A 144,179-nucleotide genomic window follows, 5' to 3' on the forward strand; every position below is an offset into this window, starting at 1 on the left:
ACATCTCTATAGGTCTGTCATTGAAATGGATATGTGCACTTACTGTCGAAAACCCTTGGGCACAGAAGCTAAGATGATTTTAAATGAATTACAAATTTGCTGCCATTCCACTTGCTTCAAGGTAAGGCTATGTTTATTGCATTTAACTCAATATAAAATTGCATAATGATTGGAATAAAAATAATTATTTAATGAAATATATGAGATGAAGTTAAAGCTTTCAGAAACACTGTCATGCACATTAATAATGCACTATTTAAACATTTCTCAGAGTTCTACAGCCTAAACCTCCAAGGTTTATAATTACTCTCTTGGCTTTAGGCTTAAAAGTTGATTATTGACACATTTATAACTCTTACCCTACAGATTGAAATCGTAAAAAGATAAACACTTGTTCTCTTTAGAAAAGTTTTTGCAGCATTTTCATAAATCATGCATTACATAAAATATATAATGAAATCTGAAAAGGCAAAGAAATTGTTGAGAAGAAAGCTAGCATCTCCTTACATTATGAAATTAGGACCAATGGGCTTAACAATAGTTGAAACTCAGTCTGCTTTTGAGAGCATGATTAATTCTAATTAAATGTGTCTTAGTATAATAATAAAGCGTACATAGTAGAATGCGTCACAGTTTGTGTTTTTATATGCTATTTCTTTTACTTTTCACAAAAACATTCCGTAGGTCAACAATATAGATTTTGGTGTAACTGGGTGAGCACTTAACTAGGAACCTGAAGACTTGAGCTGGAGTTCTAACTGACACTAATTGAGGCCATGTGACTTTGGACATCATCTAAATTAGCTTAGCCTCAGTTTCCTCATCTGTAAAATGAAGTAGCTGATTAGACCAGTGGTTTCCAACCCTGGATGCATATTATAATTGTCTGGGGAGATTAGGAGAAAAATAGAATGCTTGGGACCAGCCTCAATTACATCAAGAATCTTAGAGATGACTGCTGGGCATTGGTATTTTTACAATCTCCTTAGATAGATCTAACAGGCAGCCAGTTTAAGAACCACAGCCTAAATCTATGGGTCCCTTCTAGTGCTGATATTCTATGACTGATACAAATTATCTAATTCAGTTAAGTAGATGTAATACTTTGACAATTGATTGCTTCTCCTTAAATTAGCTTCAGAAAGTGACACAAAGCAAAAAGAAATATGATGCCTCATTTTGAGCAAATAAAATCCAAAAGGCCCTCATATATAGAATTCTATATAAAATGTAATCTGAAAATTTCATAATTATTTAATTATGACAGTAAAATTTCCTTTTAATTATTAAGTTTACTCAACGAAACAAAAGTTAGTCTATAGCTCCTCATTTAAAATTATTATGCAGAAAGTTTTTTAAAAGAAGAAAATTCTCCTGATTATTGCTTTTGGTAAATAGGAATAATTTCCATTTATTATATTTTGGATGATTTATTTCCATTTTCAATTTAATTATAAAATACTACTGAGAATAAAAATGTCCCCACACTCCTAGGAAAAGACAGATTATTCTATAGCAATAATAGTAGAGAACCATCTGAACTGGCTTAAACATGTCAAACTGATCTATGACAATTTGCGTCAGTGAACTTGAAAATCAGCCAGTTGGCAGTGAACTTGCTCCAGTGAGCACAGGTCTAAGGCAGATGTCAACCCTTTCCTTCCTCTTTAACCAACACAACTTGAAACAAACTTCCCCCTAAACCCTGCATAGGATCAGAAGTTCGTTTTGCTCAATGACACTATACCCGGACAGCATAGCTCTCCCTTAGTAAGCAAACAATAAATGCACTTTGTGTTTTTGTTTGCAATATCCAGTGGTGATCTTGTCTTTGGCATAACCAGTTTCTGAAAATGTATATCTACTCTGTTGTGAGTTACGTAGAGACTTCAGTGGTATATATGCCCTGAAATGCACACCTCCATAGTAGAGAGATTTATGACAGGATTTATTTGAAAAGTTCGGCGGATCACAGACAAGTAAGTATACTCTTATTTTCCCTCTGGGTTCTCTTGAGGCTTCATCTGAGTGTTGCTATGAAGGATGGTACTGAATAAAGTAAAAGTTTTGTTTGTTTTGTTTTGTTTTGTTTTGCGGTACGCGGGCCTCTCACTGTTGTGGCGTCTCCCTTTGCGGAGCACAGGCTCCGGATGCGCAGGCTCAGCGGCCATGGCTCACGGGCCCAGCCGCTCTGCAGCACGTGGGATCCTCCCGGACCGGGGCACGAACCCGTGTGCCCTGCATCGGCAGGCAGACTCTCAACCACTGCGCCAAGGGAAGCCCCCAAAAGTTTATTTATTTTTTTTTAATCCTGTTACGCCAAGAATCTAAACTTCATATATAATGTAAACTTTATGCATTCTGTTTAGTGTGAAATATGCAAACAACCTTTGGAAAACCTACAAGCCGGTGACAGTGTTTGGATTTATAAACAGACAATACATTGTGAATCTTGCTACTCTCAAGTTGTAGGTAAGTGTTAAGCTCTGTAAGGAACCATCACTAACATTAATGAACTTTTAATATTGATGAAAGATCTCAAAACTAAAGAGTATTTTCTTAATTATATTAAAAATTCAGCTGCAGATAACATGGTGGCATTTCACTTTATGGTATAAAAATCAGTCAACATTTATATTTTCTTCTGATGTCAGACCAGACATAGATACAACTAAGCAAAAGTCATTTATTTTAGGAAATTTTCCATTTTTTCCAAACAAAAACAGATTTTCTTTGCTCTACTGATCGGTGGAGTTGAAGTGCATTTCTGTGAATGACCTTTACATTTGCACTGTAATATACTTTTTTTAAATGTAATTTGGTTATTATACTAAATGCCTTTTAATGTTATTTTTAAACAGAAAATTTAGAGTTAATGGTGTACAGTTCTATATTAACGTTATTTTTAAACGGAAAATTTAGAGTTAATGGTGTAGAATTCTATATTGCATATAACATTTGAGTATTTTTTTTTACCTTTAAGACCAACTTTACTATAATTTGGATACCTAATTAGCATAAATGTTGTGAGAAGAAACATTAAGGGTCTGCATTTTTAACTCATATTTTCAATAAGCTTAGCATGAAAGCTGTAAAAGTTGATTTAAAAGATGTGTACAGTGCACAGTAAGCTAGCAATATAAAATCCTATGAAACTTCATTGTAAAGCTAGTATCAACATTTAATTTTTGCTTCAATAGTAAGTAGGTAGAATAACCACAATGATATTGGGGAGCTGGTCAACAGTACTGTGTGAAAGGCAAGTTGCCTGCTGGTGGTGAATGAAAAAGGAGCATTTGCGATTTTTACACGGGATCCAAAATATGGAATTTAAAGACAAGTGTGTGATATTAATGAGGTACTGAGAGGCTACATCTGGAAAATACTCTGAAAAATATTCAGAAAGCCATGTTCCATCAGGCTGCAGAATCAATGACAAGAACAAAGCTAATTATATTCATACTTGGCCTTCTATTTTCTGCTTTCCCCAGCCAGTTCTCATATTTCTTTTTTTTTTCCTAATCGAGCAGCCTTATCAGGATCCATTGTTACATCAAGGGGCCTTGATGTGTATGGTGCAGCTCTAAAACTTGCAGTCCCGGGAGTCCATGATACGGGTTAGGAGATGTGGTTACCAAAACACTCAGAAGTCTTTGTGTTTTCTTCCCGGTGTGCATTTTTATAGTATATTTAAGTTATCAAGACATGACTCTCAGGCATGTCATAAATATGAGCACAGGGCATTGGTACTTTGTATTCACGGTATGACGAAAAGCCATGCCACAGTGATGAATGCAGTAGGAGGTGAAAGTAAAATGCTTAACCCACCACTACCCCCTTGATGAGTAATTATTTATTTTTAAAACTTTAGTTATAGTCTTATTTTTGTACTGAATTTGTATATCTAACTTATTTTCTTTAAATTTTTCAGCAAAGTGGATTCAGTAATTCTGGCACATGAAAATCAAGATGAAAGCATTCACTAAGGAGTTAAAATTTTTATTGTAAGAACATATAATCTAGAAAAGCTTTTACACCAAAGATTGACTCTGGTATAGAATTAACAACTCTGCTATTGCATAAATAATCTAATTGCCTCCACTAAGGTCACATACATAAAGGGAACCATCTGGTATCTGGTTAGATTTAGAGATCAAAAATTCAAGTGGTTCTAGCACCCAGTGTCAAAGGAAGCATGCTTCTGATGGCAGTGAGCATTGCCAGCCTTCACCAGGTCCATCTCTGCTCAGTATTTGGCTGTGTGTCACGGTTTCCATTATAGACAAATTTACCATCTTCTCATCTTTGTTTCCCTAAGAATTTGGATTTACAGACGTTATTGAAGTCTTGATAAAACTGTCATGGGAGCAAGATATGTTTCATTTATGTACAAAAGTAATGTTGATAGAAATTTTGGCAGAAAGATAAAGTTTGGCAGAAAGATGTTAACGTATAAAGTTGTATGGACCTCAGAAAATCACTTAAACCTTTCAGATTTCTGTGCTATTATTTGTAACATGAGGGCCAATGGACAAAATGATTTCTAAGGTCGCTTTCTGCTCCAAAATTATCAGATTCTAAAGCAAGTTTTTGTTTGCTCTTTAGAAACATACCTGAATCTGTGTTTGTGAGGCCTATTGAACTAGATAGGATATCTGAACAATTTAACCTTGGTATCATCCTTCAGTTTATCACTGATACAAGTTTTATAGAATGTGTTTTAAAAACAGAAAGACCTGCATTTATGGGTAATGGGTAAAATCATATGACATGGTGTTTACGTAATTTGTCAGGTTTTCTTTGCCTGCATTTCAAAATCTGGATTCATAAATGATCTATGAGAAATAATGAAAGTTATGGATTACAAAGACATGTTCTTTCGCATGCTATATCTATTCCTATTACATAGCACTTTATATTTACAGATGGCTTATAAAAATAAATGAACTGTCAGTTATACAGAATCTTCTTGTACAGTGTCTATAAATATTACTCACTGACATTGATATGTCAGTTATATGATCATAATTTATTATATTCTGTGCCATGCTGCTTAAAGTAATTTTTTAACTGCTCAATCTATAACTTTGATTTTTAAAGAGCTTTTTCTTAAGGAATTGAAAATTCAGTAATCTTGTGAGGAACTATTATTATTATTAAAATTGAGACATTGCACTTATAAACTACTTTATATGCACATAGCAATTGCTTCTCAAAGGAAAGCATATGGAACATTGAGAGAGGGTGGAATTCTAAGGGAGTTTAAGGCAGTTGTAAAAAACTGACAAACTAGGGAGATTAAAATATAATCATGTATTTTCTAAATGTTGATAAATGTAGAGTTATTCTTCTGTATAATGATTTCAAGCATCTGTTCCTCTTAGACACTGGTCCACAAAGTGTTAAACACTAATGCTTATTAAAATACAGAAATGTGTAATCATTGTCCTATGGAGAGGGAGCCAGAAAAAACAATTAATAATAATTTGATATTCATTAATTCATGCTTGATGAGAAGCGGTGGTAATTGAGCCATATGTTTTATTGTTCTCTTATTACATGCTATCAGACTGGATCAAAAGAAATAATTTTCTTAGAGTTGGAATTTGTGGCAGGAAAGGACGAATGAAATAGTATCCCTCTCTTTTATATAAAGTATATTAACATCTCAATGCCTTTGTGGTAATTAAAAATCATTTGAATATCATTTTTAAAGGATTCTACTGTTGAATGCTTAATTTAAAAAAAAACCTAAAAGGAACGTAATTCTCACTTTTCTGTAGCTGTTTAATGGACCCTTTCTTCTACAATAATGTATTAAATTAAACCAAAAGCTGTTGTAAAAATGGAATAAATACAGAGTGGAGAGAGAAGGGCTCCTGATTTACCAAGTCTGCCTCATCATGTCTGGGATTACTTGCACCATAGGAATGACAGATTCCTAAAACAGTTCGTAAGATCTCATTCTTTTTTTTTTGCAGCTAACTAATTATGCTATGATTGGCATACTTTTCCTGGACACAACTGCCTAAATCTCAGAATACCAGGCCCTGAATTCTATTACAAATGAAGAGATGTCTCTAAAAAATAATTAATCGCTCCACTATGAGAGTATCCTTCCAAAAAGCAAAACAAAGATATATCTAGTAATCTTGGAAATAGAATTTGTTAAAAACCTTTTTTCTTTTACTAAGGCCAAGAAATAAAAATTTATTCAAGAAGTAATCTATGCATCCTTAATTGTTTGATTGCAATCACTCCTATAATTAGATAGGAGTGATGAGAGAGTCCAGTTCTCACTGCTGGGGCACTCTCTGACTTGTTTACTATGATCGAAAATCATGAGTGTTTGGAACATTTTCCTCTTCAGCTTGATTCAGAGCTCTACCAAAACAAGTGACCGTTTGGTCTACGTAGAGGCAAACTTATCATGATGATGTTGATTTTTTTGTTGTTGTAGTTGTTACTACTGAATATACTGGTTATTTGGTACAATGTAAATAAATTGTTTTTAGCATTCCACCTATTCCATAGCACTCAACAGTTCCCAGAGGCACCCATAAATATCTGTATTAACTTGGATAGGCCATTTCCCTCATGGGTCAATTTCCTGCTACTTAAAATGTGGGATTGAGAACATTGGCTTGCTATTGTACCCACCAGTGCAAACACTGCAAGAATCTATGAATCTATTCCTGCTGCTTACCCCATTCTTAGATTATCTCCTTTGTTAGATGCCTAAGAGTTGGTGAATGTTTTGAATGTGCTGCAGAATTGCATGTTAACTTTGTCACAACACAAAGTGAATTCTGGATCGTGTTTACTGGATCTTTGTCCTGCCATTTGAGACGTATGGCTTCTGAGATAATACTGAAATGTTCAGATGTCTCCTGAGTTAGGTAATAGTTTCTGTTTTTTCACTAGAAGAGAGGAAACTGATCATTATCATTGCCTTATAAATGTCATCTGGGAAAGATATTTTAACTTCATTGCCTCTTTGAAACATTCTTCTCATTAATACATTGAAATGCCCAATCATTCTAGACTCTGTAGGAAAAAATGCATTGTTCATAATCTACTGTCACTCATTCATTCACTCATTCATTTGTTCTGTTATACAATAATTTAAAAATCTTCATTGAGAAACTGTGTTCCAGATCTGAGTGATAACAAAAATAACCAAGGCTCCTGCCCTCATGGAACTTAAATTCTAAAGGAAGGGTGGAGGCACAGTTTGAAAGACAAAAAATAAATAAACACAATAATTTCTGAAAGTAAATAAGACCAGGAAGGAAATAAAATGCAGCGACTAGGTCAAGGGGTAGTATTTAAAAATAATGTTGTCAGATGATATTTCAAATAAGAGCTGAATGATGAGAAGGAACCAGGCTGGGGAAAAGCACTCCAGGAGGAGACGTTTTAGGATCAGCCAAAATCAGACCACTTTCTGGGCTAAATGTGTCCGTGCTTCTCTTAAACACGAGATAGAAGTTCACAGATGCCAAGAGACAGAGAATTGTCAAAGCATTTTTAAGCTTCCTCTATTCCTCACGCAAAACAATATTCAGAAATTACCTAGATAGCTTTCAGCTCTCTGCCAACGGGTGGGTTACAGCAAATGGCTACTTTGTCCTGGTCCTCAGGCTGAAGTTGCTCACTTGGATAAAGGAGTGACTTTGTCAAAGGTGGTTCTGAACCAGCGTTCACCTGAAGTAGAAACAATGGGCCAGGCATGACGTTTCCTCGCCTCATTTGAGGCAGCACTCAGGATCAAATTCCTTTCTGTTTTCCAAATAGAAACAGTAAACAATTAGGCAGCATAATTTCAGATCTAGAAGAGACTTCCCACAGGAATTTTATGAATGTTACATGTTCTTGTCCTTTGTTGCAATATGAATAATGTATCTGGTGGAAAGGAACATTTAGATATTGATATAACTTTCTTGACAGGCACAATTTGTTAATTTTATCTCCTTTCCCAAGAGAAAAGGAAAGATCATGAACTTCAAGGACCCTTCAGGCCCATAAAGGCAAACTGGATTGAAAGTCTCCCACAAGAAAGTGTTTAGTCCCTAAGGCAAGTGCAGCTTTGATGTGATTTAAAGAGATCACAGAAAGATTGCCAGGAGGCTGGAATTAGTGAACACAAAGAGATGAGGTTAAAGAAGCAGGCAAGATACAGGCCATGGTTGTTTCATAATGGATTATTAAAAATATAGATTATCAAATGAATGGTGGCATTTCATAAAATTCATTTATGCCTTTTAAATTTGTGTCATTAAAATATTATTGACTACTGTTGGTTTCATGAACAGATTAAAATTATTTTGAGACAAATACAGTCTACTGATTTTTGACAAAAGCATGAAGACAATTCAATGGAGAAAGAATAGTCTTTTCAACAAATGGTGCTGAGATAATTGGACACCCATATGCAAAAAAGAAAAAAAAGTACCTAGACCCAGACTTTACATCTTTTACAAAAATTAACTCAAAATGGGTCATAGACTTAAATGTAAAATGCAAAACCGTAAAACTTCCAGAAGAAAAAGTAGGAGAAAAACAACATGACCTTAAACATGGTGAAGAGTTTTTGGATGTAAAATCAAAAGCACAATCTATAAAAGAAATTTCAGTCAGCTTTATTAAAATTAAAAACTTCTGCTCTGTGAAAGGCACTGTTAAGAGAATGAAAAGATAAGCCACAGACTGGGAGAAAATATTTGCAAAGTAGATATCTGATAAAGAATTTGTCCTCCATACCAAAGAACTCTTAAAACTAAACAATAAGGAAACAAAAAACTTATTTTAAAAAATGGGCAAAAGATCTAAACAGACACCTAACCAAAGAAGATGGCAAATAAACATATGAAAGATACTCAACATCACTTTTCATTAAGGAAATGCAAATTCAAACATGGATAAGGTACTACTTTATGCCTATTAGAATGGCTAAAAACTAAAAACTGAGCATGCCAATTGCTGGCAAGGATGCAGAGCATCAGGAACTCTCATTCATTGATGGTGGGAATGCAAAATGGTGCAGCCACTTTGGAAGACAGTTTGGCAGTTTCTTACAATGCTTAACATATTCTTTCACATAATTCAGCAATTGTGCTCCTAGGTTTTTACCCAACTAATCTGAAAACTTATGTCCCTACAAAAAGCTGCATGTAAATGTTTATAGCAGTTCAATTTATAATCATCAAAAACTGGAAGAAACCAAGATGCCCTTCAATAAACAAATGTCTTGACAAAACTGTGGTACATCCATACAATGGAGTAATATTCAGCAATGAAAATGAATGAACTATCAAATCTGCAGAAACATGGATACTTCTTAAATGCATATTGCTAAATGAAAAAGCCAGTCTGAAGAGGGCTCCATACTATGTGTTCCACTTATGTGACATTCTGGAAAAGGCAAAACCATGGAGACAGTAAGTAGGTTAGTGATTGCTGGGGCTTCAGGAGGAGTGGGCCTGGGAAGATGAAGAGCTGAATAGGTGAAGCTTGGGGAATTTTTTTTTTTTTTTTTTTTTTTTTTGCGGTACGCAGGCCTCTCACCGTTGCGGCCTCTCCCGTTGCGGAGCACAGGCTCCGGACGCGCAGGCTCAGCGGCCATGGCTCACAGGCCCAGCCGCTCCACGGCATGTGGGATCTTCCCAGACCGGGGCACGAACCCGTGTCCCCAGCATCGGCAGGCAGACTCTCAACCACTGCGCCACCAGGGAAGCCCAACATGGGGAATTTTTTTACTGCACTCGAACTATACTGTATATTGCAATGGTGAATACATGACACTATGCACTTGTCAAAACCCACAGAACTTAGCAGTACAAAGAATGAACCTTAATATATGCAAATTTTAAATCTCACTTAGGTGTTCAGGGGCAAGGGATCCCAGGATGGAATGCAGAGTGTTGCAAAGGATCCAGTGGTATTGCAAATGTATGGAACAGTCTCAGTAAAGGGGGTGAGGGGAAAAGGGGATGACCTTAGTAGCTCTGAAAATTAGTGAACAGTAACTTTGGAAATGAATGGAGTGTGTAAGACTAAAGACACAGCAACTGTACAGGTCACTGTACTCTAGTTGACCAAGTTGTTTTTCATGGAGTACAGGTTAACAATTCTGCAACCACTATACATACATATATACTGGAATTGAATAATTCAGTAAATAGACAGTGGTTGGTGGGAGCCACATTTCTCACCGTTGGAGTGGGAGGTTACAGATAAGGAGGGGAAGAGACAGGTATGGTCCCTGTGGTAATGAGTGAGTTAGAGACATCGTATGATTTCGTGTTTAGTTTAATATAGATACAGATGGTTACACATAGAAATATCTAAAGGTATGTGCATTTACATGTGTTAGTATACACACATATATTTTCTTGCTCTGTCAGCTGACAGAGCCTAGAATCAATGAATCCAGATCTTGATTTTTTAATACGATTCTCCAATAAAAGTGACCAAGACTCCTTGGAGAAATGGCTGGTTCTAGGGCTGGGGCAGGATGTAGAGAAGATGAACCCGGAGCATCTTATAGTGCCAGGAAATAAGGAAGTGCTCAAACATATACATGCACACACATATGTACACACAAATGATGTGGATAAGTCAAAGGGACATAAGTGTCAATTGAAAGCGCTCCCAATGGCCAAAGCTGGTATTTGAGCAACTAAATAAATAATTTAGCATTGAATTATAACCCAAAGTATAAAATAAAGATTTGTGAGTCTGTGCTGGCATCAATAAACATTTGAAAAAATAAATAATGGAGGAGACACAAATGTCCCATGCAGAATTCCAAATAATTTATATAGCTACTCCATCCTCGAGGAGGTAGAACATAACTCTTCACTTCCTGTGTGTGGGCTACGTAGTGCATATCTTCCAGACCACAGTATGGGATGAGGAAAAAAAGAGTAACTTTATGGAGGAGGGACCTGACAAACACTACCTCAGAAAGGTAATCAAGATTAACGTCAATAGTAATTAATGGTATTACTAGCATGTACTTGATAGGATGTGATAAAAATAGCACAATATCTCTGTAACCTTCTTCCCCAAAACCCAGAACTCCAGTCTAATCATGAGAAAAGCACACATCTTCATTGAGGAGACAATACTCCTCAAAACTAACAAAGGCATCAAAAATTTAAAAGTCCGAGACACCATCACAGCAAAAAAAGAGCCTGAGACATGACAACTAAATGGTTCCTGGATGAGATCCTGGAACCAAAAAAGGACCTTAAGTCAAAACTAAAGAATTCTGAATAAAATATAGGCTCTAGTGTTGCTTTTCCTTTCTTTCTTTCCTTTTTGTTTTTTTTTAAAGAAAGGCAGACTGCCACATGCAGGCTCATTAGGATGTGTCTGGAGTCCTGGAAGTTTGTCTACCCTACATTCTCCTACAAATGGACCTTGAGATCTTGTGTGCAGGTTCTAGCAAGGGAGCACAGCAATTAGTAGACCCTTGACCCAAGAACGGTCCTCCTCTATCGGTGAAGGCCGACCAAGTGGGCAGTTTTGGGAGGGACACATATGGAGCAATGAGGGAGGGACGTCACCTTCCTAGCCAGCAAGATCAGCCACATCAATCCTGGCGATCAATAGGGTGACAGATGTCGCAGCCAGATCACCCTCATATCTAAGGCTTTAGTTTATAATTGATTCATGAACTGTGACAAAGCTACCATGCTAATGTAGGATGTTAATAATAGGTGAAACTCTGTGTGAGATGTATGGGAACTCTGTATTATCTTCACAATTTTACAGTAAGTCTAAAACAACTCTAAAGTACACTATTTTTTAATAAATTAAGTTATTAAAACCCTACTATAGCTCACTAATGCTGGGCATGTAAACATCGTCAAATGATAGATATGGGGTTAGAATACAGACTAAGCTTCAAAACAATGAAATCCAGAAAGACAAGGGTTCCAAACACATGGAAATTTCTTCCTCTTCCACATGACAGCCCTGGGTTAGGTTGTGGTCCAGAAAAGGTGAGCAGAGCAGCTCTAATCCAGGGTTGCTGACTCCTTCTGTCCTGTTACTCTGCCATGCCCTAAAGGGCTGCTTTTACTCCAGGATCAAAGCAGGCTCACCAGCATTGTTTCCGCCTTCCAGCTCCATGGAAGGGAGAGTGGAGACAACCACCTTCCTTTTTTTTTTAAAGATGCGGCACAAAACTTTCACAAAACACTCCTACTTGCATCCCTTTTGAAATAAATTGGGACTCCTGGCTAGGTGGATTGCACAGGAGGATGAACTGTAATCTCTAGCCATGAGTGCCAATTAAATCTGAAGGGTTTCTATTACTAAAGGAAGAAGCCAGAATAAAACTAGTATCCATTACAAATCTCTCCTGGCTTCCTGCTCAATTATCCAAGCGCACCTTTGTTCCCATACACAGAGCACACCCCTCAAAGGGGTACATCCTGAAATCCCATTTGATCACTCATCCAGCTCAGAGGCCAGGAATTCTGGTTGACTCTGTGTCCTCTGTCAGGTCCTGATACAACCCCCTCCAGTGCAGGGACCCGTAAACAGAAAGGGCATGATCTATCCCCCAACCAGCCAATACACAATTGTGGAGTAGGAACGAGGTAATCACAGGTAAAACTCTCATTCAGAAAAGGGAAGAATGGGACCAGTGAGTGGTCCATGGCAGTGAACAACGTTTGCTGGGCATCAGTTATGGAAAGTCCCCTCTGGTATTAGGATCCTTGATTTCATCCGGTCTGTTCTCTGGGAGGCACCCTCTTGTTCACTGTCCACCATGGTCACATCTGAAGTGGACATTGGAGGTATGGATCTGGGGACCCAGGGTTGCTTCAGGGTGGGAAGGGGCATGGCAAACTGGGGAAGGGTCATGGAAAACTGTCATAGACTTCTGTAAGCCTGGTTTGTGTTTTGTTTTTCAGCAGAACAATTTATTCAAAAACTTAATATGCTTCAGTCTATTAGCTTCTAGTTAGTTCCATATGAAATTAACATTAGCAAAGGCCTCGGGTGGTCATAGTTCTTTCATCTGCCGCTTCCCCTCTTTTATTTACTGGCCTCTGTGCTTGGCTGTCCCTTTCTCCTTCAACTAAATGATCTTTGCAGTTGAGTTGATTCCCATTGTCTGAGGAAGAGCATTCAATGGCAGGCCCGGTACAGCTTCTGAGAAACATTACTATCTCCTGCTCTTCATCATAAAGTTGCAGTTGGCTTTTCTAGCTTGATTAAGCCCTCAATCACTGGACTCCCAGGCAACTTAGATTGCAGGTCTCAGTCAGGACAGAAGTGCAATGCCTAAGCATTTATGCTTGCAGACTGGCTAACGGACGCCTTGCTTCATCTCTCTCATCGTATCTTGTTCAATGCAGTAAGGAGCAGCAAACACGTACTAACATCCTGAGTTTTCTCAATCTCTCCTCCTAGAATCATGGGTTCCGGAGCTAAAATAAGCAAGAACTTTGCCAAATGTTTGGCCATGGCATAACAAGAGTCATCAGATTTCCTGCCTGCAACATTTCCTCATTCCTTATACTTGTTTTAGGCTTTTATTGGATAGCATCCTATTTCCAGTACCAGTTTCTAGATAAGTTAGGACACAACGAGGTGGCTGTAACAAAGCATCTATAAAATACAGTGACTGGAACAGGAAAAGATTCTTTTTCTCTTTCTCATAGCACAACAGAAGGAGGCTCTGTCCACGAAATTATCTAAAGCGTATTGTACTGCCATCCTCTAGCATCTCATGATCAAAGTTGGCTCTCATAACTGTGCCCCTGCCTGAAGGAAGAGTAAAAGAAAGGATGTGATGAAGAATCTGCCTCCACTCCTGTTGCTCACATTCAACTGGCCACACTTAACTGCAGGGAGGTTGTGACATGTATCTCCTAGCCAGACACCTGCTAACCCATGTCGAGGTTTCTGTTACTAAAGGAAGATAGAGAAATGGATTGTGGGAGCAGGTTGTAGTCTTGGCATCTGTAGAGCCCTGTGAACTCAGGCGCCTGACTTGTCCCCTGTGAGAGCTTATCAGTGGATGATGGTACCTCAGGGTCTCCTATATGTCCTTGTATACAAAGACATTGTGATTTGGACCTCCCAACACCCATCCCTTTTAATAACGTCTTTTCTTGATGAACTAAGGATTTTAGATCTATGTGGCCATTTAAGTGTGTTTCTGACCCAATACTCTCAATTAACAGGATCTGGAATTGAGGAGAACTGAGGATCTCAGTTCCTGAACACTTCCATTATAGATCCAGTCTGTCAGTGGCAAAGCTAGGATTGGAACCCGAAATGCTGAAGTCTCTTTCACTAACCATGGGGTTTAAAAATGAATGCAATAATCTAAAAATGATCTCACCAGAATAGAACACAGTGACAGACTAAGCTTCATATGCCATTCTCTTATTTAGATAATTCAGTATTTTATTAACTTGTAGAATTACAATGACACATTACTAACTCCTACTTAACTTGTGGTTTTTATGATTCTGGATCAATTTATGCCATACATTTGCAAAACACATTCTGTCCTAGCTTGCATTTGTGTAACTTTCCTCTTTCATGAGTGTTGTTTGTTTGTCTGTGTTTTTTTTATTTTATTATTATTATTTTTTTGCAGTACGCGGGCCTCTCACTGCTGTGGCCTCTCCCGTTGCAGAGCACAGGCTCCGGACGTGCAGGCTCAGCGACCATGGCTCACGGGCCCAGCCGCTCCGCGGCATGTGGGATCCTCCCGGACCGGGGCACGAACCCGCGTCCCCTGCATCGGCAGGCGGACTCTCAACCACTGCATCACCAGGGAAGCCCATGAGTTATTTTTTTGTACTGTGCACATGTCACTTGTCACTTGAATTAGATGAGTTTAACAGCCCTTTTGGATCCCATTTAACATGAGATGCTTTAAAGGGTCAAACCTTGAGACCAAATCACAATTTTACTAAAGTTGATATGTATTATACCCATTATATGTCCCCAATTTACTAGATTTATCACTATTGTAAAAAAAAGTTAGATTAGGATTTACTCCTTTAAAAGCTTTATTTTCCATAGTTTGCTGTTTTGAATATGTATTTTAATATTTCTTCTGGAAGTATAGCTTATTGGTCTACAGTTTTAGACTTGTTCCCTTCTAAATGTAGTTCCCTTTTTCACTTTTAGGATTTTCCATAAATTCTTTCACTTTGCATTTGTGTGTAGAAATATTATTTCACCATGCACTTCTGCCAAGTTTGTGAGTCCCCAAGACTCCTGATGCCAATCATAAGTTCAAGAGGTCTCTAAGACAACCGTCCAGCTTGATAATTCACTAGAAGGACTCCCAGAGCTGTCCTACTCATGGTTATGGTTTATTTTTGTGAAAGGATACAGATTAATACCAGCCAAGGGAGGAAGCACATAGGACAGTGTCCAGGAAACGCCAAGCACCAGTCTTCAACTGTCCTCTCCCAATGAATTTGTGTGGCCCATGCCTGTTTCTCCCAGCAATTAGGTGTGACAAGACACACTAAGCTGTGACAACCAGAGAAGCTCATCTCATCCTTGGTGTCAAGAGTTTTTATGGGGGTTCAGTCAGGTAGACTTGGTTGACTGCTCACATAGTTGACCTTAGTCTATAGCCCCCAACCCTGCCTCTCCCCAGGTAGAGGTGATACTGTGTGGCCCAAAGCCTTCACCATAAATCACAGAGTTCAGATAGAATATCTGGAGTGGCCCAAGGCCCCCAGGCAAACAAAAACACACTTAGCAGGCAGGACATTCCAGGGATCTCCCAGGAGTTGAAGGAAAAGGACAAACTTCTCTTTGGGCACTGTTAATCCTTTACTACTCATCTTTTAAGTAAATAATACTGTAAACCTTGTAAATCCAGAGATACTCAGGGTTCAGTCCCATAACAGTGCTGCATTTATTCAAGAAGTGTAGTTCAACTCTTGAAATGTAATTAAGAAGAATTCCATCATTTACTAGTGACTCTTAAAGGACATTCAAGAGGATCCAAATACATACTCCACATTCGCTTTTATTAAATTCCTCTTCCCTCATCCCCAACCCTACTTCCCCCTCAAAAAAACCCCTCTTAAACTCCCAGCCTACCTAATATTGCCCTCCTCCTTTTCTCTCTCTTCTTTCTTATCACATTGTTCAGCAGATTAATTTAGGCTTAAATTCAGCACAAAATTATCCATCCTTTTTTAGGATGTGGGAAGAGGTAGAAAACTGAGCTCACCAATGCAGATTTTCTTTGACAGGCAGGGAAATGGGGACAATCAACGCGTATGCTAATATTATTTTTTTCTGACATAATAATTATAACTTCCAGTCACCAGGCATCAACTGTGTTTCAGGCATTTCACATATATGTGTTTCTGGATCAAATATGTTACCTTCTCAGAGATCTCACAACCTAGGAAAACTTTCAACAATTTTAAGTGGAGGCAAAGTCATTCAAGAAATACTATAGGAATTACTGCTGAAGTGCGTCATTCCATGATACTTTGTTGTGGTAAAGGAAATATGTACCATAGGGGGAAAAATTGTTTATGTAAGTATCAAAATATTCAGCTTCAAAATTTCCTTTTTCTTTCTTTATTATTCTTTACTCTTATGGTTGTCTTCTAGCTCAATATTGGATAATTAATTTAGGGAGGAAAAGGGAAAAAATCTTAGGATTCTACCAAATTTTAACAAACACAAAATACTAAAATGCAGGCATATATATTTTTTAACTCTTTTATTAGGTAGTGAGGCTTCTATTCTGTCAATTGTCATATATATGGAGATGCTTGAATCTGTTATGAAGTTTCAATACACTTTCTTTATATATAGTAGAGAAAAATGAGCTAGAAACTTTTCCCACTATCTATGTACCTTAAGAGTATCATCGATTCATTTGTTAAACTGCTCACACACATGCTTCAGGGTGAATTAAAACCAAATTTGAAATACAAGTTACAGTTTATTCTTTTGGCAAAAGGAGGCAACAGACTTTCCTTTCCCACCTCCATGACCCCTCCAACCCCTCCATCCCCACCCGACTCCCGCTTACCTCCAGCCTCAGGAGACTGGTTCAATACAGCAATTTACTATGTTTACATTTTTAAAACATGACGCAATATTATCAATGTATCTCCCTAATCAGCTGCAATTCTTGAATCTACTCAAATATCCAGGCAGTGCTCCCATTTCCCAAATTATACTATAAATGTTCTCTAAGTTTGTTTGAATCACGATTACAAAAGCTCTGTCCCTTGCATTGGATTAATATGCTCTTGACTCTTAATCTATAGAATTTTTTCTCCATCTCTTTTTTCCTCTTGCAGTTTTGTTGTTGTTGAAGAAGGAGGAGGAAGAGAATGGGGAGAAAGAGAAGCTGAGTCACTTGTCTCGTAAAGTTTCCTACAGTTCATATTTTTGTTTTGTCTTGTTTTAGACATGTTTTTGGCCCTTGTATTTCTCTGTCTTCACATGTGGTTAAATTCAGGTTTGGTGGTGGTGGTGGTGATGGTATGTGTATGTGTATGTGTGTATATATGAAGACTACTTAGTAAGTGATATTGGGTACTTTCATCAGAAGCACATACTGTCTTTCATTTGGTGGTATTAACAATTTATTGGGGATTTCAAGACGTGATGTTTTCATTCTACTTTCCCTTTTTCATTTATTAACCTGAATACATGTATAAAAAACACTTTCTCTCAACCATAATTTGGTTACTCTGAATATTTAGAGAAAAGGCAGGATAAAGATTTTATCCTTTATTTACCAGTTTCCAAAATAATAACTCAAAGCCCTAGTATTCTCCAAAGATGATCTATGTATTTAAATATCATTTTGAACTCGTGGATTTAAACATATTTGATGTGTTTCAATCCATGGCAATTATTGTCCTTATTGACACTTAGGTCATCTAACCTTCAGACAGTGGGAGCTTATTCAAGTTGGCTCCTGAGTCTTTTTCACACAATCCTACTAGCCTTGGATAAGAAGTTTCAAACTTATCTAGTACATTTCCTACCTTAGACCTACGATCAGCCTCCTTTTTCAAGGACCCAGATCTCTTTTTCTGGAAAATGGTATTTAAAGACCAAATTCTAGGAACTCGGATAACTCATTGCTATTGGGTCGGTCAATATCTCTAGGTAATTTCAGTGCACAGTGCTAAAGAAAAATATTTTTTTCACTAAAAAATATAAATAAGTCTTCACTGATATTCTAATTGAATTCAGGGTTATAAGGTTAAACTCGTTCATCTTAGTGAATATCTCCTTTCTCCCATATACCATATCATAGCACACACATCACAGTCTCCAGATAGCTATATCAACACCACTATCAACAATATATTTCTAGTAATTTCTTCAACTCAAATAAAATTATCTCTAGGAAAGGGATGGCAACTGAAAACTGACAGTGTGAATCATTCTTTCTTAGCAAAGACTAATTGCACGCCTTAAGCATATTTACTTGGTGTTATTTAAGATCTGTGTAAAAATGTTGATGTACTGGGGTATGTATAGAAGTTTCTCTCAGGAGAATGATAGAATTTTCTTCACAGAATTAGCACCGTAGTTGCTATAACTAATTTTTATCTTTGCTGTGCATTAACCAGAAGGCTGACATATTTGCAAAGAAACTCTCTTGTAATGTGACAAGACTCACAATAAGTTGGTCTCCCTCCACGAGAAAGGCCCAGTAGGGGTCAAGCCATACCGGATTATACCATGGTTCAGTCTGGCAGCCCTGAACACTTACCATAGCCACTTGCAAGCACTGAAGTAACAGATGGTAAATTTAAAAGAACAGCTTTTTAAAATTTAAAACAAATCTAAATGAAACCTCCCTCATCATCTCCATTCCACTCTTTCCCAAAAAGGGGGTGAAAAACATCACAAGTATGATTCTGAGATGTTTATTTTTAAAGTATCATTTATCCTAGTTTTCAAAATCTATTACAACCCATAGTAAACAGTGGTTTGTTTTTGTTGGTGGTGGTGGGGTTTTCTGTTGTTTGTTTTGTTTTTGTTTTTTTAGTAAGGCAATGCCTCATTTTATCAGCTTTCCCTGGCTGATGACCAGGATGTGGAAAATAGAGTTAGGAGACTAAAGACTTCTAGGAGGCAGTAGCAGAGAGGTGAGCTGCCTCCACTGCCCAGTTGGTACAAGAAATCCTATCACTATACCTCAATGAATATGAACATTTTTCATCTTTATTTTTACGAGAAAATGGTTTATGTAATTTACCTTTCAGTCCTTACATAAGAGAGAGAAGTTTAAAATCACTGCAGCTTCTGCTTATGTTTTGCTCAGGGATGGGCTGCGCTGGTTGAATGGGGTGCCGTGCGCCGCGCCCGCGGCTGATGGGAGCGGGAACGCGCAGAGAGAGGAAGTCCGCGGCCACACGTCTACCCCGTGCAGCCAGAGTGGGGTTAGGATGCACTGTTGAGTTGGGGGATTTTTTTTAAGCAGATGATAAAAGAGTGTAGCCCTCTTATCAAAATGACATTCAAAGTTCACACTTTGAGCCACCGACAAACTCCACATCCAAGCAAACAACAGTGGGAGAAAAAATATTATAAAAAATGTATAGGGCTTCCCTGGTGGCACACTGGTTAAGAATCCGCCTGCCAATGCAGGGGACACGGGTTTGAGCCCTGGTCCGGGAAGATCCCACATGCTGCGGAGCAACTAAGCCCGTGCGCCACAACTACTGAGCCTGCATGCCGCAACTACTGAAGCCTGTGCACCTAGAGCCCATGCTCCGCAACAAGAGAAGCCACAGCAATGAAGAGTAGCGCCCGCTCACCGCAACTAGAGAAAGCCTGCGTGCAGCAACAGACCCTGCGCAGCCAAAAATAAATAAATTAAATAAATTAATTAAATTAAAAGAATAAGTCTTGGGACTTCCCTGGTGGTGTAGTGGTTAAGACTCAGTGTTCCCAATGCAGGGGGCCCAGTTCGATCCCTGGTCGGGGAACTAGATCCCACATGCGTGCTGCAACTAAAGAGCCTGCCTGCTGCAACTAAGACCTGGTGCAACCAAATAAATAAATAAATCTAAAAAAAAAAAATGTATAAACCAGGAACTGAAGAGAAATGCGAGTCTGAAGTCACAGGACTGCCATTCTCACCAGCAAGCATGCGGACAGCGGGGTACAACTCCCCAGGACCACAGAGAAGTAGGGTGCAGTGTCCAGACACTTTCCTCCCTCTTTCCATCCTGGGAAGAATAAAAAAAAAAGTGCTGCTGTTTGCTGCCCAGAGCTATAGCTTGTAAGAGTCTGAGTGCCAAGGCAGACACCAGGACAGACTCAACCTTGGTGACCAAGTCTAGCCAGCATATCATCTGACTTTAACCTCTTCCCAATATCATGGTCGAATAAGAACCCTAAGCATCAAGAGAAGACCAGGTTTTGAAACACAGGTCCTAGGGGCTGAGCTGAGGCAATCACAAAACCTCTTAATAGAAAGGAGGAAGAGAGAGAAAAAGAAAAGTAGCACCAACTCAAGGTGGACCTCAAAACCAAAAAAGAAAATTAACAAAATAAAGACACCAAGTAAAATCAAATATTGGGAAATGAAATCATTCTAGACAAAACAAAAATAAATGTGTCACCTTAAAAAAAACTTTAAGATAAGTATATCTAGAGTTATCAAAGACATGCAAAAAAGGAATAGCATCATTTCAAAGAAGTGAGAAATTATGCAAAAAGATGCTTTTTAAAACTTAGTAAACTGGATAAACTCTAACCTGGAATGATCAAAGTAATATGAATGAAATGGGAGGTAATACTAAGGCATTCACCCGGAATATAGCAGAAAGGCAAAGAGAAAACATTTTCTGAAAGAACAGTTAAGAGATATGGAAATAGATTGATAAGGAGATAATTAAAAATCAATGAACGAGTGAATAAATGAATGAACACACACACACACACACACACACACACACACACACACACGGAATCCCAGAAGAGAAGAGGAGAAAAGGTAGAAGGAACAGTCGGAAAGATAAAACCTGAGAATTTTTAGAGTTGATGACGTAAGCTATCAGATTGAAAATATACTCCAGATAATTAAAGGTAAATGCACAACTAGACACATTAAAATAAAAGAGCAAAACACAAAGATATTCTTAAAATCTACTCATAGAGAAAAGACCAGATGGCCTACAGTTAGACTTATTACCAGTAGGTACCAGAAGAAATAAAATTTTATCTTCAAAGCTCTTAGAGAAAATCTATCTATCCAGAATTTTATATCAAGTTAAAGCTCATTCAAGGATGAAGGAAGACATTTTCCCACCGACTCTTATTGAAAAATAAAACAAAACAGGCAAAATTCCATATTTAAGAAGAAGGAAACACGGGCTTCCCTGGTGGCGCAGTGGTTGAGAGTCCGCCTGCCGATGCAGGGGACACGGGTTTGTGCCCCGGTCCGGGAAGATCCCACATGCCGCGGAGTGGCTAGGCCTGTGAGCCATGGCCACTGGGCCTGCGCGTCCGGAGCCTGGGCTCCGCAACGGGAGAGGCCACAACAGTGAGACGCCCGCGTATCACACACACACACAAAAAAAATACTACCTAAGGGGCTTCCCTGGCAGTCCAGTGGTTAAGACTCCACGCTTCCTCAGGGGGCACGGGTTCCATCCCTGGTTGGGGAACTAAGATCCCACAGGCCGTGCAGTGAAAAATGAAAATACTACTTCAAAGAAAGCTGGTATAGCATTATTAATATTATTAATGTTAAGTGAAATATATCTTAGGGCAAAAAAGCATTACAAAGGATGAAGGAAACGTTACACAATAATAAATTGAATTATCCACAAAGAAGATATAAATCATGAACTGAACATGTGTGCATAAAATATACAACACAACAAACATATATGTTTATGTATACAATATCAAGATAGGACATTTAAACACTTTTCAAACTGTAACTGATAGATAAGCTAGTAAGACTATAGAAGATTTGAATAACGTAAGCAACTTAATTTCAAATAAATATACATACATTTTATATTTTTATAAATATTAGAAGTTTAGATAAATTATGTAATGTGTATCTTGCACCTAACAAATAGAATTACACATATTATTCAAGTACACATGGAATATTTCCAAATATTGGCAGTGTCCTAGGATACAGAAGAAGTCTCATCAAATTTCAATGAATCAATAACTCAGACAGAAAAAGACAAATACTGTATGATCTCACTTATATGTAGAACCTAAAAACAAAACACACAAAAAAATTTTAAAAATGAATTCACAGATACAGAGAGCAGATTGGTGGTTTCTAGAAGAGGGGGGAAGGTGTGGGGAGGGTGCACGAAATGGGTGCAGGTGGTCAAAAGGCACAAACTTCCATTTATAAAATAAATAAGTCATGGGGACATAACATTCAGCACGATGACTGTAGTTTAAAATATCATGACATATATTTGAAAGTTGCTAAGAGAGTAGATCTTAAAAGTTCTCATCACAAGAAAAAAATTTGTAAATATGTGTGGTGATGGATGTTAGCTAGATTTATTGTGGTGATCATTTCACAATACATACAAACGTTGAATCATTTTGTTGAACACCTGAAACTAATATAATCTTATATGTCAATCATATTTCAATTTAAAAAGTCAATGAATCAGATTTATATAGACCATGATCTCTAATCACAATGTCATTAAATTAGGAATCAATAGTAAAAGATGATGAAAAGTATTGTATATATATATTCAAACTAAAGTTGTATTTTTATTTTTTTATTTTATTTATTTTACTTTTTTGGCGGTACGCGGGCCTCTCACTGTTGTGGCCTCTCCCGTTGTGGAGCACAGGCTCCAGACGCGCAGGCTCAGCGGCCATGGCTCACGGGCCCAGCCGCTCCGCAGCATGTGGGATCCTCCCGGACCGGACCGGGGCACGAACCCGTGTCCCCTGCATCGGCAGGCGGACTCTCAACCACTGCGCCACCAGGGAAGCCCTAAAGTTGTTGTATTTTTAAATGACAAATGAACTCGAGACATAATCTCAATCAATTTCTAGCCAAACAACCACAAAAGCAGGAGATTCCAAAATTTAAGGGAATCAGCCAAAATATTTAAGGTAAATCTTAGCCTTCAGTTTATTTAGTAGCAGGAAACATTTACATAAAGTATATTGTGGTAGGCAGTGCTGTACTTCCAGTTCTCCGCTGCATACTCCTATTGCTTTGAAGTTATATGTAACCACGTGACTTGCTTTGGTCAATGAAATGTGAGTAGAAGGAATTTTTGCCACTGTCACGCAGGAGCTTTATGAGCTAGTATGCAGTTGTCCAGGTCCTTTGTTCTTTATGTCCAGTATGCAGTTGTCCAGCTAGTATGCAGTTGTCCAGGTCCTTTGTTCTTACCTTGGCAATGGTAGAAGCATGGAGGTGGAGACTACCTTAGCCCAGGTACTGAGTAAGGATGACAGTCTTCTGACCCCCACCCTGGCTCTCTTCCTGTGTGTCCACATGTGCAATGCAACAGCATCCTAGGGACAGACTGCCACCATCTCAAGTTAGGTTTCCACAGTTATTCTCTGGATTTCTGTCTTCTACAAGCTGAATTAGTTTAGGTCTTTCTTCTTTGAAGCTGCGTTTGTAATCTGTTGGTCTCATCACCTACTGAACCTGATCTTTTAAAATTATGTTTTATTGTTTGTTGTTTTCTCTGTTCCCAGGTTTTTAGTAGCAAGTGGGAGCTTTCAGACAAGTGTTTTCCATGGACTAATACAATTACTGTCAAATAAAGCCTGGAGTCTGAAAACAGAGGCTTTAAACTGGTTATAAAGCTGGAAAACTGTCCAGTAGTTAATTTCCCCCATCCTACCCATTTGCTATTCTTTAGTTCTCAGAGTAAATTCACCTCTGAGATTTTTTACATTTTGTTTTGATGAAGGCAACCATGCCTTTAATAAAGTATTTTCTGTTAATCTACACTTCCTTTCTGAAACTGAACAAACAAAAAATATTCCTGAAGATAAGAAGTAAGAACATATCTGTAATCTTAATGACACAATCCTTCAGTCACATGATTATAATCATTGTCTCTGTGCAGGATCTAGGATGAGCAAAATAGTATAGTTGAAACACAGATAACCCCGTTATGATATAATCATTACTATTTTCTGAAAGCTCATTATGTGCACAGACCATGGTTAGGCACTCACTGGACGTTTGTTTTGAGTAAACCTGCTGCAACTTCTTTGAGGCTGGCTTATAATTTCTAGAATGTGATGATTTGCCCGAGAGAATGCTGCACTATTTCCTGTGAGCTGCCTTCCACTGCCTTTTACTTAGATTCCCATCATGTCCTTGCAGCTATGCGAGTAAGTCGGAGAACTAAAATGACCCACTGTGATAGGAGGACTTCTAAGCCTGCTGTGTCAGACTTTCAAATGATTTCTGACTGGTTTGTAACACTTCAGTGTGATCGCAATTTTTTGCAAGGAAGATTTTTGTAAGAGCTCTGGAAATTATCAAAGAAAAAAGAGCTCTTTTGAATGAAAGAAAAACTCTACCACACTGACTTTTATGATGAGAGAAACATTTGAGGAAAACAAGAAAATAGATTGTTCGAACTCCAAAGGCTTTCAAAAGCTCTAGAGTAGACATCCAGTGTGATGGTAATATAAAGTACCAATTTTTGCCAGCAAGACTTGTCATACCAGATTCATTTTTCTCTTATAAAGTTAAAAAATTGGGGGAAAATTGTAAAGATGCTTATTTTTCAAGGTTTAAGTATGTTATTTTTTTCAACGTTTAAGTAATCTTACATACTTTCTTTCAAAAAGAGCAACTTGTTCAAAAATGTCTATTTGTTTTAGTTTAAAAAGTTTCAGATTTTGAAATAAGTTTCTGAACTTCAAAAAAATTTATTTTTATACTTTTGAAATTTTAAATACATCCAAGATCATCATGGGATCTGTTTAGATCCAACATAGGCTGTGACTTGGTTCCTTCTGAGTATTCTTAAGAGTGGTATTGACATTTGAAGAATCCAAATGGCTAGAAATACAAAACAAAGCAGTGATAGTTTACACTGTTTCGTCATCTGTGCAGAAATAAGCACTGAATGAATAGCCTTTGTACTGTCAGAAATGTTGTACCAGCACCAGCAACTTTGTTGATCTTGGAAACCTACTGTTTTCTGATCTGTGCTTGGTGACTTTTTAAGTTCCAGTAATATTTGCTTGTTAATGAATCCGACTTTGTTCAAGGCATTCTTGGCTATTGAGTTTGCGTAAGTCAATAGTTTTTATTGATAAACCGTTAAGACCAGAGCAGGGTATTTTGCTAGGTGCTGCCCAAGATCAGAAAAGAGATACTGCAGTGAATGAGCTGGGGCTGCCTAGCTTTCAATTCCTGCCTCTGCCACTTCCTGGTTAGGTAACTTTGGGCAGATTGTGTGACTTCCTATGCCTCAGTTTCCTCATTTATAAAACAGGAGTAATTATAGAAACTACCTCAAAGGGCTGTTTGATGATTAAATGTGTTAATACAAGTAAAGGGCATAGAACAGTTGCTGGCATTTAATAAGCACCAATAGCTATTATTAAGGTAAATTTTTAAAGTTTCATTTTAATGAGCGTGGCACATGTGTGACCGATTCATAAAACAAAACAAATTGACCACAGGAGTAAACAGTATTGACTAGGAATTAGAGCTGGGTGCGGTATCCTAGTTCTATTGTTGCTTTAATACATCCTATATTCTGTCTGATAAATGAATATCACAATACTCGCCCCAATGCCTCATAGCTTGATAAGGAGAACCAAATGAAATAATGTACTTTTTTTTTAATTTACTATTTGAACCATTTTTTAAAATTAATTAATTTATTTTTGGCTGCATTGGGTCTTCATTGCTGTGCACAGGTTTTCTCTAGTTGTGGCGAGCGGGGGCTACTCTTCGTCGTGCTGTGCCGGCTTCTCATTGCGGTGGCTTCTCTTGTTGCGGAGCACAGGCTCTAGGCACGTGGGCTTCAGTAGTTGTGGCGTGCAGTCTCAGCAGTTGTGGCTCATGGGCTCTAGAGCGCAGGCTCAGTAGTTGTGGTGCACGGGCTTAGTTGCTCTGCGCCATGTGGGATCTTCCTGGACCAGGGCTCGAACCCATGTCCCCTGCATTGGCAGGTGGATTCTTAATGACTGCACTACCAGGGAAGCCCCTAATATACACTTTCTATACGAAGTCCTCCGAAATTTTTTTTTTTTTTTTTTTTTTTTTTGTGGTACGCGGGCCTCTCACTGCTGTGGCCTCTCCCGTTGCGGAGCACAGGCTCCGGATGCGTAGGCTCAGCGGTCATGGCTCACGGGCCCAGCCGCTCCACGGTATGTGGGATCCTCCCGTAGCGGGGCACGAACCCGCGTCTCCTGCATCGGCAGGCGGACTCTCAACCACTGCGCCACCAGGGAAGCCCCTCCGAAAATTTTTAGCCAGAATTAATTGTTCCTTCTTGGGCACTCCCTAAGCTGTTGACTTGTATTTTCGTCATGACACTTAGCACAATGTCTTGAACGATAATCAACTGTTTATATGCTTTTTTCTCCGACCAGATAAGGTCTTGGTGATGGAGAAATTGTCTTACTCACTTCTAAAAAGCCATCTAGCATTGTGACGAACATAAAAGACATGTAATAAGTGTTTGTTAAAAAGGGTTCTGACAAGGATACCTTGCCAAGTCAGCAGAATTATTATTATTATTATTATAACTACTCCTATATGTGCCTTTACAGGGCATAATTACATGGGTTGTTGGCATGAATTCGAGTAGAGCTGGGTGGGGTTTGAACGGAGCAACCCACACAGGGAATTATTTACATAAATTCTGGCTTCATATATTTTTGTTTTCTCTTTGCATTATTCCCTGACACTAAAATCCACACATTAATGCAGCAAGTATTCTTATAGCTTTTAATTGGGTCAGATGTGAATTATTATGGAGTCTGCAAAAAGCCTTCTAATCCTCCCATGTTGTTACCATATGACAAATGAGGCTTATAGAAGTAACTGATTAGGTTCTTGTCTAAATTTCAGCTAGAACTTGGGATTTATTTATCCATGTATTCTAAAAATCATTTCAATGTGTTTTTGCTATGTGCTAGACACTTGCTGGGCACTGGCCAAAGGTAGTGGGGATCCACAGTATTCAAGACAAGTATTTTGTATGGATAAACAGGAATCTAAACTAAGAGGCCAAAAGAAAAAACAAAACCCAAACAAAACAAAAACAAAGCCAAACAAACAAAAACAAACGCTGTGGTTCTTCTGAATGAATTTGGAAACAGAGCTGGGGATCTTTGATCCTAGTTTAACACACTAGTGATTTTTTCTTTTTGTGGTAATTGGATCTATCAACTTGAATGAAGGTAGTGGTCATATTAGGATATGTCTATTGCAGTGATGGAAAATCTGCATTTAAAACATATGGGGCTTACTCTTAAGAGGAATTTCACTCTAAGACAAAGGGATAAAGAGAAGAGTGGTTGGGCCACGAGAAACTGTGCTAAGAATTATTGTCATTTTCAAGACTGAACTTGGGCAAGTAACCTAACCTTGTTAGCTTAACTGTAAAACTGGGATAATAACAGACTGTTCCTAGATTTCCTTGGAGAATTAGATTTACAAACTCAGGAAGAAACTATGCTGTCTTTCCAATTTTGTGGATGGATCAATTTGACGTCCATAGATACTATTAGAGGTATATGCGAAAAATACAAATCAATTACTTTCTCTCTTGAAATTCACTAGAGTGACCCAGAGACCATAGTTCTGGAGTGTAAGGAATGAGGGGCACCAGAGAAATATGTATTTCTTTATCTGATTTTGTATGTGTGATATATGGATATTTCTCATCAATTTATGGTGTTTCAAATGTATCCTTAAAGCATAAATTTTTTAATGAGACATACATTTTTATTTTCCATATCTTCTTTGTAAACCTCTGAAATCACCTCATGTATTTCATTTAAAACAAAAATATTTTAAAATTGAGAAGCTATGCATGCAATTTCTTTCAAAACACAAAGCTTACAAATTTGCATCAAAATAAAAAATCAAGACTGCTTAATTGAAACCTTGACACCATCAACCTCTTTAATTATGTGTTAAAGAGACAGGCATCCTGGGGATACCAACTTAAAATCAGGGTACATTTTGAGGGTTTCTGTTGTGTGTACATATGTAATTCACGGAAGGGGAAAAAAGAGGTGCTGACATAGAAAAGAAAGAGATGATATAAAATTTCTCTAGATGTGAATCCTTTCACAGGTTAAAAACAGTTAGGAAGAGGGCAAATTTTTCTTTTCAGAAGAAGAACACAGAATAGAAATTTAGGACAAAATGTTTCACCTCTTTGCTAGGTCTAAATTTCAGTGAATGCTCTCTTTTGAAACAACAAAGATTTTTTACAATACTAATTGTTACTTAGAAAACACAGTTCTAAGGCTTGACTACTGGTTGCTTGGATGTATTCTATAGACCATACTGAGTAAACGGAGGAGAAGAAGGATGTTTATTATAAATTTCGCAGTAAAATGACTGCTTTTCTTTACATCTTAATTCTTGTTGTCTTCGCTCTTCTGTGCCTATTCCCGATTTCTTTTGCTAATGTGGAACCCAGCAGCTCTTTGTTCTCATTGTGTCTGTTGTCTCCCTTTCTTTGTGTTGCAGGGATACTGCTACCCACATCTGCCACTGAGCATGCGGAAAATCCTTCAATAGATTCTTTACTTAGGACTTTCAGTAGTATTACTCCACTTCTCCAGGTTTTAGTAATAACCAGTATATCTAGAAGATAGACTGAAACTTGGAAAGGTGATGGGTGATACAGGTGGTTAGGTGGTGGTCTAGCAAGCTGGGACACCAGATAGGAAGGCTCAGGGTAGTTATCACACATATTTATCCAATTTACGGAAGATCTCACCAAGCTAGTTAAATGCAGATCACTCACCCTACACACAGAAGTTGGAGATATAGATTGACAACTGACAAGACACAAGTGTTTCTGAGCAGGAAGCCACAGAGCTGTATCTAAAACCAACGGATACAATAACCAGTTCCAGAGGGATGTGGTACATTGACACAAAGATTGGTATGTAAAGTCCCAGAGCAGGGACCTTCACTAGATAGTATATCATCTGAGGATGAGAACCAGTTGTGTGGAAGTTTCTCATAATAAAATCTCAGACTTTTCTCTGTGTTAAACACCCCAAAATGCTACATCAATATCAATTGAATGAAAAGACTCAATTCTTCTGCTTAAGCCACCCCTCACCCCGCTTTTACAAGCAGATCTACCAATAATTTCCAGAAGGTGTAAGAAAAGGCAACTTTGCAGGTGCGATTCGGGGTATTGGGGTCGAGCTCTGAGGTTTTCTCTTTTTCTTCCCCAACCTCACGCCAGCAAGTCTGACCTAATAGCTTGTAAATTATTTAACAGATGGAACACCATTCAACTTTACTCATGTTTCTCCCGTAATGACTTTTGCCTGTTTTGTTCACTTGAATGCATGGCCAGCTCTTCGAATGGTATCTGGCACAGAGTTAGGTGCTCAAAGATCTTTTGTTTAATGAATGTATATAGTATAAAAATGTTTTTCTTTTATTGCGGCAAACATTGGTGGTAATACAATAGTTCAAACCGGACAGTTTTAGAAAAAACTGAACACCTGGCTCTTTAGTGGGGGGAAGGCCACTCTCCCCCCTCTTAGTGAGAGGGAGATTTTCTTTCTCCTCGGCCTCTTCTCTCCCACCATTTTGTTTTTGTATTACCAATCAAGGGATTAATAGCATCACCTCAAAGCCTTTCCGTTCCACGTTTTTACTTTTTGGTTCTTAAGATACCGTTTCCCGGTCCTTTGGTTTTCTATAGGTTTAACTAGCTAGCGGCTGGTAGACGACACGGTTAAGTCCAAGTGCTCTTGTAAGGTAGCGAACCGGCGGGCAAACGCTGCCCTCCTGCAGCGCAGGCACCTGCTGCGGCTGCTTTTTCTAGAACCCCGCCCCTAGCTCCGAAGTCAGCTCAGTTCGCTCCCTCCCCCGCGGCGGGAGGAAGTGCCGGTGGCGGGAAAGTTCGGGCCAGGTCCAATCAGGCACCTGGGATTGGGTAGCGCGGCCGGGGGCGGTGGCCCCCGGACCCCAGCCCGCGCTCCCGGCCCCGCCCCTCGGGAACGCCTCGCCCCCCGGCTGGTCCGATACCCCCGCCCCGCCCACCCGGCGCCCGCGCCCCGCCCCGCCCGGGGGCCGCGGCTAAAACCCGGAGCCGCAGCAGCGCCCAAGGGACTGGAGGGAGGCTCTGAGCATGTGCAGAGCAGCGCGGCGGCGGCTGCCTCGGCGAGAGGCAGCGGCCCGGTGCTGATGCGAACAGCCGCCTCGGTCTCTGCCCCAGCGTAGTCGGCCCCCCGGGCCGGGGCGGCAGGGAAGGAACTGTAGCCTCCCCGCGGCCCGAGGAGCCGGCGCGTCGGCGCGTACCCCGCCCCTCCCCACTCCCGGCGGCCGCGGCGCCCTCGGGGACCACGATGATGGCGGAGCAGGTGAAATGCGCCTCGGCGGGGGGCGGCTCCGGAGCGGGCTCCGGGCCGGTGGTGAACGCGGAGCTGGAGGTGAAGAAGCTGCAGGAGCTGGTGCGCAAGCTAGAGAAGCAGAACGAGCAGCTGCGGAGCCGGGCGGCCAGCGCGGCCGCCGCACCGCACCTGCTGCTGCTGCCGCCGCCGCCCCCCGCCGCGCCGCCCCCCGCTGGGGCCTGCAGCCCGTTGGCTCCGCGGAGCCCCCCGGCCGCCGCTGCCGCCGCCTCGGGGGGACTGGGGCTGGGGCTGGCGTTGGGCGCTGGGGGCGGAGGCGGGGGCGGCAGCGGTGGCTCTGGCCCCGCGTTCCCGGGGACCTACTGCCTGCCCGGCCCGGCGCCTTCCCTGCTCTGCAGCCTGGCGCAGCCCCCCGAGGCGCCCTTCGTCTACTTCAAGCCGGCGGCGGGCTTCTTCGGCGGGGGCGGCTGCGGCCCGGAGCCGGGGGGCGCGGGGACACCTCCCGGGGCCGCCGCCGCGCCGCCCTCGCCGCCCCCCACGCTGCTGGACGAGGTGGAGCCGCTGGACCTGGAGAGCGTGGCCGCCTGGCGGGACGAGGACGACTGCACCTGGTATTGCCGAGCTCTGCTCCCTCCCTTGGGGCCCTCGCCTGCGACGCCCGGGGAGGGCGAGGGCTGGAAGGAAGAGGGGGACCTCAGCCACTGCCCCCAGACGGGGTGACCTGGCAGGTGCCGAGCCGGGCGATGAGCGGAGGCTGTTCACCGGGGTGGAAACCTATTTTGTTACAGCTCAGGCCGACCCATCTGGGGATGAACTGGTCCTTTTCCTCTCCTGTGTTGTTGTCTTTGCTGATGATTGGGTGCCACGCTCCTCGTTAGCATTAACTGCAGAATCCATGCTATCTTGTCTTTTTGTCACTCAGTCGTGTTCTTTTTCCTCAGTCTTTTTTGGGAGTGACGGGGGATGGGTAGGGGTTGGCCTCCATCTGCGACTGTTACTGTTTTGTCCTCCCAAACCAAGGCCGGACTGGATTTGCGTGCTGTCCCTACCTCCTCGGCACCCCAGGGCGCCTAGTGATGCATGGAGGAGTGGTGAATCTCTCCTTAAGAGATTCGTTCTTACTGTTTGAGTTGTTCAGTGGTTTGTCCTCATTCGCTGCATCTTCTTTGATAGCTTCTCACTTCAGAAACAGGCTCGCTTTTTCCAGTGTGCTGACCTCACTGGCTTTCCCATCAGTAACGGCGTAAAAAAAAAAAATGAAGGCTTTTCGGGGAATGGAGTGAGCAGCTTGAAGGCACTCTGTTACGTAGGACCCAAGGAACTTGCTTTAATTAAAAAAATTAAACTGGTGATTGAAGAAAAGTGAGATTAGAGAAACTTTTTTTTTATTTTTTAGAAACTTGAAGTTGGTTATCAGAAAACTTGAGGCTGGCAGCATTTATTCAGTTGAAATCTGGTTAGCTCTGTCTGCTTTCCTTCAGTGAGTACCTTGCGGGGGGGAGGGAAGAGGGGTGTTCTGATTCCTTTATTTGTTTTTAATAGTGCTTGCTCATAGGGTAGCAGTCACTTCATGACTTCTTTTGGTTGGTTCGCATGTTTTCCTCAGTCGTTAGAGGTAGTGTGATGTGGTCAGATGAATAGAAGCTTCAGATCAGGTGGGACTTAGGTTCACTCAGGGAGAATGAACAGCATTCACCTGTACGTAGCAGTAGCATGAAGAGTAATTGTAGTTCTTTTAATCTTAGGTCCTCTTCCCGTTTTCAAAGCTGGGTCTTCCTCACTTTCTTTGTGTTTATGTTGAGTGATTGCTCAGGAGGGAATGGGAGATGGAGAACCTTGCTGGTTTCCCATTAGGAACTGTGGTGGTCCTTTTCTCTTGCACTTTTTTATGTTGAGAACTCTAACTGTAAAGTACATTAATTGGTTTGATTCTGAGAATCAAAATACAGGGAGCTATAATAAGGCATAGTCATCCTTCTGCTTAGTACTTTTTGGCAACTGGGCAGGTAACTCAGGTTGTAAAAATCAAAACAACTCGCCACTTTCTGGAACTTTAAGCCATTCTTTAGAAGCTGCACCTTTATTTTTGTAAAGTCCAGGCTGTGTTGTAATCTCAGATCCAGCCTGAATATGGTACCAGAAAATGCTCTCATGATGGTGCTTAGGTTGTTACTAATAACTGTAAGCCCTTATGCCACTTTCAAATTATTTTAGATTGATTTAGTCCCCACTTGGCCTTTTCTGGAGATACGGACTTAAGTAACAGAAGGAAACTTGCTGTATTTTGGCTGAGGATCAATCCTGTGCTTTAAAGCTATTAGCACTTTAAAATTTATCATGATTCACTATTTTATATTAGATTTGTGCTAGTACATACACGGTGAATATAATTGTAATATTTTCTCTTTTTAAATGGACTTCTACCATATTTAGTTATCCTCCAACTATTGCTAGTATTTTGCTATCTTAGGCTTTCCTTTTGTAGTTATTTTTTGTTAAAACATCATTAAAATAACTAAAAAAAATCACCTACTTGGTGAGATTAGCCTAGTAGCGCTTCAGATGGTTTGAAGCAAATCTAACCAGGTTTGATTTGCAGCAGGTTCTACTAATTTCACTCATCAGGTATATCTGTGAATGACTAAATCAATGCCTGACACCTTACAGATGTTTCTGTAGACAAATGGCACACTGTTTATACAGTATCTTCCTCAAAACAAAGCCAGGGTTAGAATCCCAGGTGGAAAAACAGGGAGGGATCATTAATCTTAGTGGGATGGACTTAAAATTTTTGTAAGGTCACCTGATTTATAGAAAACTTTCTATCAGAGCATTTTTATACATTGAGATATATTTGTATTGCAGTACTTGGCCTGTTTGTTCATCACCAGTCAACAGGGTTTAATTTTAAAAGCTAAACCCACTTGTTAATGCTTGCAGAGCCTTCTGATGTTCCTTCATCACTGCAAACCGCGTGTCCCTGCCTGACGCTGTCGTCAATAGAGTGCTTTTCATTTGGCTTCCTTGATAATGTTTGCAGGAAGGCTACTTATTTTTATCTTCCCTGTTTATTAAGAAACAACTGAAGTGGATAATATGTACCTGATTATTTTAAATTATTTATAAATTTATAAAGTCACAAAAGTCTTCCGTCTTGTCCTCAATTTACTACTGTGACTCAGAGTGAACCCTGTTAACCTTCTGTAGATCCTTCAAGGTAAAAACATAGTTATGCAAATCAATATGCAAATATATCCACATCAGTTTTTTTACACTTACCTTTCATTGGACACATCTTGGACATCTTTGTTTCCCTATAACAGTTGCATCACCGTTAACAGTAACTTGGTCCTTAATAATGTTACTTTAACTGTATTACCTACAATTCTTCATACATTTTTATCATGATTTCATCCTAATGGGTTAAACAAAATTAATAATTTATTTAGAATAGCACTTCCTGCTAAAATGTCAGATCCTTAGGAAGTTCACAAATGTAGGTTAATCATTGAATATTTTAGAAGTTCTTTCATGTAAGTCTGTTTTTTCTAATACAATCTTAGAATGTATAGCCTGGACAGCACTTGGCTCAAGAGTTATGTGCGAAAGAAAAAAGTGAATAATAGAAGAGTGTTTGCTTGATGATAGTTCATTAGTTAGTGAATGATCAGTCAGGTCTCATAGGCCTTTCTTCCAAACAATTATTTAACCTGTAAGTTTCTTCTGTTTATTGAAAAAAAAACTTTGATGCAAGAAGAATGATGTATTCTGCTTTTTGTTTTGATGAAAAGCTTTGAAACAAAACAATTGTCTTATTTCTTCAAATATTTATCTTAGTTGAATTTAAAGTATGTAATTTTGCCTTAATACAATCTGGTTATATTAGCACAGTGCTGCTAAAATTCAGTGTCTCAGAAAATTAAAGTTGACTGTGGTTTCAGAACCTTCATTCTTAAGCCCAATTATTATAATCCCATAGTAAACTTCACATCCTGCTGTATCAGTTCTTCCATTATCTTACTACTAATTTGACAGCCTTAGCTCTCCAGGAGACCATAGGCCAGAAAGTACAGGGGAGAAACCGAGTACCAGGAGCAAATTTAAAAAGTTCAGAAGCGCTAAAGTCCTGATGCATACGTGGCACATGGTGTGACTGGATGATTTGCCAGTCTGTACAGAAGGATGTTTTGAAGGTCTCTGTCCCAGTGTTACCAGGCTGAGAAGCACTAGGCTAAGAAGAACCAGGGTACAAGGAGAGGGAACCAGATTGGTATGAAGTGGCAATGGGAGCAGTAAATCATTAACTGCATACTAGACCTTTCTGTGACCTATTTCAGCTCCCTAATTTCAGTGTTAAGCGCCAAGGAGAAATAACTTAGGTAAACTTCTTCAGTTATTTACTGAAAGAATTGACTAAAATTTAGACTTATTTATATGGATTCAGAAGTGTTTGCAACCATTGATGTTTTTTCCTCCAAGCATGGTTGTGACCCATTAATAGGTTATAAAGTCAGTTTAGTGGACTGACTCAGTATTATTTTTTTATGAAGTTCAGTGGAATATAAAATCAGGACCAGAGTACATTGTATCTTATAATACAAATGTGTCTTGATTAAACTTATTTCAGTTTTATGTGTATATGTCCTGGGTTGAAATAGTTAATGCATTTGTGCATTATGGCTAAAGTTAGAATAACTCCAGTTTGTACTGTTCAAAGCAAAACGGACTTGGAGAAAACAGGTAGAAGAACACGGCTCCCTGAAGATAGTGTAGTGCCGGGGTAGGTCAGAACCTGCTCACCTCAACCAGAAGACGAGTCTGTATTCAGACAATGCCAAGATTAAAACATGCCAACTGGTATAAAATACAGCTGTAAAAGGAGGCATTTATTTTTAAAAGAGATGTGGCAGGGACTTTAACTTGCCCAACTGGAAAGGACAGGAGAAATGTTCTTTTTTTTTTTAAACATCTTTATTGGAGTATAATTGCTTTACAATGGTGTGTTAGTTTCTGCTCTATAACAAAGTGAGTCAGCTATACGTATACATATATCCCCATATTGCCTCCCTCCCACCCTCCCTATCCCACCGCTCTAGGTGGTCACAAAGCACCAGCACCGAGCTGACCTTCCTGTGCTATGTGGCTGCTTCCCACTAGCTATCTGTTTTCCACTTGGTAGTGTATATATTAGTCCATGCCATTCTAGGAGAAAATTTCTTAATGATACAAGGGGAAAATGGCGATATCTATAAATTAAGGAAAATTTAATGAATGAGATATTCATCTTCCATGTGTAACACCAAGACCCTGGACAGCTGGCTAAAGTCATTGCCAATTTTTCATCAGAGCTGTTGAACACCTTGTACTATACATATGGCACAGCTAAATTAGACCACCTAGGCTGTTTTTTTGCATAATTGATTTTCGGTGGAAAGACCAGAGGGTGCTTCACTTTCTGACAGTACTGATCGAAAATGCACAGTGTTTTCTAGGAGCAAGTGGAGTTGACTGAAGCCTATGCTGATGTGTCTTTCAAATGAGTAAATTTGAAACACTGCAGTGAGACACTGAAATAGAGTTTAGATATAAATGTGGAGGGAGGGGGAAGAGTCTGCTATGGGACCTTCAGTAACTAAAATTTAGACTTAATGTATCCTTTTAAATAGCTTATTGGGGGTAAGTTTCTTTTGCAGTGGCTAACCAGCTTGACCCTAGCAGATGCTAGTGAATCTAAGCTGACTAAGATTGATTGATTGTGCTAATCAGTGCTGGTGTTTTACCTTTCCTTAAAATAAAACTTATGGTGATTTAAGACTCTTAAAATGGCTTGTTTGAAAATTGACACATATTACTTTTCAGTGACAGGTCTATGATATACATGTATAGTAAGTACCCTACAAACGAAACAAAGTTGTGAACTTTGAAAGATGCGAATGTGTGTTCACATGTCCAATCGCGTAAGTTAGTTCACTTGTCTGGTGTACCTTGTCATGTGCATGCATCCTCTACAAGTGGTTGTGCTTTTGTGTACTTTACTGTACAATACTATATAGAGTCCAATAGTACAGCATCTTTATTTCAATCAATCCCAGGATGTCCAGAAGCAAGCGTAAAAGCGGCAGTGATGTGGCTGGTACTGTACAGTACTTTTCAAATGTTTTCTTTATTTTTTGTTTGTTTTTTATGTATTATTTGTGTGAAAAGTATTATAAAGCTATTACAGTACAGTACTATATAGCCGATTGTGTTAGTTGGGAACGGAGGCTAACTTTGTTGGACTTACGAACAAATTGGACCTATGAACGTGCTGTTGGAATGGAACTCGTTCGTATGTAGGGGACTTACTGTAATTATTTTTGAATTATCTGCAGAAGGATGGCTTTAGAACCAAACGTTGAGAATAACCAAGATATTTTTCTAGACATTTTGAAATACTTCATTTGAAGCATTCAGGGTTATTATGATGGACTTTGTATTATTTCCAGCCTCCCAGTGTTAGTGCGTGTATGCAGTCAGGGGGTCCAGAAAATGAAGTGTATGAAAAGGAAAAGATTCTGTGAGAAGGACAATAGTTTCTAGTCATGTGCTTTTGGAAGTTTTGAAGAGACGTGAAGGAAAATTAAAGTGTGACATTTTAAATGATAGCTTTTCTATTTGAAGGCTTCTCAAGTTTTAGACTAAGGCTTTTCACATATTCTTGCCATATTCTAATATATTGTCAACGAAAGGTAGAAGTTGAAAGAGCAGTTAGTAGGAGGTATGTGTATTAACAATGGCAAACTAGGATATTGTAAATGTTGCTGGCATTGTAATGACAATGAAAGAGGTGATTTTTATGACTTTTTAGAAGATAAGAGCCATTTAGGAGAAATACAGGTTTTACCTTGCTAATCTAATTTTGGAGACATGTTATACTCAGGGAGTTTGTAGCTACGTGATCTTCATAACTCACTGCCCTTTTTCTCTCTTTAAATCCAGTTCTAGGCCTACCCAGAGAAGTAGTAGGCTCAAAACTATCCTGGGAACATTGTTTGGAGACTGACTTTAAAAATGATCCCTTCTATCTTAATTCCACATATTTGCTTAGTACTTCCAAAGTTCTATCAAGGTAATACAATAAGTAGGATGTAAATGGTTCAAAAACTCTTCTATACCAAGGCTTACTACAGAAAGCAGCAGTTCTCCCAACTCTTTCCTGCCTCTGAGTCCTCGACATAGATATTACTTTATACTCCTTTGGCAGTTTCTTTTGTTCTTTATTTCTAAACAGTCTTTATACTACATGATCTTAAACAGATATAGACTTGTTTTGGAAAATGAGGACTAAGGCCTCTTCCCTTCATCCTCCAGCTACCATATCTTCTTTCCCTTCTCGTAATGGTTTTTATAACTTTTCTCTTAAATCATCGTAATGACCTGTGTCATGGTTATCACTGTTATTAGCTGAGTCCTGTTAATTGTATGTTACATTTGTTTTCTCTAATCTCCTTGTTCCTCCAAGAGTCAATAATGGCCTCTCTCTTCCCCCTTCACTTTCTTTAATCCCTTATTACTAATTATCTCTGTAAATACTGGAGCCATAACATCTCTCAAGAAGGTCAAACGTATTTGATAATCTCTTAAATCTGTTTTTAAAAATTTGTTTTGTCCTGCCATCCGTTCTAGAATGCTTAATCCCATTGCTCCAGTCTTTACTGTCGCTCCTTAGGCTGGATGCACAATGCTGTTACCATGGGAATTCCTTCGGGTTTCTTGCCAATATTGGATCTCCTATTTCATAAATCCTTTGTCTTGGAATTTCATTTATTCTTGTGGGTGGGATGCAGCCTCAGTTAGCTTTCTGAGAAAGGGGACATGCATGAGAAGTACACTTTGAAATCCTGTGTATTTGAAAATGTCCTTATTCTATCCTCATACAAGATTCATGGTTGGTCTGGGTATAAAAGTCTAAGTTATTTTTCCTCCTGTTAGAGGGCATTTGTGACTTTTTCTTTAGGTTTCTTTCTTTATCCCTAGGGTTCTTAAATGTCATGTTGTACCTTGTATGGACCTGTCTGTTTGTTGCACTGAGCATTTGTGGGTGCCTCACTCTAGAACCTGGTGGCCTGCCTTCAACTTTGGAAAATTTTTTGCCTTTAAAACAAATAACTTTCTCTTCACTTTCATGTGTGTTTTAGAACTTATAATAATGAGATGGAGGCCTGCTGGTACAGTCATTTAATTTTCTTATCCCTCTCTTCTGGTTGTTAATCTTTGTCTGTGTTTTGCTCCTTCCTGGGAGACTTCTTCAGCTTGATCTTCCAAACTCACTTATTGAATTTTTTGTTTCTTCTATAACAGTTTAATTGTTTCACTTGCCAAGAAAGAAGAAGCTGTCCCATTTAAATATCCTGTTTTTGTCTTGTGAATACAACATTTTCTCTCAGATGGTATCAGTTATAATTGTCTTGGATTTTTCATCTGTTCCCTGCATTGTTTTTCCTCCTCAGTTCTTTTTTCCCTTCTATCAATACTTTTAGTCTCAGGGTTTTATTTAAAAGGATTATTCCAGATATCTGGTGTCGTGGGTTGTCTGTTCATACCCAAAGGCGATATCGAAGTTGATCTAAGGCCTCTGCATGGGTGGAACTCTGGCTGGTAGACTTTACCAGAGATTGGGTGGGTGGCCAGCTCAGGTTTCAGTATCTTTAGGTCTTCTCTTGGGTTCATCTGTGTCTCCAGACATAAACCTTCTGGGAGATAGGAGTTAAGGCAGTCGATTCTCGGAATGTAAAGGGGAAAATGGGGCTAGGGTGCTAACCATTCAGCAAGTAGACTTTTGGTCGGCCTCTCTGGTTCAGTGCGGGTACTTCATCTGTCTTTCAGCTGAGTTCTGTGTGCCTGAAGTCAGAGCTTCTCTGGGTCAGCCTTATGCACGTGTCAGTAGTAAGCCTCTGGTCCTAGATTGTGGCAGAGGAGGGGTGGTGGGATGGGCAGTGTGGAGTAGAGGAGGCGATCTGGGGTCCCACCTATTCCTCACGCAGGCTTTCAGCCGAATTCCCTGCTTTCAGTCGCATGATCACCCCCATATTCTGTGAACTGCAGGGTCGGGGTGAGCCACAGTAGCAGATAGCACGTGGACAGCGGAGGAGAAAAGAGAGAAGTCCCTGTACGTGAATATGGCAGAGTGGGTCCCAGAGCCATTACATGTTCCTCTGGGAAGCTGCTTTTGAATGTGCTGTGAGGCTGCGTGGTCAAACGAGAGAACCATATTACTTAGGCCCTAATAGATTAAGGACATCTTCCTGAGGGGTTCCCTGCAAGCAGAAAGCAAAACGCTCTGCCAGAAAAACCCCCAAACTGGTGGGAGTGTGTGAAATCCCCAGGCAAGCTGCTTGGTGGAGGTTCCTAGCGGCAGGAGAAAGCAGCGGTCATCCCATGGGATGCTGGAGGTGATGGGCAGAGCAGTGCTTCACATGGCAGCTGAGAGAGGTTTGCAAACAAGCAGATGCTCAGAGAGTGCATGAACCTGTGTGTGTATTAAACAGTGAGGAAAATGTATTAATTTAAAAGAAGCTGAAAGATAAGGAGGTTGCACAGTTGCCTAGTGTTGTGGCTCCTTTCTGTCAGGGCTGTGGCACCTGCTTCTGTGATTCAGCTGCCTGGTAGATGGCAGCTCCAGGCTCACTGAAGGGCGGGAAGTCAGTTGCTTACTGTCTTGTGAGTTTTTCGTAAAGCTTCATTACGGTATAAGTGCAATATAAATTGCAAATATTTAAAATGTACTGTTTGATAGATTTGGGCCCATGTATAACCCATAAAACCATCATCACAGTCAAGATAGTGGAGATGGCCCAATGCTTTAAGCTTCCTTGTGGCCCCTTGTATCTCCTCCTGTCCTGATCCTGCCTACGTCCAGCTCAGGCACCCACTGATCTGTTTTCTGTCAATCTAGATTAGTTTGTGTTTTCTATACTTTTGTATCAGTGAAATCATATAGTAGGTACTCTTTTTCATTGGTTTGGTTTGGTCTGGCTTCTTTCAATCAAGATAATTATTTTGAAATCCACCTCTGTTGTTACATGAATCAGTAGTTCATTTCTTTTTATCGTGAAGGTTTTAGATTGTAAGGACACAACGATCGTTTGTTTTATCCATTCATCTTTTCATGAACATTTCAGTTGTTTTCAGTTTCGGACTATTACAGATAAGTCTTTGCATAGACACATGGCATTTGTGTCTTTCAGGTAAATACGTCATGACTTTTGAGTGGCTGTAACAGAAAGTAGGTGTACGTTAATTTTTAAAGAAGCTGCCAAAATCGTTTCCAAAGTGGTTGTGCATTTTACGTTTCTGCTGGCAGTTTAGGAGGTTCAGTTGCACGATGTCGTCCGGAAGGCTTGCTATGGCTAATCCAGGCATTCTAACAGCTGTGTGATAGTATCTCGCTGGCGTTCTAGTTTGCATTTCCCGAATGGCTAATGATTAGCCTCTTTTCATATACCTGTTTACCATCCATAGTTCATCTTTGGTGAACTATCTGTTTAAATCTTTTACCAGTTTTTTAAAACTGGGTTGCTTATTAAGTTTGCAGAATTTCTTATATATTCCACTTATAAGTTTCTTTATCAGATAAATGATTTGCAAATATTTTCTCCCAATCCATGGTTTGTCATTTATTCTCTTAACAGTCTTTCAAAGAGCAAGGCTTTTAGTTTCGATGAAGTCCAGTTGGTACATTTTTTTTCTTTTATGGATCATGCTTTGAGTCTAAAAATATGTATCTAAGAAATACTGCCAACCCAAGGACACAAAGTTTTTCATCTGTAGTGTCTTCTAAAAGTTTTACAGTTTAGGTTTCATATTTTTGTGATCTGTTTTGAGTTCACTTTGGATAGTGTGTAAAGTATGGATCAAGGTTCACTTTTTGTATATGTGTATCCATTTGTTCCAGCACCGTTTGTTCAAAAGACTATCTTTTCTTCATTGAATTGTCTCTGTACTTTGTCAAAAAAATCAGTATTCCACATGTTAGTATTTCTGTATCTGGACCATCTATTGTTTTTCATTGATCTATTTATTTTCATGCCATCCTAAATTGTCTTTATTACTGTAGCTTTGGAATAAGTCTTAATCAGTTAGCGGTAGCTCTCCAACTTCATTGTTTTGGCTATTCTAGGATCTTTGCATTTCCATATGAATTTTAGCTTTTACGTTCTACAAAAAGCATGCTGAGATTTTGGTTGGAATTTTGTTAAATAGATCAATTTAGGGAAATTGACATCTTAACAATATTTAGTTTTCTGACCCATGTACATGGTCCGTTTCTCTGTTTCTTTTTAAATTTCTCTCAGAATGTTTTGTAGTTTTCAGTGTACAGGTTTTTGACATCTTTTGTCAGATTTATCCTTAGGCATCTTATGGTTTTTCTTATACTGTTGTAAATGGGAAGTGAAATTTCAAAAATACTGGTTGTTGCTAATATAGAAATACTTTTGTACTTTGATTTGGTATCCTACAGTCTTGCTGCTAAACTCATTCTAGTATCTTTTTTTGTATATTCCTTTATACATAGACGATTTTTTTACATAGACAATCATGTCTTCTGTGAATAAAGACAGAGTTGTTTCTTTCCAATCCAAATGCTTTTATTGCCTGATTGTGCTAGCTAAAACCCGCAGGCCTTGTATTGCTCTTGACAGGGGAAAAGTGTTCAGTCTTTCACTGTTAAGGATCCTTTTTCGTAGATGCCTTTAATAAGATTGAGGATGTTTCCTCCCTTTTTTAATTTGCTGAGAGTTTTTATCAGGAATGGATGTCATATGTTTTTTTTCTTTGTATATTGAGATTATCATATGGTGTTTCTATTTTAGTATATGTGATAAGTTACACTGGTATTTGAATGTTAAGGCAACCTCTCATTCCTGGGATAAACCTCACTTGGTAATGACGAAGTATCCCTTTTATATATGGTCGCACCAAATTTGCTAAAACATTTAGACCTTTTGCTTCTGTGTTCATGAGGGGTGTTGGTATTTAGTTTCTTACCTTGTAATGTCTGTGTCTGGTTTGGGTATCAGGTTTCATAGCTATATTGGTCTCATAGACCATGTTGCGATGTGCTCCCTCCTCTTCTATTTTTTTGGAAGAATTCGTGAAGATTGGTATTCTTCTTTAAATATCTGGTAGAATTTGGTAGTGAAACCTTCTAGGCCTGGGGTTTTCTTTGTGGGTAGGTTTTGCTCATTTGTCTTTGCAATGGTCTGTCCTTTTACTTTTAACCCGTGTGTTTATATTTAAAGTACCCATGTTGTAGGCAACATATAATTGGGTCTTTCGTGACCCCTTTAAACATGAGGAGAAACTTGCTCACATGCCCATCAGAATATTTCCCCTCAGTTTTCATTGTCTAGGACTGTGTCCAAGGCTTGTGCCTAAACCAGTCATTGGGCAAATGGGATTAATGGAACTGGCACCGTTGGCTCAGCACAGTGCATACCTCTCAAGGCGTGGTCTCCACGTAGCAGTATCAGCATCACCTGGGAACTTGTTAGACATTCACATTGTTTGGTCTTACCCGAAACCTACTGAATCAGGTAGGTTAGAGCTGCCTGCAATCAGGTGTTAGCAATTTGTGTTTTAACAAATCCTCTGAGAGATTTTAATACCTCAAAGATTGAGAACAACTGGCTTAGACTAACCTTTAGTTGGGGGTCTAGAGTGAGCTACCCAGTCCTGGACAGGGGTCTAGAGAGAGCTACACAGTAACAGTGCAGAGGTCTGACAGCAAGGAAGGGCAAAAGGGAAGGATCTACATAGATTGGTGATAATCTTGACACAGTAGGCCAGGGTGGGACCTAGGAATAAGAATTTTTAACTAACCAACATACTCTCTTAGAGTGTTGTCCACACTCTAAGGGAAGAATGACATATTAGGATTACTGTCAAGTTGATTAGGAGAGAGATTTTAGAATCTTCATCTCCTGACAGGAGTCAGCAAACTGTGTCTTGTGGGCATATTGGGCCCACTGCCTGGTTTATGTAGCTGATCAGCTTAGATTTTTACATTTTTAAATGATTGAAAAAATCAAAAGAATGCTATTTTGACACGTGAAAATTATGGGAAATTCGACTTTCAGTATCTATAAATAAAGTTTATAGGAACACAGCCGTACTTATTATTTATCGTCGGTGATAACTTTGGGGCTGCAGAGGCAGAGTTGAGTAGTTATGACAGAGACTATGTGGCCACAAAGCCTGTATGTTTACTAGCTGGCCCTTATAGAAAAAGCTTGCCAACCCCGAACTATAAGAAGAATTTGCTAAATACTACATTCCCCAGCCCTCTGGGATAGATTACTCGAATAGGTGGTGGGCTGGACGATAACAGTAAAAGTGAATAATGAAGTATGTTAGTTCAAGAATACCTGCCCCTTAGAATTATGGTAACTTTGCTTGAAGTAGTAGTACTTTAATGAGATTTGTAATTAGAATAAAGCTTTATATAGCAAGGTCAGTTACTAGAGCCTGTGATTATAATTTTCTTTCTTTTTTCTGTCAACTGTTGGTTAATTCTCAAGGTAAACCTTTTTGTATAACCCTATCACTGAAAATATTCTAAAACCTACCTTAAAACAGTACATCAATGAGAGAAAACCTTTGTTATGACTTGTAGTGCCCCAGGGTGGTTATTTTGAATCCTGCCAACTATTGTGCAATGGTGAAGATGCTGAAAGTGAACTCTTCCTAAAACATATCTTTGAAAGCTGTTTGGCTTTAATGAGAAAGAAGCACATATCAAATTTGGTATAGATTTAAGACAGGAAATATCTGATTATTTAAGGGTTGAGAGAATCAAACAGCTGACTTGTTTTTAGACTTACTTTTGTTAAATGCAAATAAGACTTGCCTTGTTTGCCACATCATGTTTATGTATATTAGCCCAAGTTCACATAAGATTCTGTTGTCAAAGAGAGATGAAAATGTTCACTTCTAGAAATATAAGTGAGCTGATCAGATCATCACGGTGCCCCAGGTCAGTTCAGTAGCCAAAGCCCCAGATCTTTGACTCTCTGAGACATTGTTCCATAGTTTTTTGAAGTCCTCCTTGCCACCAAGCTACAGAATGTGTCATATTCTACCAGAGGGTATTTATCTGTTAAAAATGATTTTGGTGTTTGAAGTAATCAAATGTGAGTTCTGTTTTGATAGAAACTGTTAAATACATGTTGTTTTCTCAAGTACAAGCGAGGTAATCTCTATGTAGCTATATAATCCCTATAATGTAGATTTCTTTTTTTAAGGTTATACGTTGGCTCTTCAAAGACATTCCCGTCATCAGAGAAATCCCTGAGCCCTTTGCAGTGGTGTAGACATGTCCTAGATAATCCGACTCCGGAGATGGAAGCAGCAAGGCGTTCCCTGTGCTTTAGACTGGAGCAAGGTAACCGCGAACCCGTACACCTGCATCCTCAAACTCCTGCCACTGTCCACTGTTTTGTTGCTGGTTTTGGTATAGACACTTAATTGAAAAACTTTACCCTAAGGTGCAGCTGTTGCATGTGATTCACTTCATATGTTTACACATCAGGGTTTCTCGGTATAGAATATATTTAGATTTGTGCTTGTTTTTAGCCAGATTTTCAGCTTCTTTTAGTGTTGTAGGAATACATATTATTTTTCTATTTTTTCTTTCTGTTTATGAATGTACCAATACATAAAATGGGCCAGTTTTACATTCTCTGGGGATGGTTACAAGGTTGTGTCGCTGAATTCCAAGATAGTGAACTGGGATTCCACTGGGACCTGGGCACTGACCTTTTGCCTTCCCTAACTGTTTATTTGGATGTATAACTGGAAGTCCTAACCTTTACAAACTAGGAGATAATCTTCATATTGTATGTAACATTTAATTATGGAGCCCAACATAAGTTTAAGTAAAAAAAAAATAATAATAATTAGGATAGTTGTAGCAGGGGAAAAAAAAAAAGCAAAAGGAATGAGTAGTACTCAGCTCCTTGCTATTTTGATAAAGTAGACTAGTACTTAAGGCTGTAATTATTTAGGCTTTTGCTTGTCTCTTAACCTCTTGGTATCGGTTTCATTATCTAGGTACACTTTACTCCATGGATCACTCGCATCCAAATCACACTTGAGCTCGAAAATGGGGTTAAGGGTTAACCTTAACCCTCCAGATGAAAGAATCAGGGTAGCTGAGAGTAGGGCTAAGGGAATCTGCATTGGCAAGGTCACCAGTGTGATTCTTATGCACACTGAGGTTTGAGAACACTGCCTATGAAACTCTTCAAGGATAATGAATGCTTATCAAATACTTGGACATGATAAGACAAAGTGTAATAGGAACCGTTTCTCGAGCTCTTAATTCTGACAGTCAGAACATTAAGTTCTTGACATTTTTCATTGTGTTCTAACTGCTTATCTGAGGTAGGTACTACACTCACTTTTAGAGGTGAGAAAAGTGAAGTTTAGAGAAGTTGAGAGGATTATGAGGGCAGAGTGGTCCTTGAGAGCAGAGCCAGGGCCTGGGTCTCCCTGACACCAGAGACTGTCCTTAACCAGTATTCCATCCTGCTTTATTGACACAGTCAACAGTAAATATGAACAGAAATCTGTTTTAAATATGTGAGGAAGGCCAAACTAAAAATTAGCGTGTTTTATTAGCATTTTAACTAAAATGAAATAAGTGATGTAGTAATAGCAAGTTGAAGAGTGGAGTAGGAACAGAGGCATACTAGGGTTAAAACTTTGGTGACAGATGCATGTCTAAGAGGACAGCCATCTCAGAGCCAAGACTCTGGTCCTGTTTCTGGGCCCATTTCCCTGAGTGGCCCTAAGCAGACCGTTATTTTCTCTTTCAAAGGTTGTGTAGGCCATCCCTAAGTTTTCTTATTCAAATACCTCTGATTCAAGGACTTTTTATATGTATATTTTTATATATGAATTTTGCTCAATTTCATTTGAAATAAAATAAAAATAAAATTCAAATGGAATTAGAATCCTTTAGTTCAAGGGTCAACAATATGAAAGGGATCAGATAGTAAATATTTTAGGCTTTGTGGGCCATCCAATCTCTGCCATCACTAGAAAGCAGCCATAGATGCAAACATTAATGAACAAGGCCGTGTGCCAGTAAATCTTTATCTGTGGACAGAGATTTGAATTTCATGTGACTTTTTTTTTCATGTGTCAAGAAATATATTCCTATTTTTAATTTTGGTTTTTACCTTTTTTTGAAAATGGTTAAAATATTCATAGTTGGTGGGTATTATAAAAACAGGGGCAGGTTGGATTTGGGCCACTCAGGTCATAGGTTTGCTGACCCCTGCTTTATAGTTCATTTGCACACAAGGTAGATCTACATACAAGGTTGGTTTAAAAAATAGAGGAGAGGCTATGTTAATTTAACGCAATGTAACATAAATGTAATTTAAAAATAGTCATAGTTGGTGGTTGCTTTTGAGATTCTAGACTAAGTGCCTAATTTTCCTTTTATTGGCAAGGGGCTAAAGCAAAATTGTGAGGTCATGAGGACATGAATTGCAGTTTTATTCATAGTGTAATTTATTTAAATTTAATATAAAAGAGTTAGAGCAGAGAACTAGCTTTTCAAATTCAAAATTAGTCTTTTACTAAACTTGTATGTAAATCTAAATCCTCTTTTGCTGTGAGGCTAAATGCTTTTGTTCCAAAGATCCATAATCCGTAATCCCGTTATGAGATAAGAAGTAATGGATTAGAATAGGTTGTTCAATGGGTGAAAAAAATTTTTTTGAAACTTAACATGTTTTATAAAGCAGTACATCTATAGTTTAGCAAGCATTAGTCTTACAGACATTATAAGGAAAAGGGCAAATTCCTACCCCATTCTCTCATGCCCATTTTATTACCCAGATGCAGTTACTTAACAAAAACTATTTGTTCTGGTTTTGTTTGTCTACCCTCCCTTTATAAATTCCAGGCTTGTATGGCTATTGCCTGAGTTATCAATTTTAATCATTACCGGTTGGCTTTCTACTTTGGGTGGTGAAGGTTTCATTTTTAACTTCCTCCCCCCACTATACTTTTTCTCCGCATATTCCGTCATGTAGCTTTTTACCAATTTTAGGATACATCAGTGTGGATTATGATAGCAAGACTCACATCGAAGCCATGCAGTATTTTATCATTATGTTTCTTTTTTCATTTAACTATGCTTTTCCTTGAGTTAATTGTAAAAAGACATTTTTCTTGATCCTTGTCATTAATTTACCCTTAGACTCTCCAAATGAAACATCCTCAGTATGGTTAGACATAGACACCCACCAAGGGTTTTTATTTATTTAGTTTAACCATTCCTCCTGGTAGTGCCTTCTATTCTTACTGCAGTCGTACCTTGTTCTCTGTAGGCCTGTGCGCAGCTGTCATGGTGGGACTTCCTTTTTGCTCTCATCCTAGGAATTCCGCATCCTGTCTTCTGCATTGTATCGCTCGTGTCCTAAATGCAGAGACTTCCTTTTCCTTATTCCCTAGTTTAGCAGAATACGTTCTCCTGTTGCTTTTTGTGGGGAGTAGAAGTGGAAAGAGGATACGTGGGAGGTCAGTGGTGAGAACGTCATATGTCTGAAAATGTCTTTATCGTACCTTTGCTCTTACACTTGATTGTTCTTCGGGCTACATGTAGAATTCTAGTTTAGAAACCATTTCCAGCAGAGTTTAGAAGGCAGTGTTGCATTATATTTTAGCTTGAGGATTGCTGTTGAAATCCTGTACCATTCTCATTTTTGATCTTTCTGCGTAAAATACACTGGATATTTTAGAATCTTTTCTTCCTGGTATTTTGAAATTGCATTTGTGTGTGTGTGTGTGTGTTAGACAGTGGGTACTTCCAGCCTGGAAACTTTAGCTCTGCAAAATTTCATGCATTATTTCTTTGTAACCACCCCTCCCCTCCAGTTCTCTCTATTCTTTCTTTCTAGGTACTCCTTTTAGTCAGATGCTGAATTTCCTGGATTGATTTTCACATTTTATATTTTTCTCTTCTTTTGTTTATTCTTGATTTTTTTTGAACATTCTGCTTTCTTGGAGATTAAAAAACTCGTCTGCTAAACTCTTGCTGCATATTTATTAAGTACCTGCTATGTGTCAGGAACCATGGTAGGTAACGGGGATCCAGCAGTAACCAAAACAGTCCCTGCCCTCATTGAGTTTACCATGTAGTTTGCAAACTTTCACTTAATCCTTCTGTTTTTTGTAAGATACCCTTGTATGTGTGAGATATCTTAAATCTAGCAGCTTTCTGCTTCAGTTTAAGTGATGAAATCTGTCTTTGGTAAAGCACGAGAGGAGCAGCTGCTTGGGCTGGGGAGGGAGCCCAAGGGTTTTGGTACTCTTCCCATAGACTTTGCAGCAGTCATCTTGTGTTCGTTTCACCATAGAACTCCCTACCCTCTGTGGTGTCTGTACCATCAGTTTCAGAGCTTTTCCAGGTCTTTGTTCACCTATTCCCACTGTGGACCCTCAGAGCAGAGAATATCAAAACCCAACTGGGTCCATCACCTAATGTTTATCTGTTTTTTCATTTCTAAATAAAATGACTCTTCTTAGTCTGATAGTATCTCCTCTCCTGTTTGATATTCCATGTAGGTTTAGAAGACCTGAGTTAGCTGTCATTCTAGTGTGGTTTTGTAGAAATGAGAGAAGAAATCATAGTTAGTCCTCTATAGCAAAGAATTCTTACTGGATTCCAGTTAAGGGATTCTTTGTCAGTGACAGCTAATTAACTGGTATCAGTTAATTACAGTTTCTTTTGGTTTTTTTTGCGGTACGCGGGCCTCCCACTGCCGTGGCCTCTCCTGCCGCGGAGCACAAGCTCCGGACGTGCAGGCCCAGTGGCCACGGCCCACAGGCCCAGCCGCCCCACGGCACGCAGGATCCCCCCGGACCGGGGCATGAACCCGCGCCCCCTGCATCGGCAGGCGGACCCCCAACCACTGCGCCACCAGGGAAGCCCCTAATTACAGTTTTAACTTAAAGTTTATTCATTATATAGCATAAATGTTTAATTGGAATAATGTGTGTCACGTATTTTAGAAGTTTCAAGTAACTCCCTAATAAAGTATTTTGTTTTTGTTTAGACTTCATTTCTCTGGAACAATCAGCATCTTCAAGTAACAGACATCATTGAGCATTTTCTTTGAGACCAGGGTTGTGTCTTCATTTGAATATAAATTGCCCAAGGACAGGGACTTTTTTTTGTTGATCACACCAGCTGCAGAAGGGAACCTGACATGTATTAGACACTGTTGCTAAAATAAATGAATTTTTATTTAATTCTTTATGAACCCAATGTCACAATTACTACTGTTATAATTTCAGTTTTGCTTTTGAATATTTCAAGATGGGGTGAAGTCTTTGCACCACTTTCCTTACCAGCCATCTCTTTCTTTCAGAAGAAAGACTGGCGTCACTTGAAGTATCAACTTGCAGCATTGCTTTTCCATTCACAAGCATGTTTACTTTAAAATAATTGGTTTTTACTTACCTTACTGCATTTTGTTGCAAAATGATTAGTGGTTGTACATGCTTCTCCCAGCCATTCCCCCACCCAAGACTGTTCAGTTAGACCATCCACTGCCATGAAAAGGAGCAGTTAGAGATGAGCTTTGAAGAAAGGTAAAGTTATCCTCTCTGTCTCTCTCTCTCTCTCTCTCTCTCTTTTACCAAGGGATAGGTAAATGTTCTTTAACGTCAGCCTGCAACTTCAGATAAGATGCTGCTTATTAGAGAACAAGTATTTTAGATATTTGGTTTTTATTTCCTGACCCTGATGTTTTGGGGAAGAAAATTGCTCAGCAATTAAAGATGAATTCCCTGAGAACATGTGAAGAGGGCCATAGTTATGAGGAGCCAGAGTCTATCTAGTGGGTGGGCCTTATGTCCCCTTGGGCCCCTTGGTCTTACATCTCTTCTTTCTCATTCCCTCTTGTACCCTAGGAACTTAGCCTGTGCTATTTTCTCAGTTGCAAATTAGCTGTCTTCTCTGCTTAAGGCCCACACATCCCCGAGCACATCTGAGTAAGGGTTTGTCAACCTCTGTTTCTGCAGGTACACGGAGTAGCATTTCTCTTAGAATTGTCTCTAATTGTGTAGTTGCTAACGAGCTCGTTTGGATTATAACTTCTTGAAGGGCCTAACTCTCTTCTTGTTGCCTACCTTCTCGATTTGGGAGGGCCCTCTAATAACCTTCATTCATATCTGACAACTTTGTGACCCTGGTTCTAGATTACAAAACTTGGTAGATTTTGGGAGAATATATGGGAGGTGTTCAAGTCTTGCCTTGAGGTTGTGAGAACAGGCTTATTAAGATCCTGCCCTTTGAAGAAGGTTTGTTTTTCTGAAGAAAATGATGGAAAAGAAATGTTTTATATGATTTAATTTTATAGGGAGTGAGCACCCACATTATGACTGCTTGTAAGATATTGCTAAAAGAAAACCTTTGTTGTCACAGCTATAATTTTGCTAATTGGTTAAGTGCACTCAAAATACAATAGGATAATTATTTTTGGTGTAGGGTATATATATTACAGATGATCAATATGTATCCAATACTCTTAAATTCTCATAGGGAATATAAATTGACTTTAATTAAAATATTAACTAATATTTTAACTGAATATTAATTAAATTAATTGCAACTTTATTGTGGCTCCTGAAACTTATTTTTCCCTTTTCCAAACTGGTCTTACTATTCAAATTGTATAATTTGTAAAGTCTTATGTATCAAGTAGTCAGCAAGGCAAGTTACTTAAGCTTTCTCAGCCTCTTCTACATTTACGTTTATTTTATAGAGTTGCTATAAGGGGTTAAATAAAGATGTTTGTGAAGGAGACATAATAAAGGCTTAAATATTCAGTCTCTTTCCTAATATATTGGAATAACATAAATGACTTTTTTGGATAATGTACAGAAAGTAATGATAGAAATAAAATAACTAATTGCTGAAAGTTAAATCTTTCAGTACTTCTAAATCTACAATCTATTCGTATAAAATTCAGAAAGCCTAAACTAATATTTCCTCTTTTTCTTGGTTGGTTTTTCCTTTTTGAAAATGCTCCTAACAATGTTTGTTATGTTACATTTGGAAGCACCCTGTTTTGTGAACATCTTTTAATTGAATTTTTAACATGTGTATCCCTTTTTTTCACATAGATTAAGCATCTGAGGCTAGGGGGACCTGTACCTCAGTTTCCTTTTGAATTGCCAGTGCTTATTACTAAGTTTTAAGCTCTGAATGGTTGGTTTCTGTGATGTATTAATTTGAGTACATTTAAATTCCTTAGAGCAAAGAAACTAATTGAACATTTGGTGTTGTAAATGGCATCCAGTTAGCCAAAGCCACACACAAAATAATTATGTAGTCATATTCATTACAGTGTTAGCTCTGAGGATAGAGATTTGAGTCTGTTTCGTTCCCTGCTGTCACCCTCCCAGTGCCTGGAATGTCACCTGGTAGGCGTTAAATGCTGATAGTTGAATGAATGAATTTGGAGGAAGGGTTTTTTTTTTTAGTTAATTTATTCTTTTTGGCTGTGTTGGGTCTTCGTTTCTGTGCGAGGGCTTTCTCTAGTTGTGGCAAGCGGGGGCCACTCTTCATCGCGGTGCGCGGGCCTCTCACTGTCGCAGCCTCTCTTGTTGCGGAGCACAGGCTCCAGACGCGCAGGCTCAGTAGTTGTGGCTCACGGGCCCAGTTGCTCCACGGCATGTGGGATCTTCCCAGACCAGGGCTCGAACCCGTGTCCCCTGCATTGGCAGGCAGATTCTCAACCACTGCGCCACCAGGGAAGCCCCATGGGGGAAGGGTTTTTGATCTAGTAGTTAGATCTAGTGCCTCAGCCCTACTTGACTCTGGTTAAGAGCACATCACTTGTTTCCAATGTCTTGCTTATGAGTGGGGACGTTTAACAGATTTCACAGGGCTGTTACAAAGATTTCAGGAAATGCTGAATGTGAAATTAGTCTGAAAAACGTGAAGTGTCATGTAAATACAGGGACACGTTCCTAATACACAGTTCTTTATTCACAGATTGAACCCAAAAAAATACAGGGAATCCTCTTAGTTCGGCTATTTATAGAAAGCGAAGAGTATTTTTTTCTTTGGGGGAGTGGGTCTGTTTTCTCTCCCTATAAATAAAGATACTTGGTAGAGTTAGGGATCTCAAATTGAAGTTTTATGAGTGTAGTTTATTCAAGAATAGTAGAAAATTCAAGAGGACCTCAGTGGTCTATTCTTTTTCTCCTGCTGCTTCTCGGATCTATATGTATTAATATTTCATTTCTGACATGCTTTTCTTTCTTCTTCCCCACTTCCTCCACCCCTTTAGAATGTAAATAACAAATACCCATAGAACTTTCACGGGTAGCATTAACTCACATGATATTCTAAATTGGAATAAGGCTAATCTAGACTCTTTTGTTAAGTCCTTGTCATGAGGCTGGGATGTTAGATAACCAAATAATGATCCAAAAGCTTATCTAAGTAATTTGAAACACCCAATATGTGGCTCAGTTAATTTGGGGCCAGTTAATAAAAGCTTATCTTGCCTTAAGATTCTTGAATGTCCATAACTATTGAATCAGGACAGGTCACATTTGAGGAGTGTGGGTATAGTTTGCACCAATAGTGTAGCTCTGCACACTTAGCTATCTTGGGTCATGTTTCCCTGGGACCATCTCTCATTTCCTCTGGGATTATATACTAAGCAAATGTGAATAGCTATTACCTCTTAGCTGAGTTTTTCTCTTATCTTCATATGACACCAGTTCCCATTCTTGTCTCAGTTGTTATGATGGAGTGTTTCTCTCTAAATTTAGCCAATGAAGAAGAAAGTTGTCGACTAACCCAGGGCTCTGAAGGTGGCCTTTTTCATTTGCAAAAGCCACACAGATTGAACTGAGACATTAAGAAGCTTATCGAGTGTCTTGTCTCCTGGAGCCTGCCCAGTCTCTCCTTGCGGGGCCCAAGATGCTATCTCCGCCAGCTCGTGTTTCCAGTCTTGAGGTGCTCTGTCACATTTGGAACACAAAATTAAAACTTAGTCTGTGCGGTTCATTTTAGGTAAGCTCTGTAAAGGATTCCCTTTCTCATTGGAAAAGTAATCTGGAATCACACTGAAATTTTTGTGCAGAAACAGGGTTTCTTGACATTTGCTATTATCCCTGTGCGCTGGAAGTTGAAGATACATCACGTCTGTGTGCTTCCATCACATCCTTGCTTTGCTCTTAGGCTCCGAATAGCATCAGTGTATTTGCTTCATTATTAGGAATGGTGTTGAGTACAGTAAAGTAACACATAATTAGGGATTGTGTTCCCATGAAATTCACAGTTTCTATACCATTATAGCCAACAAACATAGATATGTATTTGCCAGATATTCCTAAACAATTGTCCTTTCCTTTCTTTTGCCAATTATGCATGTGTTTCTATTTGTTTTTTCTTTTGCATTTCCACCATGATTAGAAAGGTGTTTATCAAAATAAGCAATAACTTATGACAGTGCATGATGTTTGTTATAATGAACACATAATTGGCATGCTATTTTCTTACCCACCCCAATGAGAAGAAATGATAGAGATTCTCCCAAAGCAGTTGTTTCCTGCTTTCACACTACTCTGATGATTGATTACACTTGCCTTTATGGCAGTAAAATTTTATTTTACCTGTTTCTTGGGACCTCTACCAAACAGTCAATTTCTGCAAGAATTTGTAGACAACCTTTCCTGAGACACTGGGCCTTGACCAGAGAGATGATTCAGATGCTAAACCATGAAGTAAATGTGTATTGAGCACTTGCTAGCGCTCAGTGCTAAGGACTAAGGGTACAGTGGCAAGATGAACTCAGCATCTGGCCTTTGGAGCAAGCAGTCTAGTACAGGGAACAGATGACACAGATGGCAGCTCTTGTTCTTTTTTCTTCCTTTCCCTTAAAACAAGCATGATGATGTTCATGGACCTGAGTCTGAGGGGTATGGCCAGGAAATGCTTTCCTGAGGATGTGACATATTGAAGAGTCAGCAAAAGTTCAGCAGGTAACTCTGTAGCAGAGGAGGGCAGGGGAGCAGCTCAGACCATAGGAGCAGCATGTGGAAAGGCCCTGAGATGGGAGGAGACTCGTGAAGTGAGACGAACTGGCAGACCACTGGCAGGGAGAAAACCTGAGCTGAGTGATTCTAAAGGAAACTAGAGTTAAGGACTCTGGACTTTCTATTGAGATGGTTGGGAGACCTTTGAATAGTTTTAAGCAAAGGAGTGACATGACTTTGGACAGGAAAGCTACAGGGTATTACCTGAATTGTCTTACAAGACTGACCCTTTTTTGAAATCTGGCAAAATTTGGAGAGTTGAAATAGTGATTTTAGAAATTCTTTGGGATGTTGCAGTTGGGCTTTAGCATTTTTTAGGATGATTCTTTAACTTAGTTAGACTTGGAAATGTTTTCTCCTGCTTCTCTCATTAATATCCTGAATTTCTTGCGTGACCGCCTATGGGAAGCAGTAGTTTAAAATGTGGCCAAACTTCATGGTGCTTAATTTACTTTGAAAATATAAGGCTTTGATAGTCTCATTTATTTATAATACATGGAGCTTTATACTTTTATATAATGACAAGTTTCATGTGTTTGAATTTTGGAGCTCTTGTCATTTTGTACCTGTGAGTTTAATATTTTTCCACTTGTAAGATATATTTCAGTGAACGGGGTGTGTGTGTAAAAGTATCAGTTTTTGAAATTCAGGTTTTAGTGTGCGTGCCTGTGTATTCATATACGTGTGTATATGTGCACATGCAGTGTAATCGTGTGTGATTTTCCATTTTCATAGCATTTTTAAATAAGGAAAGTGGGATCAGGAAAAGGATACTCTAGCAGTAGGAGTTGCTGGCATGTGCTAAAGATGATGACTGCAAGTGGTGGGGATGTCTAATCTTCAGGGTCAAACCAGATACCTATTTTTATTTTTATTTTTATTTTTTTTATTTTTTTGTGGTACGCGGGCCTCTCACTGCTGTGGCCGCTCCCGTTGCAGAGCACAGGCTCCGGACGCGCAGGCTCAGCGGCCATGGCTCACGGGCCCAGCCGCTCCGCGGCATATGGGATCTTCCTGGACCAGGGCACGAACCCGTGTCCCCTGCATTGGCAGGCGGACTCTCAACCGCTGCGCCACCAGGGAAGCCCCCAGATACCTATTTTTAAAGATGGCAGAGAGATCTGATTGAGAAGCAGAGCTCGAGGTGACTTCAGGTATCCACATTAGACTGAGCAGAGAGTGGGAGGAGTATTAGATGAACTTTGGAAGCCTGCTACCTTCCACCCTAAGATAGAGACCTCCTTCCTTTGTGCTGTTGGGATCTCAGCCACTCTACTGCTGCATGTCCAGGCACGTATGGAGAACTTGCTTATGAAATAATCCACCTGTTTACATACTGTCTGTTGTTAGTTTCCTTAGAGGCCTGTTGGTGTAATACCTACACTGGTGCAAAAGAAACTCAACGCCAGTTACCTGTATTCAGATGAACTTAGCCTTTATTCATAAATACGAACCAGCAACCAAGTCTCACTTGCTTTTTGAGAAAACTAATAGCATGAACAAAATAAAAAGGTCAGCTGACTTTGTAGGAAAGAAGTAACTAGGGGAATAGAGAGCTCAGTGTGCTCAGATTCAAGAGAGTAGTAATACAATTTTAAAACAAGAACAGATTGCTAGGAAGAGCAGTAGTCAAATGATTACTACTTTTAGTCATTTTTAATTTCTTGGAAGTACTGAAATAAAAATGGACAGGGCTAAGAACCAAGCTGCTTATCTGAATTAGACAAAGGAATTGCCCCAAAAGAGAGAAAATTGAGAGAAGTTAGGGCACTTGGAGGACAGATCTGCAACCTCTGATCTTTAAGTTTTAGAAGCTGGAACAGATAGTTTAGAGGAAGAAAGAATCAGTTAATTACGGAAGAAGATCTCTTTGAGCTGAAGAAAGACACGCCCTCAGCATGAACTGGGATAGATGAAAAGTGACCTACACCTAGACATCCTGGTTTAATTCAGATTTTCCAGGGCTTAGGATAATATCCTAAAAATGTTCAAAGGAAGAAATAGGTTATCTACAACAGTAACAGACCTCAGATATTTCATAAGTAATATTGGATGCTAGATGGGCAATATTGTCTTTAAAGTTTTGAGGGGAAGTTATTTTCAAACTGTGATTTCGTACCCAGGCAAATAGTAAATTGTGGAGACAAGTGGGAGAGGGTTTTGGATCTGCAAAGATTTAGAAAATTTTACTTTATGCACCCTAGTTTAATGGCGGGAAAAGTACCAGGAGAGAGATCCATGAGATCTACAAACCCTAGGTCACCAAGATGACCTAGGAGAAACCAAGAAAGATACAATAAGAAAGTGATTTGACTCTGAGGGCTTACGATGTCCTTCCCCTAGTTGTTGGGGTCTAGTCCAGTTACTTTTCTCGGCTGCTGTCCTTTCACAATGCTCAGTTCTCCAGATAATTGTACTTACTACACCAAAACACTGAAATGCCACGTTTATGTGGCTTGACATCCAGTGATCACCTTAAAGCTTGTCTGAAGCACAGCTATTGCACAGAACGAAAATACAGTAAACCTTGACAGTGTCCAGATAGAACCGTCAAACCGAGGTGGAAGGTACGAGAGGGGGAGCATGCACGAAATGTCTAACCTTTTCACCACGGGGAGTCAGGCACCAACAAGCTGGTGCTGGTTTGTCTACTTAAAATTGCGCTTTTATACGAATTATATAATTGTCCCCAAATTCCAAAGCAAAACTCCTGCCAAATGGATCTCGTTGTTATAACCTTTATGTATATTTGAATGTTCTTCTACGTGCAGGTATTTTAATAAAATCATGGAAGTGGTTAGTTTTAGGGCCAAAAAAAGTTTTTGCTTTGTCAAAGCTATTTATATTGATATGTTTACTTTCTACTACCACTCAAGACTGGTAGGTCAGAGGCCTTTTCTACCACTGGAATGTAGGCCACACACATTGTGTCCCTTACTGGCAGAAGAGTACCCTAGCGCAGGAGATGCTAAAAGGAAGGATGGTTCAAATTCCATTTCCATCACTCTTCTATTCAGGAGCTTCTAGTGCTTTCTGTTAGCCTACTGGGCTTGGATTCTTACCACACTGTACATGTTCAAGGGCAGGGGGACTCTTATTGGTGATCTAGTCTATCCTTAGAGTTCGCTGGGGGGAAGCCACTATATTCAAAGGTCAAGATCGTCTAGCCTATTTCTTCATAGAATTGGATTCTGTAGCATCTTCCTTCTCTCATTATTGCCGTGTCGAACGTGGAAGTTGTTCCAGCCGGCTGTCACGGCTTGCGTTGTGGCTGTAGTCTAACTTGAGAGCAGCCGTCTGCAATCCGCATGACAACATCGCATGGTTGACAGATTCTTAGGTCACTCTTTTCCCTTGTTCTTTGCAGGTTACATTATTACTTTCACATGGGCCCTCTTCTCACATTCTGTGGCCATTTTCACTGTCCTTAAATTTGCTGTAAGCCATAGCAGTCAGGCCCAAGGGAGAAATGACTTCTGTACAAGGGAATTTTTAAACATGCCTTTGAAGTCTAATTACTACTGAAGTTAGATTTATTTTTAACCTCCCCTGTTAATTGCAGATGGGAAGTCTGATGACGATGGTGACTTGTGAAGTCATAGAGGTCACTCCAGTCCCGGATAACACTGGATTTGGTCCATGTGTGCCTAAAGCTGACAGCTTGTCTTCAGTTCTGACCAGTGATTAAGTGGAAACAAGTGGACAGTCCACAGAATTTCCCTTCCCAAGTCTCATTTTCCAGCTTTACTTTTAGACCATTGTCCTGGTTAGAGAAGACCTGAGAAGGATCCAGTAGTGGCTGGGAGAGAAGAGCATTCGGCGTGTGGTCTCGGGACTGGTTAGGGTCTGAGAAGTAGAAAAGGTCTAGTGCCTTACTCATGATGATGAGATACTTTAACCAGCTAGATTACTTTAACGATGAAATTCAGATCAAGAATAATTATAAAACTCTGATCTCTGTGGAATAAATGTTATCAAGTAACACTCCTTCGTGGTGAAATTTTGTAACTCTCATTCAACAAATATTAAACATTTATATGCCAATCATTGAGGGTATACACCATCTTTTAGTTACTTTCAAACCTAATATATTAAACTTAATCCTAATGTTGAAAGTGACTTTCTTGATTAGCTCTAGGTATTATTTATATGCGTAAATGAACTGTTTTATTAGATGTTTTTTGAAGGTGGTATGTAAGTCATGTTTTTATAAATTATTACATTTTGAATATAACTGGAAGTTTAAATACTGAGTATCTACAATGTTCCGGGATCATAGGTGTATATGTATCATATATATATAAAACATATAATTTTAAATCATTACATTTGTCATTGTAGGTTGAATGGACTGAACCTGTGGGAAAAGATTCAAATTAACTTAGTAGGTTTTTCTAGCTGTAATTTGAAGATTGAGAGACTTGGGGGTGATGAGTAACTTACTCTGATTAAATAGCTCCTAAGAGGGCTTCCCTGGTGGCGCAGTGGTTGAGAGTCCGCCTGCCAATGCAGGGGACGCAGGTTCATGTCCCGGTCCGGGAAGATCCCACATGCCGCAGAGCAGCTGGGCCCGTGAGCCATGGCCGCTGAGCCTGCGCATCTGGAGCCTGTGCTCCGCGACGGGAGAGGCCGCAGCAGTGAGAGGCCTGCGTACTGCAAAAAAAAGAAAAAAGAAAAAAAAAAAAGAAGCCCCTAAGAATACCAGTTACACCAATTAAGGCCCTCATCTGCTAGTTCTTTAGCCTTTCTCCTTATATCAGTGCACTGGCGTGTGCATAATAGTTGAATCCTCTTTACTTTTTGTATGTCTGGAAAGAGCAGTATGACCACCTGTTTCAGAGCAGTAGAAGGACCTCCTAGATCCCATATGCTTATTTATCAGGACGGGGAGAGCTGTGGAGAAATTAATGCTGCTCAGGTTCACCCAGTAAAAATAGTGGATCAGATAAGCTGCAAACCATATGTTACTACTTCAGGGGGCTGGCGCGGGTTGGAGCCAAGTCAGCAGTGCTTATTACTTCCTGTGAACTTATTCCAGAAAACCTTTACCTCAGTCTGTGCAGTCAGAGTTTGTAAGAGTGAACCAATAAAATACTGTCTTTCCTAGGGTTCTTAATTCCCCCGTTTAAGCTTAGTCCAAGCATTTCTGTAGGCTGTAGGTATGTAAAGCTGTAACATAATCACCTAGGAAGTTTATTCTGGAGAGGATGGTTTGTGAAAATGGAGTTCTTCCTGCCCCGGTGGTTTGTGGGCTTAGAGCAAAATGCTGTGGTCTGGATACAGCTTCCTGCCAATATAAGGAGAACAGAAAGTATTAAAAGAGCTGATGTCGCCTGTCCTTCGCTGATCCTAAACCACTCTGTACCTGGTGTTAGTAAAGGGCCACGTAGTTGAATTCCTCTAATTATTTGGCTTGGAACTGAGGCCTGCCTGCCTACCTGTTGTATAAAAGAAAGAATAAAAGCGGAAGGATTGAATGATTGTTAATCTCTCCTTGCTTCCTTTTCCTTTACTTTCCGGGACTCTGTGGTAAAGAACATCATTGTTTAAGACTCAGAGATATGACTTAGAAGCTTGTGGTTTTGAAGAAACCATATTTCTTAAAAATGTGTCATTTGGGACGTTTGTTTCCTCTGAGATAGCCTTTGGGTAAATAAGTGAGAACTGTTGACCCATCCTGGTCAAACTGTTGAAAGTTCAAGGTTCAGTACTTTGCTTCTGAGTTGCTAACAGCTGAGGAAAGATTAAGCCTGTGAAATTGTCTAGATGAGCTAGAACGTAAAAAGCATGTCCATCATTTTGAGAAGGCAGGTTAAACGGCCTGAGTATTAGGAAGAGTGGAAGAGCGGATCATTTCTGCACTCTCCTTTCTCCCACCTAGCTTCCAGAACATTTTCCGTCAGAATTTAGAAGACGTTTTTGCCCCAACTTGCTGTAACTTTTCACTAGTTTTCCTTAAAAAATGCTTTGGGGCTTCCCTGGTGGCACAGTGGTTGAGAGTCCGCCTGCCGATGCAGGGGACATGGGTTCGTGCCCCCGTCCGGGAAGATCCCACGTGCCGCGGAGCGGCTGGGCCCGTGAGCCATGGCCGCTGAGCCTGCGCGTCCGGAGCCTGTGCTCCGCAACGGGAGAGGCCATAACAGTGAGAGGCCCGCGTACCGCAAAAAAAAAAAAAAAATGCTTTGTAGTTTGTGAATACATGGTGTAAACTTTTGTCTTATACTCGCCACAGCCCTGCTTATTACCCTCTGACAAACATACCTTCTCTTCCGATGAGAACGCTGCAACACAAGGATGTTACATTGATCTGCCCCAGATCTGAGAACTAGCATGTGGCAGGATGGAGACTGGAACTCTGGTGTCCAATGTCTTTTTAGTCTTTTGTTGGTCTTTATTACAGTATGTTATGAAAAGTGACAGTAGAGAAGAATGCTATTGGCTATCGTTATGTCTTAACCCTTGACATACCCTTGCAATAGAATCCTGTGCATTTATCAGAGGGAATATTACAAAACCTGTATGTATAGTAGTCCAAGGGTTGGCAAGTTATGGCCATACCTGGCCTTCTGCCTGTTCTTATATGGCCTCTTTCACATTTTTAAACGGTTGAAAAAAATTAAAAGAACAGTAATATTTCATGACCCATAATTTCTATGATATTCAGCTCTTGGTATATATATAAATAAAGTTTTTTGGGGCATAGCCATATTCATTCATGCATGTATTGTCTGTGGTTGCTTTAATGCTGTGATGGCAGAGTTGGCGGAGTTGAGTGGTGGCAGCAGAGACCATATGACAGCAAAGCCTAAAATGTTTACTGCCTGGCCCTTTACAGAAAATGTTTGCCAACTCTTGTGTTGGCCTGTTGCTGTGACTTTCATCTCTGACTTTCATAGGCATTGAATACAGCCACCTAGCCCTTCCAGACCCACATCTAACTCTTCTTACCAAGATCTTACCCTAGATCTCTAAAATTCCCCAGTGGCAAATAACCTTCAATCACTAGGGCTTTTTTTCCCTTATTTATGACACAGGTGGTGTCACTTTGACATTTCCGTGAGTAATATGGCCACCACACTTCAGCTATCTAAACCTAAACCAGTAGGACATAAATGCCCTTTAGAGAATCATAAAAAGGACGCTGGCTAACATCTTCAGGTGTTTTGTTTAGGCTTGCCTGTTGAGATTAGTATCATCACGGAGATATGCTCTCCAGACTCACCTAGGTAATAATCTGTGCTTGTCTTAGTGGTGGGCTGGTCATTACTGTTAATACTTGCCAGGTTCTCAATTCCAGCCTCTGCCTTCTCAGCATGTTTATTGCCTTCTGATCTACAGGTAAGAGGCCACAAAACCCACCTTCATCTCCCGCCACCTCCACTGATCCTCCCCATACCCACTCTTAAACGTTCCTTCCTTAGGCCTCTTCTCTTTTCCTTCTTTATATTCTGCTTGGGTGATTTCACTCATGCCTGCGGTTTCATCTACCACTTACTTGTTGATGTACCCTGATCTCTTTGTCTCTTGCCCTCTTTCCTGAATTCTGACTCCTTACTGGACACGAGCACATAGGCATGTCCTACAAGTATCTCGAATTTAATTCATTTTTTTCTTAAGCATGCTTACCTCATGTTTCCTGTCTTAGCGGATGGCATCTGTGTCTTAGAATCCATGGTGTTAGCTTTGCCTTACTCCTTTTCTCCACTCCCTGTGTTCATTGGCTCACCAGATATTTCCACTTCAGCTCAGATGTGGCTTAACATGTTCTCACCAAATGTTCTGCCAGTACTTTAGTTTGGTACCTTGTGGTGTCTCACCAGCTGCACTGTGAAGCCTCCTAACTGGTCCCCCAATCATCAATCTCTACCCAATTAGTCCATCATTCTATATGTCGTCAGAAAATACAATCTGATCATGACTTTCTCCTTCTCAAAGTCAAGACAGCACTTGAATGTTAAAGCCTCTACTATACATGACAGTGCAGAAACGGATCCTCCCAAGCTCTCCAGCCCTAACTCTTCTCCACATATACCCTATGCTTCAGTCCTAACGTCGGCCATTCCCTGAATATGCACTGCTTGTTCATGCCTCCATGACTTCACATGTGTTATCCAGAATGAATATGTAGAATGGCATTGTACCCTGGGAGATAAGCTCCTCAACCTTCAAGGGCCATGTTAAACATCATGTCTTCTGGTGAAGTCTTTGGATTCCCTCAAAGGTGACCATTTTCCTCACTTTGCATGCACGTCATGGTGCTGTCATGGCGCTTGTACTCTTGTTACTTGCCTGTCTTTTGCACTACTGGTCTTTAGAAATTGAAGTGGGAAGGACGGGAGAACAGTAACCATATTTTACACAGCTCAGTATCTGTAGCATCTGGCACTGGAGAGCCACCATGGTGGGTGCCTACTCAAATGAATAGAAAAATGAATTTTAGAAAATCAGGTGGGAGCATAGGGGCCAGGCAGATTTCCCAGAATGACTGGGAATTGAGCAGGAAAAGAACTCTGTGCTGTGTGTACCTATGGAAGAGATCGCTCCAGGAGACTGACCTTTACTGTTTTGGTATCTGTTGGTAAATGTTGAATAAAGGACGGACTCTGGGTGTGGTCTGTAAATGCTGGGCGTCTGAATTATTCTGGAGCACTAGGCCCTTTTTTTTTTTGGCTCAGGAGTACACAGATAGTTGGCCTCAAAGCAGCTCCTGGTTTAGGGAATGATGGAGAATATAAATTTGGGTAGCTGAGAAGAGCCACGAGCAAGGAGATGCAAAAATATGACTTAATGTAGAAGGCAGTTGTGTGAATTTTAGTAAAACAGAACTCAGATTTGCTGTTAATGAGTTTTCATCGGGCTTATTAAAAACTGCAGAAAGAAAACATTTCTAGGGCTGCTTTAGACTGATTTCCTCACACTGCTGGGATCATTCCAACCTTCTGGAGTGATGTTCCAGATCACCTGCTTTGTGAGAGAGACAAGTAACAGGATGTGGGAAATTAGTGAGCCATGGTCTCTGCAAACTGCAGTTTTGACTTTTAAAGTCTTATTCTTGGATGAGAAAGAAAGAAAAAAAAAAGATGGGAGAAGCAGAGTAGGGCTTGTTTTTAGGATAACTTCCCATGCCTTAGTCTGTTCAGGCTGCTCTATAACAGAACACCACAGGCTGGGTGGCTTATACATGGCAGAAACTTATTGCTCACAGCTCTGGTGGCCGGACGTCCGAGATCAGGTGCTAGCGTGGTCTGGTGAAGGCCCTCTCCAGGTTGCAGGTTTCTCCCTGTGTCTTCACATGGCAGGTCTCTCTGGAGCCTCTTTGTAAGGCACTACTCCCATTCAGGGCTCCACCCTCAGGACTTAAGCACCTCCCAAAGGCCGCACCTACTAATACCATCATCTTTGGGGTTTAGCATTTCAACGTATGAATGTTAGGGGGACACAAAAAAATCAGACCACAGCACCTGGTTAGCAGTGTGTCTGTACTGGTAGAAGCCACTAGACAGAGTAAGAGTCCAGGACTCACCCAACTCAGATGCTACGCTGATAGTGGGGTGTACAGAAATTCCACTGAACACACTTTCAGCTCTTTTGTATATGGTTTCTTTGATTTTAAGAAATGTTGGCATCTCAAGAATTTGAGGAAGCTTTGTAGCCTTCTTGCACGGTTTACTGCCAACTAGTGTTCCTGGCACAATCCTTCACTTTAACTGTGCATTGTAGGAACTAGCTCATCTAGGGTGAAGCCTGTTTACTCCGGATGCATCAGTTACTCCGCACAGGACCTGGCCGTTAGTGATATAAAATCATTTAGCTCGAAACCAGAAGATTCACACACATAAAGTTCAACAGTTTAGCGGTTACTGGGAAGTATTAACGAAGTGCTGCTACAGGTAATATTTCTTCACTGGGCCTCAAGCTAGGCTGAAATGTCTAGACTCACCTTTGTCTTCAAAGATATACTAAATTATAGTTATATTAAGTTTAAGAAATTTGGCAAAATCATTTAGATGTCAAGGTAGGAATGGTAGAATGGTTTGAAATAGGGGAGTATTAGTGAACCTGCCAAGATTTTGACCACATTCAACATTTATCAATTATATACTATGTGCCAGACATTGTATTGGGTACTCAACTGGCTCTGTCTATAACAAGGGGAAAGTGTGAAAATGATTATTTCCAGAATAGAGTGTTGCTTTATTTTGAACTTCTTTAGGTAGATGCAGTACTGTCCTTTTGAGGATTATCACTAAGGTTTACATATTAGATCAGTTACTCTTTTTCATTTTATGTGAATTAAGCCATACTGCATTCTTAAATTAGATTTTGATTATATGCATGGATATATATATTCAACAAAAATTTGAATATTTACTATATATACTATGAGTGTAGGCAAAGATGATCAAGGCATGGTAGGAGGGTCATGGTTTCTGGGAACTTTTTTGTTAGGAATAATTTTTAGTGTGGAAAATTTAAAAAAATTAGATTCTTTCTTAAACCTATCCCATTACCTATCCTTTATGATTTTTCTTGATATTATCATCACTGGAGCATTTATCAAATTGATTTTTGCAGGGGGGTTATACTTTGCCTAATGTACAAAAAATAGCTTCACAGATATAGTGTAATTTATTTTTTAAGTTAGACAACTTTGAAGGTGTACAAAAAAAATAACCTAGTAGACCATTGGACACTCAAACTAGTTTCTTGCCGAAAGATGAGGTATCTGTCCACAACTTAGTACTTTGTCACATTTATTTCAATAGAAAATGCTTACTAGACAGAAGGTGGCAAAGTCGAAAGTTTAACCAATACCAATTGTATTCTTAACAAGGAAGCTTTAGAAACACTCTAGATGTGGGAAGTGAGGTATAGGGCATTGGGTAAGGGTCCTAGTGAGGTGATCTGGAGTACCTGAGATCTAGTATTGGATGAAAAGCCACTGTGCTACTTTAGAAAGGAAGAGAGCAACACAGTTAAAATAATCAATGACCAACACAAGCTTGGTAGCGATGCTCAGAGCAAGCTTTCTGAGGGCAGTGTTGGTGGCCGGAACTTGGCTGAAGAATAGATTGCGATAATCTAGTGAGAGATGGCGAGGTCTTGATGAAGGAAGTGGCAGTAGGACCACAGAGAGTGTGCAGACAGAAGTGTTCTGGGAGAGAGTTTAACTTAGGTATTTGGGAATGAAAGCCCTGCCAAGTATGATACGTTTGATCCAAGTTGGAGAAGCCCTGTACTTACCGATAGAACTTTAGAGTAGGAGGATAGGAAAGCTTAGCTGTTCAGAAGTTCATCACCCTTTTTCTCCTTTATCAGAAGCTGTCTTGCTCCTTTCTTAGCGTCATTTTGATCATCATCAAGCCTCTCAAAAAATTTGACATCCTCGTGTATACAGAAAATCCATTTAATTAAATGGAAAAAACAAAATTGCCCTATGAAAAGTTCTTTGTGTTTGTTTTTATCCTCTAAGGAAATGCTTCCTGTTGCAGTTCTTACAATTCTTTAGCTACACACTGAAGAATAACTAGGATGCGGAGGTTTCCGCTCCCCTCCACTCTCCTTCTCCACCACAACCTCGGGCACTAATATAACATCGTTACTTTGTTAGCTTGCCTCTGCAATAATTCTCCTCCCTCTTCTTAAAAGCCTCCATGCCAAAGGACAATGCAAAGCATTCTTTCTTGGAATAGATGCTAATTGTGTTCTTCGTTGGGATCTTCCTGTCATAGCCACAGTCGCTGTGCCATCGTGTTGGGAGGCCCGGGTCACAGGAGCTATTGTGTAGAGTAATGAATGCTGGTTAGTGGTGATGCGTTGTCGCCTGCATCTGTGGGTGAGAACACGCAGTCACTGTAATTTGCCTGGCGAGTGATCATATTGGTGTAACATAACGTCAACTGTTAAGCAAGTCAGCTGTCACAAAGAACTATTGGTTTTTTTTTTTTAATATAGAATTTTTAATGAGAAACTTTGAGTTATAGAGATTGAAGATGTGAGAAGAGCTACCTGGTGTGTGTTGCATATTAACCCCTACTTCTCAGTGTGTTTTGGGATCAGGTTTACATATCTGGTGGTTTAGGGAAGGGAGTGCCAGCTCTGCACGTCTCTGCTCTGGCACAGATTGGGAATTGCATGTTGGATAAGTGACGTGTCTGGTGTCAACTAGGAATGAGGCTTCCTGGCAGTGACCCCTTCGTGAAACTTGTGGATTCTGAAAGCAGAATCACTGTGAATGTAGTTTCCTCAACTAGTTCTTCCATCTGCATAAGGAAAAGGTTATTTCTTCAGTAGTTGTTTGAATGGGATGGTGCTGTTTCTCAAGAATTCTTGCTGAAGTAACAGGAAGCATTTGCTCTTATAAATAACCGTGGTGCTAATATGCAAGGACCTTACCAGTCTCAGGATTGGAGCTTGTTACTTTTTTGCCTGCCCACAGCCCACAGTTTCTTCCTCTCCAACCCCACTGCCCATCTTTGAACACTTTTTAGCTATTTGCTCATTAGCATCTCTCATTAAAAATGTCCTGGGAGTGCATTTCAAAGCAGTTCCTTTTATACTTGTTTCTTCAAGTTTTGTCGAATTTCCAGCAAATGTAACGAAGTTATTGCTCAAAGTGAAACTTAACCTAATTTATACTTTTCATCTATTCCCTCCTGTCCTGCTTTAGCACATTGCTTTTTAGAAAAGTGGATTTTGACTAGCACAGTAATTTGTATGTCATGAAGAGAGAGGAAGTGATTTTAGGTGTGACTTGAAGTTTTGTTTTGTTTTGTTTTGTTTTGTGTTTTTTTTTTTTTTTTTTTTTTACAAGTTAGGGTCTTTTTATGATCCCAAGATCCAAGGGGCTGGTAATTTTGGAGGAGGGAAATATGTTAATTAGGACAGGAGAGATAATGTGCAATTAGATCATCTGCCAATGCAGGTAAAATTCCTTTTTGTTCCTTATTTTATAGTATTAAATTAATAATAGGTATAATCCTACCATTAAAAGTTACCTAAATAACACATGTTCAATGCAGAAAATGTGGAAAACATTTTTTATAAAGAAAAAATCCAGCAGATTATCAGTTACCTCTATGCCTGCCACCTGAAATAACTATCACTAAGTTTTGGTGTATATATACCCTTCTGTGATTTTTGTAGATCATTTTTCCATAAAGCTTGTTTTGGACTCAAGCAGAGATGCAGTAAGATACAGTAGTCATTTTAAGTTTCTTCCATAATCCAAGAACAAGTTTCCATAATAATTCTTTGGTCAACATTTATTAATATTAAATGGGTTGAAAATAAAACTTAGGGAAAAAAATAGGACTATGAACAGTTAATATTAAGAACTATTTCCCATAATTCTAAAGATAAGTTTCCTTGAGTTTTTCTTTTGACATTAACATTTTATATTATTAAAACAGTTAAATTTTTGTTCAGAAATAGAAAATATTCGTAATGAGGAAATTAAAAACAACTTTTCACTGTTATATAGACATACTGACTGTAATCAAGGTGGCACTGATTGAATGGTTCTTAATGAAGGTAGAAATAGGGCCCTGCTTCACAAATAGCCCGCTTTTACATATGTTTTCCCTTAGATAAGTGAGAGCCAGTTAAGAATGAAAAGTTGCTTTGTCTCTTCATTTTGTTAACCTCTTCCCTTTCTCCCTCTGACAAGTCAACGTCTGCTTCTGTATAGCTAACCGCTGCTGTTTATTTTCTGCTTCTGTGACAGCTAGCCGATGGCGGAGTCTCTTCCCTTCAAATGTCTCACTGGCTTTTCCTTATAGCCCTGTGGCAAGACTCAGCCCTTATAGCAATGGCATTAATACTCCCAGCTTCTCTAAAACCTCAAATAAAGCAATACTAACACCTGAAAGAACAGGTAATATTTCAACTTCTCGTCTAGCGGCTTGCTTTGTAAATCAGTCACTAAACACAGCTTAAATATCCACCTTTCATTGAAAAGCTTGAGGGTAATCTTACTTATCACAATGGGGAGTCTGCTGCACGCTTACTTTGGGTAATGACAAAGGCGAGGGTTAATTTGTACTTTAACGTCATTAATCTGCTCTCAATTGTGTACAGTAGGCAGCCTTCACTCTATCAAATGCATATATATATAATTATGTGTTTCCAAATGCATAATGTGCTTTTAAAATTAAATGTTGAACAAAATAAAGGTCTTTATGATTTTCATTATGATTGAAGATTATCAGACTTTTATTATATCTTGCTGTTTAAAAAATTGTTGGTGCTTTTTATTAAGTCAGGGCTGTGTAGAAAGAATAGTCATAGTAGCTTTTTATGAGATGACGGTCTCATAGTTGTCTCAGCATTGGTGATTCCATCCCTATCATTTTCTCCCTTCAGCCCTTTCTTCCTTGGTTCTCCTATCTCAGGCCATTACTTTCTCACTTTCATGAGTGACTACAAGTCTCCTGTGACGGTTCTAAATTATGAAGGTTTTGTATGTGCTTCCCTGTATGGACGTGTGCCGTTTATGTGTGATATTCTTATCCATGTATAGCACTGCTGTTTGTACCTGTTTAAAAAATGGACCAGATTAAAATTTAGTTTCAAATATATACTCCATTACTACCAGAGACAAGCATGTCTGATTCTTCATTGAAAGTGTACAGGATATGTATTCTTATACCATGCCTTTAGATATATACTTAAGCTAATGGGATGCAGATTTAGCATTATTGATTTTTCTTGTCTTACGGTGGTAAAAAAAAAACATATAACATGAAATCTACTGAAATCTACCTTTTCAACAATTTTTTTTAGTGTACAGCACAGAGTGGATTTTTGAATTATGAAAACTGAATTTGAGAAAACAAAACAAGTGGTTTTGTATATATGAATTATGAACACGTGAAGAGGTGCATACTGTCTTGCCGTTCTCGTGTCATAGTGGTGTGTTGGTTGTTTTTTGGTGACTTAATGAAAACAGGAAAACTATAGATGGGTCTTGTTTTTTTTTTTTAATCCATTCAGCCACTCTGTGCCTTTTGATTGGAGAATGCCTTGAAGTGCTGACTGTTGATATGTGAACTGTAAAGCACATGCAGATAGCAGTTCTTTAGACTAAGTAACAAACATGTTTCCCTTGTTTTTAGGTTACACATCCAGGGGCTCCCCTCTCAGTCCCCAGTCATCCATAGACAGTGAGCTGAGTACTTCAGAGCTGGAGGATGATTCTATCTCCATGGGATATAAGTTACAGGACCTCACTGATGTTCAGATCATGGCTCGTCTGCAAGAAGAAAGTAGGTTCCTCTTTTTTTTTTTTTAAAATTAATTAATTTATTTATTTTTGGCTGTGTTGGGTCTTCGTCTCTGTGCGAGGGCTTTCTCTAGTTGCGGCGAGCGGGGGCCACTCTTCATTGCGGTGCGTGGGCCTCTCACTGTCGCAGCCTCTCTTGTTGCAGAGCACAGGCTCCAGACGCGCAGGCTCAGTAGTTGTGGCTCACGGGCCCAGTTGCTCCGCGGCATGTGGGATCTTTCCAGACCAGGGCTCGAACCCGTGTCCCCTGCATTGGCAGGCAGATTCTCAACCACTGCGCCACCAGGAAAGCCCCGGTTCCTCTTTTTAAACTAGAAAACGTTTTAAACTAGAGGCTTCTACTTGAAATCTAAGGGGGTGGGGAGGTTTCAGGGATTTCTCCCCAGGTAATGGGCAAACAATTCTATTTGTTCTCTCCTCCCATCCTACTTTGTAGGTGGCGCAATTAAATGCTTCTCACAGTCTCATGACCATTGTAAAATATTAGCACATACTCTGGGCAAAATACATTGATGTAAAACATCACCAGTGTAGCCACTGTGGAAACAGTTTGCCAGTTTCTCAGAGAACTAAACATGCGGTTTCCATAAGACCCAGCACATTGTATTCTTGGGCATTTATCCCAGGGCAATGGAAACTTGTGTTCAGAAACACAGAAACCTGTATATGAATGTTCATAGCACTTTATTTATAATAATAGCCAAAAACCAGAATGAGCTCAGATGTCCTTCAGTAGGTGAGTGGTTAATTAAGCTGGGGGTACCTCCATACTGTGGAGTACTACTCAGCAAGAAAAAAGAATAAATTTTGATAGACATTACCACCTTGGATGAATCTCCAGGGAATTATGCTGAGTGAAAAAGATGATCTCAGGAGATTTCATACTGTATAATTCCATTTATATAACATTTTGGAATGACAACATTTTAGAAATGGAGGACAGATTAGTGGTTGCCGGGGCTTGGGGATATGGCGTGGGCTCTCAGGAGGGAGGTAGATGTGGTTATAAAAGCACAACATGAGGGATTTAGGGAGCTGCTCTGTTTTTGACTGTGGTGATAGCTATATGATCCTACAGGTGATAAAATTGTATAGAATTTAATACTAACACATGTACACATATAAAAGTAATACTGGAGAATCTAAATCAGATGGGTTTATATAAGTGGTGATATCATAGTTGTCCTATTATTCTATGATTTTGCAAAATGATACCATCAAGGGAAACTGGACAGAGTACACAAAAGATCTCTATTATTCCCAGAACTGCATGTGAGTGTGTACTTATCTTAATAAAAATTCAATTAAACATGCATTAATGCATTCTCAGATGCAAATTATTATATATAGAATGGTTAAACAACAAGGTTCTACTGTATAGCACAGGGAACTATATTTAGTATCCTGAGACAAACCATAATGGAAAAGAATATAAAAAATTATGTGTATATATATATATATATGTATAACTGAATAACTGCTGTACAGCAGAAATTAACAAAACATTTTAAGTCAACTATACTTCCATAAAAATTGTACTTTTCAAGATACATAATTATTGCAGGAGAGATAATTGGAAATGTTATTTCCAATAACATTGAGTTATTGGTTCTGCAATAAGGTTACAACAGTTAATCTGAGAGTGAACTACTTCAAGGTTATTAATGGTATCAAAAGGCAAAAGAAGATGTAGATCACAGACCTGGGCTAAGCTTATTTTGGAATTATCTTCTGAGGCCAACATAAGTAGAAACAGCCAAGTATCATTTAAGCATAACAATTTCCTGCTTTCAGAATTGGGCAAGGCTACTATGAGAAAGATTGTAATGCTTATGCAAGATTTAATAAGATACATTTTGAGAGGAAAAACGATTATTTTATGTTGTTATTTAGTAACAGTACAGTAACAGTAACTCTTTCTAAAAAAACGTATGGCTGAAAGATTGGATGTCAGTCTCGGAAGTTAAGTAGTCAGTCAGGCATAGACTACTTTAAAAAAAAGTTGTGAGTTGGGCTTCCCTGGTGGCACAGTGGTTGAGAGTCTGCCTGCTGATGCAGGGGACACGGGTTCGTGCTCCGGTCCGGGAGGATCCCACATGCCGCGGAGCGGCTGTGCCCGTGAGCCATGGCCTCTGAGCCTGCGCGTCCGGAGCCTGTGCTCCGCAATGGGAGAGGCCACAACGGTGAAGAGGCCTGCGTACCGCAAAAAAAAAAAAAAAAAAAAAAAAAAGGTGTGGGTTGGCAACGAGATAACGAGAAACTTCCAGATGATGATGAATAGTGTCTCCTAAGTAGCCTTCCTAAGTATCTCTCCAGATTCTAGAAGGAATGGCTCGAGGAAATCGACAGATACTGATAGATGAACTGTAGCGGTATATTTCATCTTCACTGGAATTGGGGCAATCTTTTTCCAGAACAGAATAGTCCAGTATTAGCTGTCTGTTTGGTAGGTAAACTTGTCTGTTTTCTTGGGATTTAATAAACCAAGAACAAGATAGTGGGTCTCCACTTGAATCACTTGCTTGACACAAATTTTCCTCAAATATTTGATGAATTGGAACTTAATAATTAAGCCAGATTGAAATGCCTCGTAAGATAAAATACCAGTCCCTGTTGTTCCGTAGGTCTCAGGCAAGATTATGCTTCTACTTCAGCATCTGTGTCGAGACCTAGTTCCAGTGTGTCACTGAATTCAGGAAAAAAAGGGACATGCAGTGATCAAGAATACGATCGATTCAGCCTGGAGGACGAGGAGGAATTTGATCACCTGCCACCACCTCAGCCTCGTCTTCCAAGATGCTCACCTTTCCAAAGAGGAATCCCCCATTCACAGACTTTCTCCAGCATTCGGGAGTGTAGGAGGAGCCCCGGGTCCCAGTATTTTCCTTCGAATAATTACCAGCAGCAACAGTATTATTCACCTCAAGCCCAAACTCCAGATCAGCAACCAAATAGGACCAACGGAGGTAAGTTGTACGCGCCGTTGGTGTTCGATGTGCTTGGATCTTTCATACGTGGTCAAGAAATGGTTTCAAGGTCAATATAAATAACTGGTAAATGTTTCCAAGACTTATTAAGTACATCCTTAAGACCTTATCAGTTTGGTTGGTGTACATTTAAATCTATAATTGACCAGCTTCTGATTATGTGTCCCAGATTTATAGCTTCAGGAAAACCGTTGTGAGGTACCAGACTGAGTCAGAAATGGGGGAGTATCTTCGTGTTGTGGCTGGTAAAGCTGTAGGAGAGCAGGGCTGTGGAAGTTGAGGAGTTCCTAGTTCCATGGAGTCGGAGGCACGGAGCCGCATCTTCTCTCATCTTTCTTAAAACCCCCCATCTCTGACGGCCTGCTCCTAGCCCACAGTGATGGATGGGAAGTGTGGACCGTGGTGCTTGGAGAGGATGCTGCTGTGCACATCGAGATTTAGGGGAAGTCTGGGATGCGTCTTTCCCTCTGGTGTCCTGACATCTAGAATTAAGATCTGTGCAGCAGTGGCGCTATGGAAGCTGATGTTTGGCGTGGTAACGGCAAGTTGATTTGTCCTGATGGCAGCACGGTGGGTTGGAATATGTGTCGTTCTTTTTTTGTAATTTTTTCTATTTCCCTCTTCATCATTTATCTTCCTTCCCCACTCCCAGGAGTTATAGATCTTGACTTACAAGAACTATAGGGAGAATAATCATGTGATATTCTAAGCCTGGTATGTTTTTGCACTGATGATCAGTCTGACCCTCACACACAAATCCTGTAGAGTGTGGAGAAACCAACGATATTTATAGAGTTATAGCTGTTAATTATTATACAGCAGCATTTCTCAAACCTGGGCCCAGAAATGATCCAACAAATTATTTAAAAATATTGCAAGGCCAAATACAAATCATACTAGTCATCACCTGCTATCATGTACTTAGTGTTTACTTTTTCTTCCTCTGCACTTGTATTATTCATGCTAATTGAGAGACCATTTGAAAATATTTAAGGTTTTATAGTCTCTCTTTTTTAATACCTTCAGATTTCAAATTTAACAGAAAACAGTGGCAGGTAAAGTGACTGCCACTAGTGAGTAATTTATTAAAGCCCATAATATCGAAGACAATATTTTATGTGCTTAACGAAAATTACAGCATCATTAAAACTGCGGGAGAGGGCACAGAGTTGTTTCTGCAAAGGCTTTTTTTGTCAAGTGTCTTAGAGCATCACATCCTGCCTGTCAAGCAGATGCTCCCTCTGCATCTTGATTAGCTGTCAATGGGATCATTGTCCTACCTTAGAAAAGTGGTGTTAACTTATATTCAACACCATTATGAAAAGGGTTAGGTGTCCCTAAATCTGTGTTATGATGGTTCCTGTTAGGAGAGTGGAAATATTTCTCAGCCTGGTGTCTGACTGTGGTAGTTTTATTTCTCTAAAAGGTCTGGTCTGCACACGTAAAGGAAAATGGAATACAACAGCAGTTCTCTGGATTGGACTTCTGACTAATCAATTTAATGGCTGAGTACACAGGCTCTGAAGGCCAGTACGAGCTGAGTTCCCCTCCTGGCCTACCACTTACACCTTTCCCAGGCTTCTCATGCCTCTGAGCTCTCACTTATTTGGCTACAAAATGTAAACAAATAACATCCCTTTCTTAGAAAACTTAGGTATAATTGGACATCAGATCATCTGGTACACTCTCCTTTATGTAACATGTAATCCTTTAACCTAAGTTTGTCATAAGGAATAAATGAAATAATGACCATTCCATTGCCTGGAATAAAAACGCTGGAAAAGTTCAAAGTGCTGAAAAAGTAAAGGTGGTCTCCCCAGCCCCACTGTTTTTTTAAACTTTTATTAATGTGGCTCAGATATCTGAGCCTTCATTTGTTACCAGAGGATTATTTGAACAAAATTGTGGAATGAGAGGCGTAACTTTGAAACCAATCTCTCAAATATTTTTCTAAATTATTAAAATAATATGGATAAAAGAAAATAATTATAAATAGAAGTGCGTGTTAATATTTCCTACTTCCATAGCTCCTACATTGCCTGGTTTCCAAAGGGATGGCTCTTGAAAGTTCTTGGTATATTTCTGGGGATCATAGGATTAAAAGGAGCAGACAGCAGTCCACTCTTTTTTTTTTTTTTTTTTTTTTTTTTTGGTGGTACGCGGGCCTCCCACTGTTGCAGCCTCTCCCATTGCGGAGCACAGGCTCCGGACGCACAGGCTCAGCGGCCACGGCTCACCAGTCCAGCCGCTCCGCGGCATGTGGGATCTTCCCGGACCGGGGCACGAACCCGTGTCCCCTGCATCGGCAGGCGGACTCTCAACCACTGCGCCACCAGGGAAGCCCCTAGCAGTCCACTCTTACCTGTGACTTCAGTTACCCATGGCCAACTGCAGTCTGAAAATGTTAAATGGAAAATTACAGAAATAAACAATTCGTAAGTTTTAAACTGTGCATTGTCGTGAGTAGTATGAGGAAATCTTGTGCCTTCCTGCTCTGTCCCACCTGGGACGTGAATCATCCCTTTGTCCTGTGTGTCCACGCTGTGTGTGCTTCCTGCCTGTCAGCACCTGTATAGGAAGAACATCGTATATATAAGGTTCTGTACTATGAGTGGCTACAGGCACCCGCTGAGGGTCTTGGAACGTATCCCCTGCCCATAAGGTGGGGCAGGGTAGGGCTACTGTATTTGAATAATTTGCCAGGTATGATAAGTGCTTAAAGCTTGCAGAACATTTGCTAACTGTGATTTTTAGGCTATGGCAGGGGTTATCAGTGGCATGGTGTAATCAGTGTTAGCCTGGGGACCTCCCCTGAACCCTGTACTTACTGCAAGGCTAGATTTAGATGTTTGGTGGGTAGCTGGCTGCTGCCTTTATTCCTTAAAGGATTCCTAAAGATTGATAGCAGAAGAAAAGATAGAGAAACAATGGTCTAGACTATAAACCCACTGAGAGTCGGGAACTCCCTTGTCTAACACACTGTATAGTATATATACACAGGAAATACTCGTTCATTCATTCATTCCTTCCACAAAGTGGGGAAGGGTGTCCAAGTGAAAGGACCAGCACGCTCACGGGTACAAGAGAGTGTGAAGTATTTGGAAATTCCGTTCTCCACTGTGGTTGGCAAGTAGGCTGTGTGGCGAGGGCAGCAGGAGATGAGTCTAGAGATGGCTGCAGAGCCTGTATCTTAGAAGGATCTTGTCTCAGTCCAGGAGCTTGGGCTTTCAGAGGAAGGGGAGGGACAGTGACTGGAGGGTTTTTAGCAAGTGGCTGGCTAGAAGTCACTGGCTGTATGGAAGATGGGGAGGAACAAGACAGGGTGTACAGAGACCAGTTAAGAGGAAAATTTTGTGAAAATGTGGATGACAAATAATGAGGTCTAAACTAGGTGGTAGTGGGAGATTTGTTAAATATTTATGAGGCAGAATTGAGAGGACTTGGGAGTTGAGGGTGAAGAAGGGAGGTGAGACTTGGAAGATTCCGCCGCTTTTTGGATTAGGTGACTTGATGAGTAGGGATCAAGGGATCTAAGTGATGCAGAAGGAGCTGTGTGTGAAGGGGAGAAAAATGAATCTGGTTTTGTAATTGAATGGGTTTTTACTGAGTATTCAGATGTATCCTGTGTTTTCTGAGCTTGAGTGACCTGATATGTGTACTTTAGTTTTGGCGGGGTGTGTATTAAAGAGAAAACTGTCTACATTGTAGAGTTGCCCTCTTGTGGCTGAATTCAAATCTCAGCAGCACTGAGGTCTGTGCGTGACTGACTCTCTGCTGCCCCTTAGTGGCGGAAGATGTTCTCAGCAAGGAAAAAGAAAGGGAAGCATTTGTTCAAGTCTCCAAAGGTTTGGTGGTGTACTCATGCCCCTTAAAACTTTCCAGAAGTTAATGTGGTCATGTTGATGTGATGAGTGGATATGTCAAAACATCTCAAGTTAGAATTTTAAGAATTTCTTCCTCTTTTGATATGCTAGCAAAAGATTCAGTAATTGCTGGTTTGACACTTCTAGGTTTTTTTATTATTATTAACATGTAACAATTCCTAGCTTTTTTTTTTTCCTTTTAAACTGTAAGATTATTTTCTATCCTCACTTCGATTCAGTTTTATCCACTTATTGTATAGAAACAAACAGCTAATTGATTACCTAACTCCTCCCTCTTTTTATAGAACAAGTGCTTTACTTTAGCAGTCTCTTTGGTGGAACCTTTCTGGAGACATGGAGTGTGTTTGTCTCTACTGGGGGTAATTAATTAGCTTGCTAGAGTTCATAACACACGTGATAATTTCTGTTTGTCATTGAACAAAATATAATTTCTATTTGTATTTAATTTTGAAAGCTAGTGTTTTAATTGGCATAAAAGTTGTGATTTTTAACTTAGTAAAATTCCTTTCTAGATAAGCTCCGAAGAAGTATGCCTAATCTAGCTCGGATGCCAAGTACAACCGCTGTTAGTAGCAATGGTAGTTCTCCAGTCACCGTGCGGAATAGTCAGAGTTTTGACTCAAGCTTGCATGGAGCTGCAAATGGAATTTCAAGAATACAGTCTTGTAGTAAGTATGACAGTATTTTTATATGTAATTTTAATTAGTTGTAACACCATTAGGAAAATCTTACTATTTCATTTCTTTCTTTCTCTTAAGAACACTACAGGAAACTTTTCTCCTTGTGACACTTTTTTTTGTCTTTCACCATGATAATTGAGTGGTATTTTCACTGGTGCCTATGTCACCAATTAATAATTAGTAAATTATATGCAATCCTTTATACCCAGGGATAGCAGTAGAAGCACTAAATGGTGATTGATTTGTTTACTCATCATACAAAAATGTTTTCTTTGCAGATCTGCCTCTTTTTAGCTGTGTACTTGATCTATTTACTTTGAGGAAAGCACACTTACTCTGTCTAGCTGTTACTTTGGTCTTATTTTTCACCAGTCCAGAGCTTTCCCCTGGCAAATGAAGTTCTATTTTAGTGTGTCTAAAGTAGGATTCATCTACTTCATTTCAGTTTGCCCCACAGTGTGTCATTCATCCTCTGTACAGTTTACCCAGTGATGAGCAGCACGGTGAAAGTAAAATCGTGTGTGTGTGTGTGTGTTCGCTTTGTGTGGGGATGTGCTGGCTCCAGGGCGCCCCCCCACCTCCTACTCATGCTGTCTGTAGGGGTAGTTGGGGTTAAGTCTGAGGCTGACCCCTGGGTGGCAGATCCAAGGTCACAGTCCCAGTATTGATATGCCCAAACCCGGGAGGCCTGAAGTGTGTTCAGTGTGTGGCCAAGCGCCATCAACCAGATGTCTTAAGTCTGCACCCAGAAGACTCCCTGGTGGCCCTAACAGACTACCCTGTGTACCTCCAACACATGTCTAGAATGGGTTAGATTTTTGGTGCCTACCTCTGTCATTCAGTAAAGTGTTACACTTTACTGTCATTATGTCGTCTTCCATACTAGCCTACTGGCTCCCTCTGGGCTTGGACCATAGTGCATCTGATTTTCTGTCCCCAGCACCTGGCATGCTGCCGGGTACATTGAACTCTCAGTAAATGTTTGAACGAATGTATAAATGAATGCCATAGGGCTGTATCTTAGGGCTTGATCTGTTAATATTTGAATTAATGGCTTGTTTAAAGACAGAGAAGACAACCTGTGAACTAATGGTGAGAAACTGAGAAGACTACTAATTTTATGTCAGGAGGTTAGGACAATTGGCCAAATATATCATGATGAAATTTAACTGAGATAAAAATTCTACACTTCAGTACAAAAGTCAATAGTATAAGCATAGAAGGGAAAATACAGTTGTGATGGTAGCAAATAGGGTAATGATTAGGAGTTTTTGTGAACTCTAATTCAGTGTGGGTTAATAGCACGATTCGAGTGCCAGAAAAATGCACGTAACCCAAAATAGAATAGAACATACACTACAAACCATGGCAGGTTTTGACGGAAGTGCTTAAGAAATGACGGGAACATGTCAAAAGGATATAGGAAACAACTTGAAGAAACTCCCAGAGACCAAATCTGGGACAGTTTGAGCCGCAGAATAAATATTTATATTAAAGGATTATAACCCATAGGTTATTTAACTGTGGGTCCATACTTAATTGAATAAAATAAATGGAGAAGAGGGGAAATTCTTCTTTATAGAAGAATTGCAATTGATACACAAGAGAAGTGAAGAAAATAGAAAAACCATTGTAAGTCAAGCATAATAATGAGAGAAAACAAAAAAACCTGAGAACAATGTTCATGTGTAAGAGGAGGTCAGTCATGAACTTGTTTCAGATCTCAGGACTCTGCTCTCATTGACTTTTATTCCTAAGCATTGTAAGAGAATATCTTTGTACATTCTAAGTGTGTATCATGAAGATTCCTAGTTCTGGGCCATTCTACTTTCTGGAGTTAACAAAGGTAGGATACAGAAAGTTGGAGAGGCAGCCTGATATAGAAGGAAGACACTGGGTTAGCAGTCAAATACTTGAGTTTGGGTGTTTTTGTTTTTAATTTATTTTATTTTATTTATTTTTGGCTGCTTTGGGTCTTTGTTGCCGTGCGCGGGCTTTCTCTAGCTGCAGTGAGCGGGAGCTACTCTTCCTTCCAGTGCGCGGGCCTCTCACTGTGGTGGCTTCTTTCGTTGCAGAGCACGGGCTCTAGGCACGCGGGCTTCAGTAGTTGTGGCATGCGAGCTCAGTAGTTGTGGCTTGAAGGCTCTAGAGTGCAGGCTCAGTAGTTGTAGCACACGGGCTTAGCTGCTCTGCGGCATGTGGGATCTTCCTGGACCAGGGCTCGAACTTGTGTCCCCTGCATTGGCAGGCGGATTCTTAACCACTGTGCCACCAGGGAAGTCCCTGGGTCTTTTCTTAATCATAAGTTCATGGGAAAGCTCCATATCCTTTCTGATTCTTGTTTTCTCATTTGTAAAATTAGGATTCTGTCTATTGATCTTAACTAGTTTCTCTTTGTTATTTTTTTAAACTCAAGGGTGGTTATCTATCTTGTGTGTAGGAGAATTAATGGGAGTATCTTCATGAATAATTTCATTTCAAATGATTTTGAAATTTTATTGGATCTGTAGATAAATTTTAGAATTGGTATCTTAAAAATATTAGTTTTCTAATGCGTTAACATGGAACATTCTTTCATTTATTTAGATCATCTTGTCAAAGTTCTATAGCTTTCTATATAGAGGTTAATACATCTATAATTTATTCCTAAGTATTTTATTTAAAAAAAATTTTTTTAACATCTTTATTGGGGTATAATTGCTTTACAATGGTGTGTTAGTTTCTGCTTTATAACAAAGTGAATCAATTATACATATACATATGTTCCCATATCTCTTCCCTCTTGCGTCTCCCTCCCTCCCACCCTCCCTATCCCACCCCTCTAGGCGGTCACAAAGCACCAAGCTGATCTCCCTGTGCTATGCGGCTGCTTCCCACTAGCTATCTACCTTATGTTTGGTAGTGTATATATGTCCATGCCTCTCTCGCGCTTTGTCACAGCTCACCCTTCCCCCTCCCCAGATCCTCAGGTCCGTTCTCTAGTAGGTCTGTGTCTTTATTCCTGTCTTACCCCTAGGTTCTTCATGACATATTTTTTTTCTTAAATTCCATATATATGTGTTAGCATACAGTATTTGTCTCTCTCTTTCTGACTTACTTCACTCTGTATGACAGACTCTAGGTCTATCCACCTCATGACAAATAGCTCAATTTCGTTTCTTTTTATGGCTAATATTCCATTGTATATATGTGCCACATCTTCTTTATCCATTCATCCGATGATGGGCACTTAGGTTGTTTCCATCTCTGGGCTGTTGTAAATAGAGCTGCAGTGAACATTTTGGTACATGAGTCTTTTTGAATTATGGTTTTCTCAGGGTATATGCCCAGTAGTGGGATTGCTGGGTCATATGGAAGTTCTATTTGTAGTTTTTTACGGAACCTCCATACTGTTCTCCATAGTGGCTGTACCAATTCACATTCCCACCAACAGTGCAAGAGTGTTCCCTTTTCTCCACACCCTCTCCAGAATTTATTGTTTCTAGATTTTTTGTTGATGGCCATTCTGACTGGTGTGAGATGATATCTCATTGTAGTTTTGATTTGCATTTCTCTAATGATTAATGAAGTTGAGCATTCTTTCATGTGTTTGTTGGCAGTCTGTATATCTTCTTTGGAGAAATGTCTATTTAGGTCTTCTGCCCATTTTTAGATTGCGTTGTTTGTTTTTTTCTTATTGAGCTGCATGAGCTGCTTGTAAGTTTTGGAAATTAATCCTTTGTCAGTTGCTTCATTTGCAAATATTTTCTCCCATTCTGAGGGTTGTCTTTTGGTCTTGTTTATGGTTTCCTTTGCTGTGCAAAAGCTTTGAAGTTTCATTAGGCCCCATTTGTTTATTTTTGTTTTTATTTCCATTTCTCTAGGAGGTGGGTCAAAAAGGAACTTGCTGTGAATTTTGTCATAGAGTGTTCTGCCTATGTTTTCCTCTAAGAGTTTGATAGTTTCTGGCCTTACATTTAGGTCTTTAATCCATTTTGAGCTTATTTTTGTGTATGGTGTTAGGGAGTGATCTAATCTCATACTTTTACATGTACCTGTCCAGTTTTCCCAGCACCACTTATTGAAGAGGTCTGTCCTTTCTCCACTGTACATTCCTGCCTCCTTTATCAAAGATAAGGTGACCATATGTGCGTGGGTTTATCTCTGGGCTTTCTATCCTGTTCCATTGATCTACATTTCTGTGTTTGTGCCACTACCATACTGTCTTGATTACTGTAGCTTTGTTATATAGTCTGAAGTCAGGGAGCCTGATTCCTCCCCAGCTCCATTTTTCGTTCTCAAGATTGCTTTGGCTATTCGGGGTCTTTTGTGTTTCCATACAAATTGTGAAATTTTTTGTTCTGTGAAAAATGCCAGTGGTAGTTTGATAGGGATTGCATTGAATCTGTAGATTGCTTTGGGTAGTAGAGTCATTTTCACAATGTTGATTCTTCCAATCCAAGAACATGGTATATCTCTCCATCTATTTGTATCATCTTTAATTTCTTTCATCAGTGTCTTATAATTTTCTGCATACAGGTCTTTTGTCTCCTTAGGTAGGTTTATTCCTAGATATTTTATTCTTTTTGTTGCAATGGTAAATGGGAGTGTTTTCTTGATTTCACTTTCAGATTTTTCATCATTAGTGTATAGGAATGCCAGAGATTTCTGTGCATTAATTTTGTTTCTGGCTGCTTTACCAAATTCATTGATTAGCTCTAGTAGTTTTCTGGTAGCATCTTTAGGATTCTCTATGTATAGTATCATGTCATCTGCAAACAGTGACAGCTTTACTTCTTCTTTTCCGATTTGGATTCCTTTTATTTCCTTTTCTTCTCTGATTGCTGTGGCTAAAACTTCCAAAACTATGTTGAATAAGAGTGGTGAGAGTGGGCAACCTTGTCTTGTTCCTGATCTTAGTGGAAATACTTTCAGTTTTTCACCATTGAGGATGATGTTGGCTGTGGGTTTGTCATATATGGCCTTTATTATGTTGAGGAAAGTTCCCTCTATGCCTACTTTCTGCAGGGTTTTTATCATAAATGGTGTTGAATTTTGTCAAAAGCTTTCTCTGCATCTATTGAGATGATCATATGGTTTTTCTCCTTCAGTTTGTTAATATGGTTTATCACATTGATAGATTTGCGTATATTGAAGAATCCTTGCATTCCTGGAGTAAACCCCACTTGATCATGGTGTATGATCCTTTTAATGTGCTGTTGGATTCTGTTTGCTAGTATTTTGTTGAGGATTTTTGCATCTATGTTCATCAGTGATATTGGCCTGTAGTTTTCTTTCTTTGTGACATCCTTGTCTGGTTTTGGTATCAAGGTGATGGTGGCCTCGTAGAATGTATTTGGGAGTGTTCCTCCCTCTGCTGTATTTTGGAAGAGTTTGAGAAGGATAGGTGTTAGCTCTTCTCTAAATGTTTGATAGAATTCGCCTGTGAAGCCATCTGGTCCTGGGCTTTTGATTGTTGGAAGATTTTTAATCACAGTTTCAATTTCAGTGCTTGTGACTGGTCTGTTCATTTTTTCTCTTTCTTCCTGATTCAGTCTTGGCAGGTTGTGCATTTCTAAGAATTTGTCCATTTCTTCCAGGTTGTCCATTTTATTGGCATAGAGTTGCTTGTAGTAATCTCTCATGATCCTTTGTATTTCTACAGTGTCAGTTGTTACTTCTCCTTTTTCATTTCTAATTCTATTGATTTGAGTCTTCTCGCTTTTTTTCTTGATGAGTCCGGCTAATGGTTTATCTATTTTGTTTATCTTCTCAAAGAACCCGCTTTTAGTTTTATTGATCTTTGCTATCGTTTCCTTCATTTCTTTCTCATTTATTTCTGATCTGATTTTTATGATTTCTTTCCTTCTGCTAATTTTGGGCATTTTTTGCTCTTCTTTCTCTAATTGCTTTAGGTGCAAGGTTAGGTTGTTTATTCGAGATGTTTCCTGTTCCTTAAGGTGAGCTTGTATTGCTATAAACTTCCTTCTTAGAACTGCTTTTGCTGCATCCCATAGGTTTTGGGTCATCGTGTCTCCATTGTCATTTGTTTCTAGGTATTTTTTAATTTCCTCTTTGATCTCTTCAGTGATCACTTCGTTATTAAGTAGTGTATTGTTTAGCCTCCATGTGTTTGTATTTTTTACAGATCTTTTCCTGTAATTGATATCTAGTCTCGTAGAGTTGTGGTCGGAAAAGCTACTTGATACAATTTCAGTTTTCTTAAATATACCGAGGCTTGATTTGTGCCCCAAGATATGATCTATCCTGGAGAATGTTCCATGAGCACTTGAGAAAAATGTGTATTCTGTTGTTTTTGGATGGAGTGTCCTATAAATATCAATTAAGTCCATCTTGTTTAATGTATCATTTAAAGCTTGTGTTTCCTTATTTATTTTCATTTTGGATGATCTGTCCATTGGTGAAAGTGGGGTGTTAAGTCCCCTACTATAAATGTGTTACTGTCGATTTCCCCTTTTATGGCTGTTAGTATTTGCCTTAGGTATTGAGGTGCTCCTATGTTGGGTGCATAAATATTTACAATTGTTATATCTTCTTCTTGGATCAATCCCTTGATCATTATGTAGTGTCCTTCTTTGTCTCTTCTAATAGTCTTTATTTTAAAGTCTATTTTGTCTGATATGGGAATTGCTACTCCAGCTTTCTTTTGGTTTCCATTTGCAATGGAAAAATATCTTTTTCCATCCCCTTACTTTCAGTCTGTATGTGTCTCTAGGTCTGAAGTGGGTCTCTGGTAGACAGCATATATATGGGTCTTGTTTTTGTATCCATTCAGCCAATCTGTGTCTTTTGGTGGGAGCATTTAGTTCATTTACAGTTAAGGTAATTATCGATATGTATGTTCCTATTCCCATTTTCTTAATTGTTTTGGGTTCGTTATTGTAGGTCTTTTCCTTCTCTTGTGTTTCTTGCCTAGAGAAGTTCCTTTACCATTTGTTGTAAAGCTGGTTTGGTGGTGCTGAACTCTCTCAGCTTTTGCTTGTCTGTAAAGGTTTTAATTTCTCCATCAAATCTGAATGAGATGCTTGCTGGGTAGAGTAATCTTGGTTGCAGGTTTTTCTCCTTCATCACTTTAAATATGTCCTGCCACTCCCTTCTCGCTTGCAGAGTTTCTGCTGAAAGATCAGCTGTTAACTTTATGGGGATTCCCTTGTGTGTTATTTGTCGTTTCTCCCTTGCTGCTTTTAATATGCTTTCTTTGTATTTAATTTTTGACAATTTGATTAATATGTGTCTTGGTGTATTTCTCCTTGGATTTATCCTGTATGGGACTCTCTGTGCTTCCTGGACTTGATTAACTATTTCCTTTCCCATATTAGGGAAGTTTTCAACCATAATCTCTTCAAATATTTTCTCAGTCCCTTTCTTTTCCTCTTCTTCTTCTGGAACCCCTATAATTCGAATGTTGGTGCGTTTAATGTTCTCCCAGAGGTCTCTGAGCTGCAGTAGTTATTTCCACTATTTTATCTTCCAGGTCACTTATCTGTTCTTCTGTCTCAGTTATTCTGCTATTGATCCCATGTAGAGAATTTTTCATTTCATTTATTGTGGTGTTCATCGTTGTTTGTTTCATCTTTAGTTCTTCTAGGTCTTTGTTAAATGTTTCTTGCATTTTGTCTATTCTATTTCCAAGATTTTGGATCATCTTTACTATCATTATTCTGAATTCTTTTTCAGGTAGACTGCCTGTTTCCTCTTCATTTGTTAGGTCTGGTGGGTTTTTATATTGCTCCTTCATCTGCTGTGTGTTTCTCTGTCTTCTCATTTTGCTTATCTTACTGTGTTTGGGGTCTCCTTTTCACAGGCTGCAGGTTCATAGTTCCCATTGTTTTTGGTGTCTGTCCCCAGTGGCTAAGGTTGGTTCAGTGGGTTGTGTAGGCTTCCTGGTGGAGGGGACTAGTGCCTGTGTTCTGGTGGATTAGGCTGGATCTTGTCTCTCTGGTGGGCAGGTCTACGTCTGGTGGTGTGTTTTGGGGTGTCTGTGGACTTATGATTTTAGGCAGTCTCTGTGTTAATGGCTGGGGTTGTGTTCCTGTTTTGCTAGTTGTTTGGCATAGGGTGTCCAGCACTGTAGCTTGCTGGTCGTTGAGTGAAGCTGGGTGCTGGTGTTGAGATGGAGATATCTGGGAGATTTCGCTGTTTGATATTATGTGGAGCTGGGAGGTCTGTTGTGGACCAGTGTCCTGAAGTTGGCTCTCCCACCTCAGAGGCACAGCACTGATTCCTGGCTGCAGCACCAAGAGCCTTTCATCCACACGGCAAGTTCAGATTTTGTTGCCACTTGATCTTTCACTCAGTCTTGAATTGTATCTACTAGTTTAGGAGGGTCCTCTGTGGCGGCAGGGGTGGCTGTGGCTCAGTGGCAAGGACACAGGCCTTTAAAATGTTTTTTATAAATAGTATCTTTTTCAAATTTTAGTTTCTACTAGTTGGCTGGTGTTTAGAAATACAGTTGATTTGTGTATTTTGATGTTGTATTCAGCAGCTTTGCTAATAACTTCATTTATCATAATAGTTATAAATTTGGAATATACCCATAACATAATGCATCTGAACACCAACGCATATTCAAGAATGTTCATAAAACCCCAAACTTAGAAATAACCAAGCTTTTCATCATCAGAAGAATGGATTTTGACATTCATTCAATGGAATACCCATAGCAATGCAAATATGGATGAATCTCAAAAACATAATATTGAGCCAAAGAAGAGAACATACTATATAATTCCATTTCCATGAAGTTCAACATAGGAATAACTAGTCTGTGGTGATAAAAGTGCAAATAACAGTGACTTTGGGGGAGTGCTGCCTGGGAGAGGGTATGTGAGAGCCTGCTGTGGTGCTGGCAGTGTTTCACGTCTTGTTGTGGATATGGTTACACGCGTGTGTTCACTTCAGAATTTCATTCTGCTCTAGGCTTAACGTTTAGGTACTTTATGTATATTGTGTTTCAGAAGAAATTGGGCCGAATTCACCTGTTGAGTTTTTTTAAAAAATTAAGACTTTGTTTTTGAGCAGTTTGAGGTTTACAAAAAAATTGAGCAAGAAGTACAGAGTTCCCATATATCCCCGCATGTCCCCCTTCCCCTCCTCCAGTTTCCTCTGTTATTAACATCTTGCAGTAGTGGGGTATGTTTGTTACAGTTGATAAGCCAATATGTTGGAACATTCACAGTTAGATGCTACTAAATTAAGGAATTGCAGAATTGGTTGGAAAGGATCTTAGAGATGATTTGCCAGCCAACACAAGTTTACTGTGTCCCTAAAGCTTGATGGAAACAGAACTATAGCAGAATCTTAGAGACCTCACTTTTCATCGAATTTTTTGGCTACCATACACATACATCAGCATTCCTACATATAGATTTCACTAATGTGTACTTGAACAAAGCTAATTTAAGGAAATACTTTTAAGAGATATTAAAAAAAACAGACTTTTTTGTCTTTCTCCTCACTTTTTATCAGAGATATCTGTTGTATATTCTGTGCTTAAGTTCAAAATCAGTTAAACTGTTTTAGAAAACAGGGTCTGTTTGTGTTAACCGCATCACAGGTGTACTAGGCAGCAGAGGCTAAAGTGGTTAGTAAACAACAGGTAATGTTGTATGTATAAGTTTATGTTAAATTTGTGATTCAGTTTTTTCCTTGGAGAAAAGGATTTATAAAATTTTAAAATTTCTGCCAAACAGTTCATTGTTTTTTAATGTGAAATAGTGCACAATGATGGGCCAGTATATTGATAAAGTTCTTAAGGGTTCTTACCCAGAGAGCTCCCTTCATTTCACAGATTCTGCTGCTGTTATCAAGGTAGTACTTGCTGAGTGGTTACTCAGCCATTGTAAGGCTTTATGTGGATTAACTCATTTAGTCTTCCCACCAACCCTATGAGATAAATGTCATGATGAAAATTATTTAAGAAATATGTCTGTATGGGCTTCCCTGGTGGCGCAGCGGTTGAGAGTCTGCCTGCCGATCAGGGGACATGGGTTCGTGCTCCGGTCCGGGAAGATCCCACATGCTGCGGAGTGGCTGGGCCCGTGAGCCATGGCCGCTGAGTCTGTGCGTCCAGAGCCTGTACTCCGCCACGGGAGAGGCCACAACAGTGAGAGGCCCGTGTACTGCAAAAAAAAAAAAAAAAAGTCTGTAATAAGCTGTTTGTGCCTACCAATGCCACCTGTCTACCCTTCTATAATTACTGCTATTAAATTGTCCCCTTGTTTTTTTCTTTTTGTGGTACGTGGGCCTCTCACTGTTGTGGCATCTCCTGTTGCGGAGCACAGGCTCTGGATGCGCAGGCTCATCGGCCATGGCTCACGGGCACAACCGCTCCGCGGCATGTGGGATCTTCCCGGACCGGGGCACGAACCCGTGTCCCCTGCATCGGCAGGCGGACTCTCAACCACTGTGCCACCAGGGAAGCCCTGTCCCCTTGTTTTATCCTCATGAAACCATCCCCGGTGCAACCATCAAGAAATCCTAATGTCTTGCAAGCAAGCAAGCAAGCAAGCAAGGAAGAAATCCTGTGAGAACTCAGAGATGCTCAAATTTGTTAAAGGAAAGAAGGTTGTTGTTCCAGCTGGCTTCTAAATATAGTCAGGCACTCAAAAATGTTGCTGCTGATTGACAGAGAAGGAGACGCTTGTCACGAAGTAGAATTTTCCAATACTAAATGCAGTCTGGAACTCGTGTTTCATTTATCTACATGCATATATGTAGATAAATTTCTATACATGTAAAACCCTTTCAACAGTATCAGCTGCTTTGAACATAACACACGTGTACATAGTGGTAGGCGTTCTCTCACGTGAGCGTCCTTTGTTCTTCTAGTTCCGTCACCGGGGCAGCTTCAACACAGAATCCACAGCGTGGGACATTTCCCAGTGTCTGTCCGGCAGCCTCTTAAAGCCACAGCCTATGTGAGTCCAACCGTTCAAGGCAGCAGTAACATGCCTTTATCCAACGGCTTACAGTTATACTCCAACACGGGGATCCCTGCCCCCAACAAAGCTGCAGCTTCTGGGATAGTGGGCCGCAGCGCACTCCCAAGACCTTCATTGGCAATAAACGGGAGTAACCTGCCTCGAAGCAAAATTGCACAGCCTGTCAGAAGGTAAGAACCTTTGCTCGTTCGTCTGCAGTCTGCACTTAGAAACTGCTCTGGGAACCATCCTGACTTTGCCTTTGTCTAACCCTGGGAGGTCACTCTGCGCCTTCTGGCCTGACTCGTGACCTCCTGCCTCTGCGTTTAATACCTTTTTAATCAATTTGTAATCAAAATGGGCAAAAATGTCGTTAGGCACATGCACATACACACCCTCCCCCAACAGTCGTGATTTTAAAAGCATCTTAGTGATATTTAACTGGGGCTTTATTAGCTTATGTTGGTGTAAGTTTGGTATGTTCCAGGTAGAATTTTTTTTTTTTCTTTCAACATTCCAGCCTGCTTGCAGGGCACCTGTTCAATGATCTTATGGTTGTGACGTGCCCTTCTTGAACTGGATCTCCTGGAGTGTCTTATGGTTAAAAACAATTCCATAAAAGCGAGTTGAGGACAGAGTAGAAGAGGCAGGATGTGAGAACAAGTACTTTTTCTTTATGCATCGGGTAGCTATAAATAGTTTTTCCTTTCCGATAAATAGGTGCTCAGATCAAAAATAAATTCAGAAACTATTGTAAAACAAACACAGAAAAGTAAATAATCCTACTCTCCAGATAGAAATCATTTTGGTGCATGTTTGTTCAATGCCAGGCTGTGTTGCAGTTGTGACTGAATAGAATCACATAATTTGATATATGTAGGTCATTGTGGACAGTCCATTTATCCTTGGATATATGTCTTCAAACTAACCTCTTGGAAGGGCTGTCACTGCCAGACAATGAGAGGGTCTGTTTCCACAAACTTAGGCAAACATTGGGTATTATCATTCTTTTCAAATTCTCAGCCAATATAATAGGCAAATCTTTGATTATTTGTAAGACAGAATAACATGAAGAAATTTTCAATTTGTATTCAATGAAGTAACCACTTATGTTTTTGGGCCATTTTTCTCCTGAGTTTATCTGTTTCTGATTTTAAAATATTCTTTATACACTAAGGGTATTGATCATTTTCCACTTAGGTTGCAAATCTGCTTGTGCACATACAACATGCGTGGCAACGTGCTGAGAACTGGGCTTTCCATCAGATGAGCATGTTGAAGGCCCAGAAATACAAGGCACACTTGGGAAGGTGCCAGCACGTTGTCACTGCTGGAGTGGCGGAGAGTAGATCAAAGTAAGTGATGAGACTCGTGGGATTACTTACAAGCCGTGTCCTTTTTTCATTCCTTTATAGTTTCCTTCAGCCTCCAAAGCCTCTGTCTTCACTCAGCACTCTGAGGGATGGAAACTGGAGAGATGGTTGCTACTGATGCAGTTCTATGTACGTTTGAACAGCTGGAAAGAAGTGGAAATGAGGGTCGTGTTACCTAGCTGGCTGGGTAACAGCGGGTGTCGGGATATTCTTTCCCTTCTGCGTTTTAACATATTTACTGCATTGTTTTTCAATGGACCAATCACCAGAGACTAATTATTGCACTTAAATATTTGCCTGAGATACTGCAGCGTTCACAAATCCATGGCTGCAGTATTGTGACACTTAGAGCTAGGAAGTTTTTGTAGAACTGATATGTACCTGAATCCTTTTTGAGAGAATTGAGATGTATCCATAATGCTTTCTTTGCCATCTGAGTTTCTTAAAGTAACTTGTTCAATTTACTTACATGTTCTAAACATCTTCCCATTACATGTTCTGTATTTTAATACACTGCATCTTTACAACCAGGTTCTATAACGTATGCTTTGAAATTCACTTTTTTATAGTTTACAGGAATTTTATTTTTTGTGCCTATTTCTTTTTACACCTACGTGAACCACTGTGGAACAACTTAAATTTTGTGCCATAAAAATATTTTTGTGGTAAGGTACTATTTTTTTAGCTCTAGGGATATATCAGCAAAAATCCATCATAACAATTTGAGAGACATAAAATTATGTTGAATGAGCACAATGTAATCTGAAGCATTGAACACTGAGACAGCCAGACAACAGAGTGAAATGGTCTTGTTGTTTTCATTGTTAATTTATTGTCATACGTGGGTTTCATATTTATAATGGCATCACAAGCTCATTGCACTTAATACCTGCAATGTTTGCTACTGTACTACAATTGATTTTCAATACTTTTACAGAAGATGAAACTGTAACATTTTATTAATAATGCTTCTGGAAATGAACGCATTTTAAAGCAAATAAATCTTTTTGATAGACCTTTTACAAAATCCATTTGCACTAATGAATGCTTTCTTATGGTATATGACTTCATATTTGTTACTGTGTACACTGCTGTTTTGGAATGTTCAGAAATAAAGACTATTTCAGCAGTATCAGGTCACGCATGAATGTGCAGCATAAACTACGAATACCACGCCTACGTTTCACCACGACTGTGAAAGTATTGTCATTGTTATGCTCTCATACAGAGCATTTATACCTGAGGCGGGTAGGCAGAATGTTCACATTTGTAGACAATTCTCTCTCTCTAAAATGCTTGGGAGAAGAGATGTGAGGTTTTAGTTCTGCAGTGGGGTTTCGGTACCACTTAGGATGGTCACTAGAACCCAAGGAGCCTCTTGCCCAGAAACCCATTTGTGGATGAATACTGTCAGTGGAGATTCCAATATTTTGGGGGGGTTGAACTTGAAGTATTTCTTTTCCCAGTGTCAGAAGTATTATCATTAGTCTACACTGTATTTGATGTACACTGGAAAACTTTTCACCTCAAGTTGCTATGGAAAGGTTAGGTAAAAGGTGTCAATGTTAAGTTTTAAAACAGAGTTCTCCTGAAGATCATTAGGGATTTTTATTTTTAAGAAATGTGCCTTTCTACATAGTTCCATGGGGAACTAAAAGACTGGCTTTTAATTAGCCTGTCCTTTAAATGAAATGTGGGCTAGAGGAGGTGAGGTATCAAAGGAGAAGTGATACTTATTGAGCACTTTGTTAGTGACAAGCACTTTCTTAGTCACTTTGCTAGTGACTGTGCTAGAAATTTTTTATATATTTGTCTAATTTTTAACAATCACCTCCTATTACCACCATTTAAAAAGTAAAGACCCTGAGCCCAAGGGATGTGACATTAACCTAGTGTAAACATCTAGCTAGTAAATAGTGAAGCTGACTTTTGAATCCAGGTGTATCTGATCTCAAAAGTCTGTTTTTGCTACGACTGTGCTCTTCCTATGAACATATGTAGTTCAGTTAGTACATTTTTTAAAAATGAGTTTATATTCTGAGAAGGTGAAAGGATTCAACTCATTTGCAAATCAAGTATTTCATTTATATTCAAAAAAGTCTGTTCAGCCCTTGGAATAAAAACCAAAGATGCCTGTATCTTGGAATTTACATTCTAGTTAGTAGAGAGACAGTAAACCACATACAAGTAAGTACATCACAGTACAGGTCTTAAGTGCTATGGCAAAAAAAAGAAAAGGAGATGAAAGTAAGGGGGGAGGTGAGAAAATGGAGATGGGGAGGATCACAGTATTAAGTAGGATCATCTGGGTAGATCTCACTAAGAAGGTGACACCTGAACAAAGACAAAATGGTGTTGGCGATTATTTTCACAGTTCTCCCCAGGATGGTAGTAACATTTATTCTAGATGCATAGGAGAGAATTTAATATATTGCATCAATAGATGCCCTAGGGTATGGTCCGCACATCAGCAGCAGCAGCATCTCTTGGAAACTTATTAGAAAATTCAGATCCTCAGGCTCACCCCACACCTATTGAATCAGCCATCTAGGTGATTTACAGAGCCCCCTTTGAGGAAAGCTGCTGGAAAGGAGGGAGCAGCCTAGGCAACGGCTTAGGGCAGAGCGTGCCTGGGGTGTTTGAGGAAGAGCAAGGAGGCCATTGTGGCTGCAAGCAGAGGGAACAAGGAGGGAAGCAGTAGAGATGAGGTCCGAAGGGAGACAGGGAAAGATCACGTAGGGCATGTGGGCCACAATAAGGCTTTGATTTTACTCTGGAAATGGGAGCTATTCATGGTTTTGAGCAGCAGAGTTTATGATTTGACTTTTTAAAAGCATCACTCGCATTTGGTGAGACTAGACTCTTAAGAAATGAAGATGCCGTGAAGGTGACAGGATAGCAATGGAGGAGATAGAAATGGTCAGATTCAGGCTGTCTTCTAAAACTACAGCTATCAGGATTTCTTTATGGATTGGATATACTGTGTTAGAGACCAAAAGAAAAACTCCAGGTGTTTTGGGCTGGCAACTAAAAGGATGGAGTTCCTCCAACAGAGACGGGGAAGCTGTGGGTGGAGTAGGCTGGAAAACCATGATTCTGGCTGAGCTCAGTTATGCTCTCTAGGGAGTTCCCTGGCAGTCCAGTGGCTAGGACTCGGTGCTTTCACTGCCGGGGCCTGGGTTCGATCCCTGGTCAGGGAACTAGGATCCCATAAGCCATGTGACACATTCCAAAAAAAAAAGTTACGCCCTGTATCTCATGTGCATTCCTCAGACTGTAACAAACCAGGACTCATACAGGAAAAGGGATCCTGAGATGCTTAGTTCTGCAACATGAAAGGGAGCTATGGTGCTGAGTTAACACAGACAGTCTACCCTGGCTGACATTTGTATTAGTTAGCTATTGCTGCATAACAAGTTACCACAAAACTAAGTGGCTTAAAACATTATTATCTCAGTTTCTGTGGGTCTGGAACCTGGCCACAGCCTAGCTGGGTCCTCTGGCTCAGGGTTTCTCACAAGGCTGCAGTCATCCTGAGACTCACTAGGGAAGAATCTGCTTCCAAGATCACTCACGTGATTGTTGGGACGATTCATTTCCTTGTGTGCTATTGACTAGAAGGTACCATTGCTTTCTTGCCACATGGACCTCTCCGTGGGCAGCTTACAACATAGTGGCTTGCTTCATCAGAATGAGCACGAGAGAGAGGGAGGGAGAGAGAGAGAGAGAGAGAGAGAGAGAGAGAGAGAGAGAGAGAGAGAGAGGGAGAGAGAGAGCGCGTGAGCCAGAAAGCTGGAAATTTTTCTGTTGTAACTTAATTTTTAGAAGTGACAGCCCATCGTTTTTGCCATGTTTTATTCATTGGAAGCAAGTCGCTATGTCCAGCCCTCATTTAAGGGGAGGGGATTACACAAAAATGTTAATACCAGGAGACAAAGGTCATTGGGGCCATCCTAGAAGCTGCCTGCAAAACACTGCCAACCACTTTACCAGATAATGCCAATCTAATTTCCCATTAGTTGTATTACTACTGTACATGTTTGCCAGGAGGCTATGAGAATTCCTGTTACTACACATATTTGGTATTGTTAAAACATCTTTAACTTTTAAGTCTGTGGGTATCTAGTTGTGTCTCATGGTCTTAATTTTCATTTCCTTGGTTGTAGTGAGATAGAATACCTTTGGATTTGTTTATTGAACATTTGCGTATCATCTTTTATGGATTCCTGTTCAGGTCTTTTGTCCATTTTTCTATTGGGGTTTCCTTACTAATTTGTAGTAGTTACTTGTATAGTCTGCTACAAACCTTTTGTCAGTTATATGTGTTAAAACTATATCTTCACCCTGTGTAGCTTACCTTTTAATTCTTTTAATGAGGTATTCTGATAGAATTATTAATTTTAACATAGTACATATTTACCATTTTTTTTAAAGATTAGCCGTTTTATGTCTTGTTTAAAGAGTATTTCCTGACCCTGGAATCGTGACTATAATCTCCTGTATTCTCAACGTTTTATTATTTTACTTTTCACCTATATTTTATATTGTTCATGTGGATTTATAGTTGTCCTAGTAACACTTACTGAAAACTTTGTCCTTACCTCACCGTTCTTTGTCATAATCAGATGTCTTTGTGTGTGTATGTGTCTATTTCAGAACTGTCTATTCCTGTACCAGAACCATACTGTTTTAATCTCTATAGACTTATAATTACATTTTGCTAAATAGAGTAGTTTTACTATCTTTTCCTTCAAGTGTGTCATGGATATTCTTGTCCCTTTGCATTTCCACATGTATTTTTAAACAAACTAGGCAGAAAAACATCCTGTTGGAATTTTGATTGGATTGCATTGAATTTATAATTCAATATGTTGGAAATTGACTGTTTACATACTGAGTCTTAAAAATCCATGAACATGGTCTACCTCTTCTTTTATTGATTGAGGTATTCTTTAATCTCTCTCAATAAAATTGTGCAAGTTCTTCCCAAAGGACTGAAATGCCTTTTGCAAGATTAATTTCTAGGTATGTGATACTTTTTTATGCTATGTGATACTTATGATATTTTTAAAATTTCATTTCAAATGTTTTATTCAACCACCTTAAATTTATGTTATGTTAATTTATACTTAGAATCTTTATATACACAGTCAAAATGTATGAATGTTAGATTTCTTTCTTTCCTATATCTTTTCCTTTTTCTTGCCTATGGTCGTCAATGCAGTAGTAAATATAAATGATAATAGATATCTATCTCTTTGCTAATTCAAAAGGAAAGCTTTCTCTTTTCTTACCATTAGGTTTCAAATTTGCTAGCAGTATTTTATCATAAAAGAATGAATTTTAAACAAACTTTCTGCATCTATTAAAATAAGACTATCTCATTTAATCTGTTAATATGCTGACTTTATAATGGATTTTTCTAATGTTGACTCAACCTTGAATTATTGAGATAAATCCAATTTGGTCATGTTGCATTACTCCTTTTTAAAATAGATTGATTTCATTTACTAATATTTTATTTAGGAGTTTTGTCCAATTTTTGAATAAAATTGGTTTATAATTTTTCTTTCTCAAACTGTCCCTATTAGGTTTTGGAATGAAGACAGTATTAGTCTCATAAAATGAATTGGGGAGTACTATGTGTTTTTCTAGCTGGGAGGATTTATGTAATATTGGAGTTATTTCTCCCTTACATATGTGATAAATCTCACTGGTAAAGCCACTGGGGCCTGGAGTCCAGTCAAGTCATGTTTTTAAAATCTGATGTTGTGTTTATTCTGCTTCCAAAAGCATGATTAAACCTCCTACTTTATTGGTGGCTTATCTATACGCTCCTCTACTCTTCGTAGTTTTATCAAATTTTGTGTTGTCTTTTTAGGCCACATGATTTGGTGTATACATATTTAAATATCTTTTATCTTCCTGGCAAAGTGAACCTGTTATCATGGAACTAGTCTTCTTTACCTTTCTTTTTAATGTCTTAAAAAATCTATTTTTCAGATATTAAATAGCTACATATTTCTTTTAGTGTTTATATGATACATATTTTTAAACCTTTGCTTTCAAATTTTATTCTTGTGTTAAACAACATACAGTTCAGGGTTTTTTAAACCTAGTATGAAAATCTTTGCCCTTGAACTTGATCATTTAAGCCATTGTATATAAAATAATTACTGACATATTTAGATATAAATCTACCACCTTCTTATGAGCTTCGTTTGTTACATCTGTTCCTTTTCCCCCCATTTTTGTCTTCCTTTAGATTGTTTTTTTTAATTCTGCTTTTCTCTCCTATTAGTTTGAAAATTATACCCTAATCCTCCTTTGCTATTCTTTTAGTGGTTACCCGAGAAATGACAATTTGCGTCCTTAACCTGTCAAAGAATAATCTACCTTTATCATCCTTGTAGGTAACAGAAGGAGCCCCAAATCTCCCTACATCTAATCCTTAAATTCATGATTCAGCCAGGGATTAGGGAGAAATGACCATATATAGATCTTTGGGCTGTCTAAAAGTCAGAGAAATCAGAATTAGCCATGTAAACAGTGCAACACTATGCTAAAAGATGTTTAGAGAAAGAGTGGTGATGGGACCAAGGGAATGATCAGCTTTGGTGAGGTCAGCAATTTGATCTTAAAGCAGGTCCCGTGTTCACTCATCCAACAAATATTTTATCGAGAGCCTACTATTAGTCAGGCTTTGTGCTAAACACAGAGGATATCACAGCCAACAAGTCAGATGTGGTTCTACCTTCATGGAAGTGACATTCTTGATTCTAGTAAGAGAGACAGGTTCACGTCTAACAAATGCCATGTCCTTCCTATAAAGGAAGCAGCAAGGAGCTAAGACACAGAATAACGGGATGGGAGCAGGGGGGCAAGGATGCTCCAGAAAGGCCTGTCTGAGAAGAGGACATTTAAGCTGAGGATGTATGGGAACTCATCAAATGAAGAGAAAGGGACAGATTATTTCAGGTAGAGAGAGGGAAGAATTTGGAGGGTATAAAGGGCCAAAAGAAGGCTGGTGGGGCTGGATCTTAGTGTGCTGGTGGCTCAGCTGGCTCCATGCGTTGTGGGGTCCAGTAGGAAATGAACTTTGAGAACATACTAAGAATTTCAGGATGGCAACAGTCCAGCATTAAACCAAATCACAGGGCCCTTCTGAGCACAGGCCTACGTGCCACTGCACAGGTCCCAGGACCACGGGAGAGGGAGGGGCATGAGCCCGTGGAACCTCAAGTAAGGAAGGGCTTTGAATTTTATTCCAAGTTCAATGGGAAGCTGTTTATTAATAGTAACACTAACACTCATACTTCTCTTCCTATGTGCCAGACACTCAGCTAAGTTCTTTAGAAGTTTTTACTAATTTAATCCTCACACAATCTTATTGTTCTAAAATTACACCTGTGGGATTTTAATTTGTGGAAGTGACTGAGTGATGACATCAAGAGGTCGATGCCACTGAAAGAAGACTTTTATTACTCATGTTTCCTGAAAGGAAGGGGCAGGTCACAGCACACAGAGGCAGGTTTTGGTCAGGAGGTGGAAGTCTAGGCCAGAGCCTTTGCTGGGGTTTCTGCAGGAAAGGCAACGCAAGGCAGAGTAAACAGTCTAGGATTGGCTGATCTGAATAATTCCAGGGGGCTTCGAGCTATAGGGGTGGTCTCCAGTTGCCCAGTACTTGGTCCTAGGGTGATTTAGGGCAGGGGGAATATTGCTTGGGTGTGTGAGAACTGGATAAGAAGTGGGTGGGGGACTTGGCCTTGGATCAAACGGTCTGCACACGCAGGCCGACTCACAGGGAAGAGGTCAACACTTCGGTAGGTAGTTTGTGGCCCTGTGATGAAGAGCTGCCTGTGATGAAAACAGACATAACAAATCTAAGAAAGTGCAGCTAAAACGCCCACTGAAGGAAGTACTGTTATCATTCCCATTTATTTCTTCTACATCCCCAGGATTTATGTTATACCTGGAAACTTGTACCCTTTGACCCCATTTCACCCACTCCCCCCCGCCGCGCCCCTGGTAACCACCAGTTTGTTCTCTGTATCTGTGAGCTCATTTTTGTTGTTGGTTTTTAGATTCCACATATATGTGAGCTCATATGGTATCTGTCTTTCTATTATCCCCATTTTGAAAATGAGGAAACTCAGGAACAGAGAGGTTAAACAACTTGCCCACGGTCACAGAGCTATGAGGGGCCAGAGCTGGGATTTGGACCCTGGCTTTGAACCAAAAGATAACTTGAATAAATGTGAAGTTAAAACTCATGGTCTATGGAGAAAGGACTAAAGAGAGCCAAGGGTGGAAGCAAGCACAAAGCTGGGGTGGGCATTCCTGGTAGAGGGGGCAAGATGTGCGAGGAAACGGAGTGTGCAAGGAACAGGTGTTAACTTGCGTGGCCAATCTGGTGAACTGTTTCTTTCAGCTGCCTGCAGGGTGCAAGGGAGTGCCGGAGGGAACTAAGCTGAAGGCGTGGGCCGGAGCTAATTTGGGGAGGGCCTTGTAGCCCATGCAAAGTAAGAACAGGGCGGGGATGCCGGCTCTCTCCAAGGGAAGACTGGAAGGCAAGAATGCCATCTCAGACCGTGTTAGCCCCGGTTCAGTGCGGGGCACAAACTACCCTAGCTGTGTTGAAGCAGAAGGGATTTGATGGAAGAAATTAGTGCCTATAAGATAATTGGCAAGACAGGTGGGCCAGCCCAGGATAGGCCTCTGAGAACAGCTCGTCACACAGCATCGCAGACCAGGAGATGGGCTAACGGTGCCAGATATGGGGCAGAGGGGAATGAGAAGCTGCCCCGGAACCCTTAGCTCCACTACCACACTGCCCTTGCAGAGACCAGGACGCTGCATTCAGGCTGTGTCACCATGCCCTCCAGGTCTGTACCAACAAAAGGCAGATGGACCACAGGGGTCCCCATGTGTCCCACACATGAAAGTAGTGACCAGATAAGGGACTTCTGCTAACGCTGCCACAGAATAAAGCCAGTGCCTCCACAGCTTGCCCACAAAACGTCAGACGTTCCCGAACTGTCACCCTTCCCTGCAAGACTTCCCTGCAAGTCAGTGGACCCCTGACTGCATCTGGAATTCTCGCAGCAAGAAAGCCCGAGGTTTGAGGGTTTTAGCTTTCTGTCCTCTGCAGTATAGGGAGCTTCCCGCAACGGAGCACCATATCTACATCCACCGGGGAGACGACTGTATTTGCCCCGTGGACATTGGACAGACCGGAAGGGAAAGACATGGGAGACGTGGAGAAGCTAAGCTAGGCAGGGCTTGGTCACTTACTAAAAAGACTTTAAACAGAGCTAAGCCAATTTAGCACATGCACTTGGCAGATTCATTTTAGGGAACATCGCATCCTATGATTAGAGGTGAGTGAGGGCTGTGGTCCGCTCTCCACAGCCTCCTAGCCAAGAAGCTATCATAGATGTGTTGCCGTAACGTGGGCAAGACACGGGTCACCACTTTTCTCACTCCGATGCCATTTCCTCATCTTTCACTGCTTGACTGTTAAGCCCGTGGCACAGAAGCACTACATTCCTGCACTAATAGCTGTGCTACTAAGGATAGATATATTCATTTGACTTTCCCCAGAGGCAGATTCTAGACAAAGGTCAGCAGTTTAACTGGGAGGTACAGGACATGCTGTAGGTGAGTGGAATCAGGGAAGAACCGGGAAAGCAAGCACTAAAGGGGATTTATTTGGCCAGTTGCTGGAACTTAAGCCCATAAGGATATTCTAGGAAATAGTGTGAACACACTCCTTGGGGTCTCCCACACAGAGCTGAGATATTTATTCACCAGCTCCCATCAGTCAGTGGGTGTTAAGTCTTCCTGGCCTTCTGTGTTGGGCGACATAGCTGTCTTCCCCAGCTTCAAAGACCCAGCCGATCTGCGGTCGGTACCCACTACAGTCATCTAGATCAGGGTCTGAAAACTACCAAACCTGGCCCACAGCCCATCTTCGTACAATCTTCATACAGCTTATGAGCTAATAATGATTTTTACATTTTTAGAGTTGTTTAAAAAAACAAGAGCGTGTGTAACAGATTATGTGTGGCAACGCCTAAAATATTAACTTTGTGACCCCTTACAGAAAAAGTTTCCTAGCCCCTGACGTAGATTATCTTGCAGTAGCAAAGAATCCCCACATCTCAGGCTACAAACAGCCATTTCTCCTGTGCACTCTAGGGTCCAATGGAGTCAGAGGAGGGTTTTGCTACAAAGGTAGTCACTCTGCCCCTTCCTATAACACGGCCATGTCAACAGGGGGCGCCAGAGCTCATCACAGCAGGGAGAGAGAACGGAGAATCAGAGACCAAGACTTCAGTGCTCCACACTGAGAGGGGCACATGCCATCTCCTCAGAATATGACCAGAGCTGCCCGCACGGCCTCTCTAGCTGCACAGGAAGCATGAAACATGCTATTCTGAGTCCAAGAAGTGGAAGAGATTTGGGAACATTGGTGAACACTGCTCACAGCTACCAGCGCTCTTTCGCATCTTCCCTCCATTTTCCCAATATAATTAAACAAGTTTTTAATCTAAACAATATTTATTGACTTCATATATTATATTTTCCTGGAGTTAACAACTGCTTCATTTAAAACAAAAATTTCTTAGAGTTCTTCGAACCTGTGGCTAAGTGTTTTATAGTCCACAGAGCTCTGTAAAATACTTTTCTCCCACATAGTCAAATCTATCAGGCATCTGATAGATTTTTTCTTCATTTTCCCTGAAGACATTTTTCTTCTGGAGCCTCTTCCACACGAAAAGATGCTCAACATCACTAATCATTAGGGAAATGAAAATCAAAGCTATGAGATAGCACTTCACACCCATTAGGATGGCTTTTATAAACTAAATAAAAACAACACAAAATGAAACAAGTGTTGGCAAGGATGTGGGGAAATTGGAACTCTTACGCACTGCTGATGGGAATGTAAAATGGTGCAGCTGCTATGGAAAACATTATGGAGGTTCCTCCAAAAATTAAAACTAAAATTATCATACATCCAGCAATGCCACCTCTAGGTATATTCCCAAAAGAAGTGAAAGCAGGGACTCGATCAGGTTATTTGTATAGCCATGTTCATAGCACCTTTATTCACAATAGCCAAAAAGTGAAAGCAACCCAAGTGGTCATCTGGAGATAAATAAAATTCCATACAGTGGAATTCAGCCTTAAAAAGAAAGGTAATTCTGACACATTCTACAACATGGATAAACTTTGAGGTCATTATACTAAGTGAAATAAGCCAGACATAAAAGGACAAATACTGTATGATTCTACTTATATGAGATGCCTAGATTAGTCACATACATCGAGACAGAAAGGAGGATGGTGGTCAGCAGTGGCTGGGGAGCTTCTCTCTGAGGAAAAAAAGGTTTGAACTCTACATTGGGCACCCATACTCTTAAGACCTGGACTTCAGAGAGAACCCCCCGAAATACCAGTTTTGAAAACCAATGGGGCTTATGTCCACGAGACCCAAAAGGCTACAGTGCACTGAGAAGTGGCTCTTAAAGGGCTCATGTGCTCAGACTGACTTGCCCCAGGAAGCAGTGTGAGAGCAGCCGGCCGAGAGGTGCACAGACCTTGTGTGAAAGAGGCTTATTTGCTTATCTTAAATCATCAGCTTGAGGGGCAGGCATCTAATTTAACACACATTTGGGGGCCTGCTGGGGTATTCTCTGGGGAAGGAGGCTGTTGGGTACCATCTTCACACTCCTCCCTCTACTGTGCTCCAGAGTGCCAGTATCTTCCAGAGGGAAGATTTTACACGTGCCTGGTGCCCTGGTTTTTATGTCTGGTGCCACAGCTTTTATGGATGCCACCTAGGGGATGCCCTTGATCCCCTAGCTCTGCTGGCTGGAGGGCTTGCATTCCTGGATCCCATGGGACTGTAACAATCAGAGACATAGTTCTTGGCCAGTTACCACCCTCAGGGCACTACACAGGCAAGTGAAACACACCCCGTCTTTCTGAGAAAGAGGCTTATTTGTTTGTCCTGGAGCTTTGGTATGAGGTGCTGGCACAGATCAAGCAGCCTACTGAGGTTCTCTCAGGAAATAAAGGCTGGTGGAAAGCACCTCTGCACTCCTCCTCTGCCTTACTTCAGCTTGCCAGTATCTCCAGTAAGGAGCTTGTACATTCCTCTGGCACCCTGGTTCTTGTGGCTGCCCCCAGGGGACACTTCTAGGTCACCTGGCTCTGGTGGCCAGCAGGACTTACGCTTGTGATCCCAGAGAACTGTATATATTTCCATACTTTAAAAGCTGCTGCCTGAGGGTCTGGCTTTCAATCAGCTTGAACTGAGGTCCTAACTTAGATCCTCTTCTTTGGGACACTGATGACCCATAACTACTGGGAGCTGCTAAAAATAAAATAGGCGGCTTGGACAATCACAAAGGTTTGAGTGACAACCTAGAGCTAGGGCAGGGTTGAACAAAAAGTTTCCTCTCCTATACAAGGCCATTCTTTCAAGACCGGAAGAGATGGCTGTTTTATCTAATGCACAGAAACAAACACAGTCAAGCAAAACGAAGAAACAGAGGAATAGTTTTTAAACACAGAACAAGGTAAAGCCTCGGAAAAAGTCCTTAAGGAAATGGAGGTAAGTGATTTACCTGATCAAGAGTTAAAAAAACAATCATAAAGATTCTCACTGAACTTTGAAGAATGGAGGGACCCAGTGAAAACTTCAAAGAGACAGAAAACACAGGTACCAAATAGTCATAGAACTGAAGAATACAATAACTGCACTGAAAAATACACTAGAGGGGCTCAAAAGCAGACTAGATGATGACGCAAAGAAAGGATCAGTGAACCTGAAGACAGGGCAGTGGAACTCAGCAATTAGAGAAGCTAAAAAAGAAAAAAAAAAAAAAAGAAAGGTGAAGATAGCTTAAGGGACAACACCAAGCAGACCACCATTCACCTTAAAGGGGTCCCACAGGGAGAAGGAAGAGACAAAGGGGCAGAAAACATACTTGAAAAAATAATGACTGAGGGAAATAGACATTCAGATCCAGGACAGCCATAGAGTTCCAAATCAGATGACCCCAAAAGGCCCACGTCAAGACATATTATGATTAAAATGTCTAAAGTTAAAAACAAGGAAAGAATCTTAAAACCATCCAGAGAAAAATAACTTGTTATATACAAGGGAACCTCCATAAGACTATCAGCAGCATTTTAGAAGACACTGAATATATCATGACACTCCCGTAACCTTCCAACCGAGAATACTCTACCCAGCAAAGCTGACATGCAGAATTGAAGGACACAGGAGGGGGATAAAGATGAAGTAGGAGGACACAGAGCTAACCTCTTCCCATGAACACATCAAAAATATTTCTACATATAGAGCAATTCTCACTGAAAACAAACTGGAGACTGGCAGAAAGACTCTTATACAAAGAAGGCTGGGGCTTCCCTGGTGGCGCAGTGGTTGCGAGTCCACCTGCCGATGCAGGGGACACGGGTTTGTGCCCCGGTCTGAGAGGATCCCACATGCCGCAGAGCGGCTGTGCCCGTGAGCCATGGCCGCTGAGCCTGCGCGTCCGGAGCCTGTTGCTCCACAATGGGAGAGGCCACAACAGTGAGAGGCCCGCGTACCGGAAAAAAAAAAAAAAAAAAAAAAAAACGAAGGCTGTAAGAAAAATCCACATGGAATTGGGTAGGAAGGGAAGAGACGTGATCAGGTTGGGATCTGCACCCCTGGGATGGAACACGGAGTAGAGGGGAACTCCATGGGTGTGGAGATACTTCTTGGGGAGTGAGTAGTGCGAACCACCTATTGGGCACCCCAGCCCTTGGATCTGACACTGGGAAAACAAGTCCCCTTAGCTGGTTTAAAAAAGAGTGGGACTGATGGTGAGGCCATAGAAACCTAGACTCCACTTGTGAAGAGTACAAACACACTTGCTTACTCCCAAAACAAGGTGGAGGAAGCAGATTGAAACTGCCCAGGCCTCTGACCAGTTTCCTGCAACCCCGGCAGGTGCCCCAACCCGAGCCGAGTTCACCCCTGACCCCTCTCATTCCATGGTGCAGCTCTGCACTAGGATAAGGGCTGCTGTGGCTGAGAGGAGTGAATGGTTATGAGGAACAGAGCCAACTTTGACCCAGAACATCTGAATGGGGCAAGGGTGGCCATTGCTGGCACCTAAGGAGACAACAGATCAAGAGGGGTCAGGGACACTGACTGGTGCTGGGATTAACACAGCCTGTGCCCCGACCCACTCCAAGCACCTGCTCTCACCCCTCTTGCTCCATGGCCCAGCTCCACACTAGGGTGAGGGCTGATGCAACTGAGAGGAATGTGAGGTTGTGACAGAACTGGCTTGGACCCAGAACAGCATTTGAACAGAGCAATGGCAGCCATTGCTAGCACCCAAGAAGGCAAGGGTGCAAGAGAAGTCTGGGACTCTGGTGCCAGGACCACCACAGCCCATGCCTCAACCCATACTAAGCACCTACTGCTGCCCCTCTGCTCCAGCATTGCTCTCCTCTGAGGGAAAGATGTCAATGCTAGGAGGGGACAGACCACACACATAAAGGGCACAGAGCCAGATTGACCCCAACACTCAGGGCTTCTGTTCCAGCAAGTTCAAACCAAACACTGCCCCCCAGTAGGGCATTGTTGGTCACTGAGCAGAGGAGAAGGTCCAGCTCACACCGAAGCCACTGGGCACATGCAGACTAAATAGGAATGGTCCCACACAAGGACACCCCTTCATGAGTCAGAGAAAGGAGGCAAAAAGTTAAGCAAAATGAGAAGACAGAGGGATTTATTTCAAATGAAAGAACAAGGGAAAACACCTGAAAAAAAACAACTAATAAACAGAAATAGATAATTTACCAGAAAAAGAGTTCCAAGCATTACTACCAAGAATGCTAATTGAATTACAGAAAAGAATACATGAACACAGTGAGAATTTTAACAAGGATCTAGAAAATATAAGTAACCAGAATGAAGAATACAATAACTGAAATTAAAAAAACACACTAGAAGTAATTAACGGCAGACTAGGTGATACAGAAGAAGGCCAAAGTGATCTGGAAGACAGAATAATGGAAATCACCCAATCAGAACAGCAAAGAGAAAAAAGAAATTTAAAAAATGAGAACAGTTTATGGACCTCTAAGGCAACATCAAAGTGTACCAACATTCTCATTATAGGGGTCTCAGAAGGAGAAGAGAGAAAGAAAAGAAGCAAAAATGTATTTGATGAAGTTATGGCTGAAAACTTCCTAAATCTGAAGAAGGAAACATATCCAGTTCCAGGCAGCACAGAGAGTCCCAAATAAGATGAAGCAAAACAGACCCACACCAAAACATATCATAATTAAAATGGCAAAAGTTAAAGATTAAGAAACAGGCATTAAGAAAAAAACAAAGAATCACATACAAGGGAATCTCCATAAAGCTATCAGCTGATTTCTCTGAAGAAACTTTGTAGGCCAGAAGAGAGTGGCACAATATATTTAAACTGCTGAAAGGGAAAAGCCTGCAACCTAGGATACTCTACCCAGAAAGAATATCATTTAGAATTCAAGGAGAGATAAAGAACTTCTCAGGCAACCCCAAACTAAAAGAGTTCATCAATACTAAACCTACCCTAAAATAAATGTTAAAGGAGCTTCTTTAAGTAGAAAAGAAAAGGCCACAACAGAAGTAAGTAAAGGGAAGGAAAAAGACCACTAGTAAAGGCAGATGTATAGTAAAGGCTGTAGATAAACCACTTAAATAAACTAGTATGAAGACTGAAAGAAAAAAATTGTAAAATCAATTATAACTACAATAAACAGTGAAGGGATAAACATGAAGATGTAAAATATGACATCGAAAACACAACACATGAGGGAGGGGCATAAAAAACGGAGAAAGTGTTTGAACTTAAGTGACTGTCAGTTTAAAACAAATAGACAGAGGTCAACATATATGAACCTATGGTAACCACAAATCAAAAACCTATAATAGATACACAAAAACTAGAGAGAAAGGAACACAAGCATGCCACTAAAGAAAATCATCAAACCATAAGGGAAGAAGCTAAATAAAGAAGAAAAAAATCAGAAGAACTACAAAAACTACCAGAAAAGTAACACAATGGCAATAAGTACATACCTACCAAAAACTAGTTGAAAAGTCAATAGACTAAATTCTCTAATCAAAAGTTGTGGGGTCACCTGATTCACTTTGCTGGGTACCTGAAACTAACACAACATTGTAAATCAACTAGATCAACTATATTTAAAAAAAGCAAAAAAAAAAAAAAAAAAGATATACGGTGGCTGACTGGATTTAGAAAAAGATCCATCTATGTGTTGGATACAAGAAACTCCCTTTAGAGCTAAAGATACACAGACTGACAGTGAGAAGATGGAAAAAGATATTTCATGCAAATGGAAATGACAAGAAAGCTGAGGTAGGAATACTTACACCAGACAAAACAGACAAGATCTACAACAAAAGACAAAGGAGGGTATTATACAATGATAAATGTTTCAATACAAGAAGAGGATATAACACTCATTGACATATATGCACCTAATACAAGAGCACCTAAATATCCAAAGCAAATACTATCTGACATAAAGAGAGAAATTTACAATAATACAATATTACTAAGGGACTTTAACACCCCACTTAATCAATGGACAGATCATCCAGAGAGAAAATCAATAAGGAAACAGTAGTCTTAAATAACACATTAGACCATTTGGACTTAATATCTACAGGACATTCCATCCAAAGACAGAAGAATACACATTATTTTCAAGTCCACATGGAATGTACTCCAGGGTAGATCAAATGCTAGACACAAAACAAGTCTCAACAAATTTAAGAGGACAGAAATTATATCATGCATTTTTCCCAACCACAATGATATGAAACTAGAATTACAGGAAGAAAAATTGCAAAGACACAAGTGGAGAATAAACAACATGCTACTAAAAAACCAATGCATCAATGAAGAAATCAAAATGAAAATCAGAAAATACCTCAAGAAAAATAAGAAAAAAAAAAAAACCTTTCCAAAATTTATGGGATGCAGCAAAACCAGTTCTAGGAGGGAGGTAAATAGTGAGACAGGCTTACCTCAAGAAACAAGAAAAATCTCAAACAACCTAACTTACCATCTAGTAATTAGAAAAAGAAGAATCAGCAGAAGGAAGGAAATAATAATGATCAGAGAGGAAATAAATAAAATAGAGAAAAAAAGCACAATAGAAAAAACTCAATGAAATCAAGAGCTGTTTTTTGAAAAGATAAACAAAATTGACATGCGTTTGAAAAGATAAACAAAAGTGATGTGCGTTTAGCCAGGCTCATGAAGGAAAAAAGAGGACCCAAATAAACAAAATAAGAAATGAAAGAGAAGAAATAACAACCAATATCACAGAGATACCCCCCCCAAAAAAAATCAGAGGAGTATACTATGGAGAGTTATATGCCAACAAATTGGACAACATAGGAAAAAATGAACAAATTTCTAGAAACAATCTTCTGAGACTGAACCAGGAAGAAATTCACCATCTGAAAAGACCAATCACTAGCAGTGAAATTGAATTAGTAATAAACTCTCAGCAAACAAAGTCTAGGACCTAATGGCTTCACAGGGGACTTCTACCAAAGAATAGCTAATACTTATCCTTCTCAAACTATTATAAAAACTGAAGAGGAGGGAATACTCCCAAGTTTATTCTACAAGTCCACCATTACCCTGATACCAAAATCAGACAAAGACACTACAAAATAAATAACTAAATAAAGTTAGTTACAGGCTAATATATCTGATGTATATAGACGCAAAACTCCTCAACAAAATAATAACAAACAGAATTCAATGAATATATAAAAAGGATCATACACCATGATCAAGTGAGATTTACTTAGGGATGCAAGGATAGTTCAATATTCATAAATCAATCAATATGATACACCACATTAACAAACTGAATAAAAATCATATGATCATCTCAATAGAAGAAGAAGTTTGTGATGAAATTCAATATCCATTTATGATAAAAAACTTTCCACAAAGTGGGTATAGAGGAAACATACCTCAATATAATAAATACCATATATGATAAGCCCACAGCTAACATTATTCTCAGTGGTAAAAAACTAAAAGCATTTTCTCTAAGATCAGGAAAAAGACAAGAATGCCTACTCTTTCTACTTTTACGCAACATATTATTGGAAGTCCTAGCCACAGCAATCAGACAAGAAAAGGAAATAAAAGGAATCTATATTGGAAAGGAAGAAGTAAAACTGCCTGCATATGACACAATGCTATACATAGAAAATCTTAAAGACACCACCAAAAAGCTACTAGAGCTCCTCAGTGAGTTAGGTAAGACTGCAGGATACAAAATTAATATACAGAAATCTATTACATTTCTATACACTAATAATGAACCATCAGAAAGAGAAATTAAGGAAACAATCTCATTTACAATCACATCATAAAGAATAAAACACCTAGGAATAAATCTAAGGATGTGAAAGACCTGTACTTGGAAAACTATAAGACACTGATGAAAGAAATTGATGATGACACATACAGATGGAAAGATATACAATGTTCATGGATTAGAAGAATTAACATAGTTAAAATGACCATAATACCCAAGGCAATCTACAGATTCAGTGCAATCTCTCTCAAAATAGCAATGGTATTTTTCAAAGGACTAGAACAAATAATGTTAAAATTTGTATGGAGACACAAAAGACCCCAAATTGCCAAAACAATCTTAAGAAAGAACAGAACTGGAAGTATCATGCTCCCTGATTTCGGACTATACTACAAAGCTACAGCAATCAAAAGAGTATGGTAGTGGCACAAAAACAGACACAGAAATCAATGGAATGGAATAGAGATCCCAGAAATAAACTCACACACTTACGGTCAATTACTCTATGACAAAGGAGGCAAGGATATACAATGGGGAAAAGCCAGTGTTGTCAATAAATGGTTCTGGGAAAACTAGACAGCTACATGTAAAAGAATGAAGTTAGAACATTTTCTCACACCAAATACAAAACACATTCTAGATGGATTAAAGACCTAAATGTAAGAGCTGAAACCACAAAACTCCTAGAAGGAAACCTAGGCAGAACACTCCTTGACATAAATTGTAGCAATATTTTTCTGGATCTGTCTCCTAAGGCAAAAGAAACAAAATTAAAAGTAAACAAATTTGACGTAATTAAAGTTAAAAGCTTTTTCACAACAAAGGAAACCTTCAACAAACCAGAAGATAACCTATGGAATGGGAGAAAATATTTGCAAGTGATATGACCAATAAGGGGTTAATATCTAAAGTATATAAACAGCTCAAATAAGTCAATATAAAAAAAAAAACGATTAAAAAAATGGACAGAAGACCTGAATGGATATTTTCCCAAGAAAGACATACAGATGGCCAACAGGCACATGAAAATATGCTCAACATTAATCAGAGAAACGCAAATCAAAACCAAAATGAGATATTGCCTCACACCTGTCAGAATGGCTGTCGTCAAAAATACCACAAATAACAAATGTTTGCAAGGATGTGGAGAAAAGGGAACCCTTGTACATTGTTGGTGGGAATGTAAATTAGTGCAGCCATTATGGAAAACAGTGTGGAGGTGCCTCAAAAAGTATAAATAAAACTATTTTATGATTCAGCAATTCCATTCCTGTGCATATCTCTGAAGAAAATGAAATAACTAATTCAAAAAGATACATGGGGGCTTCCCTGGTGGTGCAGTGGTTGAGAGTCTGCCTGCCGATGCAGGGGATGTGGGTTCGTGCCCCGGTCTGGGAAGATCCCACATGCCACGGGGCGGCTGGGCCTGTGAGCCATGGTCACTGAACCTGCGTGTCCAGAGCCTGTGCTCCGCAACGGGAGAGGCCACAACAGTGGGAGGCCCGTGTACCGCAAAAAAAAAAAAAAAAAAAAGATACATGGACTCCAATGTTTATAGTAGCATTATTTACAATAGCTAAGATATGGAAGCAACCTAAGCATCCATCAACAGATGAGTAGATAAAGTCATATATATATTGGGCTGTCCACAAAGTTCATTTGGGTTTTTTGTATGCTCTTACAGAAAAACCCAAATGAACTTTTTGGACAACCCAATATATGTACACAATGGAATATGACTCAGCCATCAGAAAGCAAGAAATTTTGCTATTTCCATCAACATTGATGGACCTGGAGAGTATTATGCTTAGTGGAATAACTCAGTTACTGGTATGTGGAATCTAAAAAATTAAACAAACAAATGAATATAACAAAACAAAACAGACTCAAATATAAACAAACTAGGGATAGGGAAGGGGTGTATAGTGGTAAGGGTATACCAGGTACAAACTACTATGTATAAAATAAATAAGCTACAAGGACCTATTGTAGAGCACAGGGAATATAGCCAGTATTTTATAATAACTTTGTAGTATAATCTATACAAATTTTGAATCACTATGTTGTACACCTGAAACTAATTTAATATTGTAAATCAACTATACCTCAATAAAAAATAAAAAGATAAGAAGGTACATTGAGATGGCCACATTTTAGAAACTGAACAGAAATAAAAGAATACTTTGAAGGGGCTTCCCTGGTTGTCCAGTGGTTAAGGCTCTGAGTTTCCACTGCAAGGGAATGGGTTTGATCCCTGGTTGGGGAACTAAGATCCTGCATGCCACACAGTGTGGCCCCAGAAAAAAAAAAATAAAGCTATAAAACGAATACTTTGAAACAAATGAAAATAAAAATATGAAATATCAAGATGTATGCAATGCAACTAAAGCATTTCTAACAGGGAAGTTCATAGTGATGAGTGATTACCTCAAGAAACAAGAAAGTCTCAAATAAACATCCTAACTTTACACCTTAAGGAACTAAAAGAATAAACAAAACCCAAAGTTATTAAAAGGAAGGAAGTAACAAAGATTAGAGCAGAAATAAGTGAAATAAAGACTAACAAGACAGGACTTTCCTGGCGGCACAGTGGTTAAGAATCTGCTGGCCAATGCAGGGGACACAAGTTTGAGCCCTGGTCTGGGAAGCTCCCACATGCCGCAGAGCAACTAAGCCCGTGTGCCACAACTACTGAGTCTGCGCTCTAGAGCCTGCGAGCCACAACTACCGAGCCCGCGTGCCACAACTACTGAAGCCCATGAGTCTAGAGCCTGTGCTCTGCAAAAAGAGATGCCACCGCAATGAGAAGCCCGCACATAGCCACCAAGAGTAGCCCCTGCTCACCGCAACTAGAGAAAGCCTGCGTGCAGTAACGAAGACCCACTGCAGCCATAAATAAATAAACAAATAATAAAGACTAACAAGGCAATAGTAAAGATCAATGAAACTAAGAGCTGGCTCTTTGAAAAAATAAACAAAATTGATGAACCTTTAGCTAGATTCACCATGAAAAAAAAGGAAAGATTCAAACAAATAAGGAATGAAAGAGTAGTATTACTGCATGCATATCTCACACTATTCACAAAAATAAACTCAAAATGGATTAAAGACTTAAATGTAACACATGAAATCATAAAACTCCTAGAAGAAAATATACAAATAAAGTTCCTTGACATGGATCATGGTAATGATTTTTTGGATAGGACACCTAAAGCACAAGCAACAATATCAAAAATAAACAATTGGGACTACATCAAACTAAAAAGTTTCTGTGTGCAAAAGAAACCATCAATAAAGTAAAAAGACACCCTACAGAATGAGTGAAAATATTTGCAAACCACATATCTGATGAGTTAATATAAAAAAAATAAAGAACCTATACAAATCAAGAGCAAAAAAAGAAAATATCAAATAACCCACTTAAAAGCTGAGTAAAGAACCTAATAGACATTTCTCCAAGGAAGATATATGAAAGGCAAACAGGTATATGAAAAGAATCTCAACATCACTAGTCATTAGGGAAATGCAAATTAAAACCATAATGACATATCATCTCATACCTGTTAGAATGGTCACCATAAGAGACAACAAATGCAGACAAGAATATGAAGAAAAAGCAACCCTTGTGCACTGGTGGGATTGTAAACTGGTACAGCTACTACCAAAAACACTACGGAGGATCCTTAAAAAAATTATAAATAGAACTCCCATATGATCCAGTAATTCCGTTTCTGGAAATATATCCAAAGGAAACAAAAACAGTAACTTGAAAAGATATCTGCATCCCCATGTTCATAACAGCATTATTTACAAGAGCCAGTACATGGAAACCACCTGAGTGTCCATAGATGGATGAGTGGATAAAGAAGTTGTGAGATATATATATATTATTCAGCCATAAAATTGAGAAAACATCATCATTTGTGACAACATGGATGAATCCCAGTGAAGGCATTATACAAACTAAACACGTCAGATAGAGGAAGGTAAATATTGTATGATCTTACCGTGTGGAATTTAAAAACCCAAAACACCAAACTCATAGGAAAATAGATCAAACTTGTGGTTACTGGAGGTGAAGGGTGGTGGGGAGGGGAAATTGAAGGAAGTTGGTCAGAAGTTACAAACTTCCAGTTTTAAGGTAAATATGTACTAGGGATGTAATGTACAACATGATGACTACAGGTGACACTGACATATGATACATATCCTAAAAGAGTAAAGCTTAAGAGTTCTTATCACAGGGAGAAATTTTTTTCCTTTTATCTTTTTCTTTTTTATTGTATCTATTTGAGAAGATGGATGGTAGCTGAACCTAATGTGGTAATCATGTCACAATACAGGTAAATCAAACCGTCATGCTGTGTGCCTTAAATAATGTATGTCAACTATTTCTCACTAAAACTGGGAAAATATTAGCAAGCTGAATTCAACAATATGTTAAAAGTTACCATATATCAAGGTGAAGTGGGATTTATTCCAATGATGCAGGGCTGGTTCAACATCTGCATATCAATGTCATACACCACATTAACAAAATGAAGGGTAAAAATCATATTATCACCCCAATAGTTGCAGAGAGAATATTGGACAAAATTCAACATCCGTTTATGACAAAAACTTTCAACAAAACAGCTATAGAGGAAACATACCTCAACATAATAAGGGCCATATATCAACATACAAGCCCACAGCTAACATCATACTTGATGGTGAAAAGCTAAAAGCTTTTCCTCTAAGATCAAGAACAAGACAAGGATGCCCACTCTCAACACTTTTATTCAACACAGTATTGGAAGTCCTAGCCATGGCAGTTAGGCAAGAAAAAGAAATAAAGGCATTCAAATTTGAAAAGGAAGAAGTAGAACTGTCACTATTTGCAGATGACATGATATTACACAGAGAAAACCCTTAAGACACCATCTGAAACTGTTACAACTAATAAATGAATTTGTTGTAGGATACAAAATCAATACTTCAAAACCTGTTCCATTTCTATACACTAATTATGAACTGTGAGAAAGAGAAATTTCAAAAATCCCATTTATAATTGCATCTAAAAGAATAAATTACCTAGGAATAAAATTAACCAAGGAGGTGAAACATCTGCACACTGAAACTACAAGACATTAAAGAAAAAAAATGAAGAGGACACAAAGAAATGGAATTATATTCTGTGCTCATGGATCAGAAGAATTAATGTTGTTAAAATGTCCATACTACCCAAAGCAATCTCTATCAAAATTCCAATGGCTTTTATTGTGTAAATGCAACAAACAGTCCCAAAATTTCTATGGAACCACAAAAAACCCTGAATAGCCAAAGAAATCTTGAGAAAGAAGAGCAAAGCTAGAGGCATCACACCCCCTGATTTTAAACTCTATTACAAAGCTCTAGTAATTAAAACAGTATGATAGTGGCATAAAAACAATACATAGATCAATGGTAGAGAATAGAGAGCTCAAAAATAAACCCACATATATTACTACAAAGGAGCTAAGAATATACAATGGGGAAAGGACAGTCTGTTCAATAAGAGACAGCCACATGCCAAAGAATGAAACTGGATCACTGTCTTACCCAAACACAAAAATTAACTTAAAATGGATTAAAGACTTGAACATAAGATCTGAAATCATAAAACTCCTAGAGGTAAGCTGCTTGACATCAGTCTTGGCAATGATATCTTTGAATCTCACAACAAAAGTAAAAGTAACAAAAACAAAAGTAGGGGCTTCCCTGGTGGTGCAGGGGCTTCCCTGGTGGCGCAGTGGTTGAGAGTCCGCCTGCCGATGCAGGGGACACGGGTTTGTGCCCAGGTCTGGGAGGATCCCACATACCGTGGAGCGGCTGGGCCCATGAGCCATGGCCGCTGAGCCTGCGCGTCCAGAGCCTGTGCTCCGCAGCTGGACAGGCCACAACAGTGAGAGGCCCGCATACCGCAAATAAATAAATTAATTAAATCAGTTGGACTACATCAAACTAAAAGACTTCTGCATATCAAAGGAAACCATCAGTAAAAAGGCAACCTACTGATGGGGAGAAAATGTTTACAAACCGTCTCTCTGATAAATGGGTTAATATTCAAAATATATGAAGAGCTCATACAACTCAATAGCAAAAATCCAAGCCGATTTAAAATTGTGCAGAGGATCTGAATAGACATTTTTCCGTAATAGACACACTGATGGGCAACAGGTACATGAAAACAGGCTCAACATCACTAATCATCAGGGAAATGCAAATCACAGCCACCATGAGGTATCTCACACGTGTTAGAATGGCTATTAGCAAAAAGACAAGAAATAACAAGTGTTGGTGAGGGTGTGGAGAAAACGGAACCCTCGTGCACTCTTGCTAGGAACGTAAATTGGTGCAGACAATATGGGAAACAGTATGGAGGTTCCCCCCAAAATTAAGAATAGAACTACCATATGATCCAGCAATTCCACTTCTGGATATTTATCCTAAGAGAATGAAAACCCTAATTCAAAAAGATATATGCATCCCCATGTTCACTGCAGCATTATTTACAATAGCCAAGATATGGAAACAACCTAAGTGACAATGGATGTATGAATAGACAAAAAAATGTGATACACACACACACACACACACACATAATGGTATATTATGGGTAGACCTCGAAGGTATTATGTTAAGTGAAATAAGTCAGAGAAAGAAAGGGAAATAATGTATGCTGTCTCTTATACGTGGAATATAAAAACAATCAAGCTCTTAGATAAAGAAGAGATTGGTGGTTGCCAGAAATGGGAAGGGGGAGGTGTAGGGTGAGAGAAATAAGTGAAAGTGGTCAAAAATTAAAAAAAAACAAAAAAGAGATATGGCTTTTCACATATTAGCTTATATAACTTGAAAGTCACGTAAAACACCTATACATGTAGGAAGAATTTTATTTTGCTAGCTTTATCTCTTCCTTTGCTACATGATATACATCTAAGTACAACAAACATGAGGCTAATAGTCATAGAATGGCTAAGAAACAGTTCCCATAGCTTCATTACTTCTTTAAAAACTATATTGAAGTGACATAAATAAATTCACATTTTCCAGGTGTCTCATTAATTTTGAAGTGTGTCAGTTTTGTTTTGTTTTTTTTTTTTTTTTTTTGCGGTACGTGGGCCTCTCACTGTTGTGGCCTCTCCCGCTGCGGAGCAGAGGCTCCGGACGCGCAGGCTCCGCGGCCATGGCTCACGGGCCCAGCCGCTCCGAGGCCTGCGGGATCTTCCCGGACAGGGAAATGAAGCCGTGTCCCCTGCATCGGCAGGCGGACTCTCAACCACTGCGCCACCCGGGAAGCCCTCAGCTTTTGTTTTTAACACTGTTTGAAAGATTATACCGCCTGGCTTATTATTTTCGTTGCACAATAAATCAAACAAATTTGAGAGAATATTATAAAACCCTGCACTTTTTTCTTTTTAGAAGGAGATGCAGATAACGTCAAAGTTTACTGATTACAGTCAATATTTATCTTACAATACACAATTCATACTTTTAGATCCAGGAGTTAAACCTGAAACTGATCATCTTTCTGTATTTTGCATGTAATCCTTTTTACCTTCTAATAACTTATCAATTTGAAGGACAGCTAGACTATTGTAATGACACAGTTATGACTGTTAAGAACTCACAAGACACGATAAGCACCCTGAAGTAATACTGCAAGTTCATAACCCAGACTCCGTGGAAAGGCCCGACATTTTTGCAGAGGATGAAGCTATGCTGTATTTTGCTTCACGATTAATTGTTAAGTATAAAATTAAATTGTGGAACATTAACTGTATTATTTTTCTATTACTGCATAATAAATTGTCATAAACTTAGTGACTTGGAACAGCACAAGATTATTATCTTACGTTGTGTAGATCTGAAGTCCAGGTTCAGCTGAACTGGGTTCTCTGCTCAGTGCTTCTCAAGGCTGAAATCAAGGCGTCTCATGCTCTGCTCTTGCTTTCTGAAGCTCGGGGTCTTCTTCCAAGCTCATTCGTGCTGAATTCAGGTCCTTGCAGTTGTGGCACCAAAGGCCCTGTTCGGGTGGCCGTCAGCCTGACGTCGGCCTCAGCTCCTAAAGGTCCTACCTTGCTGCCTGGCTCCCTCCTTCTGCCTCAAAGCAGCCTTTCAGGAGAAGCCCACGTCCTTTTAAGGGGAGGCCCGGGTCCTGTTAAGGGCTGAGTTGATTAGGTTTGGTCCACCTGGATAACCTCTCTCTTGATTAGCATAAATGTCAGCAGGTTAGTAATCTAATCAGAGGAGTGATTCTCCATTTTAGGCACCTGCTGGGAATGCACTCAAGAGGGAGATATACAGAGTTTGTACACTAGGGGACGGTAATCTTGGGAGCCACCTTAGAATTCTGTCTTCCACGTTGGTGCATTATGTTGACGGCCAAATTAACTATCGCAGGTCAGAAAATCTAGTGAGACACTAGTGAAGAAAAGATCAAAAGACCTTCCCTCGCTAAGATATGCATGTCCCATTGTTCCATCAGTTGAGTCTTGTACCACTTGCATTCACAATGACCGTTTCTTAGTGTGCACTGGTCTTGTTAAGGATCTATGCAATCCTTTCTAATATTTTCTACTTATTCTTTTCTGTTCCATTTCATAACTTTTAAAAAAGTTTATCATGACTCACAAAATGAATTGCAAAAATGGATTTCATGATGCATGATTGGAAAAACAGTGTTAAGGGACATATTTTATTTTAATTAGTAATCTGGAAACATTTTTATTTATAGAAAGAAACACTCAAATATATTTACAAAAAATAATTATTTCTGAATACTGTAAGTTACTATAGACTAAATTATAGATGGGTCAACAAATGTGTTATCTTCAAAAGTTGACTAAAAATTATTACAAGACAATTAGCAATACCACTGCAGTCCACAGGAGGGCAGCATCTGTTCTAGGCATATTTTAGGTTTAACTTAAATGTGCTCAGTTTTCTATGAATAGGAATTCTAAGTGAATTACTTATAGTGTACAAGTGTAAGCAAAAAGTGGTTTATGCTTGGCTATTGAGAATCAGTCCTGTCGAAACCAAAAGAGCTACAATTTATTTATTTATTTATTTTGGTCTGATCCAAAAGAATCCGTTGAATTCTCTTTCCCCTTGAGTTTCTCTTACTCCATTTTCTTTTTCCCTACATTTTTTTGTCCTGTCTCTGGCCCATGTTCTTGCACAGGTGGTCCATGTAAAACCCAATTACCCTGGGGCCCTGAGGAAATGGACTAATAAACTTTTGATGCCGACTCAGATTCTTTGTAAAGTCCCTTTCTTAGTTTCCACGCTGAACTTGACCTCCATGACCTGGCTTGCTACCTGTGCTAAGCAGTGGATCTTGTTGCATCACTTGTGTGGACCAATAGTACACTCTTAACCAGTGTGAGAGGGGAGTCCTGCCTGGAGATGAGTCAGCACATCTAATAAACGTTCTTAGACGGTTAGGCGTTTTAGACTTAAATGTAATGCTGAATATAGAAGGAAACGTACTATTTCTCTTGCCTCTACTTTGGACCCACTACGATCTCACCTTAATATTGTGGTCTGATTTGACAGTACCCTGTGACTCAATCACTAGGAAATAGGCAGGAGGGCCCCGACATCCTAGCTAAGTATGGAACAAATCCCTGCCTTTTGTTTCACTTAGGCTTACATTGTCACAGGTGATAACACTGACCCTTAGTGTGTATTTGTTTCAGATGATTCTATTTTGGGAGAGGTTGGGTTAACCAGATCGTGTTTCCACATTTTTAAAGGGCCTCAAGGGCATCGCGTGCAACTACCTTTGTGCATTTCATCTCTCTTCTTCTTACCAGTGTGTCATGTGGAGAGTTTTTGCACTTGCCCTGCTTTCTCTTGCCTTTGAGCCTCTGCCTCTGTTGCTGCTCTGCTGAAACTCATGTTCCTACAGCCCTCTCCTTGTCTCCATGCCCTGCTTCAGGAGTCAACTGAAAGCACTTCTGGGAAGGGTGGCCTGTGGCTGGTGTGTCTCACAGCCCCTCATCCGCTGGCATCATAGGTGCCTGTTGACTTCTTGGTCTCTCTCAACAGACAATAGCCCCCAAGACCAAGGCTGTGCCCTCGTCCTAGACCTGTGGTGGTGCCAGGCACCTAGTAGGTGCACAAGAAAATTTTTTGTACGAACAAAGTCAAAAATAACTGCTGATGCTCTTGTTGACTTTGATAGACAAGGTACTTGACAGGCTGTTGGTAGTCAAGATCCTGTAGGTAGAAAGGGCCAGTATGGCAGGGGTCAGGGGGATTAGATGTGTTTGGAGGGAAGCAACATCCAAGGTACGATGAGGTGAGGTCAAGAAGCTGTGGGGATGGGAAAGCTGAGCTAATGGTGGACACATCAAGAGTCTGAAGAGGTCTGGGGGTACTGGTTGCACATGCAGCTGGCTGCTTTGGTTCTGGGAGGGACAGGCATCAGGCCTTCAGCTTGGGGGCCTTTTTTCCAGTTGCCCAAACACCAGGCAGCACAGGAGGCCTGCTGGCTGCTTGGGGGCTGGGAGGAAGTGCCCCCCGAGAAGGGCAACACTGGAAGAGCACCACGCTCTGCATTGTGGGTGCTTGACCTGGACCCCGAGCGGCAATGAAGAGGAGGAACCTGATGTTCCGGAGCAGAGGGGGAGTAACACACTGCCTGGTGGAAAATCCCCCAAACTACAAGGTTGCTGGAGCTATGCATTTCTGATTCTGGTTTTACTCCAGAATGCAGGCTCCTTTTCTTACTCTTTAAAAACCTCATTATAAAACTCCAAATCCCTCAAAAAAAAAAAAAAACAACACAACACCTCACTGTAATTCTTTAGCATCACATCCCTCTTGTCACACACACTCTCCCAGGTCCTAGAACCTAAAAAGGTAACAACAACACTCATCCCCTCAGAGGCTCAGGGACCAGTTTCCAGGAAAGCCCAGCCACTCTGAGCTCATTTTCTCCTCTTTCCCAGAAGTGAGCTCGGCCAATAGGGTTGCTGTGGCCCAGAGTGTCCGAGCAACCCCAGTGGTAAGACCGTCTTTTTAGTGCTTGAAATGGAAGTAGGCATTTGTTTGAGGGAGAGCAGTCAGGACAGGCATGTGAGGAACATAGAAAGGTGGATGTTTCCATAGTTAGGGAATTCCAGAATCAAACGTTTTAAACCACAGTTTGAAGATACCTTGGAAAAAACTCTCTTATTATTAAACCCCAGAAACGAGCCATATTCTGGAAATTGAAGACTTTCTCTGAATGCAGATCTTATCTCTCTGGTCGTGGAAAAGCAAACCCTTAGAAAATAACAACCCTCAGAAAGTTAATAAACAAATGCTTGGTTGCTTTGCTGCTATCACAGATGATACTTCAGTTGCTGTCAGCAAACTTAGCTTTTCTTGATTCAGACTAAGTGTTTGGGAAGGCACAGAAGGTTGGTTGTTACCTACGTATATGAAAACATTAGGGAGAGGGGTGAGTTGAACATTTCTCCTTTAAGTTTAGTTCCTTTATTATTTTCCTTTTCATAACTATACCTAAAAGGAGGCATTAAAATGACTAAAAAGTAAGGCTTATGTATGATGTATTAAAAAGTTCCAAGTATAAGAACACTCACCGAGGTATTTTTTATAATAATGAAAGATAGGAAATAATCTAGATGAGCATCAGTATGAATGTGGGTTAAAAAAACCATGGGACACAGTGGTGGGCTGTATGGTGGTTAAACTGAATGGCCTACAGTATATAGAATAACATGGAAAAATCTTGAAAATGTAGTATCTTTTCAGCTATATTGAAATGTGATCGACATAGAATGAAAACATGATTTTGAATAAAGAAAGCAAGTGGCAAAGGATTTATGCAAAATGATAGCATTTATGTCAATTAATTTGAAACAAAGTGATAAACTGTATCATTTGTATATGTTCATAACAAAACTTGAAAATACTTACAAGGAAGGATAAATCCCTAATTCAGGATACTGATTGATCTTCCAGGGTCTAGGAGGGGAAGGAGATGGGGGATTGGGATTGTAGCTAAAACTATAAATGTCATATTTTTTAAAAATAAAATTCTGAAGCCAAAATGGCAAAATGTTAAAATGTATTAAATTGGGGGGCTAGATACACAGATGTCTATCGTATTATATTTTGTTCCTTTTGGTGATTTTGATATACAAACATAAAATTAAGGAGACCCATGAATATAAGCATCTAAAAAGTAAGCCTCAGATAAGAATAATTGTTAAAAGACTCAGTTTATCCATTCTCAGCCTTTTCAGACAGAAACTCCATTTCATTAAATTCTGCCTAGTTGATGCTGTGCCTAAACAAATTAGGAGTAAGAGATTAACAGATACAAACTACTATATATAAAATAGATAAGCAAAAGGATTTACCAGATAACATAGGGAACTATATTCAATATCTTGTAATAACCTATAATGGAATAATCTGAAATAATACATACATACAAGTGATTCACTTTTCTTACACCTGAAACTAACACAATATTGTATATCAATTATACTTCAATTTTAAAAAAATGCTGCCTACAGGAGACTCACTTTAGCCTCAAACACACACATAGACTGAGAGTGAAGGGATGGAAAAGTCATTTCAAGCAAATGGTAACCAAAAAAAAAAAAAAGCAGGGAGAGCTATACTTATATGACACAAAATAGACTTTAAACTAACAATGGCAAAAAGAGACAAAGAAGGATTTTATATAATGATAAAGTGGTCAATACATTAAGAAGATAAAATAATTGTAAATATTTATGCATTGAACATCTAAGTATATAAAGGGAACACTAATAGAGCTAAGGGGAGAAATAAACAGTAATACAGTAATAGTTGGGTACTTTAAAAACACTCTCAATGGACAGATCATCCAAACAGAGAATAAGGAAAGTGGATTGGAACAACAATATAGACCAAATGAATTTAACAGACACATGCAGAACAACGTATCAAACACTAGTGGAATACACATTCTTCTCAAGCACACATGGAACATTTTCTAGGATAGACCATGTGTTAGGCCATACAACCATATGTTAGGTCACAAAACAAGTCTTAAGAATATTGAAATCATACCAAGTATCTTTTCTGATCACAATGAAACTATAAATCAACGATAAGCAGAAAACTGGAAAATTCATAAACACAGGGAAACTAAATAGTCTACTGAAGCACCAGTGGATCAAAGGAGAAATTAAAGTAAAATTTTCTTGAGGCAAATGAAAATGAAAACTTACCAGAACTTATGGGATGCAAGAAAAGTGGTTCTAAGAGGGAAGTTCGTAGTAATAAATGCCTACATTAAGTAGCAAGAATGATCCCCAAAAATTGACCTAACTCTATGCCTTAGGGAACTAGGGAGAACACAAACAAACTGAGTCCAAAGTTAGCAGAATGAATGAAATTATAAAGATCAGAACAGAAATTAATGAACTAGAGAACAGAAAAACAATAGAAAAGATTAACCAAACTAAGAGTTGGTTCTTTCAAAAGATAAAGAAAATTGACAAAGCCTTAGATAGACTAACCAAGGAAAAAAAGAGAAAGGACAAAAATCAACAAAATTACAAATGAAAATGGATACCACAGAAATTCAAAGGATCATAAGAGACTACAATTAAGAACTATATACCAACAAACTGGACAACCTAGAGGATATGGAAATATTCTTAGAAACATACAACTTACCAAGACGGAATCAGGAAGAAATAGAAAATCTGTAGAGGCCAATTTCTAGCAAGGAGATTGTTGGGAGATTTTTGATTACTGATTCAAAGAAAATCCTAGGACCAGATGGCTTCACTAGTGAATTTCATTAAACATTTAAATAAGAATTAACACTCCTTTTCAAACTCTTCCAAAATCCTGAAAAGGAGAAAACACTCTCAAACTTACTTTACAAGGGCAGCATTATCTTGAAACCCAGAAAAGGACACTACTAGAAAAGAAAACTACAGGACAATGTTCCTGATGAATATAGATGTAAAAATTTCAATAAAATATTAGCAAACCAAATTCAATAGCACATTGAAAATATCGCTCACTGTAGCCAAGTGGGATTTATCCCTGGAATGCAAGGATAATTCAATATACACAAATCAATGAATGTGATATGGCATAATAATAGAATGAAAGAATCATATGATCATTTCAGTAGACAGAAAAAGCATGAGAAAAATTAACATTCATTCATTATAAAAACTCTTAACAAATTAGGAATAGAAGGAACATATCTCAACATAATAAAGGCCATATATGACAAACTCACAGCTAACATCATATTCAATGGTGAAAGTTTGAAAGCTTTTCCTCTAAAACTGAAGAACAAGAGAACCCACTCACTCCACTCCTATTCAACATACTACTGGAAGTCCTAGCCAGAGCAATCAGGCAAAAAAGAAATAAAAGTCATGAGAATTCATAAGTAAGAAGTAAGTTGTCTCTATTTGCAGATGATATAGTTCTATACATAGAAAATTCTAAAGACTCAACCAAAATACTTTTAGGTCTAACCAACAGATTTAGTAAAGTTTCAGGATACAAAATTAATATGCAAAAATCAGTAATGTTTCTATACGCTAATAAAAAATTTTCTAAAAAAAATAAGGAAATTGATCCCACTTACATAGCATCAAAAACAATACTTAGACATAAACTTCCCTAAGGAGGTGACAGATCTCTACTCTGAAAACTACAGGACACTGATGAAAGAAATCAAAGCAGACACAAATAATGGAAACATATCCTATGCTCATGGATTGGAAGAATTGATATTATTAAAATGTCAGTATTATGAAAACCATCTATTGACTCAATGCAACTCTTATCAAGATTCCAATGGCATTTAGTTTTACAGGAGGAGAATAAAAACACCTAAAATTTATATGGAATCACAAAACACCCGGATGACCAAAATTACCTTAAGAAAGGAGAACAAAGCAAATTCATCTGGCATCTTGATTTCAAGCTAACCATATAGCTAGCTATATACTCATCAAAACATTATACTACTGGCATTAAAAAGGACAAATAGACCAATGGAATGCAAGGAGAGCCCAGAAATAAACCCAAGCATATACGGTCAACTAACATTTGACAAGGGAATCAAGAAACCTCAGAAGAGAAAACAATCTCTTCAAAAACTCGTGCTGGGATAATTGGATATTCACATGTAAAAGAATGAAACTGCATGCATATCTCACACTATTCACAAAAATAAACTCAAAATGGATTAAAGACTTAAATGTAACACATGAAATCATAAAACTCCTAGAAGAAAATATGCAAATAAAGATCCTTGACATGGATCACGGTAATGATTTTTTGGATAGGACACTTAAAGCACAAGCAACAATATCAAAAATAAACAATTGGGACTACATCAAACTAAAAAGCTTCTGTGTAGCCAAAGAAACCATCAATAAAGTAAAAAGACACCCTACAGAGTGAATGAAAACATTTGGGAACCACATATATGATGAGTTAATATCAAAAAAATAAAGAACCTATACAAATCAATAGCAAAAAAAGAAAATATCAAATAACCCAATTAACAGCTGAGTAAAGAACCTAATAGACATTTCTCCAAAGAAGATATATGAAAGGCAAACAGTTATATGAAAAGAATCTCAGCATCACTAGTCATTAGGGAAATGCAAATTAAAACCATAATGAGATATCATCTCATAGCTGTTAGAATGGCCACCATAAGAGATGACAAATCCAGGCATGGATATGAAGAAAAAGCAACCCTTGTGCACTGGTGGGATTGTAAATCGGTATAGCTACTACCAAAAACACTATGGAGGATCCTTAACAAAATTATAAATAGAACTCCCATATGATCCAGTAATTCCATTTCTGGGAACATATCCAAAGGAAACAAAAACAGTAACTTGAAAAGATATCTGCATCCCCATGTTCATAGCAGCATTATTTACAACAGCCAATACATGGAAACAACCTGAGTGTCCATAGATGGATGAATGGATAAAGAAGTTGTGATATATATATATATATATATTTTATTCAGCCATAAAATTGAGAAAGCATCATCATTTGTGACATCATGGATGAATCCCAGTGAAGGCATTATACAAACTAAACAAGTCAGATAGAGGAAGGTAAATATTGTATGATCTTACTGTGTGGAATTAAAAAAACCCAAAACACCAAACTCATAGGAAAATAGATCAAACTTGTGGTTACAGGAGGTGAAGGGTGGTGGGGAGGGGAAATTTAAGGAACTTGGTCAGAAGTTACAAACTTCCAGTTTTAAGGTAAATATGTACTAGGGATGTAATGTACAACATGATGACTACAGGTGACACTGACATATGATACATATACTAAAGGAGTAAATCTTAAGAGTACTTATCACAGGGAGAAATTTTTTTCTTTTCTTTTTTTTTTATTTTATCTATTTGAGATGATGGATGGTAGCTGAACCTAATGTGGTAATCATGTCACAATACAGATAAATCAAACCATCATGCTGTGTGCCTTAAATAATGTATGTCAACTATTTCTCACTAAAACTGGGAAAAAATTCGCAAGCTGAATTCAACAATATATTAAAAGTTATCATATATCAAGGTGAAGTGGGATTCATTCCTATGATGCAGGGCTGGTTCAACATCTGCATATCAATGTCATGCACTACATTAACAAAATGAAGGGTAAAAATCATATTATCACCCCAACAGTTGCAGAGAAAATATTTGACAAAATCCAACATCCGTTTATGACAAAAACTTTCAACAAAGCATCTATAAAGGAAACATACCTCAACATAATAAGGGCCACATATCAACATACAAGCCCACAGGTAACATCATACTTGATGGTGAAAAGCTAAAAGCTTTTCCTCTATGATCAAGAACAAGACAAGGATGCCCACTCTCACCACCTTTATTCAACACAGTATTGGAAGTCCTAGCCATGGCAGTTAGGCAAGAAAAAGAAATAAAGGCATTCAAATTTGAAAAGGAAGAAGTAGAACTGTCACTATTTGCAGATGACATGATATTACACAGAGAAAACCCTTAAGACACCATCTGAAACTGTTACAACTAATAAATGAATTTGTTGTAGGATACAAATCAATACTTAAAAACTTGTTGCACTTCTATACACTAATAATGAAGTGTCAGAAAGAGAAATTTTAAAAATCCCATTTATAATTGCATCAAAAAGAATAAATTACGTAGGAATAAAATTAACCAAGGAGGTGAAACATCTGCACACTGAAACTACAAGACATTAAAGAAAAAAACTGAAGAGGACACAAAGGAATGGAAATATATTCTGTGCTCATGGATCGGAAGATAATGTTGTTAAAATGTCCATACTACCCAAAGCAATCTCTATCAAAATTCCAATGGCTTTTATTGTGTAAATGGAACAGTCCCAAAATTTGTATGGAACCACAAAAAACCCTGAATAGCCAAAGAAATCTTAAGAAGAGCAAAGCCAGAGGCATCACACCCCCTGATTTCAAACTCTATTACAAAGCTCTAGTAATTAAAACAGTATGATAGTGGCATAAAAACAATACATAGATCAATGGTAGAGAATAGAGAGCTCAAAAATAAACCCACATATATTACAACAAAGGAGCTAAGAATATACAATGGGGAAAGGACAGTCTCTTCAATAAGAGACAGCCACATGCCAAAGAATGAAACTGGATCACTGTCTTACCCAAACACAAAAATTAACTTAAAATGGATTAAAGACTTGAACATAAGATCTGAAATCATAAAACTCCTAGAGGTAAGCTGCTTGACATCAGTCTTGGCAATGATATCTTTGAATCTGACAACAAAGGTAAAAGTAACAAAAACAAAAGTAGGGGCATCCCTGGTAGTGCAGGGGCTTCCCTGGTGGTGCAGTGGTTGAGAGTCCGCCTGCCGATGCAGGGGACGCGTGTTCGTGCCCAGGTCTGGGAGGATCCCACATACCGTGGAGCGGCTGGGCCCGTGAGCCATGGCCGCTGAGCCTGCGCGTCCAGAGGCTGTGTTCTGCCACGGGAGAGGCCACAACAGTGAGAGGCCCGCGTACCGCAAAAAAATAAATAAATAAATAAAAAATAAAAAAGTAAATCAGTGGGACTACATCAAACTAAAATACTTCTGCGTATCAAAAGAAACCATGAGTAGAAAGGCAACCTACTGATTGGGAGAAAATGTTTACAAACCATCTATCTGGTAAATGGGTTAATATTCAAAATATATGAAGAGCTCATACAACTCAATTGCAAAAATCCAAACTGATTTAAAAGTGTGCAGAAGATCTGAATAGACATTTTTCCGTAATAGACACACTGATGGGCATCAGGTACATGAAAACAGGCTCAACATCACTAATCAACAGGGAAATGCAAATCACAGCCACAATGAGGTATCTCACACGTGTTAGAATGGCTATTAGCAAAAAGACAAGAAATAACAAGTGTTGGTGAGGGTGTGGAGAAAACGGAACCCTCGTGCACTCTTGCTGGGAACGTAAATTGGTGCAGACAATATGGGAAACAGTATGGAGGTTCCCCCCAAAATTAAGAATAGAACTACCATATGATCCAGCAATTCCATTTCTGGATATTTATCCTAAGAGAATGAAAACACTAATTCAAAAAGTTATATGCATCCCCATGTTCACTGCATCATTATTTACAATAGCCAAGATATGGAAACAACCTAAGTGACCATGGATGTATGAATAGACAAAAAATGTGACACACACACACACACACACACACACACAAACACACATAATGGTATATTATGGGTAGACCTGGAAGGTATTATGTTAAGTGAAATATGTCAGAGAAAGAAAGAGAAATAATGTATGCTGTCTCTTATACGTGGAATATAAAAACAATCAAGCTCTTAGATAAAGAAGAGATTGGTGGTTGCCAGAAATGGGAAGAGGGAGGTGTACGGTGAGAGAAATAAGTGAAAGTGGTCAAAAAGTTAAAAAAAACAAAAAAGAGATATGGCTTTTCACATATTAGCTTATATAACTTGAAAGTCACGTAAAACATCTATACATGTAGGAAGAATTTTATTTTGCTAGCTGCTATCTCTTCCTTTGCCACATGATATACTTCTAAGTACAACAAATATGAGGCTAATGAATAGTCATAGAATGGCTAAAAAACAGTTCCCATAGCTTCATTACTTTTTTAAAAACTACATTCAAGTGACATAAATAAATTCACATTTTGTGTTTCCAGGTGTCTCATTAATTTTGAAGTGTGTCAGTTTTTTTTTTTTTTTTTTTTTTTTTTTGCGGTACGTGGGCCTCCCACTGCTGTGGCCTCTCCCGCTGCGGAGCAGATGCTCCGGACGTGCAGGCTCAGCGGCCATGGCTCACGGGCCCAGCCGCTCCGCGGCATGCGGGATCTTCCCGGACAGGGAAATGAACCCGTGCTCCCTGCATCGGCAGGCGGACTCTCAACCACTGCGCCACCCGGGAAGCCCTCAGCTTTTGTTTTTAACACTGTTTGAAAGATTATACCGCCTGGCTTATTATTTTCATTGCACAATAAATCAAACAAATATGGGATATTATAAAAACCTGTACTTTTTTCTTTTTAGAATGAGATGCAGATAAAGTCAAAGTTTGCTGCTTAGAGTCAATATTTATCTTACAATACACAATGCATACTTTTAGATCCAGGAGTTAAACCTGAAACTGATCATGTTTCTGTATTTTGCATGTAATCCTTTTTACCTTCTAATAACTTATCAATTTGAAGTACAGCTGGACTATTGTAATGACACAGTTATGACTGTTAAGAACTCACAAGACGAGATAAGCACCCTGAAGTAATACTGAAAGTTCATAACCCAGACTCCGTGGAAAGGCCCGACATTTTTGCAGAGGAGGAAGCTATGCTGTAGCTTCATGATTAATTGTTAAGTATAAAATTAAATTGTGGAACTGTATTATTTTTCTATTACTGCATAATAAATTGTCATAAACTTAGTGACTTGGAACAGCACAAGATTATTACCTTACGGTTTGTGTAGATCTGAAGTCCAGGTTCAGCTGAACTGGGTTCTCTGCTCAGTGCTTCTCAAGGCTGAAATGAAAGCGTCTCATGGGCTGCCTTGCCTTCTGAAGTTCGGGGTCTTCTTCCACGCTCATTCATGCTGTTGGCTGAATTCAGGTCCTTGCAGTTGGGGCACCGAAGGCCCTGTTTGGGTGGCTGTCAGCCTGGCGTCGGTCTCAGCTCCTAAAGGTCCTACCTTGCTGCCTGGCTCCCTCCTTCTGCCTCAAAGCAGCCTTTCAGGAGAGGCCCACGTCCTTTTAAGGGGAGGCCCGGGTCCTGTTAAGGGCTGACTTGATTAGGTTTGGTCCACCTGGATAATCTCTCTTTTGATTAGCTCAAAAGTCAACAGGTTAGTAATCTAATCAGAGGAGTGATTCTCCATTTTAGGCACCTGCTGGGAATGCACTCAAGAGGGAGATATACAGAGTTTGTACACTAGGGGGCGGTAATCTTGGGAGCCACCTTAGAATTCTGTCTTCCACGTTGGTCCATTATGTTGACGGCCAAATTAACTATCGCAGGTCAGAAAATCTAGTGAGGCACTAGTGAAGAAAAGATCAAAAGACCTTCCCTCGCTAAGATATGCATGTCCCATTGTTCCATCAGTTGAGTCTTGTACCACTTGCACTCACAATGACCGTTTCTTGGTGTGCACTGATCTTGCTAAGGATCTATGCAATCCTTTCTAATATTTTCTACGTATTCTTTTCTGTTCCATTTCATAACTTTTAAAAAAATTTATGACTCACAAAATGAATTGCAAAAATTGATTTCATGATGCATGATTGGAAAAACAGTGTTAAGGGACATATTTTATTTTAATTAGTAATCTGGAAACATCTTTATTTATAGAAAGAAACACTCAAATATATTTACAAAAAACTTATTATTTCTGAATACTGTAAGTTACTATAGACTAAATTATAGATGGGTCAACAAATGCGTAATCTTCAAAAGTTTACTAAAAATTATTACAAGATAATTAGCAATACCACTGCAGTCCACAGGAGGGCAGCATCTGTTCTAGGCATATTTTAGGTTTAACTTAAATGTGCTCAGTTTTCTAGTGAATAGGAATTCTAAGTGAATTACTTATAGTGTACTAGTGTAAGCAAAAAGTGGTTTATGCTTGGCTATTGAGAATCAGTCCTGTCGAAACCAAAAGAGCTACAATTTATTTATTTATTTATTTTGGTCTGATCCAAAAGAATCCGTTGAATTCTCTTTCCCCTTGCGTTTCTCTTACTCCATTTTCTTTTTCCCTACTTCTTCTCTTTTGTCCTGTCTCTGGCCTATGTTCTTGCACAGGTGGTCCATGTAAAACCCAATTACCATGGGGCCCTGAGGAAATGGACTAATAAACTTTTGATGCCGACTCAGATTCTTTGTAAAGTCCCTTTCTTAGTTTCCACGCTGAACTTGACCTCCACCACCTGGCTTGCTACCTGTGCTAAGCAGTGGATCTTGTTGCATCACTTGTGTGGACCAATAGTACACTCTTAACCAGTGTGAGAGGGGAGTCCCGCCTGGAGATGAGTCAGCACATCTAATAAACGTTCTTAGACAGTTAGGCCTTTTAGACTTAAATGTAATGCTGAATATAGAAGGAAACGTACTATTTCTCTTGCCTCTACTTTGGACCCACTACGATCTCACCTTAATATTGTGGTCTGATTTGACATTACCCTGTGACTCAATCACTAGGAAATAGGCAGGAGGGCCCCGACATCCTAGCTAAGTATGGAACAAATCCCTGCCTTTTGTTTCACTTAGGCTTACATTGTCACAGGTGATAACACTGACCCTTAGTGTGTATTTGTTTCAGATGATTCTATTTTGGGAGAGGTTGAGTTAACCAGATCGTGTTTCCACATTTTTAAAGGGCCTGAAGGGCATTGCATGCAACTACCTTTGTGGATTTCATCTCTCTTCTTCTTACCAGTGTGTCATGTGGAGAGTTGTTGCACTTGCCCTGCTTTCTCTTGCCTTTGAGCCTCTGCCTCTGTTGCTGCTCTGCTGAAACTCATGTTCCTACAGCCCTCTCCTTGTCTCCATGCCCTGCTTCAGGAGTCAACTGAAAGCACTTCTGGGAAGGGCGGCCTGTGGCTGGTGTGTCTCACAGCCCCTCATCCACTGGCATCATAGGTGCCTGTTGACTTCTTGGTCTCTCTCAACAGACAGTAGCCCCCAAGACCAAGGCTGTGCCCTCTTCCTAGACCTTTCACGGTGCCAGGCAACTAGTAGGTGCACAAGAAAACTTTTTGTATGAACAAAGTCAAAAATAACTGCTGATGCTCTTGTTGACTTTGAGTTAATAGACAAGGTACTTGACAGACAGGCTGTTGGTAGTCAAGATCCTGTAGGTAGAAAGGGCCAGTATGGCAGGGGTCTGGGGGATTAGATGTGTTTGGAGGGAAGCAACATCCAAGGTACGATGAGGTGAGGTCAAGAAGCTGTGGGGATGGGAAAGCTGAGCTAATGGTGGACACATCAAGAGTCTGAAGAGGTCTGGGGGTACTGGTTGCACATGCAGCTGGCTGCTTTGGTTCTGGGAGGGACAGGCATCAGGCCTTCAGCTTGGGGGCCTTTTTCCAGTTGCCCAAACACCAGGCAGCACAGGAGGCCTGCTGGCTGCTTGGGGGCTGGGAGGAAGTGCCCCCCGAGAAGGGCAACACTGGAAGAGCACCACGCTCTGCATTGTGGGTGCTTGACCTGGACCCCGAGCGGCAATGGAGAGGAGGAACCTGATGTTCTGGAGCAGAGGGGGAGTAACACACTGCCTGGTGGAAAATCCCCCAAACTACAAGGCTGCTGGAGCTATGCATTTCTGATTCTGGTTTTACTCCAGAATGCAGGCTCCTTTTCTTACTCTTTAAAAACCTCATTATAAAACTCCAAATCCCTCAAAAAAAAAAAACAACACAACACCTCACTGTAATTCTTTAGCATCGCATCCCTCTTGTCACACACACTCTCCCAGCTCCTAGAACCTAAAAAGGTGACACCAACACTCAGCCCCTCAGAGGCTCAGGGACCAGTTTCCAGGAACAGCCCAGCCACTCTGAGCTCATTTTCTCCTCTTTCCCAGAAGTGAGCTCGGCCAATAGGGTTGCTGTGGCCCAGAGTGTCCGAGCAACCCCAGTGGTAAGATCGTCTTTTTAGTGCTTGAAACGGAAGTAGGCATTTGTTTGAAGGAGAGCAGTCAGGACAGTCATGTGAGGAACATAGAATGGTGGATGTTTCCATAGTTAGGGAATTCCAGAATCAAACGTTTTAAACCACAGTTTGAAGATACCTTGGAAAAAACTCTCTTATTATTAAACCCCAGAAACGAGCCATATTCTGGAAACTGAAGAGTTTCTCTGAATGCAGATCTTATCTCTATTGTTATGGAAAAGCAAACCCTTAGAAAATAACAACCCTCAGAAAGTTAATAAATAAACGCTTGGTTGCTTTGCTGCTATCACAGATGATACTTCAGTTGCTGTCAGCAAACTTAGCTTTTCTTGATTCAGACTAAGTGTTTGGGAAGGCACAGAAGGTTGGTTGTTACCTACGTATATGAAAACATTAGGGAGAGGGGTGAGTTGAACATTTCTCCTTTAAGTTTAGTTCCTTTATTATTTTCCTTTTCATAACTATACCTAAAAGGAGGCATTAAAATGACTAAAAAGTAAGGCTTATGTATGATATATTAAAAAGATCCAAGTATAAGAACACTCACCGAGGTATTTTTTATAATAATGAAAGATAGGAAATAATCTAGGTGAGCATCAGTAGGAATGTGGGTTAAAAAAACCATGGGACACAGTGGTGGGCTCTATGGTGGTGAAACTGAATGGCCTACAGTATATAGAATAACATGGAAAAATCTTGAAAATGTAGTATCTTTTCAGCTATATTGAAATGTGATCGACATAGAATGAAAACATGATTTTGAATAAAGAAAGCAAGTGGCAAAGGATTTATGCAAAATGATAGGATTTATGTAAATTAATTTGAAACAAAGTGATAAACTGTATCATTTGTATATGTTCATAACAAAACTTGAAAATACTTACGAGGAAGGATAAATCCCTAATTCAGGATACTGATTGATCTTCCAGGGTCTAGGAGGGGAAGGAGATGGGGGATTGGGATTGTAGCTAAAACTATAAATGTCATATTTTTTTAAAATAAAATTTTGAAGCCAAAATGGCAAAATGTTAAAATGTATTAAATTGGGGGGCTAGATACACAGATGTCTATCGTATTATATTTTGTTCCTTTTGGTGATTTTGAAATACAAACATAAAATTAAGGAGACCCATGAATGTAAGCATCTAAAAAGTAAGCCTCAGATAAGAATTATTGTTAAACGAGTCAGTTTATCCATTCTCAGCCTTTTCAGACAGAAACCCCATTTCATTAAATTGTGCCTAGGTGATGCTGTGCCTTTGTGAAATCACTGGGGGAAAGGGGAGGCTTCAAGAGGGAGTGGAAATGCAAACCAAAACTCATCTTCAGCGGCCAGGAGGTTTTTATTTTCTCCCAAACGGGGACTCTTTGAAGGGAAGGATAATCTTTGATCTTCCTGTACCAATCCAGCATATCCAGCCAAGTGCTAGGGACACAAAGGCAGCTCAAAATATCAATAACAGAACTTTTGGTTGTCTTCCTGAACAGCTCAAAGCAGGTTCACACGGATTCCCTTATGTCGCCCCGCTGGGGTCCTGGGAATCTGATTCAGATCACATTACCAGCGCCACTCTGCCTAATCACAGCGGGCTTGTCCTGTTCAATATGGAACCAGAAGGGCTTTGTTCTAAGAAAGATGACCTGGGAAATCCTGCTGAGATAAGTTGGTCTGGATTGCATTTGGCTCATCTCATTACTGGATTGATAAACGTCCAGAACAATGACTGTGTGTTTCTCTGTTGGATTTTATTGAAAGGAACTTGCATTCAATACTTCTGACTGTGACAGAGCCATAGCATATTTTCTCTCAGTGCCTGCCTTACAGTTTCTGAGGGTTTTCATGGTTTCTATCTATAAACCAGCATTTTGAAAATTCTCTGCATGAAAGATGTAGTGAGAGTTGCATCAAGGTGATTCAGGAAAATGAGACATATGTGCTCATTGGGTCCAAGTTTGTCACTCTCTCTAGGCAAGAAAAGGCAAGGATGCATGCTTAGCAAAGCCCCATCAGAGCTGAGTATTTATATCACAGGTTAGCTATTAAAGCAGACAGCCAGAGAGGACCAGCACAGTGTGTGTTTGTTACTCTGGGGAGATCTTTCTGCCATTAACATCTTAATTTCTGCTAACTATCTTTTGATTCACAGCAAATGGTTTGATTGCTTCCAAAGGATTAAGAAAAAACCCTGGACATTATAATGAAAGTTTGATAGCTTCTTTAGGCTGGTGAGTGGTGGTCAAATGGATGTGGATTACACTCCAGGTCCAGCTGCCTCACCAAGAAAAATGATTCTAAAGAATGCAGAGAAATTAAAGACATCAGCCAATCTCTTTGTTGATGGTAGGTAGCAAATTATGATGTAGGGAATGATCTCTGTGGGGCTAAGGAGGCAGAAGTAAAGAGTGGAATCCCAGAGCCCTTCTAGTGGAAGCATGGCTGCATGGTGTCTACTCAAAGGGGTGGAGTCAGGTAGCAGGTTGGGTCTTGATGGGAAGGAAGAAGAGAGATGATTTGGAGGAGGAAGATGGGAAAACTCTACTGCTGCTCATGGCTACAGACGTGACATGTCAGCTAGACTTGACTTTCGATTTTGGAGGAAAGGGAAGAGAAAGAGATTCCGTTTTTGAGCTCTTACTGTGTTCTAGGAACTTCACTGAACGCTTGAAAATGAATTTTAAATGCACTTGTCAAACACGTAATTGTATATTATTATGTTAATCTTTTTAGAGGAGAAAACTAAGCTTAGAGAGATTTATTTCCCCATGGTCACATCTAGTAAATGGGGGAGGTGGAATTTAAATCTAGGTTTGTACTTGACTTCAAAGCCACGTTTATCCTACTTACTATTCACTGTTTGGACCATGAAATGGATCGTAACGCAAATGAGGGCATCCGCATGCACAAACACAACACACACATTCACTCACTCACATGCTCTCGTTGTGTTTATAGAGAGGACAGTGTGGTGCGTGCCCCACAGCGGGTACCCAGGCTGATCGATTGCAAGTATGGGAAGAAAATATTAGAACTTTCATTTACATTTTCATCTCAGCTTTTAAAAATTACTACTTTGTGTACATGTTATAAATACTGTATTATGTACATTGTTTTTACATATATAATACATGTATGTATGTATATGTGTGTGTGTGTGTGTGTGTGTGTATATATACATAAGATGTGTGATCAGAAATGTTTGGCGAGTGATGATATAGACCAGTGGTTGGAAATTACAGCTCGTGGACCAAATCCAACCCATCACCTGATTTTGTAAATAAAGTTTTAATGGATCACAGCCATGCTCACTTGTTTACATATTGTCTGTAGCTGAGTCAAGTAGCTGTGACAGAGACCACACGGCCCACAAAGCCTAAAATGTCTCCCAGGTGGCCTTTTACAGAAAACATTTGCTGTCCCCAGACTTATACCATGAAGTAGAAGTAGACAATAGGAGGTTTGAAGCAAAAGCTTTGCCCTCAAACGTAAATTGATTTTTCATCACGGTTCTGCCTAGAAGCTTAGTAGAGCCTAAAAGAAGTGGATAAAACCTAATGTTTCATCTCAATGATCATAAGTCAACTTTTTAGTTAGTACTCGATATCTCCTGACCTAAAACCCTGCATCTTATCAACCTGTTCTGTGCAAAATAGGATACGATGAACAGGCAAAAGTGTTGACACAGGGACATGTACAATAATGAACAAAAAATGGATAATTTCTATAAAAGCCAGCATTAATCTACCTGCCGGTGGGCTCCCTGGCATTCATCCGCTCACCTTCCTCAGCTGCAGAAGCTGCAAATTTTCAGCTGTCAGCTCAGTATTGCTTGGCACTTGGTCAATGTTGACCAACTTGGCCTCAACCCCACGAGCAGGCTGTTTCTGGAGTAGTTCTAGGATTTGCTCTGCCTGGGGCTCAGCTTTGCTCTCTACGGTCCCATTGGGATAAAGCCCCAACCATGATCTACTGAGTTAGGGTTGCAACTACGTTTTAACCCCTACCTGTCCTTATACCTGCAAAAATGGTTTTCCCCTGGGCTTCCCTGGTGGCGCAGTGGTTGAGGGTCCGCCTGCCGGTGCGGGGGACGTGGGTTCGTGCCCCGGTCTGGGGGGATCCTGCATGCTGCGGAGCGGCTGGGCCCGTGAGCCATGGCCGCTGAGCCTGCGCGTCCGGAGCCTGTGCTCCGCAACGGGAGAGGCCACGACAGTGAGAGGCCCGCGTACCGCAAAATTAAAAAAAAAAAAAAATGGTTTTCCCACTTCCTCACTCAAAGCTCTCCAGGATCCTGATTCTGCCACATGGGGATCTGAACCAGTGCCCTACTTAACTCACAGGCTCAGACCTCTCAGCAATTAAAGAGCCTGGATCACAACCACATCTCCACTTGAACTCAGACACTGTGCTTTGGGCTGCTGGCCATTCTTAGCCTCAGAGCTAGGCTGGCCTCTCTGGCACATTCCATGCAGATCCGTGCTTGTTGCCTTTCTCTGACAGCCCATTTTGAAGCCCGAGCGTGCTTTGCAAGTAAGAACATAAGGATTTTGTCTGCAGTCTTCCCAAGCAGTAAAATCCGAGCTTCAAATATTTGAAATCAACGGGGTAACAGAACAAAGTCATTTATGAGATAAATCACTCACAACTGAGCTATTTCTCAAGTGATTAAGCATCTTGCCTGTAAGCCCAGTTCTTCATGTTGAGCTCCTAATAGAGTTTTCAACCCCTTTCAGGTCAGAAGCGTCGGTGAGAAGTCGGAACCCTCCAACGGACAGTGATCGGAGATTAATAATTCCCTCCAGCTGTGACTCCTATGCTCAGTGGAGATCGTGGCTCACAGCGCCACTCCGGGCCTCACAGGCTCTCCTCAGGGTCCCTGGTCCCCAAATAGGGGAATGTCCACTTGCCTTGCTGAGCCAATTCAGCGAAACTTAGCACTGATGCCCGATTGCTACGTGATGTTCCATGGCGGTGGGCTGACCCAGCAGCCATTACCTAGTCATTAAGGTTGCTCACAGATTGCTACCTTGCTTTTTGTTTGCACAACCTTGAGGGAAAACTACTGTTCCTTTGGGATCTGGTCCTTTATAATTTTTGTAACGATTCACCACATCATGGAGAATGCCTTCAAGAAGATGGCTGGTTCTGTACCTGGTCTTACTCTTTGTACTCTCATCCCTCTAGCCAGACAGATACTTCAGTGCATAAATCAGATTAGATTTCTTCCTTGATTCAAATCTCTCATGGTTTCCCAGAGCAATAATTACGGCTCATTAGGCCCTGCACATCTTCACCCTCCTCATGCTTTCGTCATGTCCAACTTTTACACTCATTTCCACCTCAGGGCCTTTGTGATTGCTGATTCCTCTGCCTGGAATGCTCTTCGCCAAGATCTCTGTGTGGCTGACTCCATCTTATCAGCCATGTCTTAGCACAAATGTCACCTCCTTAGGGAAGTCCTCCCTGACCATCCTAGCAACATAGATACCCTCCTGGTCCACTCACTTTCTCTCCCTGTCACCCTATTTTACTGTATTCATAGCACTTCTCACTCTTTGGATTTATGTTGTATTGTTTATGTCATTTTGCTTGCGGGTTTGTTTATCATTCATTTATTCATCCATGTCTACATGCAACAAGAGTAAGTTCCATGCAGGCAGAACTTCATTTGTCCGGTTGACTACTTTATATTCAGAGAATAGTAGTATGTTCTCAGTAAATAGTTTTGGACAAAGGATTGAAGGAACAAATGAGGTAATGAGGTAGTTTTCTCCACTTCTTCTTGTATCACTCATCTTCTTCCAGGAAGTATTTCATTTCCATGAGATTGTTATGCACATCTTCTCAACCAGGCCCCATATTTCACATATACCTTCCAGAAAACCCCTAAGTCGACTTTAAAGTCAAGATCTACCTCATCCCTGTAGACAAACAGGAAACTCAACTGAACAGCTCTATCATCTAAAGTGCTAATAAAATAGCTCCTCTAATTTCCATACCATTAAGCTTGCCCACAATTATTTTATTTATTTATTTTTTTTAAGTTTTTTTTTTTCTTTTTCTTTTTTTTTTTGTGGTACGCGGGCTTCTCACTGTTGTGGCCTCTCCCGTTGCGGAGCACAGGCTCCGGACGCGCAGGCTCAGCGGCCATGGCTCACGGGCACAGCCGCTCCGCGGCACGTGGGATCTTCCCAGACCAGGGCACGAACCCGTGTCCCCTGCATCGGCAGGCGGACTCTCAACCACTGCGCCACCAGGGAAGCCCCTTGCCCACAATTATTAACAAGAAGGCCCCCAAACTGCCTCTGCTAAATGCTTACATATTCTCACAATTTATCAAATTAAATAACGGAAGTTGAGCAGGCTGTGGAAAGTTTAAAATATTGTGCCAATTAAGATTACATGTGCATTTCAGAGACATCTTGTCTTACTGATTTTGCAAAATGTGCTATCTTAAAAGAGACTAGATACAAAAATGGTAGCCAATAGCAATTTCTCAGATGTGTTTAAACCACACATTTTTAACCGATTTCATGCAGCTGTTTCAGCAAGGGTCTGATCAGAGAAGCAGAACCACACTGAGTGATAAAAAAGATTTATTATAGAGATCAGACTTTATGCAATTATGGGAGCTTGTTAAGCCATTATGTAAATATGCTGCCTTTGTGGCTAGCGCTGGGCCTAGGTCAGCTGGGAGAAGCTGGAGGGAAGAAGGACGTGAAGTCTGGGAAGTCCAGGACAAAGTGAAACCCGCTAAGATGAGCTAGGCCTTGTGTCGGTCTCTCATTGGAACTCATGGTGGTCTCTCTGACTGCTTCCATGCTTCCTACTTTGATGGCGTGGGTAATTGCAAAATTGTTGATGCTCTTTGCCATGGAGAAGCTGAAGGTGGAGATCCGGGAGGAGCTGAAAGAACTGAGGCCTGGATGTTGCCCTGCACCTCCAAGGTGACCCAGCAGATCTGTGACAATGCACACGATGCAAGCCACAACAGCGCTTGACTCTCAGGCGATCTTCCCAGAGTAAATGTGGCTGTTGCTTCCCTTCCACCTTCTAAATCTCAAATATATTGCTTGTTCAGCTAATTCCAATTCAAATCGTTCAAGGAAACATGTTTCTGGCTCAGCTGCTCTCACACAACACCAAGCCACTGTAGTAAGTAGCAGATTTTACAAAACCCTACAATCCATACAGTCATAAATGCATATTTCTTTGAAGCTCATTGATCCCAGATAAACCTGGGCACCAGTTTAGATGTCACCTCCAACCAGCACGTCACCTTTAGGAAGTCACTTAAACACCCTGACCTTAAGATACTGCGCTGGCTAATTAAGGGCATTTTGATGATATCTCTAAATGGCTTTCCAACTCCATTCTGTCCTGACTCTAAGATCTACCTTCTTATTATTTCTTTAATTTAAAAGAACCGAGTATAGAAAACTCAACCAATAAACATGATCTTTGATCAATGTGCAAACCTGTATTCTAAATCTATAAAGTTCTATAATACTTATTTTTTAGAGCTACATACTGAACTCTTTATGGACGAAATGACATGATGTGGGGGATTTGCTTCAAAATAATAGGGGAAAGAAGGAAGTGCCAGGGAAGAAAGCGAGTAAACATGAAACACAATAGGCCATAAATTAATAATTGCTGAAGTTCATAATTGGTGAATGTGGGTAATGGGCTCATTACACTATTCTGTCTACTTTTGTATGTGTTTGAAATTCTCCATATAAAGTGTTTATTAAAAAAATTGCTTGCAGGCTTCCCTGGTGGTGCAGTGGTTAAGAATCTGCCTGCCAATGCAGGGGACACGGGTTCGAGCCCTGGTCCAGGAAGATCCCACATGCCGCGGAGCAACTAAGCCCGTGCGCCACAACTACTAAGCCTGCGCTCTGGAGCCCGCGAGCCACAACAACTGAGGCCCGCATGCCTGGGGCCCTGCTCCGCAACAAGAGAAGACACTGCAATGAGAAGCCCGTGCACCACAACGAAGAGTAGCCCCCGCTCGCCACAACTAGAGGGAGTCCATGTGCAGCAACGAAGACCGAATGCAGCCAAAAATAAATAAATAAATTTATTTTAAAAAAGAAAAAAAATTGCTTGCTAAAGAGTTTTGATTGTTGCATTTTGTTTTTTCTCATTTTATTGTTTAAGAAAAATGAGGTGTAATTGTTCCCTTATAAGATCCCCAGGGAGACAGAGCCCTCTGCCCATATGATAATTTATATCTACTGGTCCTTACAAATTATTCTCCACTCTCCCACCCCGCCAATGACCAGGTGGCAAGCCCAGACCTGGGAATTTTTCTTCACACACAACAAAACATTAAAGTATTCAATATGCAAAATGTAGTACAATCCCGTTTTCAGTGAGGTGATTCACCCTCAGCCTCCCCCAGCCCCACTCCTGGCAGAGCCTTTCTGGTCCAGCTTCACAGAGAATAAGTCTCCTGTCTTATGTCTGTGTTGGAGGATATGGTCACCCGGCTGTGAGAGTCAGGGACTGGATTTGGAAATCAGTTTCTTGTAAAGACTCGAATAAGTCCTGTTGGATCAGCCCCCTCTCACATCCCATCATCACCAGCTGGGATCTGAGGTGGGACTTGACTTCAGACAGATAGAACCCTTTTCTGGGCTCCATTAAATCAATTGTAACTAGTCCTTGGAATTTCCATCTTCCAAAATGTTATTGACATATATTGTCTCCTATAATCCCATCTATAATTCTTTTTGTTTTTATTAATTTTTATCATTTTTATCCTTCATTCTAAATTTTGGGGCTTAGTGGGAGCTAGAGATAAACACATTTGTTTAATCCAATCCCTTTAGAGGGAAATCCCTGCTTGAGCATGTCCGCCCCAAACATTGTTTCCTTTTGTTTTCATAGGACTCATTTCAGGTGTCTTGTGTGGATCTATCCTTCTTCCTCATATATTAACCATGCCCGCCTGGACTTGCAGTATCTGTCAGGCTCACCTGCTGAAGCAGATTCCTACTTTTAGAATCTTTTGATCAGTACTGTCTCTCCTGACACGAGAAATGCTTCATGGGATAGAATTATTATTCTAGCTTAACCAAATCACTCAGAGTGATCGTTACCATCAAAAGCATTGTGAGACACATGGAAGAGTACACTTACCTGTGTTTAAAAGCAAAAGCCGCGGCTTCCCTGGTGGCGCAGTGGTTGAGAGTCCGCCTGCCGAGGCAGGGGACACGGATTCATGCCCCGGTCCGGGAGGATCCCACATGCTGTGGAGCAGCTGGGCCCGTGAGCCATGGCCACTGAGCCTGCGCGTCCGGAGCCTGTGCTCCACAACAGGAGAGGCCACAACAGTGAGAGGCCCGCGTACCACAAAAAAAAAAAAAAGCAGAAGCCAGGCGAATTCTACCTTCTGGAAATTTACAGTGTCAAATCCTGCTTGAAAACAGCAGCTCTGGGAGTTCAGCTGTGTACATTTGCAGGTCCAGTAAAAGCAGGTTGTCTTTTTCTTACAGAGATCAAAAGTTCCTTCAGGTCATTTTTTTCATAGGATGTAAAGCATCTTTGGAGTGAGTGACAAGCTTCCAGAGGTGATGATGATAACTCCCTTCTGTCCACCTTGCAGAGCTGGTGGAGAAGGAAGCCAAAGGAAAAGCCAGGGCATTGGAAGAGACCCTGGGAAGTCTTGCCAGACACAGTGGACTGGCGTTCCCTTTCCTATCTCCCACCTTCACCTAGGTCACAAATCTCCCACCACCATCTCAATTTTGTTGAGTTCCAAAAGGAATTATGATCCAGTGCCAATTTGTAAAGCTGCACTTGGAATGTGTACTTTGATTTAGACAGTACTCTCTCCTGTAGAGAGTGGTCTTGACACAGCAATTAAGGTCAAATACTTAAATGAAGATAACCCCAAATTCTATGAACCCTGGTTTTGGCTTGTTTACTTCTTGCTGCAAGATCAGAGATAAGCCCTCTGATAATAGCATTTATTATTTTTCTCCGCTTTCTTTTGCTTCTGCCTCCTCTGCTTCTCCTCTTCAATTATTATTATTTAACATTCATTGAGTTCCTGATATTAGCAATGTTTAAAAAAGTGGTAAGACATAGTTCCTGTCTTCAAGGAGCTTACTGTCAATACGATAACATTGAATTGGTATTGAGATTGGTAGAGTGAAGAAGAGGAGATAATATTCCAGAAAAACCAGATTTTCATTTTCCATTTTCCTCTTTCTTTAAATGCATTCTCCATTCTCTGCTCCACTTTGTGTCGTGTAAACACATTGTCACCAATCACGTGCAAGCCTTCCAATTTCGTTTTTCATAACTCACATACCACCCGTATTTGCCCAACTCCCTTGTTTTTTCACAGAAGGATGTGTCATCTTTGGTTTGGGTTTGTTAGCCCTTAATGAGGAAGTCTGCCTCAAACCCACCCATCCTTTTTGTGGGGGGCTGTTACTCTTCCTTTCTCCTGAAATAAAACTGACTGCAAATGGACTTCTCATCTGTTTCATATTTCTGTGTGCACAACTCATGGGGTTAGAACTGGTTTCTTCCATTATCTTAATTGAATCCATCTTCTACATGTAAACATTTTACAAGGAAATGTGGATTGTGCAAGGGTAGGCTAGGACCCTAAGTTTGAGGCTTCTTTTTATTACTAATTGGCTGCATATCCCCTGTTATTCAGGCACACTTTTGCCTTAGTTTCCCAATCCTGAGAATTCCCTTTAGAGTAATGGCTCTGTTTACTTCATACACGTTGGAGATAAGAAAAGGGCTACATAAATATTGGCAGAGAATGTTGCTCTTTCTGTTTAAACCACTCTTGAGATTGTAGAATATCACAAAATATGGCTCCCCGTTGCCACGATACAGAGCTAGGATGTGTAATGTTTTATATTTCCTCTGTGTAGTTCAAAGTTTGTTTTGAATTTATTAATCAGCTGCATGCCTCCATTCTTATTCTGCGGGAAGTTATATTGTTCTTATGAGATAAAATAAGCTTAAATGAGTCCAGCTTGTGAAGATAACTTTTTTTTTGGCCTTATAATTCCTTGTTTTGGTTTTTTCCACACTATGCCTTTGCTTCTATAACCATATGTTATTTTTACTTGCTCGAGGTGAAAGTAACTTTAAAAAGTCTGACAGTGAGATTAAATTTTCTCCTTGTTCAAGCAGACAATAAAAACGATCTAGGTCCATAAGGTTGCAGGGGATAAAAATGAGTGATAACTCTTCTTCCTCTATATTAAGATATTTTTCTTTTAAATCTACATACTTCATAGCTGGAGTTGTTTCTGCTCTTATTGCACCTTAATAGGAAAATCTGTTCCCATAAAATAAACAGCAGTTCCATTGCCCATGGATTCTTTTTTTTTTTTTTTTTTTTTTTTTTGCGGTATGCGGGCCTCTCACTGCTATGGCCTCTCCCGTTGCGGAGCACAGGCTCCGGACGCGCAGGCCCAGCGGCCATGGCTCTCGGGCCCAGGCGCTCCGCAGCATGTGGGATCTTCCTGGACCGGGGCACAAACCCGTGTCCTGTATCGGCAGGCGGACTCTCAACCACTGCGCCACCAGGGAAGCCCCCCATGGATTCTTTATATTACAAAATTGAAGATTACTATAATGCCTTGAGAATATTATTCAATTTACCAACATCTGATTTGCACACAAATTTTCCAAAAAATGCATGAAATCATGCATGTCATTCTCCACAAGGCAGTCAGTCATCTTTTAAAACATTATTTAAGTCAGGGGTCCCCAATCCCCAGGCTGCAGACCGATATCGGTCTGCAGCATGATAGGAGCCGGGCTGGACAGCAGGAGGTGAGCGGTGGGTGAGCGAGTGAAGCTTCATCTGCCCTCCTCATCGCTTGCATTACCGCCTGAACCGTCATATCCCACCCCTCACCCCGGTCCGTGGAAATATTGTCTTCCACGAAACCAGTCCCTGGTGCCAAAATGTTGGGGACTGTTGATTTAAGTAATGTCTTGTGTCTCCTTAAGGTCTTATGCAGGTTTTCTGTTGTATTTAGAATAGAATCCAAACTACTCCCTGTGGCCTTTGAGGCCCAATGTCACTTGACCCAGGCCTCCTCTGCACGTTTTCTCTCACCAAGTTTCTTCTGCTTACTATATTCCCTGACACTAACTGACTGATTCATTTATTCATTTGACAAATATTTTTTGAGGACCTCGTACGTGTTCGGCACTGTTCTATACATTATAAGCACCACTTAGAACAAATGCAGCAAAGTTTTTCCCCAAATGGAAATGATAACTTGGGGAGGGGATCAGATAATAAACAAAGAAAAGTGTGTTAGGAATACATCCAGTGAAACCAAATACAGTGTGCACTGCAGGACAGAGACGGAGGAAGACATCTTTGGTTTGGGTGATTAGGGAGACCTTTTTAAGGTGATAACATTTTAGAAAAGAAGTGGATGGAATGAGAGGATGAATCACGAGATTTGGCGAAAGAGCACTGTAGGCAGAGGGAATAGCAAATGCAAAGGCCCTGAGGTAGAAATGAATTTGTTTGATGGACAGGGGGAAGGGGGTGGAAAAGAATGAGAGAGGGAAGAATGGACGGTGAGATCATAGCGATAGGCAGGATCAGATCTTGTAGACAAAGAGTCAGATTTTATTCTGAGTGTGTTGGGAATAGATTCTGAAAGTGTAAGAGAGGAAG

General features: G+C 39.8%; 2 protein-coding genes across 18 annotated transcripts in view; both read left to right on the plus strand.

Moving 5' to 3' along the window:
• The window catches only part of SCEL (sciellin), a 334,162-nt gene extending 325,427 nt beyond the window's left edge, over positions 1–8,735 (plus strand). For 15 of the 16 annotated variants that reach the window (XM_079903383.1, XM_079903386.1, XM_079903385.1 and 12 more), the window contains 3 exons: positions 13–121; positions 2,370–2,472; positions 3,932–5,891. In XM_079903383.1, coding sequence (XP_079759509.1) covers positions 13–121; positions 2,370–2,472; positions 3,932–3,948 — 229 coding nt within the window. In that variant the 3' untranslated portion in view covers positions 3,949–5,891. Of the gene's footprint in view, positions 1–12; positions 122–2,369; positions 2,473–3,931; positions 5,892–5,981 lie in introns of those variants that run through there. The other variant, XM_079903393.1, reaches the window with a different exon arrangement.
• A 21,665-nt stretch (positions 8,736–30,400) lies between these two features.
• On the plus strand, positions 30,401–91,504 carry SLAIN1 (SLAIN motif family member 1). Of its 2 annotated transcripts, XM_079902901.1 has the most exons (8): positions 30,401–31,166; positions 44,838–44,977; positions 68,399–68,548; positions 69,789–69,938; positions 72,580–72,921; positions 77,339–77,494; positions 88,337–88,619; positions 89,844–91,504. In XM_079902901.1, exons 1-8 carry the CDS (start codon positions 30,553–30,555, stop codon positions 89,917–89,919), a joined length of 1,911 nt encoding a protein of 636 aa, XP_079759027.1. In that variant the 5' UTR covers positions 30,401–30,552; the 3' UTR covers positions 89,920–91,504. The 2 variants fall into 2 exon arrangements, with proteins under 2 accessions (XP_079759027.1, XP_079759028.1); XM_079902902.1 differs by lacking the exon at positions 68,399–68,548 and having other exon boundaries at positions 89,844–91,500.
• The last annotated feature ends 52,675 nt before the right edge of the window (positions 91,505–144,179 follow it).

The sequence above is a fragment of the Stenella coeruleoalba genome (genome assembly GCF_951394435.1).
Source record: "Stenella coeruleoalba genome assembly, chromosome: 18".
In the NCBI taxonomy this organism is placed as follows: domain Eukaryota; kingdom Metazoa; phylum Chordata; class Mammalia; order Artiodactyla; family Delphinidae; genus Stenella; species Stenella coeruleoalba.

Excerpts from the sequence above, each read along its gene's own strand:
- SLAIN1 (XM_079902901.1), top strand. The coding sequence starts at position 30,553 with ATGATGGCGGAGCAGGTGAAATGCGCCTCGGCGGGGGGCGGCTCCGGA. Across the intron at positions 72,922-77,338 it reads ACCAAATAGGACCAACGGAG|ATAAGCTCCGAAGAAGTATG; the intron begins GTAAGTTGTACG and ends ATTCCTTTCTAG. Across the intron at positions 88,620-89,843 it reads ATTGCACAGCCTGTCAGAAG|TTTCCTTCAGCCTCCAAAGC; the intron begins GTAAGAACCTTT and ends ATTCCTTTATAG.